The sequence below is a fragment of the Electrona antarctica genome (assembly GCF_951216825.1).
Source record: "Electrona antarctica genome assembly, chromosome: 20".
Taxonomy (NCBI): Eukaryota; Metazoa; Chordata; class Actinopteri; order Myctophiformes; family Myctophidae; genus Electrona; species Electrona antarctica.
The window spans coordinates 33,131,533-33,253,428 of record NC_136801.1 but is presented as its reverse complement, the minus strand read 5'-3'; the positions used below and the strand labels follow the sequence as shown (position 1 = coordinate 33,253,428).

The 121,896-nt window shown below is 43.4% G+C and overlaps 4 protein-coding genes across 4 annotated transcripts; all 4 read left to right on the top strand.

Moving 5' to 3' along the window:
* Nucleotides 1-10,920: 10,920 nt before the first annotated feature.
* Nucleotides 10,921-18,954, top strand: LOC306913256 (extracellular calcium-sensing receptor-like; the record flags this gene model as incomplete). Its single annotated transcript, XM_079489847.1, has 9 exons — nucleotides 10,921-11,015; nucleotides 11,889-12,183; nucleotides 14,215-14,301; nucleotides 14,545-14,814; nucleotides 16,299-16,505; nucleotides 16,806-17,081; nucleotides 17,515-17,742; nucleotides 17,832-17,955; nucleotides 18,041-18,954. 9 exons carry the CDS (start codon nucleotides 10,921-10,923, stop codon nucleotides 18,952-18,954), a joined length of 2,496 nt encoding a protein of 831 aa, XP_079345973.1.
* A 2,954-nt stretch (nucleotides 18,955-21,908) lies between these two features.
* LOC306913255 (transcription initiation factor TFIID subunit 2-like) lies at nucleotides 21,909-27,347 on the top strand (the record flags this gene model as incomplete). The annotated part of the gene is made up of 1 exon (XM_079489846.1): nucleotides 21,909-27,347. One exon carries the CDS (start codon nucleotides 21,909-21,911, stop codon nucleotides 27,345-27,347), a length of 5,439 nt encoding a protein of 1,812 aa, XP_079345972.1.
* A 4,270-nt stretch (nucleotides 27,348-31,617) lies between these two features.
* LOC306913146 (inositol monophosphatase 1-like) lies at nucleotides 31,618-48,151 on the top strand. The gene is made up of 9 exons (XM_079489704.1): nucleotides 31,618-31,717; nucleotides 32,052-32,128; nucleotides 32,846-32,979; nucleotides 35,371-35,475; nucleotides 38,950-38,995; nucleotides 42,437-42,545; nucleotides 43,251-43,359; nucleotides 46,153-46,304; nucleotides 47,631-48,151. Exons 2-9 carry the CDS (start codon nucleotides 32,066-32,068, stop codon nucleotides 47,747-47,749), a joined length of 837 nt encoding a protein of 278 aa, XP_079345830.1. The 5' UTR covers nucleotides 31,618-31,717; nucleotides 32,052-32,065; the 3' UTR covers nucleotides 47,750-48,151.
* An 8,787-nt stretch (nucleotides 48,152-56,938) lies between these two features.
* LOC306913145 (inositol monophosphatase 1-like) lies at nucleotides 56,939-74,285 on the top strand. Its single transcript, XM_079489703.1, has 9 exons — nucleotides 56,939-57,092; nucleotides 60,507-60,616; nucleotides 61,249-61,382; nucleotides 62,701-62,805; nucleotides 66,158-66,203; nucleotides 68,544-68,652; nucleotides 68,881-68,989; nucleotides 70,972-71,123; nucleotides 73,263-74,285. The coding sequence occupies exons 2-9, from the start codon at nucleotides 60,554-60,556 to the stop codon at nucleotides 73,388-73,390; spliced, it is 846 nt and encodes a 281-aa protein (XP_079345829.1). The 5' UTR covers nucleotides 56,939-57,092; nucleotides 60,507-60,553; the 3' UTR covers nucleotides 73,391-74,285.
* Nucleotides 74,286-121,896: the final 47,611 nt, after the last annotated feature.

Genomic DNA, 121,896 nt, shown 5'->3' with positions numbered 1-121,896 from the left:
ATCCCAACATGCCCCTCCGCCTCACCAGGGTGGGCAAACTGCTCTCTACCACCGAGAGTCCGGAGAACATCGGCTGTGGCGAGCAGCTGCCCAATGTGGACGGGGCCTTGGCCGCTTTAATCCTGCCCTCCAATTCTGTGCTGGGCGTAGCAGGTACCCCCAGCCGAAACTGTAAAATAATGGACAATTTACTGACTAGGATGCATAGGGCCATGGCTGCCCAGGCGAAATTAGCCAACACAGGGGCCATCTTGTCGCTATATCAGTGCAAGCTCATGCGGGACATAGGCAACGAGATTAGCCCAGACCTTCTGGTAGAGCTGAGGCATCTCGCCAACATACTCCCCAAACTGTTCAGAGAACAGGGGGTGGCAGCGGGCAAAGCCATGGCAGTCTTCTGGCAAGTAAGGCGCCATCTATTGCTATCCCAGTCTGGGAAACTGCCGAAGGAGGACCGAGAGTGTCTGAGGAAGCTGCCCATCGAGCCATTTTCCCTGTTTGGCCAAACGGCCAGCGACCGGCTGCAGCAAGCTCAGGAAGCACGTAAATGTGCACAGGAGGCATCTCGTGCCTACGGCCACCGCAGGGGTGTGTATAGGCCACCAGCAGCCGCTAGTAGCACAGCACAGGCTAAGGGCCATCAGCGACCCGCTGAGGACTTGAGAACCTTTCTGGACGCCGCCAGGCGGACTAATAGAAAGCGCGGTGGTCGGCGCGGTGGCGGAGGTCGGGGCCGAGCCCCCCGACGGCCACCGCCTTCTTCCTGACGCCAGCCGGGACCTGGCTCACCACCTGGTCCCTGCAGCCCGTCACAGAGCCTGGGTAGCTCTTGCCGCGGACCCCTGGGTGGTCTCCACCATGACCCGGGGCTACCGGCTTCAGTTTGCCCGGACTCCCCCCCTCACGAGATCGGGGATGGTCACATCTGTGTTCGACCCCCATCACATGGGGGTACTACGGGCGGAGGTCTCTACCCTCCTGGCAAAGAGAGCGATCAGGGAGGTAGAGCCAGAGGATCAGCGGGCTGGCTTCTACTCCCGCTATTTTCTCACCCCCAAGAAGGATGGGAACCTCAGATCAATACTGGACCTCAGGGGCCTGAACCAGTTTCTTCGGCCTCTGAGGTTCAAGATGCTGACAATTCCCAGAGTGAAGCAGGCGATCCGGGCAGGCGACTGGTTCGCCACAATAGACCTCAAGGACGCCTATTTTCAAATCCCCATATGGCACGGGCACTGGCGCTTCCTGAGATTCAACTTCGAAGACAAGACATACGAATTCTGCGTCCTCCCCTTCGGGATCTCGCTAGCCCCGCGCACCTTTACGAGGTGCATGGACGCAGTCCTGGGGCCTCTCCGGCGAGAAGGACTCAGAATTCTGAATTATCTCGACGATTGGCTTGTTTGCGCCAAGTCACAGGAGATATGTCACCGCCACGTAACCCGACTCCTGGAGCACATTCAGGGTCTAGGGCTACGTCTCAATCACGAGAAGAGCAGGTTAGAGCCATGCCAGGCTGTGCAGTTCCTCGGCATGGTTGTGGACTCCAGACTCGCCACTGTGTCCCTGACGGAGGGGCGACAGCAGGCTCTCATGGCCTGTCTCTCCCTCTTCTCCCCGGGAGCCAGAGTCACCTGGAGAATGTGCCTGCGACTCTTGGGACTGATGGCAGCGGCAGTCCAAATAGTTCCTTTGGCCCTCCTCTATATGCGCCCGGCACAGAGGTACCTCCTCGGCCTGGGGCTGCATCCACAGCGACAGCTGCAGGCCAAGGTGCAAGTCACCCGCAGGCTGCAGTCAGCACTTCGCTGGTGGAAATGCCCAGGCAATCTGGCCAGAGGGAGCAGGCTGGGCCCAGTGACGCGGCGCCTGCTAGTGTCAGCAGACGCGTCCCTGGGCGGCTGGGGGGCGGTGCACCAGGGCGCAGGAATCGGGGGCCGCTGGAGCGGTCAGTGGACTTCCCAGCACATCAACGTCCTGGAGCTGAAAGCAGCCCAACTCGCTCTACAGGGGTTCCTGCATCACCTACAAGGCCACCACGTGCTGCTGAGGACAGACAGCGTGGTAGCAGCAGCTTATATCAACAGGCAGGGAGGCCTCGGCTCCCCTCGGCTCTGCAGACTTGCACACAACCTGTGGGAGTGGGCATTCCCTCGCCTGCTGTCCCTCAGAGCAATACAGGTGTCGGGACTGGACAATCAGGCAGCGGATTGCCTGTCCAGAGACGGCCCGAGCCCGGGGGAGTGGAGACTCCACCCAGAGGTGGTGGCAGAGATCGGGTGCCGCTTTGGGGCACCAGTAGCAGACCTGTTCGCATCCAGAGAATCGACTCACTGCACCCTGTTCTCCTCCATAGGAAGGGACAGCCCTCCCCTCGGCACGGACGCCTTGGCCCAGAGATGGCCCCAAGGCCTACTATATGCTTTTCCCCCCTTCGGCCTCCTCCCTCCCCTCCTACAGAGAGTGCGGGAGGAGGAAGTTCAGATGGTCCTGATAGCCCCACACTGGCCTCACATGGTCTGGTTCTCAGACATCCCGTCACTGGTCTGCGGGAAACCGTGGGAGCTCCCAACCCGGAGGGATCTGCTCTCACAAGCTCAGGGGACTCTGTTCCACCCCTTCCCCCAAGGACTTCGGCTTTGGGCCTGGCCCCTGAGAGGGCCGGCTTCCTAGCAATGGGCTTGCCGCACACAGTGGTGCGGACTCTGCAGGGAGCAAGGGCACCATCAACCAGGGCTGCATACTCGTACAGGTGGAGGATGTTCGAGTTGTGGTGTGAGAAGAACGAGGCAGACCCACTACACTGTGGGCATCAGACGATCCTGCCTTTTCTGCAGGACCGACTGGACGAGGGGAAGGCTTTCTCGACCCTTAGGGGTATGGTGGCTGCCATCAAGGCCGCCCGCGTTGGGGAGTGCAGGCTTTCGGCAGAATGCTGCAGCCTTATCTCTCTCTTCCTAAAGGGCGCTAGGAGGCTCAGAGCTCGAGTTAGGACCCCAACGGTTCCACCCTGGGACCTGGGCTTGGTTCTATAGGCCCTGAAACGAGCCCCCTTCGAGCCCCTGGAGTCAACAGACTTGAAATGGCTGTCACTCAAGACAGCATTCCTGCTGGCAGTCACTTCGGCAAGAAGAATTGGGGAGCTGCAAGCCCTATCGGTCCATGCAGAGCTCTGCCGGTTCAGGCCGGACGAGGGGGGAGTAGTGCTACGCCCCAACCCGGCCTTTCTCCCCAAAATACTTTCAGAGGCGCAGCTCAATCAAAGGATTGAGCTCTGTCCCCTCTTTGAGTCACGGACGGACGGAGTACAGAGTCGGTCCCCACTCTGCCCAGTTAGGGCGTTAGAGACATACATCAGGGCCACACATGCCCTTAGAGAAACGGACCAGCTCTTTGTGTGTTTCAAACAAGAGTGCTTGGGAAGACCACTATCCAAGGCTAGGCTGTCCCATTGGATCACAGAAGTGATCCAGCGAGCACACGAGCAGGCAGGAGTGCCGGTGCCGCCTGGAGTGCGGGCACACTCCACCCGTGGGATGGCGACCTCTTGGGCGCTGTGGAATGGTGCGTCTCTATCAGACATCTGCACAGCGGCCACATGGTCAAATCCGTCAACATTTACCCGGTTCTACCGGCTGAACGTAGCGGCACTCGCTCCCTTTGGGGAGTCGGTCTTGCACACGGCTCGGCGGTAGGTGTCACCTTCACCAGTCAAATCAACCTTGCGCCTGGCGGGTTGGCTTGAGCGGCCCTTCACCCCTGTGTTTCATGGCCTTAGCGTCTTGCGGGGCCAGGCTCTGGGTAGCGTCTGGCGCCCGAGGATTCAGCAGCGGATGGCGTCTGGCCGTCCGGCTGCTCCAGGGGTTGTAAATATTGTAAATATTTTAAATTGAACATAATTGTAAATATTTTAAATTAAACATAACTGTAAATATTTTAAATTGAACATGACTGTAAATATTTTAAAATTGAACATACTTGTAAATATTTTAAATTCAGTATGTGCCGGGTCGGAGCCACTGGTGTTGGCACTGGGGTTCTGGTACTGTCTCGCTTCCTCGCGAGGTGTCTTACAGAGTTCCCCTTACATATGAAATATGTTGGGTGGAGAGATGGTCTCTGATACGATAGAGAACGTATGGTTACACGGTAACCTTTGTTCTCTGAGTGAAGAGACCATCTCTCCACCAAGATGTCGCTCAGAAGCGGTGTCGATCAAATAAACCAGTGTAATCACGCACACCTGGGCCTTATATACCCGTGCGTGCCAGTACAACTGGTGTGTCTTAAAGAGATATCCACGTCACAAGTGAAGTGGGGACATTCCCCTTACATATGAAATATGTTGGGTGGAGAGATGGTCTCTTCACTCAGAGAACAAAGGTTACCGTGTAACCATACGGTATACTGGCTAGGAGTGTCTACTACCACTGTGGTTGATTCAACAATCTGGCGATCTGTAGAGTGGGAAGGCCGGGGCTTTATAGGCTGGAGGTGATGAGCTGATGGCAGGCAGGAGCGTAGATTGGAGAGAATGAAGGGACTGGAAACAGGTGAGCCAAGTGGTAAATGGAGCCAAGCCTACGCCCACACACACACACCCACACATAGCACAGACACTGACAAGACAGAGACAGACAAGAAAAACACAGTCCTGCCTGGGACTGTGACAGTGCCCCCCCCTCAACGAACGCCTCCAGGAGTTCCACCAGGCTTGTCAGGGTGTTGCTGATGGTAAACGGTGATTAGGGATGGATCCAGAATGAAGCGACGTGGCACCCAACATCTCTCCTCAGGACCATAGCCCTCCCAATATACCAGGTACTGGAATCCCTTGCCTCTGCGACGCACGTCTAGCAACCGCCGGACGGTGTACACTGGATGGTCGTCAATGATACGGGGGGAGGAGGGGGCGCATCCGGAGGAGACAGTGGACTCGTCAACACCGGTTTCAACAGAGAGACATGGAAGGTGGGGTGGATCTTCATGTGACGAGGGAGCCTGAGCTTGACAGTCGAAGGGTTGATGATGGAGAGCACCTCATAAGGACCCACATAACGGGGGGAGAGCTTCCTTGAATCAGTCTTCAGGGGGAGGTCCCTAGCAGATAGCCACACACGCTGACCTGGCTGGTACGTAGGGGCTGGGGTCCGATGGCGATCGGCAAACCGTCTGTTCCGTTCCACGGAACTGAGCAAGGCAGCTCGTGCATCCTTCCACACCTTGCGACAGCGTCGTAGGTGAGCCTGAACCGATGGGACGGCGATGTCATCCTCCTCGGCTGGAAAGAGAGGTGGCTGGTACCCCAGAGACCCCTCAAATGGAGACTTGCCCGTGGCAGCACAGGTCAGAGAATTGTGGGCGTATTCGATCCACAGCAGGTGGGTGCTCCAGGAGGAGGGATTCTTGGCCGCCACACAACGCAGTGCAGCTTCCAGGTCCTGGTTGGCTCGCTCTGTCTGTCCGTTAGTTTGTGGATGGTAACCAGAAGATAGACTCACAGATGCTCCGAGGGCACGACAGAAAGCTCTCCATACATGTGAGATGAACTGGGGACCCCTGTCGGAAACAATATCCAAAGGGACGCCATGGAGCCGAAAGACATGGTAAGCAAGGAGGTCAGCTGTTTCAAGCGATGTGGGCAGTTTAGGGAGGGCCACAAAATGCACAGCCTTAGAGAACCTGTCCACAATAGAATGACCGTGTTGCCTTGGGATGGAGGAAGGCCCGTGACGAAGTCCAAAGCCATGTGCGACCAGGGTCGACTAGGGACAGGCAGAGAACGGAGCAAACCAGCAGGCGGCTGATGAGAGGCTTTCCCACGAGCGCACACAGCACAAGCAGACACAAATGCACGGGTGTCACGGGCCATGGAGGGCCACCAGAAGTGCCGTTTGAGGAGAGACAGAGTGCGGCCGACCCCTGGATGGCAGGCAAAGCGGGAAGCATGTGCCCAGAGGAGGACCCGTGAGCGAACAGACTCGGGGACGAAGAGACGGTTCACGGGTCCGTTGCCTGGATCCGGTTGGACCCGTTGAGCCTCTCGCACCAGTGACTCGATATCCCACATCACAGCTGCCACCACACAGGAAGAGGGAAGGATCGACTCCGGCTGGCCAGTGGATTCTTCAGCGGAGAACTGGCGTGACAGGGAATCCGGCTTCAAGTTACGAGAACCAGGGCGGTAAGTCAGGGTGAAGCGGAACCGACCAAAATACAGGGCCCATCGAGCCTGGCGGGAGTAGAGGCGTTTCGCAGACTGGATGTAAGCAAGATTCTTATGGTCTGTCCACACAATGAACGGATGTTCAGCACCCTCTAGCCAGTGCCTCCATTCCTCCAAGGCGAGCTTCACAGCCAACAGCTCCCTGTTCCCCACATCATAGTTGCGCTCAGCAGAGTTCAAAGGATAAGAATAGAAGGCACAGGGATGGAGCTTCCCATCTGTAGCGGACCTCTGGGACAGGATTGCCCCCACCCCGGTGTCTGAAGCGTCGACTTCTACGACAAACTGACGGGATGAGTCTGGGTGGACGAGAACCGGTGCCGTGGTGAACCGCCTCTTCAACTCCTTAAACGCAGCCTCAGCCTCCGCGTTCCAGGAAAAAGGAGTCAACGAGGATGTCAGCTTGTTAAGGGGTCCTGCAACACTGCTATAATTTCTGATGAACCTTCTGTAGAAGTTGGCAAAACCAAGGAAACGTTGAAGTTGCTTTAAAGATGCGGGTCGAGGCCAGTTCTCCACTGCCTGCACCTTCTCAGGGTCCGCCTTCACCTGGCCATTCTCGACAATGAACCTGAGGAATGTGATAGACTGGACATGGAATTCACACTTCTCCGCTTTAACAAAGAGCTGGTTCTCCAAAAGACGCTGCAACACTTGCCGGACATGCACCACGTGTTCCTCATGGTTGCGGGAGTAGATCAAGATGTCATCTAGATAAACAAACAGTACGGTTGATTAGGTCACGGAGGAAATCATTGACCAGTGCTTGGAATACACCTGGAGCATTGGTGTCCAAACGGCATGACAAGATATTCAAAATGGCCGATGGGTGTCTTAAAGGCGGTTTTCCACTCATCTTCAGCCCGGATACGAACAAGATGGTATGCATTACGCAGGTCTAACTTGGAAAAAATAGTTGCCTGGGCTCAAAAGCGGATGCAAGCAATGGTAATGGATATTTGTTTTTAACAGGGATGTCATTGAGGCCTCGATAGTCAATGCAGGGGCGTAATGAACCATCCTTCTTACCCACAAAGAAGAATCCAGCACCAACTGGGGAAGAAGAGGGCCGAATGATGCCAGCTGCCAATGACTCGTGGATGTATTTCTCCATGCTCTCTCTCTCTGGGCGAGACAGGTTGTAGAGACGACTAGTAGGCAGTGGGGCTCCTTCATGCAGGTCGATGGCACAGTCATACGGCGGTGCGGTGGTAATGACAGGGCACGTTGCTTACTGAAAACCTCTCCAAGGTTATGGTACTCAGCAGGGACACCAGACCGGAGCTGGCACCCTCGGATGGTGAACGAGCAGACCGTAAGCAGGTTGAGAGACAATTATGGACTCCAGCTCGCCACCTTGCCTGCCGCCCAGTCAATATGTGGATTGTGTAGTTGTAGCCATGGCTGACCTAGGACGATAGGTACATTAGGAGAGGAAATTACATAGAACTGAATTTGTTCATGATGATTACCAGACACAAGGAGGTGGACGGGTTCGGTACGGTGAGTCACACGGGCCAGAGGATTGCCATTGAGAGCATTAGCTTGCATAGGTGAGGCGAGTGGTTCTAGTGAAATGCCCAACTGGGAGACTACAGACGTATCTAGGAAGCTTTTGTCTGCCCCTGAATCAAGAAGAGCAAGCAGTGACAATGACTGAGTATGCAAACTAAGAGTGGCATGAAATTGCATACGGGATCGGGTTTTGGGGGAATATGAAACATGACTCACCAGAACCCCCACTGCTACTGATGAGCCATCTCTTTTGGCCGCGTAGGACATGTGGCAATGTGGTGGTTCGGCTGGCCACAGTAAAAGCACACCCCCATCTTCCTTCGGCGGAGGCGTTCATCTGGCGTGAGATGGGCCCGGCCCAATTGCATAGGTTCCTCACTGGAAGACTCAGCAGGAGGAGGAGGACGTCCAAACTCAGCAGGCGGGGCTCTGTAGTTTCCTCCGACAGAGGGCGCTGTAGGACTGGGTGGAGAGGGTTCTGCCTGCCACTGAGCCATCTGGTCCGACATCTTGATGGCAGTGGTTATTGCCTCATCCAGGGAAGGCTGTTCCTTCCTCAAGGCCATCTCTCTGCCAACGCTGCGGGTGAGCCCACTCTGAAAGGCGGTGAGCAGTGCCGGCTCATTCCACCCTGACTCAATCGCTAAAGCTCTGAACTCACTGGCAAACTCTCTCACCGATCGCCTGCCCTGCCGAAGTCTCAACAGTTGTTGACCAGCCTGCTGTCCTCTAATCGGATGATCATAAATACGCTTTAACTCAGCAATGAACAGGGCAAAAGTCTGAACAGCAGGTGAACCCTGCTCATGTAAAGCATTAAAATAGCTGAGAGGAGGTCCCTCCAATAGGCTGGCTACATAAGCAATTCTAGCTGCCTCGTAAGTGAATCGAGAAGGCTGAGCATTGAAAATTAGCTGGATTTGAGTAACAAACTCACGACAAGTATTTGGATTACCAGAGTACTTTGCAGGTGGAGGAATATGGGGCTCTGCAGCATGAGCGACTGGAAGCATGGGGGCAGCAGCGTCAGCAGCAGGTGGTTGAGGTGGTGGTGCGCCGCTGATGGCAGTCAGTTGGTTTGAGATCTCAGCCACGCTATCCATGAGAGACTTTAACATTTGCTCGTGATTTCCCAAACACTGCCCCTGTTTAACAATGGCCTCCTTAACTCTGTCCAAGTCTGCTGGGTCCATTCTGGCCAGATTGTTCTGTCACGGTACCAAGAACTGGCGGACCCAAATGCAGACACAGACAAAAGTTCGACAGTTCAAGGGTGTTTATTTAAACAAACTGGCAGGCAGGCAGAGCAGGGCAAGATGCAAACAGGCAGGTCAGTGCATGGGCTGGCAGGCAGGCAGGCAGGAGGCAGGCAGGTGTGGTCTGAGGAGGAGGAGAGGAGAGCGGTGAGTACAGGCAGAATGCAAACTAAAGCACTAGAACACACAAGGAAAACTGAAGTTCACTGGGAACAAACACTGGTATACTGGCTAGGAGTGTCTACTACCACTGTGGTTGATTCAACAATCTGGCGATCTGTAGAGTGGGAAGGCCGGGGCTTTATAGGCTGGAGGTGATGAGCTGATGGCAGGCAGGAGCGTAGATTGGAGAGAATGAAGGGACTGGAAACAGGTGAGCCAAGTGGTAAATGGAGCCAAGCCTACGCCCACACACACACCCACACATAGCACAGACACTGACAACACAGAGACAGACAAGAAAAACACAGTCCTGCCTGGGACTGTGACAACAGCCAGTTTCTGGAGAAAATGGAATTAATGTGGCCGCAAAAGCCTTGAAACTACATATGAAGGCAATGTCGCTGCTAATATACGTCATGCCCAGCTGTCAACGCGTTCCTGAGATTCCTCGTTGACGTAAGCTCAGCTGGTGGTGACTCGACACGTACTAACCACGAAACATTAAATATCAATGAAATAAACGTAATTAATATTCAGTTTCTGTTGTGCGACGGGCAGATGCAGCCGTCCACCTATCCGGAAATGTAGTCTCTGGGTTGTTTGGCTCGTTTCTAACGCTTATTTTGTTACTCTTTGGGTATATTTGTTCAGTCGATGCTTCATATCCATATGAGTGAAAAGGCCGGGGTGATCGGTTTATTTTTCAAACACAGTTCTTATATGAGGCGATCTAAAATCCCCCTATGGAGATTACAATGCAAATAAAAAATACACGAACCTGGGGACTGACGCCCTCTACTGACAGTGACGTCAGGACTTCGGTGCTCTATGTTATCACACGTAAAGATGAAATTACCTACCTAGGTTCCATCCTGGAGGCTAATCTTTCCAGTGATAAAATGGCCACCAACGTAATCAAAAAAGTCAACCAAAGAACAAGATTCCTTTACAGGATCTCCTCACTGGTCAACAAAAACACCTTGAAGACCTTAACAGGAGCCCTCGTACAAGGTTTCTTTGACTATGCATGCACCTCCTGGTACCACAGCACCTCAAAGGCCCTTACAACTAGGCTCCAGACTTCCCAAAACAAACTGGTCAGGCTCCTACTTGGCCTCACCCCCCGAACCCACCTCACCCCTGCCCACTTTGACATGCTGGAATGGCACAGAAACCCATGTACCTGTCTAGATACTTCCTTAACGTTAACAAAGTCCACACCCACAACACCAGATGAAGTGCAACGAACCATGTACAACGCAGATTCGGCACAAACAAGGGACTAAATTATTTTCGCTCCTATGCCACTAAAATGTGGAACGCCCTACTAACAGTCATTAAGACATGCGAATCCCTTGACTCCTTCAAAACCGCTCTCAAAGGGCACCTACGGACGGCTGCAATTCGAAACTGGGCCCTGTAAAATCTGAATCCCCCACCGACCGCCCACCCCTTTCCCTCTCACTGTATATGTTTCTTTTCCCTTTTTACCCCCCTTATGATGAATTCCTGTTCTGTTCTATGACTATGTAGAAGTGTCTATTTGTACGTCTCTAAATGTTTTGATGAATTGAACAAGGTGGACCCTCTTCTAAACAAGTGTAATGCTTAATTGGGTCGTCCACTCACAGTTAACAGTCTTTGTATTGAGTTTGTGCTTGAAATGTACTGTAATTCTGCAAACTGTTAATAAATATTTCAATCAATCAATCAAACCTCCTATCCTATGCCCCCTCCATCAGGACGTATCAGGTCAGAAGAATGCGGTCTCTTACACATTCCACCACCAAAAAAGAGGCTCAGGGGCGACCGCGGCTGTCGCAGCCCCTACACTTTGGAACATCATTCCCCTTGCTGTTAGGACTGCTCCCTCCGTTGAGTCTTTTAAATCACGACTTAAAACCTTTTTATATTCACAAGCCTTTGAATCCCCCTCATGATCCTGCACTTTTATATTTTATATTATTTTTGCTTTAATTGCCTGTTGTTTCATTGACTGTCTTATATTATATTTCTGCATTGTATTTTACTGTATTGTATTGTACTGTATTGCTCTTTTTGATATGTTGAAGCACTTTGGTACAATGAGAGTTGTTTTTAAATGTGCTATATAAATTAATTTGATTTGATCTGATCTGATTTGATTTGATTTGACATAACAGGACTTTGATATGAAAGCATTGTTGACGTATGTAAAGCCCTGCCTCTTCTTCTGCCTCTGCCTTGCTAGGGTGTTGATGTGTGTTGAAGGTGTGATCGATGATGTTATGGCCTACGTTGGCTCAGGGGATGGCCTAACACTGTGTATAAAAATTAGCAACAGGACAAAGTGTGCAGAGGAGGAGAGGAGGTGCAGTCATGAACGCTTCTGTAGTTATACAACTGATTCCATATGTGTACTTGTGCTTGATGTTGTTCTCTTCATTCTCTCCTTTGTCTTCCTCACCTTCCTCTTCTTGTGAGTTACAGGCACCGTTTAAATTCAACAGAATTTACAAGGCTGGGGACTTTATTCTGGGTGGCTTGTTTTCAATCCAATTCTCCTCTGCCTTCCCTGAGCTGTCTTTCACCTCCAAGCAACAGGATCTCATTTGCTATGGGTGAGTATCACACGTAAAAAAGCAAGCAAGAGAACATTGTTTTAATATAGGCCTATAGCATCATAGGATTATTTGATGTAGTTCTACAAAGATAAATTGTCAGGGTTACTGTGGAACTTTGTCTGTTAGATTTGACATTCCCGGGTTCAGAATGGCCCAGACCATGGCTTTTGCCATTACTGAGATCAACAGAAACCCCAGCCTGCTACCCAACGTGACTCTGGGATACAGTATCTATGATAATTGTTTCAGACTTGGAGTAGCATTCCGTTCAGCTTTGTCATTGGTCAGTGGGAGAGAAGAACAATTTCAACTGAATGAGAGCTGTGTTGGCTCCCCTCCAGTGCTTGGAATAGTGGGTGACTCTTCCTCAACACGTTCAATTGCCATCTCTAGTGTATTAGGTTTGTACAGAGTGTCCTTGGTAAGTTTTCTTCTTTCACCATGACCATTTTAATTGGCTATTCTTTTTGGCTATTTTAGTTTATTATAAATTATATATTATATAATGATAAACAGTGTAGTCTTTCTACAGCCTGATAAAGAAAACAATATGTACTTGTTACAGAGCATGTAAGTGGAGCTGGCAGACTTTGAATGGAGCATGGGGGGCAGTAGATTGCCACATTGTATATTGTTATACAATGTAACCTTTTAACCTTTCAACTAGTTTTCTAATACATTTGTTTTTACTTCTGTTCTGTAAAGCGACTTTGGATACCTTGAAGCGCTATATAAATCGTATATATTATTATTATTATGTTATTGCGTTGTCTTATGAAAAAGGATAATCTTTGTGTTTTTTCGTAACAAAGTATAACCTAGTGATTGATTAGGGGTTAACAACACACCATGCAAGTTTTAACAAACCTTGCATGTTGTGTTTTTAGCCTTGTGTAGCGATGGTGATATCACTGCGTGGCAATATGCATTGCAAAGGCAGATGGTAAATGGTGCATTTATATAGCGCCTTTATCCAAGGCGCTTTACATAGATTGTGCATTACATTCACCCATTCACACACACATTCATACACCGATTGCGGCGGAAGCCATGCAAGGTACCAACCAGCACATCGGGAGCAATTTGGGGTTCAGTGTCTTGCCCAAGGACACTTCAACATGTAGACAGGAGGAGCCGGGATTCGAACCGCCGACCCATGGATCATTGGACGACCTGCTCTACCTCTTGAACCACAGTCGCCAGATGAAGGCTGGCTACGCAAGGCTATAGTGTGTTTTGTTGTGAGTGCTGAAGTGTTCGTATACGTGTTTGTCAAAATACGGCATTGTGTTTCTGAACCAGGCCTCCTGATGGCTAAAGCTGCCTCTGTGTGTTCGCAGCACACAATGCAGTCCCTTCTTTATCCCTTTTTTCTTTTTTTTGTGTGATTGAAAATGTGAACCGAGCGGAGGGAAATCAAGCTGAGTGGTGGTGGTGAGCGATGTTGAGCATTTTAGCGTGGGATTGAGCAGGGAAAGTGAGTGTAGAGTTTCACCCTGCTCTGTTCCACTGACGTGCTCTGCTTGTTAGGGGGAAATTATGTAAGGCATACATGGGCAACTGGCGGCCCGGGGGCCACATGCGGCCCCCATCCCCAACTTAATGTGGCCCTAATATTGGAATACTGATAAAGTATATTATTTCATTTCTGTTATAATTCCAATGATGCAAACATGACCGGCTTTAATTACTTTAGTCTAAAATATCTTTCAGGATTCCAATTCCAAAATAGCACAAAAAAAAAATCAGGATTTAAATTAAACTATTAAATAGCTGATCTACAACCTCAAAACGCGTTGCACTGCGACGCGTTTTGAGCTTGTAGATCGTCTGTTTTTGCTACGACCGTTATATGCAATGTAAACACCTCCGCTGTCGCGTCAGTGGTTAATCAGCCTGAAGGTGATTTATCTATAAACAATGACCACTCAGCCATACATTATCCCGCTTATTACACGGCTACTTAATACATAAATTAATACATGGACCCAAAACAAAACATAACGACTCATATTTCCTTGCTTACGGTAATGAAAGTATTCCCATAAGTGTCGCGCTGGCCGGCGTCTGCCCAGCTGCAGCACAGTCGGAAAACAAGGAAGTGAATTGATCAAATAGAATCCATTTTCGGGTACTGCACCTTCTATTTCTCGCTGAAATGTTTTCAAAAACCTTTTTGAGAGCAATGTTTTTCTGTAAAGGACACTGTGTGTGTGTTTACATCATGGCTGTCATGTTGGAAACAGCAGTAAATCAGCGGAACACAGCAGGTGCTCCGAGGGTTTGTTTTGGCATCGGTGTGTTATAGAGCGGAGCAGTCATTATCCAGAAATAACAGACCGATGAATTCGGCGATTGACCAATCAGAATCAAGCATTCAACCAAGCCGTGTAATAAATAATTATATTACCGTATAGGTATATTACAGAATATATCTTTTGTGTATTTTCAGGTAAGTTACTATTCCACGTGCTCCTGTCTGAGTGACCGGAAAAAGTTCCCATCTTTCTTTAGAACAATCCCAAGTGATGCCTTCCAGGTGAACTTCTACAGACAAAACATCTGTTGGTATCAAGTAGTACACATCACTTCCCTTTATTGATATTGCATATCGCCTCTCATTTCTTTGTGTATAATACTGCTGGAGCTGAAGGGTTAGGTTTAGGGTCAGCATCAAAAGAAAATGAATGTGGGTTATACGCAGGAGATTCACTGATTTTACACTACAGTATGTGCATAATCAAACTAAGCAGGTCTTATCCCACCATTCTTTATCCATCAGGTCCAAGCTATGCTCCAAATTATAAAGCGGTTTGGGTGGACCTGGGCAGGACTGCTATTTAATAATGATGCCTATGGCCGAAATGCTGCCCAGTCATTCCAGTCTGACCTGGCCCAGTCTGGTTTTGGTTGTCTGGCGTACGTGGAGGTTCTGCCCTGGGACCACGACCCAGCTGAACTTCAGAGAATTGTCACTGTGATGAGGACATCCACAGCTCGTGTGGTCATTGCATTTGAATATGGGAGCAATATGGTTCATCTCATGGAGGAGGTTGTGGGAAAGCAATTTAACCACTTTCTAAATAAATTAAAATAATAATAATAATAATAATAATAATAACTAGAAAGGTCGCAAATTTTGAAAAAAGTGTGGTTGCTGCAGTCGCTTACATAGGCCCGTCCCACTAATATTGTCAGCCAATTACAATGTCACGTTTTGTTATGGACAAAAGGGCCATTAAAATTACATTTTGGACAGGTGTATTTAATACCTTTTCATACAAGAATATTGATTCTAAGCCACTGATTGCATTGTACGGTGTAGTCCTACAGGAGTCACCAATAACAACTCCAAGCTGACGCATTTACTACTTAATGTAGACCTTTATTAATCCCACAGGGTAAATTCTGTGCTAAGTCTTCTGCCCCTCAAGGGATTTCATGTCTTTATAAACGATTGTAAAACTTAGATTGGTTACGTAACCAACAACAGCCAATTAGCTAATACAAACGTTATGCAAAGCTCGGCCAATCACAGCGGAAGTTAGATTACTCCGGAATAGTCTGTTTGCCCAAAGGGCAACCAGACTATTGGAGACAGGTGGTGGAGACAGACAGACAGACAGACAGACAGACAGACAGACAGACAGACAGACAGACAGACAGACAGACAGACAGACAGACAGACAGACAGACAGACAGACAGACTTTTTAATACTTTTCATTTGAATTCGTTCAATATTTTGTGAATCAACACACAGACATGTGTGTTGATTCAGGGTGTTCTTAAATAAAAGTTCACTATATATGCTATACAATTCTTTCATATTGCCATACATAACATACTGTGTGGAAGTGTGGGGAAACACATATAAAACAAATACTAAATAAATATTTATCCTCCAAAAAAGAGCAATACGAATTGTAAATGAAACTGTCTACAGAGAACCAACAAATCAACTCTTTATCAATTTAAAAGCATTAAAATTCAAAGATCTGGTTGACATGAAAACAGTCCAAATAACGTATAAAGCACAAAACAAATTATTACCAAACAACATCCAGAGGTTGTTCCAGAAGAGAGAGATTCATTATGATCTGAGAGGGGTATGTATGTTTAATCAGCCGTTAGTGAGGACCAATGCAAAATACCACTGTGTTTCAGTGAAAGGGATAATAGGTGAAATAGGATAGAATAGCTGGGTAAAGTGTGTACGCATACGTTTTTGTGAGTGTATAAATGTATGTCCTCTTGACTGTCTTGTACAGTATATGCTTGACTATTTATTTTTTATTTATTTTTTTGATACACAAAGAAGGGGTAGGACCCGATAAGTTTTTAACTAAACTTCTTCCTATCCCTTTTTCGAACATAAACTATAAGGATATTAGATATCCCTTGTTTTATTTCTTGTTTTATTATTATTTTAAATCTAGTTCTTCCTTTATTTCCATTGCCTGTTCTTTTATGTTTTAATGTTCGAAATAAATAAATAAATGAAAAAAATAAATAATAATGATTTATATACCGTATAGGTGGTAAAGCAGAATGTGACAGGTCTGCAATGGATGGCCAGTGAGGCCTGGACAACATATCCTAAGCTCCTGACTCTAGACTTCATGCCGTACCTGGGAGGCACCCTGGGCATTGCCATCCGTCGTGGAGAGATACCAGGTCTAAAGGACTTCTTGTTAAAAATCCATCCCAACAATGGCCATGACAACAGCCTTGGCAATACCATAGTGAGTCTTTCGTTTCATTTTTTAAACCCATTATGTACGTACGGGATCCCCTTTTGTAACTATACCTTTCAGGACGGGAAACCCCTTTGGGTTAGTTGTTGCTATGTACAGTATATTGCAAAATATATTTTTCTTTTCATTTTGAATTCATATTTGATGAAAACGTAGTTCAGGATTTAGAAGGCCTTTTTAGAATAGGCCTCAGTCCTAAATGGGTTAAGTTGCAATTTTGTGTTCATTCACAAGCTTTGTGCTTTAGTTTAGAGATTTATGCTTTAAGTTTTCACTGTGTTTCTTCAGATGAGGCGGTTTTGGGAGCACACATTTCAGTGTAATTTCCCCCCCCTTCCGTCAGAGTGGGTGGATGCTGGTGGAAGGGTGTGTACAGGACAAGAGGACCTAGCAACAGCAGAAACCGCACTTTTGGATGTATCTGACCTCAGGCCAGAGTACAATGTGTACAAGGCTGTGTATGCTCTGGCCCATGCCATCCATGACATGTTGCAATGTGTGCCAGGAAAAGGGCCTTTTATTGGGCACAGCTGTGCCGGTTTGCGGACAATACAGTCATGGCAGGTGTAATGTCACTCATTTCACAGGTTACATGTTTCTAGTTGGGTTCAAATTTAGACTAATAATGATTTAGGTTTGGCTGGTGTCTGGGCCAATCTGATTATATATACAATTTGGATCAGGTCAACAGCAAAAGGCCAAAGGGTGTACACAAAAGATTGCTAAAGACACTTGTCATGATGGGGCGGAATAATTATGAGCCTGTAGTAGTTATTAAATTGTTAGTTTTAGTTGTTTATTTCACTCAGTGGACAGTTGTGATTATTACCCATAAACCTGATATGCAGTGGTGTCTGAATAATTTCAAGTACAAATTGTACATCAAAATCTATTTCCCTTGTCTATGTACATTGTGCAAGTAATATTTTGAGCAGCTGCTCAAAACACACTTTTATAGTCAATTGCTCTTCATAACTCTGCTCATCACCATGTCTAGCTTGTATATTACCTGGAAAGGATCAACTTCTCTACACCATTTGGTGATCACTTATCGTTTGATGAGAATGGTGATGCTTTACCAATCTATGATGTCATGAACTGGGTGTGGCTCCCTGATGGAAGCACAAAAGTTCACAATGTAGGTGTGGTCAAGAAGTTAGCATCTGCAGGTGAAGAACTCATCCTGGATGAAGACAGAATCTTCTGGAACTTTGAATCTAAAAAGGTCACTTCAGCTTTCTATAGCTAATGCTGAGCTGGTGTGAATGTAATTCAGTTTGTACAAAAATATATCATTCTTAATTTCCTCTGTAGCCACCTCAGTCAGTGTGCAGTGAGAGCTGTTCCCCCGGAACCCGTGTGGCCAGAATTAAAGGGGAACCTATCTGCTGCTTTGACTGCATTGCTTGTTCTGAGGGAGAGATCAGCAATGAGACTGGTTGGTTTACACCATGTAGTAATGTACAGTATCTTTAGGACAATACTGTACTTGTATGTCCCTTTAACCTTGTCATCTTTGTTAGACTCTACAGAGTGTACCAGTTGTCCAGAGGACTTCTGGTCCAGTCCCCAGCGTGACCACTGTGTTCCTAAGAGCCTGGAGTTCCTCTCCTACCATGAGGCTCTTGGTATCTCCTTGACAATCATCTCATTGCTGGGCACACTTATCTGTGCCATTGTACTGGGAATCTTCATCTATCATCGAAGCACACCCATGGTGCGCGCCAATAACTCTGAACTTAGCTTCCTTCTCTTGTTTTCACTCATACTTTGTTTTTTGTGCTCACTTCTGTTCATTGGCCGTCCCAGGCTCTGGACTTGTCAGCTGAGGCATGCAGCATTTGGGATCAGCTTTGTGCTGTGTGTCTCGTGTATCCTGGTAAAGACTATGGTGGTTTTGGCTGTATTCAAGGCCTCCAAGCCTGGGGGTACAGACATTATGAAGTGGTTTGGTGCTATACAGCAGAGAGGAACAGTTCTGGCTCTTACTTCCATCCAGGCAGCAATCTGCATAGCCTGGCTTGTGTCTGCCTCACCAGCTCCTCATAAAAACACACACTATCACAGTGATAAGATAGTCTATGAGTGTGTGGTGGGATCAACAGTTGGATTTGCAGTGCTATTAGGTTATATTGGTTTACTGGCAATCCTCAGCTTCCTCCTAGCATTCATGGCAAGAAATCTTCCAGACAACTTCAATGAAGCCAAGTTAATCACCTTCAGCATGTTGATCTTCTGTGCCGTGTGGATAGCCTTCATCCCAGCATATATAAGCTCTCCAGGCAAATATGCAGATGTAGTGGAGGTTTTTGCTATTTTAGCATCTAGCTTTGGAATTTTGGTGTCACTGTTTGGACCAAAGTGTTATATAATCCTTTTGAAACCTGAGAGAAACACTAAGAAGTCCATCATGGGTCGAGGTGACACCAAGCCATAGAACCATGAATTCAATACAATTAAACAATTGAGTTGAATAAATACATGGAGGAGACTCCTGTTACTGAACAATATCAGAACCTACTTAGTTAGTACTTATTATAACCAAAGACAATAATACCCTGCCTTTAAAGTCTATTCTGTTTAATATTATATTTAAAAAATATATATTGAAATTATGAAAAAATATGAAAAATCACACCCGTGTGAAGTGAGGGGCGCTTTACCAACCCTTATCGTCTTACATCATCGCGATATCAGAACATAATGTCATATGCCGAATTTCTCAGTGACAGACAAAACAAACATTAAACTCTGTTCATTGTTAATGGCGTTTTTAACCTGTATATAGGAGGGGCTAGAGCCCCTCAACAATGTCATGGTATATGAAGAATATTTGATGAACCACACTGACCATGTTTTCTGTTATTTCACATTCATGGGACAGTTTTAATTAAGTGCAAGCTTCATGCTGTTTATATAGTTGGTTTCAGTTGTTGACCATCTGCTTAAACATTATGTCATGACTAGTGATGGGAGATTAATCGGCAAACACATCGTTATCGGCCAATTCTAGTTGTTTTTAGATTAATCAGCATCGGTGCAATTAATTAATCAGACCGATTAATTAATCGGTCCGATTAATCGGTCTTTACAGATAAACAAGCCCAAAGTAACAGCTTGAACAAAACTACAAGCTCACAATATAAATATATAGGTATTTAGTGTTAAATCTGGCTTGCCTAAGCCTGCAGTGCTGCAGATACCCTACATGTATTTTTCAGAATGGACAAAATTATTATAATACAGAATGAGATCATATCGACATTGGTAATATCGGTTATCGGCCATAACAGCAATTCATTATATCGGATATCGATATTGGCCAAAATGTCTCATCGGCACATCCCTAGTCATGACACCTAGGCTAGGGTCTCAGCAGGCCTTCCAGGATGAACCTGGCCAATGTTGATCTATCACTCAGGCTATTTCAAAAGCTGCAGGTTAAGGTGTCAATCATGTGGGTATCCTTGCAAATAATTGTAAATAACTGTTTTGTGCATGTACCTATATATTCTGACTCAATGTAAGGATCGTGTTCAGTTGGGCTGGCCACCACGGTGGTCAGCCATCCAGGCTCCTGCTCCAGGATACTGCTGTATTCTGTACTCTGCAAATAAAACCGAACTCCGAAACATCTCTCTGCCTGGCCTGCGCCTCTTCATCGGTGTGCCTGAGTCTCTTGGTCTGTCTTCTGCTTCAGAACTTCTCCGTTTCAGTTTAAGTATTTTTGAGTCTGTTAATACACTCTCCTGGTTAAAATATACATCATAAAGTAAAACTGATTAAAACTACTTTTATTGGGTTCACACTCACAGAAATATGCACTTGCACTTTTAAAACAGTGCACTTTAATGAAATGTTGTGTTCTCAAAGAGTTGGGTAATAAATGAGTTTTCTATGTGACTTATTCGGCCACCGACGCGGCCGTTCCACTGATAGAATTGTAAAACTAGGCCGTTCGACTGATAGAATTGTAAAATGCAGCCGTTTGACTGATAGAATTGTAAAATGCAGCCGTTCGATTGATAGAATTGTAAAACTAGGCCGTTCGACTGATAGAATTGTAAAACGCAGCCGTTCGACTGATAGAATTGTAAAACGCGGCCGTTTGACTGACAGAATTGTAAAACGCAGCCGTTCGACTGATAGAATTGTAAAACGCGGCCGTTTGACTGACAGAATTGTAAAACGCGTCCGTTCGACTGATAGAAGTTTAAAACTAGGCCGTTGGACTGATAGAATTGTAAAACTAGGCCGTTCGACTGATATAATTGTAAAACGCGGCCATTCCACTGATAGAATTGTAAAACGCATCCGTTCGATTGATGGAATTGTAAAACTAGAAAACACTCTGTCGAGCTGCCAACTTGCACCTAGCACACAATACATGGCCTACTTGTGCGCAAGCAGAGAGCGCAAGTACTGCTACTATAACTAATGTCTATTACAACTGCTGTTCTAAATCCTTTAGACCCGTTATTGACCTTATACCCACCTTGAAACGTACCTTAGTTACGTCACCATCAACAGCCAATAAGGGACCACCATTCTTATCCCGACATACAGTACATACACATTTAGTCTTAGTTTTAGTCATCATAGCTTAGTTTTCATGTAGTTTTTATTTCATTTTCGCCAGTGGAAAAAGGTAGTTGACGGACATTTTTCGTCTTAGTTTTAGTCGACGAAAACAACACATTCAAAATACGAAAAGTATTTTATGACGCTATGCCCTGCGCAGATGGGCGTTGCGTGGCAACGGTTTATGACGCTATGCCCTGCGCAGATGGGCGTTGCGTGGCAGCGGTTTATGCCGCTATGCCCTGCGCAGATAGGCGTCGCCCTGCGGAGATGGGTGTCGCCCTACGCAGATGGGCGTCGCGTGGCAACAGTTTATGTCACGCGTGACGTCACACCAGACATCTGCTCAGCCTATATTGGGTGTTCCTCATCTATAGCGCCGAAAAGCTGTACAAGTTAAACCCCTCATGCTGAAGCCCTTTATCATCGGCAACAAACAAGCTGCTTGTTCAGAGCTTTACATATAACTGTAGTATCATGATCTCCACACTTTATGATAATAATATAAATCAATAACCATCCAGTCAAATCACATTGACACACAACTACAGGCCGGCCAATCAAGGGGCAGAGACATTATCGCAGCTGCGTCATATAAACAATACAGGACAATACAAAAGGCAATCAGGTTTGAACACGTTGACGCCGCAGTGCAACCGTTTCCGTAAAATACAGTTACTTAAGAGTAATAATGAATTAAAATCATATATATTAAAGTTTGAATTGACGTCCAAATAGATAAAGAACCATACACTCCCCCCGCACCCCCCACGCCCCCCCCCCCCATCCGTTTCCTAGCATGTTTGAACGATGAACCGAAAGAAGGACAAAGGATGGGAAAGCCCCCGTCATTTCCAGCTCAGCCACCAGGTGGTGTGTATCAGCAGCGTCAACTTCCAGAAGAGGTCGGTGACGGGCCACGTGGAGCTGACCCTGGTGCCGACCGGCGACCTGGCGCGCATCCGCCTCAACTGCAAGCAGTGCAGCATCCACGGGGTCCACGTCAACGACACGGAGGCCCGGTTCAGCTACAGCGACCCCACGTTGGAGGTGTGCCGCCCCGACGACGCCAAGCAGCGCAGCCTCGGCAACTTCACGGCCGCCTGTGCGGCCGCCGTGAGCGCCGTGGATCCCGACGGTGGGGACGGAGGACGCGGAGAGCTGGACATCGAGGTCCCGACTGCGTCGCAGTCCGACGTCCTCCGGAAGCAACAACAGCAACAGGACGACGCTGGCAATGATCCGAAGGCGCTGAAGGTGCGCGTGGACTTTCACCTGGACCGGCCCAAGGGCGGACTCCACTTTGTCATTCCCGGCAGCGGCGATGGAAGCATGGCCGACAGAGCGGCTCACATGTTCTCTGTTGGACACCAGGCCCGGCTCTGGTTCCCCTGCGTGGACTCCTACTCGGAGCTGTGCACCTGGAGGCTGGAGTTCACCGTAGATGCGTGCATGACGGCCGTGTCGTGCGGGGACCTGCTGGAGACCGTCTACACGCAGGACATGAGCCGGAAGACCTTCCGCTATGCGCTCTCCGTGCCCACGGCCGCGCCCAACATCTCACTGGCCGTGGGGCCCTTCCAGATCCTCGCGGACCCCCGTGTGCACGGGGTGACTCACTTCTGCCTGCCGCGGCTGCTGCCGCTTCTCCGGCACTCGGTGGCGTTCCTGCGCGACGCCTTCGACTTCTACGAGGAGATCCTGTCGTGCCGCTACCCGTACGGCAGCTTCAAGACAGTGTTCGTGGACGAGGCGTACGCGCAGGCGTCCTCGTACGCGTCCATGAGCGTGCTCAGCACCAACCTGCTGCACGGCGCCGCCATCATCGACCAGAGCCCGCTGACGCGTCGCTGTCTGGCGCGGGCGCTGGCGCGGCAGTTCTTCGGCTGCTTCATCTCCGGGGCGTCCTGGGCCGACCGGTGGGTGCCGGAGGGCATCTCGGGCTACGTCTTTGGCCTCTACCTGAAGAAGGCCTTCGGAGTCAACGAGTACCGACACTGGGTCAAGGAGGAGCTGGACAAGCTCGTGGAGTACGAGCTGAGGACGGGAGACGCCGTCGCGCTGCACCCGACCCTCGGCGGAGGCACGGAGAAGAGCAACCTGAACGCGATGCAGTCGTCTCACCTCCACTTCGCCGTCCGGCGGCCCCACGCACTGTCCTGGGAGTACCGCAAGATGTTCCGACGCAAGACCCACCTGCTGATGAGGCTGATCGAGAAGCACGTCAGCATGGAGTTCATGCTGCAGGTCGTCGGCAAGCTTCTCAGCCTGGCCGGCACGGCGGCCACTGCGTCCGCGCAGCAGAAGCACCAGACGATGACTCTTCGCGGGGCGCCACCGGCGTGGAGCCAGATGCTCGTCTCCACCGACGGGTTCCTCAAGCTGATCTCCAACGTCTCGGGCAAAGACGTCGCCCCGCTCATCGGGCAGTGGGTGGACCAGAGCGCCGCTGTCTTCCTGGGAAGCTTCGCCTTCAACCGCAAGAGGAACGTGCTGGAGCTGGAGATCCGGCAGGACGGAGCCCGTCGGCGCTACGTGGGTCCCGTCAAGGTCACAGTGCAGGAGCTGGATGGCTCGTTCGACCACACGCTGCAGCTGGAGGAGAAAAGTGGCGCGCGCCTCGACATCCCGTGCCACTCCAAGAGCCGGCGCAACAAGAAGAAGAAGATCCCGCTGGTGAGCGGCGAGGAGGTGGACATGGACCTCTCGGCCATGGACGCCGACTCGCCGCTGCTGTGGGTGCGCGTGGACCCGGACATGTGCCTGCTGCGGCGCGTGCGGCTGGAGCAGGCCGACTTCATGTGGCAGTACCAGCTGCGCTTCGAAAGGGACGCCGTGGCGCAGGAGGAGGCCGCGGCAGCCCTGGAGGCATTCCCCACGCCGGCGTCCGCGCGGGCGCTGGTCGACGCACTGGTCGACGAGCAGTGCTTCTACAGGGTCCGCATGCAGGCCTGCTTCCGCCTCGCCCAGATCGGCAACGCCGCGGCGGCGGGCGCGGGGCCGCAGCAGGGCCTCCTCCGCTCCCATTTCGCTGCCATGTTCTGCTGCAAGGCGTGTCCCGGCATCGTCAGAACCAACGACTTCAGCAACTTCCAGAGCTACTTCCTGCAGAAGACCATGCCGGCCGCCATGGCGCTGCTACGTGACACCCGCGAGAACGTCTGTCCCAAGGACGTCCTCGGCTTCGTCGTCGCCCTGATCAAGTACAACGACAACCGGAAGAACGCCTTCTCGGATGGCTACTACCGCGCAGACCTGGTCGATGCGCTGGCCAACTCCCTGACCCCTCCGGCATCATCGGTGGCCTCCTCCTCCAGCGGTGTCGAGGACAAGGCGCAGCAGCCGACGACGACAACGACGGCGGACGGGCTGAGCGTGGACGCTCGCCTCGTCCTGGAGGAGATCACCAGCTTCCTCAACATGGAGAAGCTGCTGCCCAGCTTCAGGAACGCCGTCACCGTGCGCTGCCTGAGGGCCATCCGTCGGCTCCAGAGGAGCGGTCACGTTCCCAGCGACCCGTCGATCTTCGCGTCCTACGCCGAGTATGGACACTTTGTGGACGTCCGCGTCGCTGCGCTGGAGGCGCTGGTGGACTACGCGAGGGCGGAGCGGAGCCAGGCGGAGCTTGCGCGGCTCCTCGACGTGGCCCAGAGCGATCCGGTCCACTACGTCAGGCACAAGGTGCTCGGCGCGCTGGCAGATAACCCACCCTTCACCACGGCGGCGGTCTCGTCGCCTCTCCGCGACGAGGCCCTGGTCGAGCGGCTGTGGACGCTGATGAACTCCGGCACCTCCCACGACTGGCGGCTGCGCTGCGACGCCGTGACCCTCTATCGCGCCCTGTTTGGCGAGACGCGCCCGTCCTGCCTGCCTTCCTCCTCCTCCTCCCCGGAGCCGGGGGGCCCGGAGGTTCAACAGCTGGACGACCGCAGAGAGACGCACGCCGCTGCGCTCGAGTCCGAGCCGGGGGTCAACGACGCCGTGGCACACACTCCCGAAGGAGCGGACGCTCGCACCGCTACGGACAAGGAGCCAGACCCCCCAATCCCCCGAGCAGGAGTCGACGGCGTGCGGAAACCCCGGCCCCCGCGGCGCTCGAGGAGGAAGGCGGACGCCGCTCCTCTGGACTCTCCCCCGGAGGAGGACAGAGACAGAGAGGAGAATCGTAAGCACAGACGCGTCAGCAAAGACAAACAGGACAGAGACAAGTGTAAGGAGGAGGAACATGAGAGCAAAGACAAACAGGACAGAGACACATGTAAGGAGGAAGAACATGACAGCAGAGAGAAGGAAGACAGAGACACGCATAAGAAGGAAAAACGTAAGCGCAAACACGAGGACAGCGATACGTTGACCGCGAGGAACAAGGAGAGCCACAAATACGAGGAGGACGTTCCTCTGGACTGTCCCCCGGAGCCGGAGGCGGGACAACAGGCGTTACAGCAGCGGGCCGATGAGGGCGATAGCAGAGGAGGGCGCCGCCGCCTCAAGATCCAATACACCGTGATGGAAGAGGACGTCGTCGGTGTGGAAACGGACAGCCAAGCATTTGATCAGAGTCTCCATTCCGATTCCGATGACGTCGACCCACTGGAGACCCCCTCAACACCAGGTAAAGAACCGCCGTCGACGATCGAATGGCCTGTGCTTTCCACGCCCACCATGCCCGTGCATTGCGCGCCCGCCACGCCCGTGCATTCTGTGCCCGCCACACCCACGCCATTCTTCTCCAAGGAGACTACTTCCCCCCTCCACCACCTCCACGAGCACAAGAGGAAGAGGAAGGAGACGCGGGAGAAACGCAAACACAAGCATGAGAGAAAGGCCACGGATAAGGACAGGGAGAGTGAGAGAAAGGCCACGGATAAGCACAGGGAGAGTGAGAGAAAGGCCAAGGATGAGGACAGGGAGACGAACGAGAACTCAAAACGCAAACACAAACATAAAGAGATGGACACAGAGAGGTTTACTGTACAGAAGGAGAAACGCAAGCGCAAACACAAGCACGCGCACAAGCGCAAAGAGAAGGACACAGAGAGGGATGCTGTGAAGGAGGAGAAACGCAAGCGTCGGAGCAAAGAGGAGAGAGGAGAGACGTCTACTGATAAGGAGAATCACAAGGAGAAGGACAGAGACAGATACAAAGACGGGAACGCTCACGAGAGCAAATCGGAGAGAGACAGATTAAAGAGGTATAATAAAGATAAACACAAGAACAAGCACGAGAGCAAAGAGGTCATCGAGATGACGCAGAAGGACGCACGCAATGTCCACAACAAGCATGACAGCAAGAGGGAAAGAGACAGAGGAGGGTGTAAGGAGAAAGACAAACACACTCACGAGGGTAAGAAGGAGAAAGACAGGGACAGGGATAAGGGCAAAAACAAGCACGAGATCAATGATGACAGCGATACGCGAACATTAAAGGACAAGCACAGACATGACAGCAAGAAGGAGAGAGGTGGAGACAGGGATAAGGAGAGAGTCAAGGACACTCAGGAGAGTAAGAAGGAGAAGGATAGAGACAGAGATATGGAAAAACACAAGCACACTCAAGAGAGTAAGAAGGAGAACGATAGAGACAGAGATAAGGACAAACACAAGCACACTCAAGAGAATAAGACAGAGAAAGACAGGGATAAGGAGAGACACAAGCGCAAGCGTGACAGTAAGGAGGACAGCGACACCGTGAGGAAGAGGGCGAAACACGAGAATTACAGCAAGGAGAAGGAGAGAGACAGAGAAAGAGACAGCTACAAGAAGAAAGACGACGACGGTGAAACACATACCGCAAGACACAAGCGTGATAAGCGGGAGGACAGAGACAGGTGTGAGGATAATCGTAAGCACCGACGCGAGAGCAAAGACACGCGTAAGGAGGAGAAACATGAGAGCAGAGAGATGGAAGACAGAGACGCGCGTAAGGAGGAGAGACATGAGAGCAGAGAGATGGAAGACACGCATAAGAGGGAGAAACGTAAGCGCAGACACGAGGAGGAGAGCGAGACTTTTACCGTGAGGAACAAGGAGAGACACAAACACAAGAAAAAGCGTGAGAGCCGTGACGATCACAAGGACCGGGAGAGGCGTCAGGAGGACACATTTGACACCAAGGACACATCCAAACACGACAGGAAGGACACATCCAAACACGACACGAAGGACACATCCAAACACACGCACAAGAAGAAGAGCGAGGGCAAGAGGAGGAAGGACAGGGAAAGGTACACGCTGAACCTTGAACCTTGAACTCCCGTCACGTGCATTTCCCCCCAATCACTACGCTCGTTTCATTCACGGAGAATGTAAACAGAATATTTACAAAGTTTCCACACCGTTTCCTTGGGCGGTGCTTCCACAAAATGCTTGCATACTTCAGTTTGGACACTCAACCGGATAGGTCTTGCCCAGCATGGTCTCTTCTGCATTGGTCGAGGATAGCTCAGGGTGGGGACAAAATAAAAGACTTTCCCCAGCTCTTAATGTGTCTGGTTTTCAAGATACTAAAAGGAGCAGTGCCCAGGTGCCTGTGGAACTAATTCTCCAGACTAGAGTATGCTCATATATGTCCAGAACTTGAGGTTTGGGGGGTAGACGGACCAGTCTGGTCAGATGGAGATGAAGTCCATGGCAGACATCAACCCTTCCTCCTGGTGACAAGATTATTATAGAGTCATTAACTCTGATGAAGACAACATAAATGTTAGTCTTTTTCTTGTACTAGCACCTAATAAAATAAATGTCTGTGCTCCTCCAGTGTCCTCTCCTCCTTCTGCAACTATTGTCCTTGTTCCTGTGATGCACCGGACCAGCCGTTCCAGGCTTCAGGCGCGTTGGTAGACTCTCTTTCTTCCCTATAGTTAAACTAAGGAGAGAGAGAAGCTCTTGTGTTGGTAAAGGCCTGGCTCTTTAGTGTCATTCAACTCTCAGTCCAGATATATGGATTCTCTGCATTATTATAATATAATAAGAATTGGAGTGGCAAATTACTTATACAAGATTTGTTTAGAATCTCTTTGGAGACACAGAATGACATATAAACACGTCTCTGGCTAGTATTTGGCTTAGTTAAACAAATCAAGGTAATTTGGAACTCCAATTCTTATTTTACTATAACCTCAAAGAGTCAGTTGGCAAGGAGGTTACATTTCTAAGAGCTGGCATTGTAGAAAAGTATTGGGTTAATCTTTGTCCTTGGTTGGATTTTCCCATTCTCTGTTCTGTTTTTGAGGGGTGCTAGCACCTCATATGTCCAGCTTTGAGGGTGTGTGTAAACACAAACATTGAATGCCATTGACAATGAATGGCCAGCTTTAAGACAAAATATTGGATGCAAATTGTGATTGGCTGGAATATGATGATGTATGATGATAAGAGCGCCCCTCAAATGGGTATGATTTTTAGAGAACTATTCCTTTGCATGGTGATATGGAAGAACATCCTGTTACAGAGTCACTGTCCTCTCCACATCCCTCTATGGAGCTCCAAGATGAAACTGGTGGTCTGAGGATAGAAGGATCCATCTCTGCGTCGTTCTCACAGCTTACCCTCACTGAACCAAATTCCATGTTTAGAGATCAAGACAGGTGTCAGAGCAAAGCCCTCCCACGGCGTAAATTATGTTGCACTACTGGACAAAACACAGACAATTACACCTGATATCATTGTTGTGGAAAACGAGGAAAGCTATACAAGTTCCACTGCAACCAAGCAGGGCTGTTCCAATGCACCGTGACCGGCGGCCTGGTGTTTAAGATGGAGATGTGACTTACTGGACAGTCCCATGGCGCCGAAGCCTGCAGGTCCACTAATTGACATAAAAGGCTCTCATAGTCCGGCAGTCGGGGGTGTGGAGCGGGAAATTCGGTATAGTTTTTTTTTTATTGGCCTATAATATTGTCTATACATTCATGAATCCACTTGCTGACCGGCTGTCTGCATTGAGCAACTTGTTTTATAGCGGGTTTATATGTGACCATACCATTAACATCCTATATAAGGCAGACATGTCAAAAATGACAAAATTTCACCATGCTTCAATAGTACCATGTGATATGTCAAACTAGGGGTTTTTCATGATTCTGAATCCATTCCAAGCATTCGTTTTGCACAAAACACACTCCTTGAGCTAAAAACGGCCATAGCCGTCATTACAAATGTGCTGAGGTCAGCACATTTCGGGCACATTTGGGCAACTTAAACAATAAGTCCTTGAGTCAATGAGTTCAATATCACATTCATCATCATATATCATCATACATCACATTCCGTGCTCAGCCAATCAAACATCACAAATGTGGTACACACAATGCTGGGCATATACAAGGGGCTAGCGTAACCTGACTTCGCCAGATGGTGGCGGTATTGAGTACACAAGTTCTCAATACACCATCTGGCGGAGTCAGGTTAGGGCTAGAGCCCCTCAAAAAATTAAATAAAAATAATAATAAATAATAATAATCGGAGGATGAAAATGCAAGATGGACACATTGGACATTGAAGTTGGATCCTTATATTCAACTGCTTTTATTGTATTTTGAATTGTCTTAAAATCGATCTAGCTATGTTTTAATGCACTGCTTTGTGTGTTTGTGTGTATGAGCACGAAATGTGCTCAGCGGATTGGCTGAGCACAGAATGTGTATGATGATGTATGATAAATAGCACCCCTCACTTCACATGAGTGTGATTTTTGTATTACGATTTTTGAGAAGATTATTACCTTGTCCTAGGCTATCCAATGAGAGGAGCGTCTTTTCGTGCAAGTGCTGTCAGTTGACCAATAACAGTGTGATATAGTTTGTTTAGCCCCACCCCTGCTGGCTGCTAAATTATCAGTGTTGCCAGGTCTGCTTATTATAAGCGACTTAGGGCTTGTTTTTCCTGTAAAGTTGCTTTAGAACTTAAATTAATTGAATACAATGTTGAGTTTTAAATCCTCTTAGCAGATCTTGTATAGAGGACACATGATATCATCATCATACCCGGAAGTTTTGCGGGAACACCTACTGAGTGAGTATTTTTTTAAACTGCTAATAAAGTATTCAATCAAAGTAGGCTATTCAATCAATCAGTGGTTCTCAAAATTAATATACGGAAGGCTCACAAAAACAAACAAAAAAATAAAACAAATAAGAAAACAAAACAAACAAAAAAACTAGTTGTTTTCTTTTTTTTCTGTCGACCGCACACAGGAGCGGTTCTTGTTTTCTTTTATTTGTTTTGCTGGGGATAAGTTTAGGGTTAGGCATAGTTTTACTGAGGAATATGATTTAGAAATATGGGTTGCATAGTTTTACTGAGGTTAAGGTTAGGAATACGGTTTCCAGAGACTGTTTGATTAGTTTCAAATTCAATTTAAAACATATTCCCCATTTTTCACTTTGTCATTTCATCAAGATCAAAATAAATCTAAAATAAAAAATCACACCTGTGTGAACTGAGTGGTGTAAGGTTCTATATAGCATGATCAGCTGTGGTCTGACGTAATGTCTGACGTAATGAAATCACACCCGGATGTGATTTCACAACTGGCTTTTTTTGTGCAGAAAAAATGAGCATGGTTGCTACGGTCATCCAGTTCACCCGGGTGTGATTTAATTACGTCAGAAATTATTTTGAACATAGCAACCATGCTCATTTTTTTCTGCACACAAAAGCCAGTTGTAGGAGCGGTTTACACCACTCAAAAATAGCAGATCTACATGAAGCTCATATAATATGTCACGTTGCGATGCGTTTTGAGCTTGTAGATAGGCTATAATTTTCAAATAGTATAGCCTAGGTTTAATTGTTCATGTGGGTTACCTAGGCTATTTACAGTGGTGGAACGTAACTATAAAGTGCATATATAATATATAATAATTTATAATAAGGCTACTATAATTAAGTACACTTCATTTCCAATACTTTTACTTCTACTCTACTGCATCTCAGAGCCAAACAATTTATTTTTACCCCACTACATTCTTGAAAACTTTAGGCACTAGTTACCTACTTTGGAGACTTTAATTTTGATTAACATACATTAACCACTTCAAAATAGGCTACATTTCGCTAACAATGTGTGACGCGTCGTGAATCTCGCAATGCGACACATTGTGAGCTTGTAGATCGTCTATTTTACTCGAGCACATTGTGAAAACGGGACTTCTACTTGTAACGGAATACATACATTGCAGTATTGATACTTTTACTTAAGTAAAATAATTGTGTAGGCTACTATTTCTTACCACCACTGGCTTCTTTTGGGCTCGTTCGGCCACCGGCAGCGGTGGCCGAACGGATAGTGGCGCGGTCTAGATACCGGAAGGTTCCCAGTTCGAATCAGCCGTCCGACACGTTAAAATTACCACCGCTGAAATGCCCTTGAACAAGGCATCAACCACTACGATGAAATGTGTTCTATGAGCAGGGCCTGGCTGGAAACAAGTTCTTGAGCTAAGCCCAGATACCCTGGGTAAATATAGATTTAATTTCATTTCATTTCATTTCGTTCATAGACTGACTGACCCGGTTGTGCTTGTTTCTCTCACAGCATCTGGCAACGCTACGCCCAAGACGAGCTCAGCTCAGCTCAGTCAGTACTAGTAGCTGTCAGAAATCAGAGCAGTCCGTCAGTAAGTGAAGAGCCATGCTGCTGTCATTGTACCGTGTTTATGTCAATAAACCTAAGATAACCTATTTTTTGTTTTTGCTTCATACTACTACTATAGTCTTTATAGCTATCATGTAAGCTATAACCTCCCTTGCAATGTGTGCATGCAGTAGTTAGCTACTCTGTTAGCACACTAGGCTAGCTGCAAGTCTGTATTCATGCTTCTTGTTGTCATTATTCATTCAGTCTTTCACACTTTAGTGTAGTTGCCCCGTAAGATGCTTTGTGTCGCATTAGTATGATAATATAATATGTGGCCTCGTGATGTGTGCACTTTCTTTGGTCATTTCTTCAAGGTTTTGCTGTCAGTATGGCTGACCCTTGGCAGGAGTGCATGGACTACTGTGTTGAGGTGACCAAACAGGCTGGGAAGGTGAGAGCATCTTAAAGAATAGCCCTTTTCGGGACCCTTGTTTACCTTTTCTGTATTTGGGATATCCCGAAAGGGGCTATAAGTTAGTTCTCACCCCTAAATTCATATTTATTTTGGATCCTCATCTGAAAAGGAGTGGTTACCAGGAAGAGTGGGCACCTGAAGACTGAAGTCTTGGGATTCATGTCGACAAAGTGTTTTGCATGTGATAAAGGCTGCCCAGTCTTCCCCAAAAAGATGGTGTGCAGAGTTCCCTAGTGCCCACCTTTCCTGTATTCAGCAGCAGCAGATAATTGGAAATGTATTCCTGTCCTTTTGGGGAAGGGGGGACAGGGACAGTGCATTGTACATGACCGTACCTAGTACGCTTGGATGTGCATACTAAAACAATGTCAGCGTTTCCATATTATATAATTGCACCATTAGGGAGCAGGTGGCATACGCACACACATCCACAATCTGTCTTTGTCAGGAAAAGTGTGTGACTGCCACTTGAGATATCAAGCAGAAGATGCATGTGCTTGCGGCCAAAACGATTGTCTGTCTTCACTGGCACAGCCCCTACCCCACCCCCGCCCCCACCCCCGCCGGTGCTGCTGTACAAAACCACAATGCAGAACACATTAGGATAATTGAATCAACAGATGCATGCAATCATGCGGTGAAGTCCCCCAGGTGTGTGCTCTCATGCTTGTTGTTGTTGTGTCTTCCTGCCAGATGATCTGTGAGGCTCTGCAGAAGGACATTGCCGTCATGCAGAAGAGCTCCCCTGTCGACTTGGTGACTGAGACCGACCAGAAGGTGGAGCAGCTCATCATTTCCTCCATCAAGGAGAAGTACCCCACACACAGGTACTACGGTAGCCAATGGTTCACATAGCCTCGGAAACCCAGACGTTTTTATTTCCAGGGCCTATCTCACAGCCCGCTTTCCACGCCCACTTCCGGTAAATAGTGGTGTCTTTAACATGAGCATTTACACGTTTTTTTCTCTGGAGAATCTAAGTAAATTTTCTAATGTAAAAATGTGACAGACCAATATTATTATGAAGCAAACAAGATGGTAAATCAGGTCGAACAGATAGAACAAACCTTACCTTGAGAAAACAAAAGTTGTAGACTTCTTAAATTACCTCTGTTAACATGTAGCGTCTATGGAGTGACGTCACGCTATCACCACTAACCCCGAAAGGGGGCGTATTTAGGGGGGCGGGGAAATTCTGTGAGATAGGCTTATTCGGCATAGAGTAGCGCAAACATCGCTCACTCTCTGCTGATTTCTGATCGTCTGCACCTTTGTTAAATTGACACACACGCACACATGTACACACACACACACACACTCCTCTCTCTCTCTGTCGCTCTAAGTAATTAGTCTCATGTCGCGCAGCTGCGCATAGTTTCTCCCGGCGGATCCTGCCGGGAGCTGCCTATGCCATAAAAAGCATAGGTGAGTTCCAGGCTATGGTTCACATGGAGCTCGTTCCTCACGAGCGTACACAGCGGAACCTCACCCTGTTTTGCGCACCGTGCTGTATTTGCGACGTTAACGTCTGCATAAGCGTTCAGATTTAAAATATATAAATGTAGCGAGGTGTACAAAACACGGGTCATGTTTCAGGGCTAGTACTTAGTATAGCTTAAATATGGTCCCCAACAAATAGGCCAAAGAGCTTATTGCTTGATCATGGGGCGTTCGTAGCCCTAGACTGGCTGTGTTATTACATACATTTCATATATTCCAGATACACAGCCATAGATCACTTCTATGCCCGCCCGGGTAGCAGACTAATTTAAAGTTGTGGCGCTGCGTGTGTTACTCACTCAGTAATAAATTGCTGCGACTTGGAGTCAGATATTGTCCTCGCGGGTGCGTTTGGTGCGGGGCAATTAATCAAGTCAATTTGTACATGTGTGCTCCCCAAAGTAAGTTTTCATATATTCAGTCCTGCAGTCGGGCGCATCTTTGATCTGACCCCCCATGCCAAAACGCCAGCCCAGCAGTCGGCCGTCACCCTGTGTGTGTGTGTGTGTGTGTGTGTGTGTGTGTGTGTGTGTGTGTGTGTGTGTGTGTGTGTGTGTGTGTGTGTGTGTGTGTGTGTGTGTGTGTGTGTGTGTGTGTACTTTCATGCATGGTTCCTTCGTACGGTGATTAGTTATAATATGACTTTATCTATATTATAGATAGACTGTATGCCATTGCCTATACTTAATGTTTCTAGATTATACTATATGTTCTGTGAACCTGATTTAAAGCTACAATCTGTATATTTTACACCTGCTGTCTCCCTCTCCTGGTGGAGAAGGGTAATTGCTAGGCTTGGCAGGATTACAATTGTATTTCTGTTTGCCTTTTAGGCTTCGTAATCACAAATGTCACAGGGCAAATTATATGACAAAGAAATTATTACATTTTTAATTCTTTATTTCCAAAAAAAAATATATATATATATATATATATTATATACAAAATAGTGGAAATAGTTGATCTACAAGCTTACTATGCTAACACCTCAGTGGCCTCACTATGTTGTAATCTTGTAGATCTGCTATTTCCGCAGTTTTTGGAAAAATATTTGAAAATGTATGTACATTTTCCAACATGGAAATGAGTGACGATTATGCAAAAATGATCTCGCTATTATCTGAAATAATAGGCGATTATGTAATAATTGTGACAGGCCTAGTGATTGCAATGATGTCTGTCTACAACACAAATGGTGCCACGTCTAGCGTTCAGTCTATTGTTGTCATCTGACACATACTGCAGTAATTCACAGTAATACATGTATATGTGACCAGTTTTTTTTTAAAATCCAAAATGAGTTGATGGCACAGGCAGACTCTTCACATACTAGAGCATGTCTGAAATAAGCGTCAGAGCTGAAATCGACATGTAAATATGAAATAAATGCCTAAACATGTAGCTAGGTGTAATTTTAGAGACCACAGAAGTGACCCTTTCAAGCATGTTTTCTCAACTCGCTGTTTTCTGCAAAACATTACTCTATAAGCCATATCTCCAAAACTGGTGGGTCAAACTGAACAACCAATATGTCAATCTGAAGCTATGGTTCCCTGCTTTCATATTACATGAAAAAACAAATTCAAAAAAATCCAATGGCAGTCCCTCAGTCAAATTTGGCCACATATTATTGTGTACAATAAATCCAAGCATTGATGTCAACATCCATCACCGTGTCATTAAATTCCCTCCACTGCTCTGTGCACTGCTTTGTGAAGCTTCATCGGGGAGGAATCTGTAGCAGCAGGATCCCCCAGCCTCCTAACAGACAACCCTACCTGGATTATAGACCCTATCGACGGCACCACCAACTTTGTCCACAGGTAGGAGAGACTAGTTTTGGTAATATTTAGAGTAGACCAGTGGTTTTCAACCTTTTTCGTGTCGAGGTCCATTATTTATTCGCCATTTGAGCTATGGACCACCTGATGAAATGTAGCCGAGCAGACCCAAGACTTTCAATATTTTGTTGTTCGTTGGATAACATTTTTGTCCACAATTCCATGCTGTAGGAGAGAACAGGCAAACGTCGATCAAAATGATCAATTCTTCTACATTCTCTAATTGTGTGCACCTCTTGTTAATTAAGTAATGCAGATTTTTTGCAATAATTTAACTCTTGAGAATCTCAAGAGTTAAAGATCTAAAGGGTCCATTTGGTTACCAACTCTAAACCATTTAGCGGGGGACCACCTGGAACCCCCTCAAAGACCACTGGTGGTCCCCGGGCCGGACCACTGGTTGAGACTGATGATAGGCTCTTGGTTTACCTAGGATCCTAGATTACTATCTGCATTTCATGTATTTCCTTGTGTTTGCTTTGCTTACTGTTGGGCACTCTGGATTAGAGTTCTCATCGGGCCTGGAAATTAAGGCCCGGCCCTACCCTACCCTAACTTGGTCGGCCCGAGGCCCGGCCCGACCCTAACAATTACCATAATGTCAGGCCCGAAAACCCGAAAAAGCCTGAGTGAAAAAAAAGAGAAAAAAAGAAAAATGCCACTGTATGGCCGCGGCGCCGTGGATTATTGAGACGACCGTGTCAGAGAACGCACTAATAGTCTAGTCGCCGAAATAAAGGATTTATGTATCTCACGTTAATTGGCTGATAATGTTCCATTTTCAACATTCTAATGGTTTCCAGCAATTTCCAGGGGTGAGTAAACATCTTCTGAATCAAAGTAGCAGCGATCCTCTGAAGCGACGCAGTTAATTATGTCCAATAGGCTACTGGCAATATTATGACAATTGTCAACTTGGCTATAATCTACTAGGTTACTGTATAGTTTACATTAATCATTGCCTCTCAAACCCACATACCACGCGTAATGTGCGTTGCCTAACCAAAAGAACAGACATACAAACCATCAACATGCCGCTCGATGGCGTGTCGAGTCTGTCGACAGCTTGCAGATCTTTTATTTTGGGCAGTGGGCACACAACGAGGCGCGCTGCGCTACGATGGGGAAATTAAATAGCTGTAGGCTACAGCGCGCTGCGATACGATTTGTAAACCAAATAGCTGTAGCCTACAGTGTGACTGTAACATTGCTTGGTCATCATGTAACTATATTACGTGCAGGCGCTTTCATAGTTATATGGAGCATTTACCGTTGATTAGGTAGCCTAATTTAGCTTATTCACCCAGCTGGGTTCAACGAGACAGCAGTGTCTCGTTAAGCCCCGACGTTTCCAAAACGAGCTATTGCGGATAAATCAATGGTCGTATAAAACATTTACGCATATGGCAAGTTGTCTTAAGTTATATAGTTGATGCTGAGCAGTAAGCAGCTCATTTGGTTGGCAAACCAGAGGCCAGCCAGCGGTAGCAAGTTCAACAACCACCGTTCTATTCTGTCACTTTGGTGCGCTGCTGCCTGCTGCTGATCATCGCCTCCTCCTCCTTTAGTCACATATAGTATAATAGCCTTAACTGTAAAAGTTAATCGCCAACATTCACCAGCTCAGCCCTCTTCATATTAAATAAATACATTACACAAACAACAGAATTGTTATTTTTGTTATAATAAAATTATATAAAAAAAAATCAAAAAAAATCACGGAAAATCACAGAGCCCGAGGCTCGGCCCGGCCCGACTAATTATCGTGCATTTTGGGCCCGGCCCTACCCGAAAATGTCGGGCCGGGTCGGGCCGGGCCGGGTTCGGGCAGAGATTGAGAACTCTACTCTGGATTTAGAATGTCTGCTAAAAAAAACACTTGCTATGGTAATTATTTATGACCTATAGTGTTTCTGTTCTTTTATGGGTTATAATTGTTTTAATCTATTGTCTAATGTTTTGTTGTTATTATTCCTGGTCTTGTCTTGTACGATTAAAAAAAGGATGACATACTAGCTTGACATTTTAGAAGGCTATGTAAATGTAAACGCTGCTCAGTGAAGCTTCTAAATACTATAAAAGTTTATAATGTTCTAGTTACTGCAGACTGGTGCAGTTTTTCAGGATACAACCTCACTCACTGTAAGAGACATCAAAGATTATTATGTTGCAGAATACATTTTTGGAAATGTTTAAAAAACATTTAAGGTCAAATGAAATAGATGCAGCCAAGTCCTAGCTTGTCAAGCTTGATATATACTTTTTTATGAATAAAATGTAATTTTGTCCAATCTGTATGCTAGACTCTAGCATACAGATTAATTTTGTCCAACATACTCTAGCAGCTAGAGTATAACAGCTAGAGTATGTTTTAAAGCAACATATCAAGAGGTGTGAGAGGCGTGGTGAGACATGAGACATAGTCGAGTGCCTCCAACCCTCTTAGAAGAGGAACGATACATAATAAAGATTGTATGGATTCTCCAATATCAGTAATTTCAATATCTCAGAAAACCATGTCGGGCGTTAAGGACACCCCCTTTGACCAGATGGAGAGATGTAATAGAGTAGGAATACTCAAACCAAATACCATAGGCATTCAAAGCCTTGTATACCATAGCCTATGTATTTACCATTTCCCGTCAGTCAGTCTGTCCGTCCGTCCATCACCCACCCCACACCTCCATATATGGTCATGCCTCGTGACATCATTAATCATGTCATCAATATTTAGCCCATATGAGAATGCCCATATACATATACTGGTGTCATCAAGACTGGCCAGCAACTCTACATCTGACCTCAAACCCTTAGATCTCCATATATGGAGCTGATCTGTTCTGACATCCCATATGTCGACCCTTCCCCATCCATCCTTCCTCTTCGATGTCTCCCTTTTGACTGAAACCTGTCCATTCAAACTCTAGACGGGCCCGCCCCAAGTTCTTTCCGAAATGGCGTGTGCATATTAACCTGACTCCGCCAGATGGGGCAGCAGAGAGTACACTGGGTTCTCCCCTCCTGCTCCAATCTGGGAACTCTCAGGCAGACTTGATGCCCGGCCACAAAACGGCTTGGCCAATCAGCGGCAGCTAGAGGTGGGATCAAGGCATACACAGTGCTGCCTTGATCCCGCCTCTAGCTGCCGCTTATGTTTATGTGCATATAGCCCATTGTGTCAATATATTATGTTGCCCGTGTATACATAACTGTCTGTAGACTTGATGATGTTGTTACCCTGCATGGATTGTTTTTGTTTCTCGAACCTCCTTTTAGTTTAATAGTTTTTAATCCTTAATGAGCTTCTCTCTGGGCATGACCTCGCTGTCAAGGATAATTAGCTCACCTAGATGAAACTGAAGAGATAATAGAAATTGATTCCTCTGCGCTCCAATCCGCAAGGAATACACCAAATTACCGGCCTCAAGCATTTCGTGTTTCTTTTCTCCATCCCAGGTTCCCTTTCGTGTCCGTATCAATCGGCTTCACCGTGAAGAAAAAGGTAGTTTTTTTTGTCTTTTTGTTTTTTCAGCATTTATTTGCTGTAATTGGACCCGGTCAGGTTTTGAATGTACCAGCTATTACCCTAATATGATGTCATTATATCCAAGAACGAGTGGTACAGGTGAAAAATGGCATAACTCCATACAGAGCTGTCAGAGCACACCGCTCCTCAGATGGTGTGCGGTGGTGGGTCTTACGCAACATTGCTTATTTTGATTGCTTACTAACTTTCATAATGACCAGCAGATACTGACCACAGTGTTTTGTCCCAAAATGGGCTGCTGTAAAAAGGCAAACTAGACCCAGTGTGCATGCTCTGAGCTGCGGTGCACTATGGATGGAATATGTCATTTTCCACCTGTAAGTAGCCTTGCCGAGCCATGGGGCCCATAGGGCAGGAGCCTATCTCCTGTTTCTGTAGCGTGAGGCAGCTTGATGTACAAGTACACCCCCTGGACATGACGCTAGTATGTCGCAGGGACTTACCCCCATTCCAACCCTTGATGCTGAGTGTCAAGCAGGGAGGCACTGGGTCCCATTTTTACAGTCTTTGGTATGACCCGACCGGGGATTGAACCCCGACCTCCCAGTCTCAGGGCGGACACTCTAACCACAAGGCCACTGAGTTGGTTTTTCACCTGTACTACTCGTTATTGGATATATACACATTTGTAGACATTGAACCACTTAAACCCTCAATACTTATCTCTGTACTGACGTCTGCTCTTTTTTTCGTTCTTCACCAACCAAACCCTTTTTTCTAAAAACAGTAGATCTACAAGCTCACAATGCCTCACACTGCAAGGCGTTATTTAGTGGTTTGGTTGCTATTTAGTGTGCTTGCAGCAGACTAATGTTATTACACTAAAGTCACAGTGCTTAAATAATTTTAAAATCGTTTAAATCATGCAATAACTCTATCTTCGCTTCCGATTGGCCAGCGATTTGGAACTCTTCCCAAAGCATTTGTGCACTCATTTGCCCTCATCTGATTTGACAGTATACGGTGACATACCCAACTCGTCTCTTATTGAACAATATTCCTATAGAGCGTCGCAGTCCCGCCCCCTACCATGGCCCAGGAAATGATTCTCCGTTCATTTTCCTTTTTCAGAAAGTATTTATTTAAAGACGTTTACGCCGCGGACAAAGCCAACTCGAGTCGTGACAAATCATGACAACAAACACAATCTTTTGGGCCGAACAAATAATTAGAAGAAAAATGTAATTATTTGTTTGGTCCAAAATATTGTTTGTGTTGTCATGAGTTGTCACGACTCGAGTTGGCTTTGTCCGCGGCGTAACCGTCTTTAAATAAATACTTTTTGAAATGTCTATGGGAAAAATGCATTGGGATTCATTTCCTGGGCCATGGTATGCGACGCTCTATAGATATATATATATATATATATATATATATATAGATATATATATATATATATATATCTCTCAAAAGACTGGGGGAAAAGTGACGCATGTGCATACTCTCTAGTTAGTCTATAGTATAGACTAGACTAGAGAGTATGCACATGCGTAACTTTCCCCCCCTCATCTAGACCGAGTGGCAAAACATTGAACAGCATGGAGTGTTGGAGTTTGGAAGCGCTCGTTGGAAATCGCTCAACGGTCCTGTGTACCACCTGTTTCTAAAAGCACGATGTTGCGTTATTGAAAACGAGCGCTTCCAAACTCTTGACGCTAAAAGTAATCACCTGCGTGGAATTTCTTGACAGACAGTAGTAGCTCACGACATATCTATGGTCGATTTTTTTTGTGAAACAAAAACTTGCAGATGGAAAGGTAGATAATTAATGCGTTCCTTATCCGTACACCTGCAATTTTGGTGAGTTTAACGTTGTTTAATGCAATCAGATTTTTGTTTGGATGCATGGGCTGTCGAGGCCAGAAAGCAGTTTTTTTGCCACTCGGTAGGCCTAGTTTTACCCGCATAATTTCCGTCTGGTGACGATGATATCCTCTATTGCTGTAGGGATGAAGTGTTTATGTAAGAAACAAAACAAAAAAAAGTCCCTGTGTAACTCCCCTGTAGTAACTCTTGAGTACCCCCGGGGGTCCCCCTATGGTCCCAGACCCAGCCTAGTTCAGAACAAAGCTTTGTGACCAGACAACACCGCCTCAAGAATGTTGCAGAGAACAGTCTCAGCATTCTGAATTAAGTCCTCGTCGCAGGTTGGCTGCTGATTCCGGCTGATTGAGTCTCACGAGAGAATGAAATTTCAGAACATATGTCATCATTATGATGTCTTTGTGTATGTGTTAATTGCACCTGTCACGTTCCCGTAATCTTGCAGTGATGCCTCCCCAAAATCATGTTCACCGAGATCCTCCCACACACACACACACACACACACACACACACTTAATATTATGTAAGTGCTTAGGAAAGCACTGTACAGTACAACAACATAAATCATCTTATACAAATAATCAAAAGTAGCAGATCCACTTGTGTTTCCAGCTTGTGGCTCTGCTGCTTTTGCTACATTTAAAATTTGAGTCCTGAAAAGTGTTTGGACGTGCAACGTTTCCACCCGAAACATTGCAATATTGTTGAGGTAGAAGAAACATGTGCAGCAGGAGCGTCATGATGCAGAGTTTGTTCGACATTTACACCAAGATGTCTGAGGTTGGGGCCCACATTATCCTTGAGGGAGCCAATACCTTCAACCACTATGGGAAAAATGCTGCCACGGGCAACAATAAGAACTTCCTCTTGACTGTTTTAGCCTTGTTTAACTGGAGGAAGTTATTTGACATCCAGGCCTTAATGGCAGACAGACGCATATATATGCAATATAAAGCTAAATGGATGCAGGAGGTAAAGTTGCGCTGCCAGGTGCTAACGTTTGTGCACAGAGGATGCTAGGCGGATGTGATGAGACGAGAGCTGTTGCCCTGGGAACGGCATTCAGTCTGGGCTTATCACATCACTGATGCAGAGTCCAGTCTCATGCTGCCTTCACACTGGCAGATAGAAAAGATACAAAGATTCAGATTTGTAGCTGAAGTTGAAACTAGCTCAACTTATTTGTATAGCTGTTGTAGCGTTTGTATAGCTGCTACAGACGTAGAATGTTTTTAAAGATGGAGTGCCGTGCTTTTTCTGTTTTGTATGTGTCTATGGTGTTAACATTACTCTAAAAGGTGCCCAGGTGTGGTTAGAATATTGAAATATGTCTTCCCTGTGTATTTTTGGTTTCTCAAAAGGCCCAATTGAAATGACAGTGACATCACAGTATCATCCCCACCCCTAACCCCGTCCCCCTTTATCATACAACAACAGCTGTGGGTGTGGCTTCAGTTCAGGTGGATCACCACCCATCACCAGGCAAACTTAATTAACTGGTGCGTGTGGCCACATACAAATCATGACACTATCTTTAAATTCTGCTCTGAGTTGTGTTCTGTCGTCCACCAGGTGGAGTTTGGGATCGTCTACAGCTGCATTGAAGACAAGCTGTATACGGCCAGGAAAGGAAAGGGAGCCTTCTGCAATGGAGCTCCTATCAAGGTGTCTGGACAACAAGGTACACTACACTAAAATAACGTATAGATTAAAGTTCTCAGTCGCCACGACTGATTTCAGTCATTTGCATTCTGGAGATGCCAGCATTTCTTCTATTGAAGCATAAGCGAATAAGCCAAAGTAGTTTATTCTACAAGCTCGCACCCATGCACTACCAGACTATTCAACTTGAATCATTTGTTGCAGTTTCAGTAAAGCCCCGCCAGAGGGAGCCAGTAACCACAGATACACACAGCCATCTCCTCTATGACTCCTGTTTGCAATAGCAGCAGCATCTGCAGCTGTGGGGAGTGATTGAGCGATTGTGTGGATGCCGGTAGTTCTTCATCACGGCCTCAAAACTGTTTAGATGAAGTGACTGTGTTTCCTACAGCGGTGCGATCTGGAGCCATTCGGTGTACGCACTCAGTCAGGTTGTCACAGTTAAATGATGATAGTCTCTCTATCTCAACCTCAGACGCACCCCGACCCCCCCCACCCCCCACACACACACACACATATACACACACACACGCTGTGAAATGATAATCCTCTCTCGGTTTTTCTTCTCTGTCCTTTCTTTTGTCAACAAACGTTCTCTTTATCCCTGTGTCTTTTTCTCTCCTCTCCTCTCCTCTCCTCTCCTCTCCTCTCCTCTCCTCTCCTCTCCTCTCCTCTCCTCTCCTCTCCTCTCCTCTCCTCTCCTCTCCCTCTCTTCCTGACACAGACATCTGCCAGTCTCTGGTTCTGACAGAAATGGGCTTCAAAAAAGATCCCGAGCACTTCAGAATAATGATGGACAACATGAAGGCCATTCTCACCATCCCTGTGCACGGGTAAGTTGAACACACACACACACACACACACACACACACACACACACACACACACACACACACACACACACATACACACACTTCTCCCTATGTGTGACTGTTCGAATGTCCGTGCATTTTGAGAGTTATCCTTGAGTTTTTCACTGCGTGAAGAACAGGGTAATGATTTCAGTGTTTCCTGCAGGAAAAAGCTTTGCTCCGATGCAGGCCAGGGGAGGGACTCTCAGGTGTGCGTGCTTTACAAATTATGAATCAATTAATGTGATACATTTTGATTAATTCATTCTTATTTTTGCCCTTAAAATTACAGAAGAGAACTTGCTTAAAAACAAACGCATCAAACAAATCATAACATTTTTTTGATTTTTGATTAATCAATTCTTATTTTTGTCCTCAAAATCGAAGAGGAGAAGTTGCTTAACAAAAACACAATCCCAAAGTCACTTATACAGATTTGTGCTTCTTTTTGGCTTATTTCTATAGACCTGGTTGCTTGTTTACAGTTACAGAATCTGGCAACACTTCTGGCTTCTAGCTAGTGGCTCAATGTAATGCCAGGCTTTGCTTCGTTTCTTCTGACGGTATCCATAGCATGCTCCCGATGCTCCCTAACTGGGAGACTGGATATAGCTTTCTGTTAGACATCTGTTAGCCTGGCCTCAGCCAGCGTACTTCCTGGTCTAGAAGGGTGGGCGCGCATGGAGCAAGCTCTGGAGAATATTGGTTCACCGACCGATAACTTTTCTGTCAAGACATTACGCTCATATCATTTTCAGTCGCTTTCTGGATGCGACGCATGTGCCACCCTGTTGTGCTATTGCTGGACCAATGTTAATGTGCGTTAATTCGACGGTGGGGTCCTGTGTGTGTGTGTGTGTGTGTGTGTGTGTGTGTGTGTGTGTGTGTGTGTGTGTGTGTGTGTGTGTGTGTGTGTGTGTGTGTGTGTGTGTGTGTGTGTGTGTGTGTGTGTGTGTGTGTGTGTGTGTGTGTGTGTGTGTTTCTGTATGCGCACGGCCATGTAATTGACGCACGTAAAGCCTATCTTTGCAAAGAAGGCGTAGGCAGGCAGACAACAGCGTAGCACAAAATAATCAACGACTATATTACACAAATTGTGTCACTGTGACGCATACAAGTTCAACCCCTTCCTCGCCGTTTTCGAATGACCACGCTACCGCTACTTCTGTGTGACACAATGACGAAGTAGGCCATTAACGTACGAAAACAAGAACACCAAAAGTTTAAATGCATACAAGGTTTAAGCCCCGACCGCGACAACATGCAAGTTTCATGACCCAGACACCGACACTGAAATCTGAAGCCGCCATGGCTTCAGATTTCACTTCTGTGCAATTTTTGAGAAGTAAAAAAAAAAACCCTCCAGAATACTCCAGCCATCAAACCTCAGAATGGTGAAGTAAGTAGAGCCACTGTACTCTCTTCTCCCCACAGCAGCTGCACAGACACAGGGGAGAGAGGTGTTTGCAGAGCAAACTTCTTCTTGGCAAAAATTGACTTGTTTTCATGACAAATAAAGTCCATAACATCTGGCAGTTCACTGCTCCTTTCCTGACTGGCCGTGTACAGTAGCATCGTGCAGTGTGTCCGTCAGTTGTGTGGAGCCATGCGGGCAAATAGACTGTACTGTACACGTACTGTACTGAAGTGGTTCCCAAACTTTTTTAGCCTGTGACCCAAAAGAGAAATGTTTGCCCGGGACCCAAACGAGAGAAAATAGCAGATCTACAAGCTCACAACGCGCCGCTTCGTGCCGTGTTGTGAGCTTGTAGATCAGCTACTACTTCTTAAACTTAAATTTGTTTTCTAAATTCTGGACATTTCTTATTGCAATTCTTTATGAAATTACAGAAGAAAAACAAATCATTGATTTTAGTTTTTAAGTCATAGACATTTCTGCTTGTTTGGCAATGTTTTTTATTATGTTTTGAAATGGTAGTAATTAAAAATATGTAGGAAAAAATATAAAGGGACCCATAGAAATTGGCCCTTTATACATGCTAAACAGCCTGGAGCAAGGCTGGCGCGGCAATGGAGGACAATCACTTCCGTTTCGGCCGAATGAGGGCTCTTCTTTGCATATTTTGCGTATTTCACTGACCGTACAAATACCTCAACACTGTACTACTTAAGTAAATGTACTTAGTCACTTACACCACTGATTCTGAGACACAGACGACGTGGTGTGAAGTCTGAATTTATGATATCCTGTCACAGTGTCGCACCCTCGAGTGGGAACTCGACTTGCTAGGTTTTCTTTTGACAGGCTTGTTAGCAGGTCATGACTCAGAGGAATCACAGGTTTTATAGGTGTAAAGATGTGGGGTGTGGAGGGAATTATTATTCAGGGTTGATGGCACTAAGGTGACAAGGTCTCAGAGGCACTTGCCCGTCGAGCAAGTATAGGTCATGTTCTACTTGCCCAAAGGTCATGCCACACTTGCCCGAAAAGTCAACAGTCCATTGTAAAATTATAGGTACAATGTATTATTATTGTTGTTATTTATTTTTTAATTAAATTTCTATCCCACGATTGTATAACGCATTTTTCACCCAGTGTCAATTATCTAATGTAATCCTGGGCTCTATACACTCCCTCTGCCAACCTGGGGAGAGCAACAGACTGACCTCATGCATCCTTCAATGCATGAGGAGTCCAAACCGCTTCTTTTCACCTGACAAGGGGGGAAGTTTCCCTGGTGTGTTACCGGGGCGGACCGGGGGTTTTTCCCAAATCACTGAATGCTCCTTTAAGGTCTTTATCTGTACCTGCAGGATCCGGTCTCCGGGCAGCGCGGCGGTCAACATGTGTCTGGTGGCGTGCGGAGCGGCCGACGCCTACTACCACATGGGCATCCACTGCTGGGACATGGCCGGGGGGGCCGCCATCCTCACAGAGGCCGGGGGCGTCATCGTAGACATCTCAGGTCAGTCTACCACATGGGCCATACTGGCATACTCACCCTTGGCTGAACATAGCCTGGTCAAGGTTTCCCCCTGGTGGACGTGTCATTTCCAACTATTGTCAGCGCATGGAAACTAGGGGCTACTAATATATACTATTCTCTGCCTATCGGGACGTAACTCGGACGGCGCTGAGTCTGGTCTGGTGGCCTTTGCAACGCTCGGCACGGCGACTCGCTCGGCTAGCGCCTCGCTTGGCGGTGCCTCACGTGGCTCAAGGCCACCAGACACGACGCGCCTCCGTCAGGACATCAGTGACATACTGAGACAGTGAGTATGCCAGTATGGCCATACTGGCCCTATTGAAAGGTGTGATAACGGCCATACTGGCCCTATTGAAAGGTGTGATAACGGTCGAATGGGGTGCTCACAGAGGCCGGGGGCGTCATCATAGACATCTCAGGTCAGGTTGCTTGTAGATCTGCTATTTTCAGACCGCGACACCCAGAGCGCAGCCAAACATAAAATGACTTCTCTTTTAGTTTGACTGGATCTCTTCTCCACTAGACCCTCCCTAACATTGAATCTGTTTTTTTATGTGTCGACAAAATTGTCCGTATATTTAGTTAAGTTTAGCAGGGGGGTCATCGTGGACATTTCAGGTCAGCCACTGACAGAGTAGCCTCGGAAACCCAGATGTTTTTATTTTTGTAATCTGGGTACCCATTGGCAAAACAAATAAACAGCTGTTTCTAAAAGAAATATGATCTATTTTCGAATAGCCAAAAAATAGTGTTGTCTCTCCGATATTAATACAGCATTGAATTGTAGAAAGAATCCTATCCAACGATAACAACATATTCAAAGTCTTGGATCTGATCAGGCTAATGGCCCTATCTTGGGTGTGCCTTACCCTTTATCCCTAAACGTATTTTTGCCATATTTTACTTTCTTGAAAAACATTTTAAAATAGTTCAACTAGCCAATTATTTGAACTATTTTAAAATGTTTTTCAAGATAGTGAAACATGGCAAGTACTGTAAGTTTAGGGATATGGCGTAAGGTGTGGCGGTAAGATATAGCCCTAAATCTCATCCAATGGTGTTCTGTGGCTCAAATGCCGAATACATAATGTTGATATGCTGATCTGAAGCAGCGGACTGACCTCATGCTTCCTTCTATGCATGAGGAGTCCAAGCTGCTTCTTTTCACCTGACAGGGCAGAGTTTCCCCAGCTGGACGTACAGTAGCGTGTGAAAGGAACACGTTATTATTAGTATTACTAACCTCTTCGCTTACGTACTCGCATAAAATTGTAAATACCTTTTTTTTCCCCTTTGTGTTTTCAGGAGGTCCTTTTGATCTGATGTCTCGCAGGCTGATCATCGCCAGCAGCCGTCCAATAGCGGAACGCCTCGTTAAGGAGATCACCGTGTTCCCATGTGGACGAGATGACACCGAGGGCTAGTACTCTCTACACACACACACACACACACACACACACACGCACACGCACACGCAAGGGCTGGGTAGGTAAAGCAGCACCATGTAACTTTTGAACAACTACATAGGCTAGCATATTTTGTCCCACAAACTTATAAAGTTACATGTTTAAGCAATCATCCTTCCATGAATGTATAGACTCAGGGAGATCCCTGCTAGGGGCTTGACTGTATTATATGTACAGTAGGGGTGGGAAATAAGATCGATTCATAGATTAATCGCGATGCGGACATGGACGATTATGAATCGTGTGTCAAAAATCTATATTTTGATTTATTTATCATTTTTTTGTATGTTGGTACAGATTTTTTTAAAGAAAGCTGCTTAATGTTTTTCTTTGTAGTGTAATAAAATAATATAATCTGTTTTTCATTATGGATCGTTAGAAAGCACTTTGTTAATTAGTCACACAGTGAGGGGGAAATGAAATCCAGTCGTCGGGTACTTAGAGATTTCCGCTCCTACAGACGAATCCACGGAGGGGTGCCCAGCAGCCCTGGGCGCAGCCATAGCTGAGGTGTAGTACCATTAACTCTGAATCGATACTCGTAGATTGCCACGGTTACCGCCGCTCACTTCAATGTTAACCGTCTTATTTGGAAAGCCGTTTCTCTCGGAAACGGGGGAACAGGAAGTGTGAAACCGCTATGTAACAGGTTCTGCCTGGAAGAAGAATCAGGAGATATTAGGAGTCTAAAAACTCTGTTCCCATAGACAGCATAAGCCGTTTCATTTCCGTTTTTTTTTTCTGTTTTTTTTTTTCATCGCACCGGAACCGAAGTGTTACGAGCGCGTGCAGAGCAGAGTTGTGAATTGTAATATATATATATATATATATATATATATATATATATATATATATATATATATATATATTTTTTTTTTTTTACATGCAAAAAAGACATCCAAAGACGATCTTGGCGATGTATGAGTTAAGCGCTGCTTGACACCTCAGTAATTATTGCCCACACCTGGCACCGCTCCACGGATTCGTCTATAGGCCGGGGAGACGAGTTTCAACCTGGCATTTGCCAAGGCACCGAGGCAGAACTGAGTAGTCAAAGCGAAGACTGGCCAATCACAGCACGTCCTCGCCTGACATCCTTGCAGAGACTCTTGGGTAATGAAGTCAAGACGTTGGCTGCCAAAGTGAACACTGATACCCCAAACTACATAGTGCTGCTTTAACTGAACATATTACGCACACACGCACGGCGCACTCACACACGCACACACACACACACACACACACACACGGCTGCTCGCTTTTTAAAATGTCAGGTTTCAGTCTTTGCCTTAAGAACCTAATGATAATACAGTACTGTATGTACAGCACTCATTCATTGTAATTGATTACATTATTTAGAGGTAAAAGAAAATGTAATATGAATACTTTGATATTTTGTCAGTGGTGGAAAAATACTGCACTATAGAAATACTTTCAAGTAAAGTAAAAGTCCGGATTTCAAAATGTACTTGTGAAAGTACAAAAGTATTGGCATTAAAATGTACTTAATGTACCAAAAGTAAAAGTACTCATCATGCAGGATGTCCCATTTCAAATATGAACTCTTCCAGACTGTCCTTGAGTCGAGCGAGCTTTTCCCTTGAAGACATTTCAAATTATCAAATGTATACAAACCTTTCGAAAATAGCCGCTCCACAAGTTCATAATGTTTTGTGTATTTCCAAATGACCGAAATGTATGGCTGAAGTGGTTAATGTATGTTTTGTATAATTATAATCAATATACAAAGTACCTAGTAACTAAAGTTGTCACATAATTGTAGTAGGGTAAAAGTACAATTGTGTGATCCAAGATTTAGAGTAGTATAAGTAAAAGTATTGGAAATTGTAAATACTCAAATACAATACAAATACCTCAAAATTGTACTTAAGTACAGCACTTAAGTAAATGTACTTACTTACTTTACACCACTATTACTTTCCATCACTGTATTTTGTAAAGTACCCGGCAATAATATATGTGCCCAAATGCTTGTTTTTGTTAACAATTTTACAGTTTATTGTGTTAAGGCACTCTTCCAGTACCTGTTATGTAATATTGAATTACCGCTAATTGGATTAATATGTTTAAGTTTATGTTTGTTTGTTTTTTAAACGGAAGACCAAAAGGGCATTTATAACTATAATAAAGCCACTGCAAATACCTCACAATATTTGTGTCTATTCTTATATTAACCGTAAGGGGAATCATAGTGCTTAATTGGAATTGGAAGGTACAGATATTTTGACATGGATGTTCAGGAATAGATTTGTAACCGATTTTACAATTCACTCTCGTGCTACTATTATATTCTCATTAATAGCCGCTAGACAATCATTTCCAAATAGTGTTCATAGCAATGCAGTGAAGACAGGTTTGGGTGTTTCGTAATATGGAGTTATGCAAGGTGTGGCGTGTGTATCACCAGATCATCGTGTCTAAACCTGTTTCAACAACCCGGCCGTAGTACTTCTCCTTTTTAATCGCACCAAAGGTGCAGCAGAAATGTAATATTAGTACAGAGATGTACAATGATGTGCACTCACTGCAAGTTCTTGAAACTTGAATTCATTCCCCACCAAGGCAATATTTAATTACAATATGAATATGTCGTCTGTCGGGTGGTGGAAACCTCATATGTCCATTCCATACTTGTGATGCTTTTGTGTGACACTGTTATGATCAAGTAAAGGACTTTTTTTTTTGTCTCAACCCATTCTGGGCGGGAACCCCTTTTGGTGTTTTAAACATTGTTATAATTTAGCTATTGAAAAATAGCAGATCTACAAGCTCATAGCGCAACCACCGAGTGGCGCGCTACGAGCTTGTAGGTCTGCTATTTTTGAAAAATCGTGAAAATATTTATTTCAGAAAACTGGAGGATTTGGAAGATTTTTTTTTAAAATTTTGAGGTCGGGCCTAAATGGGTTAAACACAATGTATAAATATAGAGATAAGAGCTTTCTGCCCAACAGCAATGTTGGTTATTTCTGTTTCTTGGTCATTCAACACTGCTAATGGTTTTGCAGGGAAGTCACTCGTATTTCACGGTTGTTCATGGTTGTTGCAAATGTGACCCTATCCTCTTTCACAAGTGGGGGGAATTGCTACAAAGCTTTGAGACAATTTAACAACGAAACACACTTGTTGTTGTTGTAATCACATTTCACTTCAGCCCCCAACTTCCTGAAGAAGTACAACTAGCAAATCAAAGCTAAGCATATCAGTTATTTGAGTGTTGTTCAAATTATTCGATTTTTGGACGGGACTGTTTTGCACCAGTTGTCTGTCTGTCTGTAACGGTACTTACAGGTAACTCATTTGTCAAACCTTCCTGGATGAATGACCCAATGTGAACTGCCTTCCTCTTTCTTTCGCCTTTTTTCTTCTTGATTTTTCATTGGCAGAAATGTAAACGGCCCAGTAAAACCTTTAGGCTAACAGGATAACACAAAGAAAAGTCCTGGGAACTTGTTTCCATTCTGGTCACATTATAGTCCATTTCAAAACCGTGCAGCAATGCCCTCGGGGGGGGGGGGGGGGGGGGGGGGGGATTACGCAAGCGTATTTTAATGGGCGAGGTCCTGCGAAATTGTCGCGTGCATGCTCGTTTGGTGGACACGCCCGCGGGTGACTAGACATGAATTGTGGTGAGCTTTTTTTTTCACCCCAAGGCCTGCGTACTACTCGCTCCCCCCGTCTGAAAGGACCCTTAACCCATTTAGGCCTGACCTCAAAATTAAAATCTTCTAAATCCTCCAGTTTTCTGAAATAAATATTTTCACGATTTTTCAAAAATAGCTAAATTATAACAATGTTTAAAACACCATAAGGGGTTCCCACCCAAAATGTGTTAAGGTGGTTGCTCACTGGACGCGTTTTTCGGATTTTTAGCTGCGTTTTTCCGTCGTTTTTTCCGAAAAACGCGTCCAGTGTGCAACCAACTTTAGGGTTAGAGTTAAGTCCCACTTCATTGATCATTTGAAGTGCAAGACTGACGCCTTTTCCCATTGAAACATTTGAACAAAGAATCACAAAATATATATATATAGGACAGTAAACTTTGTTTCAGAACGTGAACTATGTTTTGCAATCTGGCCCCTTTTCCACCGGTTGGTTCCCAATGGGAACCGGTTCAGTTCTTTTTGTTTTTTAGTCCATGAGCCAGAGCTCCAAAATTGAAACTTTAATTATGAATTGAGTGGGCAAAACCATACCTATATTAGATTGTTATCACCATTAAACTTCCCCAATTGAGTACTTACACAAAGACAATGATTTATTGTATTACAAATTTTACATTTTTAAATATGCAAATAAGGCATTATGTAGGGAAATATGCAAAATAATCGAAAATATGAAAAAGCTACTACTGTGGAAGGGTTATCATGTATTAATTTACTTGTATTGATCCTATAAACAATTTAATATATGGTATAGTTTGCCCACCAATTTTGGAGCTCTGGCTCCCATTGGGAACCAACCGGTGGAAAAGGGGTCACGGTGCCAAACATATCGCATACCTTATGTATTATTAATGAAGGTGTGAGGGTTAAGTGTTGGTATTTCAGCTGACTCCATGTTTCCCTCTATTAGCATGAAGACTGTCAGTGGATTTAAAGGTTGTGCAACAGATAGGGGTCAAGTTCAGAGTCTGATATTAACATACTAGTTCATATCTAGATAACCATATCAATTCCTTTTAAAAACAAAACATGCTCGTTTGGTGGACACGCCCGCGGGTGACTAGACATGAATTGTGGTGAGCTTTTTTTTTCACCCCAAGGCCTGCGTACTACTCGCTCCCCCCGTCTGAAAGGACCCTTAACCCATTTAGGCCTGACCTCAAAATTAAAATCTTCTAAATCCTCCAGTTTTCTGAAATAAATATTTTCACGATTTTTCAAAAATAGCTAAATTATAACAATGTTTAAAACACCATAAGGGGTTCCCACCCAAAATGTGTTAAGGTGGTTGCTCACTGGACGCGTTTTTCGGATTTTTAGCTGCGTTTTTCCGTCGTTTTTTCCGAAAAACGCGTCCAGTGTGCAACCAACTTTAGGGTTAGAGTTAAGTCCCACTTCATTGATCATTTGAAGTGCAAGACTGACGCCTTTTCCCATTGAAACATTTGAACAAAGAATCACAAAATATATATATATAGGACAGTAAACTTTGTTTCAGAACGTGAACTATGTTTTGCAATCTGGCCCCTTTTCCACCGGTTGGTTCCCAATGGGAACCGGTTCAGTTCTTTTTGTTTTTTAGTCCATGAGCCAGAGCTCCAAAATTGAAACTTTAATTATGAATTGAGTGGGCAAAACCATACCTATATTAGATTGTTATCACCATTAAACTTCCCCAATTGAGTACTTACACAAAGACAATGATTTATTGTATTACAAATTTTACATTTTTAAATATGCAAATAAGGCATTATGTAGGAAAATATGCAAAATAATCGAAAATATGAAAAAGCTACTACTGTGGAAGGGTTATCATGTATTAATTTACTTGTATTGATCCTATAAACAATTTAATATATGGTATAGTTTGCCCACCAATTTTGGAGCTCTGGCTCCCATTGGGAACCAACCGGTGGAAAAGGGGTCACGGTGCCAAACATATCGCATACCTTATGTATTATTAATGAAGGTGTGAGGGTTAAGTGTTGGTATTTCAGCTGACTCCATGTTTCCCTCTATTAGCATGAAGACTGTCAGTGGATTTAAAGGTTGTGCAACAGATAGGGGTCAAGTTCAGAGTCTGATATTAACATACTAGTTCATATCTAGATAACCATATCAATTCCTTTTAAAAACAAAACATGAAAAATGTATGAAAATGGAACGGTTCTACTACTACCGTAGCGGCTGTTGTGGTATGAAGATTAATGCTCTCTATCTATATGCATCCAAACCTTCCGCGTTCAGCTTGGGCTGCCGCTGCACTTCCGGTCGCCAGCCGGTTGTTTTGCACCGGTTGTGATGTGCGGTTGTGATTTTGTAGGGAACAAAAACAAGTTATTTAAACCACACTATTTTATTTGATTATTTGATGTTGTGGTTTCACATAGTTTGTAATATGTGTGTATCCCACACCCACCCCTTTTCCCCCTCACTGTATGTTTATTTTCCCTTTTTACCTCCTCTATGATGATTTCCTGTTTTGACTATATGTGACTAAATTTGACTGAGGGACTGCCATTGGAATTTTTTGAATTTTCGTTTTTTCATGTCATATGAAAGCAGGGAATCATAGCTTCAAATTGACATTGGTTGTTCAGTTTGGCCAACCAGTTTTGGAGATATGGCTTATAGAGTAATGTCTTGCAGAAAACAGCGAGTTGAGAAAACAGGCTTGTTGTGTATATTCGTACGTCTCTAATTGTTTTGATGAATTGAAAACGGTGGGCCCTATTGTAAACGAGGGTAATGCTTTATGGTGTCGTCCACTCACAGTTAACAGTTGTTGTATTGAGTTGTACTTTAAATGTACTGTAATTCTGCAAACTGTTAATAAATCAATCAATCAATCAAAATTAAATTTAGATTTAAAATTTATTGTAAAATGTATATTATATATCTATATAAGTGTCCCTGTATTTTAGAGAGCTTGGGTGAGGCCAAATCATAACCTCGGCAGTGTTTCCCCACCTTATTTGAAATTCCAGTAAGTGCTGCACAATTCTTCTTCAAATGTGATGTGATGTCAAATGTCGATTTTCCTTCTCATTTTTTTTGTTTAAAGCTGCTATAAGCAATAATATGTCAACATTTTATTGACTTTGTTTTTTCATTTATTTTTTGGTATTCAGACAGCCAGCAATGGCACATCTAGGGGCCACAATCTGCATTCAAAGATGTTCCTAGAAGCTTTGTCATTGGAAGGAAAAAACCTGGTTGAAATGACCAATCAGGAAGTAGACAGGCAAATCGACCAATGACAAAGCTTCTAGGAAAATCTTTGAATGCAGATTGTGGCCCCTAGATGTGTCACAGAGACTAAATTATTTTTGGGAGCGTTTTACTCATTGCTGGCTGTCTGAATACAAAAAAAGTTAAAATGTTGACATCATTGCTTATAGCAGCTTTAAGAGCTTGCTTTATAAACCTGTCTTAAAGTCTCTCTCTCTTGTAGCAAAAACACAAGACTAACTAAAATGAATTGGACAGCCAACTAGTGCTGCACGGTTCTTGCTCAAATTTAAATGAGATCGCAACTTTGGTGTCCGAATCTAGATCTTTTTTAATCTGCTGCAATGCTTTTAACAGAGTTTGTCATAAACTTCATCTTAATGTCAGTTACAGTGCAGTATGAAAAGGTGCAATTAATATGTAGGTAGAGTGCAAATGGCAGGGAGTGTTGCAATGCTCTTGGCAGGGTTTTATTGGACTACTAAATCATGCTCCCTCGGTATAGCCGTGTGTGTGTGTGTGTGCGTGCGTGTGTTAAACCTGTTATGTCAGGTTGGCAGGAATGGAAAATCCAGTGAAATAACTGTATATTATATTGGGTCTATTCAGTATGCACAAGTTATACATTTTGCCTGAGTGAACCATTGCATCGATCTGTGTTTTGTTTGGTAGGTTGAATGTCAGAAATGTCCTAATGGGGACTTGTTGTGGTCCTATATGCATAATCAATTCATCAACATGTAAACATAAAACGTGCACACTAGTAGAGTACATGTCAACAAATACAAAACGGTATTATGGTCTATGTCGGGTGGAAACCTCATTATGTCCAAAACTGTTACTCTTCAGGATTCAAATTCGAAAGCAGCAGATCTACAAGCTCAAAACGTGTTGCTTCGCACTGCATTTTGAGCTTTCAGATCTGCTACTTGTGATGCTTTTGTGTGACGCTGTAGTTCGATCAAGAAGGACGTTAATACAAAAAACAACTAGGGATGCACGATATAATCGGTAGCGTAATCGGAATAGGCCATATCAGCCATAAAAATCGGATTGGTCTCAAAACAATCCAGATTATTTTAATCGATTTTCACCAGTTGTGAAGACAGACATTTGGAAAAGAGTAACAGGCTTTGGGCCAAGACGCCCCTAGAGCCTAAGGTTTTTTTCCATCGTGGTCCTCTGCATAATATCGGAATCGGTCAGAATCGGTATCGGTCAGATATGACCCTGCAAATAATCGGAGATCGGAGTTCGGTCATAATTTCATAATCGTGCACCCCTAAAAACCCCACACAAAACGTTACAATATGGAGATAAGAGGTTTCTGCCCGGCAGCAACAATCGGTACAAAAAGAGATTGTGGGGAGTGATGTGTTCTATTGCATGTGTTGTATGTCTGAATAGTATTATTCCCTCCTAAACAAACCGACTAAAAGGGTCACACAATAGTCTATCAAGGGACTATTTAAAAGAAAAAGATATTTTTTCCTCGTAGTGGAATGTAACAAAGGAACTGGTACAGTAATTAGACAGGAAACAGGAACCCCCCCCTCTTCCTTTTTGTCTTAATGCCAATCTTGTAGTTCCATGGGAAGTGTAATAATGTATAGTTCCATGGGAAGTGTAATAATGTATAATCTATTGACCGAATCAGTAGTTCTCAAACTTTGTCATGTCAAGTAGATTGACATGTAGATTTGTTAGTTGTTAATTAAGTTTTTCCAAACGTTTTCAGATTTTTTTTTAATTTTTTTTAATATTTTCAAAAATAGCAGATGTACAAGCTTGAGCTTGTAGATCTGTTATTTTTCTAATAGAGCCCCCACCCCACCCCCCCAGGACCCCTGAGGGCCCGGACCCCATGTTGAGAACCAACGGACTACAATGAAGGTAAACTAACGCAGATTATTTCTGCCTTTTTGTTTGTATAAAAAAAATACACCACAGACGCCACACAACAGCCTGCAAGTGTGTGTGTGTGTCTAGAAAAGTGACAAATTAATCCGCTAAGTGTTATGACTGAACTAATTTACAAAGAGGATGTACTAGTCAGTTGTATCTCAGGGAAGTTGCCTCATCACCATTTCTTTGACGGCGCATCGAGTCTCATCGTGTTGCTGCAGGCCTGTCTCTCTGTCTCTGTGGCAGCTCATTGTTTTTTGTTTTGTTTTTTTTTCCTGTTCCCGTGGGTTGTCTATGACTAAATCAGTGAGGGCGGTACTAGTACTTTTCCCCGTCTTAAGTTTCTCATGCCAGATGTTTTAAATCAACTCTCTCGCAGCGACACACACCTTTTTTTTCCTTTTGACTCCAGGGAGCTCATCGCATCCACAGTCATCTCCTGTCCTGACATCCCTGCTGTGCCCGCTTTCCAATCCAAGGTACTGTATTAAGTTAGTTCTTTTCAGAATTGCATGCATGGGTAAATTAAATTACTGTACAACTTTTATTGGCAAGGTGTAGCCTCCTATGCTACATTAATTGCAGTGCATAGTTTTGTTTTGTGTGTTAAGACGTTCAATCCGGGAAAGTGTCTGTGTGTGTCATTTTAGATTTGAACCACTTTAACCATGAATAAAAACCATAAGCATTTTTATTTTTGACTTTGGCTTTTCAAACATAGCAGATATACAAGCTCTTAGAGTGTTACTTTGTGCCATGCAATGAGCTTGTAGATCTGCTTTTTTTAAGCATGTGGAAATATTTATATACTGTTTATTACTTTACTTTACTTTGTAAGTATTTTTATACATTTATTATTGGCATACATTTTGATACCAATACTTGTGTACTTGTACTGAAGTACATTTTGAATTCTGGACTTATAGTATTTCTACATTGTATTTGTATTTCTACATTGCAGTATTGCTTCTTTTACTTAAGTAAAAACAAATAGTACTTTTTCCACCACCGGGTCCTTGTCCTCATGTAGCTGCACAGTCTTTCAGCAGATCAGAAAAGAGCAAACATGCAAGACACAAGTACAAGTTGAAGACTCTTTGTGCAAACCTCCCTAGCAAGAAGTCGTGGCTGCACTCGGGCATATAATACAACACAAACACAATAAACACAATGTACTGCAAGATAGGATAGTAAGAAGTGAACACATTACGAAACAGCTTTGTAAAGAAAAATTACCTGTCTGAAGTGAGTGGTACTGTACTGTACTGTACTGTACTGTACTGTACTGTACTGTACTGTACTGTACTGTACTGTACTGTACTGTACTGTACTGTACTGTACTGTACTGTACTGTACTGTACAAGCCCTCCTCCCTGGCCTGTGTGTGTCAGGGACGGACACACACACATATAGCTGTCTATAGCAGGGGTTCTCAACCCGTGGGTCGCGACCCTTCTGGGGGTCGCCAAATTATTTTGGGGGGTACCCAAATTATTTTCAAAAAAAATACAATTTTTGCTGCAACTGAATGGCTGGAAAAAAGAGTTTACATATAGTACACATACCGGTATACACCTTCCCTAATGATTATCTGGTTTCAGTATTTATTTATGGTGTATTGTCTCTATTATTAAGGTTATTGTAGCAGTCAATTTATATTGGGGGCCGGGAGGGGGCGGGTCAGGGGTCCCGAGACACCCCTGGTCTATAGGAGTGGTTGCACCACTTAAAAAGAAAATGGCCCGGTTTCCCAAAGGACAGATGGTGTAAGAGGTATGGTGTTGCACATGCTCAGATGTCCTCTAGGCCGCACACAGAAGCCTGTGAATGGTAGACCTGACTCTGAGGCCTACCATTGCGTGGCACAACTATGCACGAAATGTCTATGTTAGGCTTCAGAGGGCATCTGAGCATGTGCAACACCATACCTCTTACACCATGTGTCCTTTGGGAAACCGGGCCAATGGCTATGGCAGCAGGGGTGTGAGATAAAGTCTATTACAGTTGAGCATGTTTTTAAGTTGGCTGATTGACGTGTGGCGTGAATTCACGTGTGAACATTCACCCAATATAGCCAATTTTGGGTGAATTTCCCAGTTTGAGAAACCCTGCTCTATGCATTTGATGTATTACCTTGTCTTTACCAAATCGCTCTGGAATAAGACCATTTGCAAAAATGCCTAAATTGTAAGTGGATGAACATGACTCCCCATCCCACCCTAAAGAAAAGCACCCGACACAAGATACAACTGACTGTAATATATTAAAAACAAAAGCTTGCTTCTGATAGTGAGGTCACTAATATATCAAAACAGCACTGACAATGCTACTGACATCAATGTCAGTTTTTTTCACAGGACGGACAGACAGACGTACGGATGCCAGCGACAACCACAGTGTTACGTAACCGCCCTTATGTTGTAAGAGGTTGTGCCAAGCAAGCAGTGGTGGAAAAAGTACTCAATTATTTCACTTAAGAGTATCAATACTGCAATGTAGAACTACTCCATACAAGTCTGGAAATAAAAATGTACTTGCGTAAAAGTACAAAAGTATTGGTATCAAAATGTACTTTAATTTTCAAAAGTAGAAAATATACTCTTGACTTCATGCAGAATGTCCCATTTCAAGTTTTCAAAATGTATACAAATCTTTTGAAAATAGCAGATCTACAAGCTCACTCAGCGATGCATTGTGAGCTTGTAGATCGTCTATTTTCAAATGGTCAAACTGTACTTAAGTACTGTACTTAAGTACAGTACTTAATTAAATGTATACTTCATCAATGACCACATCAAGTTCATGAACCTGAATGAACCTGATTACTTTAGTTTCCACCACTGCCAGGCAGGCATGCATGTCACGTTCTGTCGGCCTCCGAAGGCAGATCCTCTCCCTCCAATGTTTAAACTTTTGTGTTTTTTTTGAGTGGTGCAACGCAACCACTCCTATAGACAGCTATGTGTGTCCCTGGGTCTGTCCCTAGGTCTGTCCGAGCACGATCTATAAGGGTCCATTTGGTTACTAACTTTCCATCATTTACTCTGTGTATTATGTTTCTCATAGTATAATGCATACGAACTGCCTCCCCCAAATGGCATATGGTGAGGTCCTTGGTGGTCCTGGTCTTGTGTGGTTATGTCCACTTGTGTCTGTTGTTTTTTCTGTTTGTCCAGTAGTTTTAGCTTTATTTATTTGCGGTGCCACATTATGCTGATGTAACGCTTCAATTTCCCCTCGGGGATTAATGAAGTATATCTCATCTCTCATCTCATCTCACGTTGCCACTCGATTGGCCACTTCACTGTTTTCTACGTTTTGGTATTGATACTTTTACTTAAAGGACCACTTCACCACTTTTCAACCTTCAATCTTCATATAATAGGTCCTCACTAATAATCATGATAAAATGGCACGATTTTTTTCTACTCAAGTCTGTGTCTCATAGGAAGGCTGTGGGCAGTTTAGAAACCGTCTTCCAGTGACATCATCATTAGGCAGATCTTTTTTTAAACAAGATTTTGTTTAAAAAAAATAGATTTTCATTATCGTGAGAAGGATGGCTTCCATTTTCGGATTGCAACTTTTCAGGACTAGAAAGCCTGCAGTTCCTATTGGCTTGTATTCCCCATCGATAATGTCACTGGAAGACGGTTTCTGAACTGCCCACAGCCCTCCTATGAGACACAGACAGAGTAGAAAAAAATTGCACCATTTTTTCATGATTATTAGTGAGGACCTATTATATGAAGATAGGTTGAAAAGTGGTGAAGTGGTCCTTTAAGTAAAACATCATAATAATTCCAGCACGTCTTCCACCAATGGTGGTGACTAATGAACGATTTTCATGTCGCCGTGAAGTCTGACATACGAACGACTTTCATTTTTCACAGGTTCTTGTCAAGAAGAAACTTAAGACAACAAAAAAGAAAAAACCAAGATGGCTGACCAATGGCAGGAATCGTTCGACCACGCTGTGGCTGTGGCCAGGAAAGCCGGGGAGGTATGAAATAAATCTGAGCCATCATCCACCATGGAGCTGTCACACGTTTCTCCCCGTCCCACTGGCCCTGGCATTCATCACACATCTAAGAGTGACTGTCAAAAGCCCAAAGTTGCACCTCAGACTCTTGCTCGAGGGCCTGTCTCGGCGGCCCGGACATGATTTATTGTTTGTAATCTCAAACGGGGTGACTATTAAAAATTGTGGAACGTTCCCCCGGGGCTATTAGACTTAGACGATGTTTAGCCTGACTGTGAATACATTTGCTCATGTCATTTAATGCTTATACTCTTACACTGTATGTCTGTCTGAGCCCAGTTCCCTAGTTCAAAGATGATTATTTTGGGGGTCCCCAGTTCAAAGATGATTATTTTGGGGGTCCCCAGTTCAAAGATGATTATTTTGGGGGTTCCCAGTTCAAAGATGATTATTTTGGGGGTCCCCAGTTCAAAGATGATTATTTTGGGGGTCCCCAGTTCAAAGATGATTATTTTGCGGGTCCCCAGTTCAAAGATGATTATTTTGGGGGTCCCCAGTTCAAAGATGATTATTTTGGGGGTCCCCAGTTCAAAGATGATTGGGGGGGTGCGACACTGAAATGTTTGGGAGCCTTAATGTTCTGTGTTGTCCAGGTGATCAGGGACGCGCTCCAGAACAACGTGAAGATCATGACCAAGAGCTCCTCGGTGGACCTGGTGACGCAGACGGACCAGATGGTGGAGAAGATCATCATCTCCTCCGTCAAGGAGAAGTTCCCCTCGCACAGGTCGGTCACTATGCAGACACACGCACGCACGCACGCACGCACGCACGCACGCACGCACGCACGCACGCACGCACGCACGCACGCACATGCACACGCACACACACTTACTTGCTTACTTACTTACACATAGAAGACCTCCCATCTTTACACTATGAGAGACAACCAGTGTTAATTTTGTTGACTAAGACTAAGGTTTTTCAGAAGATTAATAGGTCTAAGACTAAATGGTGTGTTATTCAAAAGACTATAAATCAAAATATTCTGAAAAATGGAGACAACCATGTAGACCAGAGTCTGTTCAAACACTCCAGATTTTCAGGTTGAGCAACGAGCCGAAGTAACCACATTGTCACTCTCGGATGGAATTGCACATTCTTTTGTAAAGTCAAACTGAAAGTAGTTCCTATAGGCCTATCAACTGGAAAGGGGGGGGGGGGTGTGTGTGTGTGTGTGTGTGTGTGTGTGTGTGTGTGTGTGTGTGTGTGTGTGTGTGTGTGTGTGCGTGTGCGTGTGCGTGTGCGTGTGCGCGCGCGCGCAGCACAGATTTACAAAGTAAAGGAGTAGGTGAAATTAGTTTTTGTGCATAGTTCCCGGCCGTATCATGTTTTTTCATAGAAGAGAAAGGGAAGAAGAAAAAGGGAGGGCAAGGATATCAAGTAAAAGAAACAAAGTTAAAAATGTACATTATTTACACATAAACCTGAGATACGGCATGAAGGTGCGTGAGCATACGGTATAGCAGGGGTGTATACTGTGCATTATATGCTTATTAGACGTTAGCAGTGTTGTTTTTGGCAGCAAGTTTTAGTCATAGTCTCTTGAATAGTTTTAGTCACCTGGAATGTCTTGGTGTTTGTCTAGTTTTAGTCGACTAAATATCATAGGATTTTAGTCGACTAAATCTACAGTTGATTTAGTCGACTAAAATGTATTTTGGCGGGCCTTGATGCCATCGTAATGAAAATAGTCATGCTGAAAATAGTCTATCTACATGCTCACGTGTCGCAGCGCGACGCGTTGTGAGCTTGTAGATCGGCTATTTCCAGCATGCAACCAAGTGTAAAATGACTTATACTGGATCTCTTGTCCCTTCCTAACATTTTAGTCTAGTTTTTATTTGTTGACGAAATTGTCAGTATGTTTAGTCTTAGTTTTAGTCATCATAGCTTAGTTTTAAATTTAGTTTCCATTTAGTTTTCCTCAGTGAAAAAAGGTAGTCGGCGAACATTTTCCGTCTTAGTTTTAGTCGACTAAAACAACACTGGACGTTAGGGACGGCAATGTCTTTAATAAACGTTTTTGTCACGCTCTGTTCCAGCTTCATCGGGGAGGAGTCTGTAGCGGCCGGCCAGCCATGTGTGTTTACTGACAACCCCACATGGATCGTAGACCCCGTGGACGGGACCACCAACTTTGTACACGGGTAAGATCGGTTTGGTTTACCATTCACGTTAGGTACAGTGGGAATATCCTGTTTGGTTTACCATTCACGTTAGGTACAGTGGTAATATCCTGTTTGGTTTACCATTCACGTTAGGTACAGTGGTAATATCTGTTTGGTTTACCATTCACGTTAGGTACAGTGGTAATATCTGTTTGGTTTACCATTCACGTTAGGTACAGTGGTAATATCTGTTTGGTTTACCATTCACGTTAGGTACAGTGGTAATATCTGTTTGGTTTACCATTCACGTTAGGTACAGTGGTAATATCTGTTTGGTTTACCATTCACATTAGGTACAGTGGTAATATCTGTTTGGTTTACCATTCACGTTAGGTACAGTGGTAATATCTTGTTTGGTTTACCATTCACGTTAGGTACAGTGGTAATATCGGTTTGGTTTACCATTGACGTTAGGTACAGTGGTAATATCTGTTTGGTTTACCATTCACGTTAGGTACAGTGGTAATATCTGTTTGGTTTACCATTCACGTTAGGTACAGTGGTAATATCTGTTTGGTTTACCATTCACGTTAGGTACAGTGGTAATATCGGTTTGGTTTACCATTCACGTTAGGTAGAGTGGTAATATCTGTTTGGTTTACCATTCACGTTAGGTACAGTGGTAATATCTTGTTTGGTTTACCATTCACGTTAGGTACAGTGGTAATATCTTGTTTGGTTTACCATTCACGTTAGGTACAGTGGTAATATATTTGGTTTACCATTCACGTTAGGTACAGTGGTAATATCTTGTTTGGTTTACCATTCACGTTAGGTACAGTGGTAATATCTGTTTGGTTTACCATTCACGTTAGGTACAGTGGTAATATATTTGGTTTACCATTCACGTTAGGTACAGTGTTAATATCTGTTTGGTTTACCATTCACGTTAGGTACAGTAGTGTAATATCGGTTTGGTTTACCATTCACGTTAGGTACAGTGGTAATATCTGTTTGGTTTACCATTCACGTTAGGTACAGTGGTAATATCTGTTTGGTTTACCATTCACGTTAGGTACAGTGGTAATATCTGTTTGGTTTACCATTCACGTTAGGTACAGTGGTAATATCTGTTTGGTTTACCATTCACGTTAGGTACAGTGGTAATATCTGTTTGGTTTACCATTCACGTTAGGTACAGTGGTAATATCTTGTTTGGTTTACCATTCACGTTAGGTACAGTGGTAATATCTGTTTGGTTTACCATTCACGTTAGGTACAGTGGTAATATCTTGTTTGGTTTACCATTCACGTTAGGTACAGTGGTAATATCTGTTTGGTTTACCATTCACGTTAGGTACAGTGTTAATATCTGTTTGGTTTACCATTCACGTTAGGTACAGTGGTAATATCTGTTTGGTTTACCATTCACGTTAGGTACAGTGGTAATATCTGTTTGGTTTACCATTCACGTTAGGTACAGTGGTAATATCTGTTTGGTTTACCATTCACGTTAGGTACAGTGGTAATATCTGTTTGGTTTACCATTCACGTTAGGTACAGTGGTAATATCTGTTTGGTTTACCATTCACGTTAGGTACAGTGGTAATATCTGTTTGGTTTACCATTCACGTTAGGTACAGTGGTAATATCTGTTTGGTTTACCATTCACGTTAGGTACAGTGGTAATATCTGTTTGGTTTACCATTCACGTTAGGTACAGTGGTAATATCTGTTTGGTTTACCATTCACGTTAGGTACAGTGGTAATATCTGTTTGGTTTACCATTCACGTTAGGTACAGTGGTAATATCTGTTTGGTTTACCATTCACGTTAGGTACAGTGGTAATATCTGTTTGGTTTACCATTCACGTTAGGTACAGTGGTAATATCTGTTTGGTTTTACATTCACGAGTCACATAAGGTCATCTCCATGTTGGCTTGTGGTGGAGATTTTTGTCAACATTCCATATTACCAGAAACGCATAAATAGACATCCCTGAATGACCACAATAGGTCTGTAACTAGAGTGTTCATAAGGGTCCATTTGGTTCCATTTGAACACTCAGAGTCAAGGGGGTCTCTTCAAATGAAACATTGAGAACTGCTAATGTGCCATAGTGTCATAATAAATAAGTGCATATTCTGAAGAAACCCTGGAGACTTGGCATTCAGTATGTGTGGGTGTTCTGATAATGAGAACATTATAAATGGTGTGTAAAACAGAAAATCAAACATTTGCCACAGAGATGACCAAGTCTTTGCCACTGACACATTTGTCCGTGTACAGACATGTTGGTGACCCCTGCATAAGGTACATAGGTAATATGTGTTTAGCTTTATACATTCGCTTTAGGTACATGGGTAATATGTGTTTAGCTTTATACATTCGCTTTAGGTACATGGGTAATATGTGTTTAGTACATGGGTAATATCTGTTTAGCTGTATACATTCGCTTTAGGTACATGGGTAATATGTGTTTAGTACATGGGTAATATCTGTTTAGCTTTATACATTCGCTTTAGGTACATGGGTAATATGTGTTTAGTACATGGGTAATATCTGTTTAGCTTTATACATTCGCTTTAGGTACATGGGTAATATGTGTTTAGTACATGGGTAATATCTGTTTAGCTTTATACATTCGCTTTAGGTACATGGGTAATATGTGTTTAGTACATGGGTAATATCTGTTTAGCTTTATACATTCGCTTTAGGTACATGGGTAATATGCAGTGGTGGAAAAAGTATTCAAGTCAAATGTTTTACTTAAGTAAAAGTGTCAGTACTGCAAATATAGAAATACTCTGTTACAACTTACAAGTAAGAGTCCAGAATTCAAAATGTACTTTAAAAAAAAAAGTACAAAAGTATTAACATCAAAATGTACTGTACCAAAAGTAAAAGTACTCATTGTGCAGAATGTCCCATTTCAAGTTGTCAAATGTATACAAATATCTTGAAAATAGCACATCTACAAGCTCTCAGTGCGTCGCATTTTCAAAAGGCTGCAAAGTATATAGGGCTGAAGTGGTTAATGTACGTTTTGTAATAATAATCAAAATCTACGAAGCAACTAAAGTTGTCAAATAATTGAAGTGGAGTAAAAGTACAAGTAAGTACTGAACATTTGACATACTCAAGCAAAGTACAAATACCTCAACATTGTAAAGTACAGTACTCAAGTAAATGTACTTACTTTCCACCACTGGTAATATCTGTTCGGTTTTACATGCACATTTTGTCATAATAGCGAGAAGAACAAACGTTTCCAACGAAGCTGTGGCCTTTGACCTTTGTGTCACTGGGGCAGACTCTTCAGGCCCACCGGAATAGTCCTAGTTCCTAAAACTTATCACAAAACTGAAACAGTTGCCTTTTTGTTCGCAGGTTCCCATTCGTGGCGGTGTCTATCGGCTTCGCCGTCAATAAAGAGGTCAGTCAAACAACCAAGTCGGGGATTAAAAAGTTTGTAATAGTGACCGAAACGACACACTTCACAGTGTTGCAAAATGTGAATACATTATGGGAACTAAGGAGGATCTGAAGGCATACAGCATTCCTCTAAATGGTCAATTTAAACCTTTATCCAAGGTGCTTTACATAGATTGTGCATTACATTAACCCATTCACACACATTCACACACCGATGGCGGAGGAAACCATGCAAGGTGCTCAATGTTTCACATATGGTCATATATCTGGGTCACATCACTAGTCTCTCTAGGTCGTCCTCAGACGAGCCTTCCATCGTCTCTTCCAGTCATCCCGGTTCTCCATACATCCGGCCAGCTCGTTGGTGCTTTGCACTCCCGCATCTTTCTTGAGTACATCCACATATGTTAGTATGGGACGTCCTCGTGACCGGTGCCCATGTGTTGGTTCAGCACAGCACCAGTTTGCTGGCTGGCAGCATCCTGGTGTCTTTGGCAGTGTCCTGCGAGTCTCATTCTCCTGGCTGCTATTTTGTCGCTCACCCTGAATATTCCGGCATACAGATTCTAGTGATGATGTTGTAAATCATTGGTTCCTAAAACGCCGGGTCGGTCGGGACCCATTTGTGGGTCGCAGACACATTTTTATGGGTCCCTTTATTTACTTTTTGTTTTTAATTATTATTATTTCAAAAATATTTTCAAAAAAACATTCCCAAAAAATCAATTTCCATGAATTCATAACAAAATTCAAAGATTCTTTTCCAGTAATGTCATAAATAAATCAAAGCCAAATCTAATAAATTCCATTAAATTGAAAACTAATATTTAAGAAGTAGTGGAAAATAGTCTAGTTGGAACCACTGCTGTAAATGATATGCACAAGCCAATATGTCACCTACATGTTTACAATAATGTAATGATGATGTCAAGATTGCCCTTTTTAAAGCTTACTGTACACCACTGTATACTGCCCCCTTGTGGTGCAGCTATGGGGGACATTATATCATGATGCTCTCAGAATCCTGCACACAGAATAATATTCTTCCTAGTTCTGCGTTGCTTCCCTACTTCCTTCACAGGTGTTACCGATGATGCTAATTAAGGCTCTGTTCCATTTAGTGTGCAGTGGTTCTCAAACTTTTTAATTTCAAGGACCCCCATAACTCTGATAGTGTATGGAACCAAATGGACCCCGACGGGTCCATGTGGTTCCATGTGTACACTCTCAGAGTTACAGACCTCTACAGGGCCCTTTGGAGCCAACACGCACAACAGCAGCACCCTGACTCTGTTTGACCAGAATGGAACAGAGCCTTCATTAGTAGCATCTGTAACACTCTATATGCTGTTCTCAGGAATCTGTTTTATGACGAGGTTGAAAATGTATAATGGCTTTAGTAATGATAAAGAAGAGAAGCATTTATGATAAACTTTATTTATATACAGTATACCAACTATCATGACATGAATGCAACGCAAAGTGCCTTACAGAGCAATAAAGAAAAAAGAAAAGCACAAAAATAAACAAGTAAAGTAATTAGGTAGCCTATTCTTCTTGTTTCTGGAGACATTAGAGAGTGCTTTTTTATGTACCTATTTTTTCCCCTTTTCTTGTTTTGAATCTTTGTTGTCCCCAGTATTGTGTTTTATATGGATCTATTAGAGCATGTGGTTCTCAACCAGTGGTCCTGGAGGGGGTTCCGGGTGATCCCCTGCAGCTAAAAAGATTGAGAGTTTGTATCCAAATGGACCCTTATAGATCTTTAACCCATTTTGACCTGAGATCAGATTCTAAAAATGTCTTCTATCCTGACAGTTTTCTGAAAAAGCTATGTCAGTCGTTCTTCGATTTTTCAAAGTAGCAGACCTACAAGCTTGTAGATCTGCTATTTTTCAATAGCTAAAACATAACATAATGCTAACACCAAAAGGGGTTCCCGCCCAAAATGGGTTAAATCCTGAGAGCGATCTCATTTTACGCTCTCAAGAGTTCAATTATTGTTGAACATCTCCAAGTCCACACGAATTAGAGAATGTAGAAGAATTGTTATTTCGATCCGTTTGCCTGTTGTCTCCCCTAATGGTACCAACATCGATGCAGCATGGAATTGCGAAATCTCACTCAACGACTACAAACTACTCTACGTTTTGAGGTCTGGGAGGCTACTGTATATACTGTATCTCATCAAAGGGGGTGGTCTCCGTGGCTCAAATGCAGCATAAATAATGGCCCTTGATATGAAAAAGGTTGAAAACCACTGTATTAAGAGTGTGAAATAAGGATTTATTGATTGATTGAGACGGTGATCTGAAGGGGAATGCTTGTGTTGTTTATCCAGCTGGAGTTTGGCGTGGTGTACAGCTGCTTAGAGGACAAGATGTACACGGGCAGGAAGGGGAAAGGTGCCTTCTGTGACGGAGAGAGACTGCAGGTGTCCGACGTGACGGGTATGTACAGTCAGAGGTGTGTGTGTGTGTGTGTGTGTGTGTGTGTGTGTGTGTGTGTGTGTGTGTGTGTGTGTGTGTGTGTGTGTGTGTGTGTGTGTGTGTGTGTGTGTGTGTGTGTGTGTGTGTGTGTGTGTGTGTGTGTGTGTGTGTGTGTGTGTGTGTGTGTGTGTGTGCTGTTATAATAATAATACTTTACAGCATATCAAATCTCACTGGTTCATATTGCAGAGATCAGGAAGACCATGATCATCAGTGAGCTGGGATCCAACAGAGACAAGGAAACGGTCACTAAGATCTTCTCCACCATGCAGAAGATTCTCTGTATACCTGTGCACGGGTGAGTTGACACGCACGCACGCTGTTCTTAACATCCTTTCAGCCTGGCACCTGTATCCTCTGAATGTCAAAAGGAGCGATAGTCTGGTGAAAATGGCACATTTACAAGCTCGTAGCACATCGTGTTCCTTGTAGGTCACTGTTTCCCAAGTGCCGGGTCAGGACCCATTTGTGGGTCGCGGACACATTTTTATTTGTCGCAACTCGTGAGTAAATATCCATTTCATTTTGTTTTCAATTAATATTTCAAAATATTAAAAAGAAAACCCCCAAAAAATTCTCCTGAATTAAAAACAAATTCAGTGACTTCTCAAAAGAATCCAATGAATGAATAAAGGAAAAGATCAAAGACATTCAACAAATTAGCAAACAAACGTTTAAGAGGTAGTGGAAAAATAAAAGATCTACAAGCTTATAGATCTGCTATTTTCACTCGGTTGGTTCCTGGGCCGGGGTGAATCAAATTTCTCTTTTGGCGAGCTAAGAAGTTTGGGAGCCAGTAGTGCTAGTAGTAAAGTGGTTAACAAAGAACCTATTTCTTCCCCATAGGGGGAATGAATGTGTCCCACAGCAGGGGCAAACATCATAAACAATACACAGACAAAATGCACCTTTCATGAAAAGACATTATCTCATATACAGTTGGAGGCCATCGATATTGTCCTTTTCTTTTTGCTGAGGTTTGCGTGATCTGCGCAAAAGGACAGTTAACCCATTTTGGGCGGGAACCCCTTTTGGTGTTTTAAACATGTTATAATTTAGCTATTGAAAAATAGCAGATCTACAAGCTCATAGCGCGCCACCGAGTGGCGCGCTACGAGCTTGTAGGTCTGCTATTTTTGAAAAATCGTGAAAATATTTATTTCAGAAAACTGGAGGATTTAGAAGGATTTTTTTTAAATTTTGAGGTCAGGCCTAAATGGGTCAAAAAAGGGACAATATCGGTGGCACCCAACTGTACATTCAGTTATCAAGTCACAGACAGACCATTAGGTAGACACAGCGCAGACGGTCAGTGAGTGACCGAGGGGAGTTGTCGGAGTTAGTAGTGCAGCCGGCGTGTTCCTTTTTTATTTTTTTACAGTGGAACAACTTTATGTCATGCGGGATAAAGGAGAAGTTCCATCTTGTTGATGCAGCTTGCGGGAGCCCGAGTCTGATGGGGGTAGCATAACTTCTCTGTGTAAAGGTGGGGGAGTATGATGCAGCTTGCGGGAGCCCGAGTCTGATGGGGGGTAGCATAACTTCTCTGTGTAAAGGTGGGGGAGTATCTAGACAGGCCAGGCTATGACTCACACATTACTGCTATTGACCGACCGCAGGGGTCGACACTTAAGGTCTCAGAGGCACCTGCCCGAAAAGTAAATTGTCCGTTATAAAAATGATGGGTACAATTTGAATTACCCTTCAATTTAACATGTTTAGACGAGATATAGCGTGTTGTGTTTATAGACGGCTGTGCACCCTCTCAAACGGAACAATTTTAACCCATTTAGACGATTCTACAAATGCCTTCTAAATCATGACAGTTTTCTGAAAAACCCATGTTTCTACGTCAGTCGTTCTCAAACATTTTCATGTCAAGGATCCCCAAAATATATGTAATTGGCCGCCGACCCCCATCTGAAAATATGTTGTTCCAGGAACCCCCCCAGCGCCACATTTTCACGATATTCCTAAAATAGCAGATCTACAAGTTATGAGCTTTTAGATCTGCTATTTTTAAATAGCTAAAGTATAACATAATGCTTAAAACACTAAAAGGGCTTACAGGGGTTCCCGTCCTGAATGGATTAATAGATCACGACTCACGTAAAAATGCCATTTTCTTTTCCTACAACAACCCAAAAAAGAAAATGTATTTCAAATTTGAGTCACAGGCTAAAACAGTTTGGGAACCGCTGCTTTAATGCCATGTATCCTGTCCCTGTGTGGTGCTGTGACCTTGACCCTGTGTGGTGCTGTGACCTTGACCTCGTCTAGGCTCCGTGGCTCGGGGACCGCGGCCACCAACATGTGCCTGGTGGCCTCGGGGGCCGTGGAGGCTTTCTTCGAGATCGGGATCCACTGCTGGGACGTCGCCGCCGGGGCCGTGATCGTCACCGAGGCCGGGGGAGTCCTGATGGACGTGGACGGTGGGTATAGTTCACGGATTAAAAGTTCTCAGTCGCCAACGACCAATTTCAGTCATTTGGATTCCATAGAAGTCAACGTGTCTTCTATATGGAAGTGTGTCCTGCACCGAAAATAGGCTATCTACAAGCTTAAGCTTGTAGATAGCTTGTAGAAAGCTTGTAGATAGCCTATTTCCAGAAAACCCTAATGATCTCAGTTATTTCATAACCGCAGTCGTTAACGCCTCAATCTGCAATTTCTTCAACTGGTTAGCTGTATGGCTATACCAAAACATCATAAATATTGTGTTATTAAGTGTGTAGGACACCTGCACATAGGAAACAGTCTAGTTTCAGCCAACTAAATATCATGAGATTTTAGTCGACTAAATCTACAGTTGATTTTGTCGTCAAAAATGTCTTTTGGCGGGCTATTGTTTCTGTGTTTCACATAATTATGTGTCTTAAATGTCGACTTTGTGTGTGTGTAAGATCTCAACAGCATTACAAATGCATGCAAACCTCAAACCGCAAGGTCTCTTTTCCAATGAATGACACCCTGATTACAGCGAACATGAAATACAATTTAAACACAAACACATTACAAGATTATAGACATTTTAATATTAACAAGTACAGCTGGATCTCAAAGTAATCCTTACAAGTCTTTTAAATCGTGAAATCACGTTCTTCAGTTTTAAAGTTCCACATGTGTGAGATGCATAGTAATGAAAAGCCATCTTACCCAGTTTGGGTAAGATGGCGAATGCACCGCGGTGGAATTGAACCCACAACCTCCGCGGCGGTGGGCAGGGAATTTGCCACTGCGCCACCCGAGCGCCCCTGACATAATGAACACTAAATAGTTTCCATCGGCAGTCCCCACAGAAAGCATGAAACAAGGCGATAAAAACACAATTTGCAACACATGAAAAACATTGACAAAGCGCAACGGAAATAAATAAACACACATCATGCGTACATGTGCACACACACACACACACACACACACACGCACCTATGTGCAAGTGAGATATACAGTACTGTAAGCCTGAGATACAGATCTAATTAGAAATGCTCACAGCACTTGTTGGTTTATTTGTCCATAATCCCATGTTTTTATCCGAGCTTTGAGAGGAATGAAGGTCGAACATTCTCTTATTTCGATGGGCAGATTGTTCCAACAAGTGCGGCCGCCCTGAATCGATAATGCATTCCGTGCAAAAGGTGCATCTAAACATGCACCTCACAATCCCCTCTCGCTTGTCGCCCTCATACCAATATGCCTCTTTCCGGCTTTCTTTTTATAGATTATCTCAGAGGACGCAGGCTTTTAGTCCATGTAATGTTTTGTACACATTGCACAAGCTTTTGAAAACTTTTAAACGGTCAAAGCTAACAAGAGCCAATGTTTCGTCTCCGTCGGGTGGAAACCTCCAAAACTGTTACTTGTCAGGATTCAAGTTCAAAGCGTGTCGATCTGAAGCTCAATCTGAAGCTTGTGGATCTGCTACTATCGATGCTATTGTGTGACGCTGTAGTATGATAGTAAGTAAGGTGTTCAAATAAAACCCCACAAAAAGTTAGAATTTGGAGAGGCGACACAGAATAAGGATGAGTGGTAAAATGTCTTTGATGCTGCATGCACACTGGCAGATTCAAAGATACAAAGCTACACAGCATATTTGTAGCGTTGTATCTGATGTCAAAACCAGCTCAACTTATTTTAACTATTCCACAATCCCCGGATGCTGTGTACAGTAGAGTCTGGAACTACACCTCCCGAAATCAGAGAGAGAGAGAGACAGAGAAACGACCCCCTCACGTATTACGAGTCACCAGAACCATCGAGGACAGAAACTGTTCGGGGGGGGTGCTCCCGAAAGCCTGAGTAGACGATAAAATGAAAAAAAAGACATTTGAAAGTATTTAAGAAAATAAAGGATCGTTGATTGAATGCTCAACAAATATTATGAATCATTCACTGTGAACAGATAACAGGTCTGACATTGAAGCCAGTTTGTCAAATTTGTACGCCAATAATTTACATTTTGAATTCCAGACTTTTACTTATAACAAAGTATTTCTATATATTGCAGTATTGATACTTTTCCTTAAGTAAAACATTTGAGTGCTTTTTTCCCACCACTGCATACATAGGTGGGCCGTTTGACCTGATGTCCAGAAGGATGGTCTCCGCGAACAACAAGACCATCGCCGACCGCCTCGTCAAGGAGATCGACATCTTCCCGGCTGAGAGAGACGACGCCCCAAGGGAGAAGAAATGAGCGTAAACCTCGTTTTGTTTTATCGTCTCTGTCGGATCGAAACCTCATCCTGTTTTCAGGATTCAAATTCAAAAGCAGCAAAAGTAATAGATCTATCTATTACAAGCTTAAAACTCATCACTTTACAATTTAGGCATTTAGCAGACGCTCTTGGTGTTTCAAGCATTATGTTATACTTTAGCTATTGAAAAATAGCAGATCTACAAGCTCATAGCGCGGCGCCGAGTGCCGCACTATGAGCTTGTAGATCTGCTATTCTTTTTTTAATCGTGTGGCGCAAATTTGGAATGTATATTCTTTCAGAGCGAACGCTTTTAACTCACATCTTTGCTTCTGGGGGGGTGCCTGGAACAACATATTTTAAATACAGATAATTCTGGGGGTCCTTGACATGAAAAGGTTGGAGAACCACTGACATAGAAAATCAGGTTTTTCAGAAAACTGTCAGGATTTAGAAGACATTTGTAGAATCGTCCTCAGGTCTAAATGGGTTAATCCAGTTCTGAGTGCAATGCGAAGTGCATTCCACACTGCATTCCACTTTGCGCCACGTTTTGAGCTTGTGGATCTGCTACTTTTGATGCTTCCGTGTGACACTGTAGTGTGTAGTAATAATAAGTTAGAATATGCCGGAGATAAGAGGTTTCTACCCGACAAGTGACGATATGCTGAATGTGTCTGTCTGGTCTCCTGCTTTACTTATGGTTTGGTTTTGGCTCATGGACCAATTCAATCTGTATACTATTATTATTTTGACCATCATTTCATACCACCAAAGTGTCATACCACCTTGTATTGTCATGACCACACCATACTGGCTCAGATTTGTAAGTCTAGAATACATCAAACATTTTAATGACATGCATTTGTCTGAATAAAAATACAGATATTGCAATTGGGGTTGGTCATATCATTTGCAGATGCTTTGGAAGAACATTGGCAATATCCTATTTTCCGGCGAAAGGGAAACAACCAATCCAGCCTGCAATTACAACGAAAACCTTGAGCGTTGCTCTTCATTTTTGCCTCCTTTTTTCATGTATCTGTCAAAATAATATTGATTGAAGTGGAAGATGGCTGTAATGTTTTTGCCTGGCACCGAGCCCCCGGGGAATCTGCTAATCACAGCCATTCAGATGTACTCGCACGGAATGGAAATTCATTCACACTCTCTAAGGCCCTTTTTGAAACTTAGCCCTCGTCACTCGCCCTACACACTTCCACTTGGTTTGAGCATAGATATATAAATAATAGAGACGGCACCGGGATTCCCCTCGCCTCCATTGCCGTCTCTATTATTCATATATCTATGCTCAAACCAAGTGGAAGTGTGTAGGGCAAGTGGCGAGGAGCTAGTTTCAAAAAGGGGGTAAGAGTGTCAGGCTTATGTAATGTTCAATGCAGGATTCCTAGCCTTTGTACCATTGTTGACTAAAACTATATGACGAAAAAATGTCCGTCGACTACCTTCTCACTGACACACTAAATAAAAACTAAGCTATGATGTCTAAACCTACTGAACTGAAATGACTCAAAAGACTATGACTAAAACTGAATGAAAATGTGCAGTCAACATCGATTTGTACATGTGGTGTGCATTCTGGTAGACCACATGTCTCTCCGAAAGGTCACTAAGAATCGTGTAGATATGAAAGTCAATTTGATTATTGACTTATTATGAAGCCCAAACCACACCAGTTGCAAGGAGTTGCATTGGTGTAAATGGTAAATGGTGCATTTATATAGCGCCTTTATCCAAGGTGCTTTACATAGATTGTGCATTACATTCACCCACACATTCACGCACCAATGGCAGAGGAAACCCTGCATGCAAGGCACCAACCTGCACATCGGGAGCAATTAGAGGTTCAGAGTCTTGCTCAAGGACACTTCCACACTAACTCTGGGGGGGCCCGGGTTTGAACTGCAGGAACCTTACGGTTTCCATCTGGCCACTCTACCCCTGAACCACTGCAGCCCCGGTGTAGTTGACCTTAAAACGGTTTTGTCTAAGGAGTTGCAACTGGTGTGATTTGGGCTTAAGGCTACATTAGCAGTTACTTTGCAGATTTGTATTATTATTACGAAACCACTGTAGACATACAGTACAGTGGTTTGTTTTATACATTTGAAAACTTGTGAAATCTGATCTTCTGCATAGTGAGCACTTTTACTTTTCGTAGGCCTAATTTAACCATTTCTGACGCCAAGTCTTTTACTCAAGTACGTATAGCCTATACATTTTGATTACCTGATTTGCACGTGTAACAGACTATTTCTAGGGTATGTATTGATACTTTTACTTAAGTAAATCATGCGAGTACTTCTGCCATCACTGGTCTCACGCCCGAACGAGTGATAGTTGCTTGAGATGCGACACACTTTGTGTGAGCTTGTACTGTAGATGTGCCTGTCGCTGTTGTTTTTGTCAGCAAATTTCTATTTTAGTTTTAGTCATTATTAGTCTCTTGAATGGCTTTCATTTAGTTTGTCACATTTTAGTCACCCAGAATGTTTTAGTGTTAGCTAGTTTTAGTCGACTAATTCTATAGGTGATTTAGTCGACTAAAATGTATTTTGTCGGACCTTGATGCCGTCGTAATGACTGTTTTTACATTTGCTGAAAATAGCCGATCTACAAGCTCACAACGTGTCGCACTGCAACGCGTTGTGACCTTGTAGATCGGCTATTTTCAGCATGCAACCAAGTGTAAAATGACTTATACTGGATCTCTTGTCCACTAGTCTAATTTTAGTCTAGTTTTTATTTGTTGACAAAATCGACAGTATATTTAGTTTTAGTCATCATCATTTAGTTTCCATTTAGTTTGTCAGTGAAAAAAGGTAGTCGACAGACATTTTTCGTTATAGTTTTAGTCGACGAAATAAACACTGCTGCCTGTTTTTTGTCAATGTGCAACAATGCCAGTGCACTATAAGGTATGACTCAAATATCGCCATCTGCGTGGTTACCTCAATGTTGACGTAACAATCAATATAGTTGTTTGTAGTGGTATCAAAAAATAATTGATTTGGCAAACATCGCAATTCTGCCGTGCACCAATGCAATGCAGCAATGTGACGTAATTGATAATCAAAGCCTACATTTATATATATATATATATATATATAATAATACTGTATATAATATAGGCTAAGGGATAATGTATGGCTGAGTGGTCATTGTTGATAGATAAATCACAGACAGGGTGATTTATCTATAAACAATGACCACTCAGCCATACATTATCCCGCTTATTACACGGCTACTTAAAGGGATAGTTCAGATTTTTTGAACTTAAGTTGTATGAAATACTTGCCATTAATATAGTGGTTGCAACTGTATTAATTGATTGCCCGAGTCCTGTGGTGGGAGTTCTGCTCTGGTTTTGGTGAAATATCAAGTAGTTCCGGTAATTTTGTGGGGGGCACTGGGGCCACGCAGTAAAAGTAAATTAATCCACAAAACTAATGTCATTTGTATTGTTGACCTATTTCTAAAATATTAGTGCAACTTCCGTTCTTTTTTTACCCCTCTATCACACAGAACTATGTTTTTTGTGTCCATATCACTACGCCCAAAAAATAGTTCCATGTGATAGAGGGGTCAAAGTTGAACGAAAGTCGCGCTAATATTTTAGAAATAGGTCAACAATACAAATTACGTTCGTTTTGTGGATTCATTTACTTTTACTGCGTGGCCCCAGTGCCCCCCACAAAATGACCGGAACTACCTAATATTGACCAAAACCAGAGCAGAACTCCCACTACTGGACTCGGGCAATCAATTAATACAGTTGCAACCACTATATTAATGGCAAGTATTTCATACAACTTAAGTTCAAAAAATCTGAACTATCCCTTTAATACATAAATTAATAAATTGACCCAAAACACAACAAAACGACTCATATTTCCTTGCTTACGGTAATGAAAGTATTCCCATAAGTGTCGCGCTGGCCGGCGTCTGCCCAGCTGCAGCACAGTCGGAAAACAAGGAAGTGAATTGATCAAATAGAATCCATTTTCGGGTACTGCACCGTCTATTTCTCGCTGAAATGTTTTCAAAAACCTTTTTGAGAGCAATGTTTTGCTGTAAAGGACACTGTATGTGTGTTTACATCATGGCTGTCATGTTGGAAACAGCAGTAAATCAAGCGGGGCGCAGCAGGTGCTCAGAGGGTTTGATTAGACATCGGTCTGTTATAGAGCGGATCCAGAAATAACACACCGCTGATTTTGACGATTGACCAATCAGAATCAAGCATTCAACCAAGCCGTGTAATAATTATAAATAAAATATGTTGTTCGGTATATCTGACTGCATGCTTGTATTGACTGATGAAACATTAAATGTTGTGCAGTAATATAGAAAAGTGTGATGCATCGTAGAATCAAATCGTATACCTGGTGAACCGTCATCAAATTGAATTAGCCCTTCGCTAAGTCCCTCCCCAACCCGTCCTTGTCCAATAGGCACGTTTGCAGCGAGGAGACAGGGCAAGCTGTCCTTCTCCCCCGTTAGATAGCACTTTTTATACTTAGATAGCATTTGAAACAGACTTATAGCATGTCATGTAGACAGCACAATAATTGTAATGTAGTAATAGCACTTCATAGCATAGTATAGTATGTATAGTTTATATGTATAGTTTCATTATATAGATATGTTCTAGTTACGTTCTTAGCTTACGCATGTTTCATGATAAATGCATTTTATATATGTGATGTATTCCCATGCTTTTGTTCTTGCCTAATGTAAATCACTCTGGATTAAGAGCGTCTGCTAAATGCCTAAATTGTAAATGATTAGCCTCTGTCCCAGGCTTACTCATCTGCGAAGAGAAAAGCCTGGTCACAACCTAAGGCAGAGACGCTATCAGCAGAAGTGTCGGTCCGGAACATCCAACAAATGTATTTCCCCCGGATACGATATTATTCTGACCAATCAAAACACTTGATTTGTAAAGCATCAACGTCATTTCTTTGAGCGGTACTTCCGCCAAAATCCTGCAACTTCCGCCCCAAAACAAATGATAGCCTCTACAGTTTCCAGCTCCCAGCATGGTCCCCCATAGAGATGCATGTTAAATGATGGGATTTCTCCATATAAATAATCCATCATTTCCGTAGCAAGAGCATCAAAATGTCTTCTAAATCTAGTCAACCAGGCCTGCAGTAGGCTATGCACTGGACAAATTGATGACATTATTCAAATAAACTAGAATTACGAGGAAATGACAGAGGGAGAAATCAACTTTTAATGACCACCCGACAGGAGTTTTCATGTTGCACGGTAAGGCCTCATTCACATGTACCATTAGGCTTCGTACGCACATAAAGAACAACTGTGCTGTGCTCTGCCTGTGTTTCATGGCCGCCCCAATGCTTTTCCAATGGAAGTCACGTGGTTTGACCAAACACTTGTGTTTGATTGCCCCCCTCCCCCCCAGTCTTGTGGTCAAACCACAAGACTTCCATTGGAAAAGCATTGAGTCGGCCATGAAACACGGACAGCACAGAGCATGTTTGTCTGATATGTGTGTACGAACCAAACACCAAGCAATGTTTGGTCGTTTTTTTTTGCTTACCCCTCATACAAAAAAAAAGTTTGGTCAAACCATGTGACTCCCATTGAAAATGAATTGGAGCAGCAATCAAAAAGCAATCGGGCATCACACACGGACCGAACATTTGTTGTGTAGGTGTGAACTAGGCCTCTAGGCTTCGTACACACCTACACAACAAATGTTCAGCAACAGTTGCTAAACTATTTGGATTGACATTGGACAAATAATGCACACCTCTGGTTGTTTGCTCTTCTTAAATCTGACATTAATGTCTCTCTGTCACAATCCGTTAACCATAATAAACTGCTGGGGGTGGGATCGGGGGTGGCGGGGGGCACTTATCCAATCAGACAGTTTATTTAGACTAGGGGAAACCAATCAGTTAATCTATCTCCCAACACTCCACACACCTCCTAGCTTTTCTAATGTGTAATTATCTGATGGCGGTGAAATTCCACTGGTGGTGTGATTACCCTCATTAGAGGGAAGCAATCTGAGTGGCTAAGTGAAGTCAATACTAGATTCACTTTATAGACAGACACCGGTCCTTTCAAACCCTATTATACACACACACACACACACACACACACACACACACAGGGTGGGATCCGCATCAGTGTTGCCACTAGGGTTGTCCCAATCCCATCACGTGATCGGAAATCAGGATGTTAATATTGCTAGTTGCGGGTTGTGTTTTTTTTTTTTGTCTTGTTTGTTTCTTAAGTGTAGGCTAGTTTAGTTACTTGTTTGGGCGTGTTTCCTTTTTTTTTCATGTCAAGGACCCCCATATTATATGAACATATTTTGTGGCAGGACAAGATTTGTGTTTTAAATATTCTATACAGTTCACCTTTTACAGTTCACTTTTTCCCCTCAATATACCTGTATATTTTTTGAAAATAGCCAATGTAAAGTGATAAAACTTCTTCTCTTGGGCTTGTTTTCATAGACCTGGCCGCTTGTTTCTCTTGCAAAATCTGGCAACACTGATCGGCATGGCTGTCATTCCACAGACATAAAGAAAAAAGAAAATATCAGGATCATTGCTGCTAAATCCAGTGACACTAAAATGCAGTGCTGCTGGCAGCCTGTAGAGGTCACTAATGCATCAGCCTGTGTGTGTGTGTGTGTGTGTGTGTGTGTGTGTGTGTGTGTGTGTGTGTGTGTGTGTGTGTGTGTGTGTGTGTGTGTGTGTGTGTGTGTGTGTGTGTGTGTCATTTCCAGAACAAGCTCACGTTTTACTGTGGCCGTTGAACTTGCAGTAATTTTTCATGAATGTTTGAATCATTATTCATTAGCAGCGGCACAGTTTTCATTAGTTGCAGTCATAACCATTAGGGGCAAAATGACACTGCACACTAAGGTCCATTTATGCTGTATCAACTAGTTTCCTATAGCCTCGGGAGTGTGTGTGTGTGTGTGTGTGTGTGTGTGTGTGTGTGTGTGTGTGTGTGTGTGTGTGTGTGTGTGTGTGTGTGTGTGTGTGTGTGTGTGTGTGTGTGTGTGTGTGTGTGTGTGTGTGTGTGTGCTTGCATTTGAGCCGCGGATCGACCACCATTTGTTGAGATTTAGCCTCTCAGACCCAAAACTAAAGAATATGTTGTTACTGTTGGATAACATTTTGGGCAGAATTCCATGCTGCATATAGATGTGGTAACATAAAGAGATAACAGGCAAAGAAGTAGGTCTAATGCAGATGTAATTTAAAAGCATTTAACTCTTGCCCGAGAGGCATCCTAACCAGATGCCCGAACCACCTGAGCTGGCTCCTTTCCAGGCGAAGGAGCAGCGGTTCTACTCATTTTGGCGCGCTTGAAATGAATTGAAAGTTCTTTAATGGTTCATTAGGTTACCATTAGGTAACTCTCCATCATTTAGCTGGGGATGGACCACCTGGAACCCCCTCAAGGACCACTGGTTGAGAACAGGTTTTAGAATATTGACCAAAACGCCCAGAGCAGTAGCCCCCCCACCCCATAACCGCACAGCATCAGCGCACAGCTGAGAAGTAGAAGCAACGACATAAACAACATGGTACTATATTATTTGAGTTGAGACAGGAGGCCCCATTGATCTGCAGCCCATAAGGCCTGCCACCCATCAATATGATTATACCATCCATGAGCGAGATGGTGAGAGAGAGAGAGAGAGAGAGAGAGAGAGAGAGAGATACGGAGACAGGGAGAGAGAGAGAGAACAAGAGCTAGACGGAGAGATAGAGATAAATAGAGAGACAAAGACAGAGAAAGACAGATATTCAGAGAGAGAGAGAGAGAGAGAGAGAGCAAGAGCTAGACGGAGAGATAGAGAGACAAAGACAGAGAAAGACAGATATTCAGAGAGAGAGAGAGAGAGCAAGAGCTAGACAGAGAGAGAGAGAGACCGATCGAGAAACAAAGAGAACAAGAGCTAGACAAAGATAGAGAGAGGCAAAGACAGAGGAAGACCGATGTACGGAGAGATGATCGTGAGCTATAGAGACTAAAAAGTGAGATCTGGCTGAATCTATCAAACACAGTTTTTCCTTTGCTGTTGAATTTCTATACATGTGCTCCTTTCCAGCGCAGCTGTAGGTTCTATCTTTTCTGTGGATGGTTGTAGGCAAGCAGACTATTGTTATTGCACTCCAGCGCTTAACTCTCTATTCTCCCCTCTGATTGGCCAGCGATTCGGAACTCTTCCCAAGGCATTTGTGCGCTTTGCCCTCGTCTGATTGGACAGTATACAGTGACACACCCAACTCAACTCTTCTAATTGAACAATATTCCTATAGAGATATAGGCAACCACACTCTTCTAGTTTCTTAAATGAAATAAAGCTTCATTTATAGAGCACATTTGGAGATTGGCCAAAGTGCTGTACACAGTCCAATCAAAGCATCAACAAAGCATGAATGATGCAAGTGCACCCAAAGACCATGAAAACACAATTGATATGAAATAAGTGCAAAAGCCATTGAAAAGAAAATAGTCTTAAAGGAGAATTCCAGAGTAGCCGTTTTCTTACTAAATTCTGATGTTATTATATCATATAAGTGGTAGAGGCGAAAAGAAAAACTCATGGCACAAATGACTACTCCTGAATTCTACTTTAAGAAGATAAGGATCACAGTCTGAGGCGTCGTAACCTTAGAGTATATATTAATAGACACGGCACCCGGAGGAAACCCTGAGGCGAAATGGACATAGTGGCCGAATTTGTCATTGCGGCTCGCGCCAGCACTGGTCCGTTGACTATCATTGCGCACGTTCATGTTATTAGGTCCATGATATGTGAACGAATGTTTCATATGTGAACGCGCGCAAACGGCGCAATGATAGTCAACGGCAGCGCGTTCATGTGTTTGGGTCCAATCTATCCCAGAATGCACTCTGTTCCTACCCGGAAGGAGGAGTGAAATCGCCTAATGCGCTTTTGAGCAACTTAATGCAAGTGGATGGGAGGAGAAATCCGGTGCCGTCTCTATTAATATATACTCTAAGGTCGTAACCGTGTAGATCGACTATTTTCACAATGTTTGCCTCTTAGATACTATTTGAAAATATTGACAATTTGGTATCAAGGCCACTTTTAGACGGAAACGTCCCGTTCCTCATTTTGTATTCTGCCTTTACACGTAGACGCTGTAATGTGCATTCCGGGTGGCTAGGTGGCGTGACGGACTGCCGGATAGACCTGTACAAGAACCACTCCCGTTCCACCTATATCACAAGGCTGTGTTTGTTTACTGTACATCATTGTTTACATTCACCATTGCTAGTCGCTACATTCGCTGTCGCTACATTGCTCATTCTAGGAACTCCATCAATGGAATAAACATAAGCTTTGTGAGCCCACGTGAGCCATGATGTCACAAGTCCTATTCGATGTGGGACCTGAGACGAGGGTGTGGCGGCACGCTACTGAGCTGGACATCTGATGTTGACACACGAAAGAAGGGAGCTTAAAAAGGTCTCAAAAGTCTTAAATCTGGCTGAATCCATCAAACACAATCTTTCCTATAGTGCTGTTGAATTTCTACCCACCTGTAATATTTTCCTGCGCAGGTGTAATAATGTCGCGGATGCTTCTGGAGCATGAATAACTGCACGTCTGTAATTACACACACAGCTGTACATCTGTCTGTGGCTTGATCTCTGTGTAGTGCAGATGAAGTCTTGTGATGTCGGCAATAGAGAGAGAGAGAGCTATCAAAAATGACAAAATCACTTTTTCTTGATCGACCTCCCGCAGTGCGGTCGGCGCGCATCTGCTCACTGTATTAGATGTGTTCGATGTTTGAAGATGTAAGGCGGGGGTTTTTCTTCACAGTTCTACTGTCTGAGATAAATTATGTTTTATTAGAATCACATCAAATACGTGCGGCGCAGTCACACAGGATTGGTAAATCATTCTTTCAAACCGCGCTCCATGGGTCCAAGGATCAAGGTCGTTGCTTTATTGTTACGTCTTGTACACACAAGGTACATAAAAGAGTAAAACTTATTTTTGTTCGACAATGCAGCAGCATAGATAATAATAATGATAATAATAACAACAGCTAAATAAGATAAAAAAAAGGAAGAAAGAGAGAGGGTTCAGAAAAAGGCCAATATGATTTTTTTTAACTTCTACTGCACTACATTTATTTATTCGAAAACTTTAGTTACTATAGTTACTTTGTATTTTGATTATTATTATTATTATTAGGCCTACAAAACATGCATACCAAATTACCCATGCACTTCAGCCCTATACATTTATCTACAAGCTCACAGCGTGTCACAAAGGTATATGTGAACGTTGATTTAGTTGTTTACTTTCGTATTGTAGTTCAGTGGTTTTCAACCCGTGGTCCGGCGACCACCAGTGGTCGCTGAGGGGGTTCCACGTGGTCCCCAGCTAAACGATTTTACTCTCTCAAGACAGAGTTACATTACATTATTGTTTAACATCTGCATTACTTAATTCACAAGAAGTCTACACAATCCCAGAATGAATCATTGTTTGCCTGTTTTCTCCTATACCATTATAGCGATTTATTGCAATTTGTTCCCCAAGTTTAACTTTGCTTTTATTATACCGGTATACTAGAACATTTTAGAACAATTCTGAACAAAATATAAAAAGTTAAATCCTACATGAAAACAATAATTTAGATTTTAATATATTGGCACTAAAATACACACACACACACACACACACACACACACACACACACACACACACACACGTGTGTGAGAGAGAGAGAGAACAACAAGAGAGACAAGACGTAAAAGCGAGAAAAAGCACTTGGCAAGCCCTACATATCTACTCGGAGCCCAACAACCTTTCTGCTTCGGCAGAGCCAAATAAAGCAGGCATCAGTATAGAGATGGACTATACGTGGAGATCCAGTGTGTGTGTGTAGGCTACACTGCACTGTAAACCGTTATGTTTTCACCCATAATGATGTTGGCCGTGCTACCATTAGCTGCTATCATTATCACTGGTCCATGGCTTTGGGCTTCTCACTCCATGGCACACTAGTACACCACAGGGGTTCTCAACATGTTTGGCTGCATGGGGACCCCTGGAAATGCTTTGGCCATGTCTCGGGACCCCCGCCCCACCCCCAATAAAACTGACTGCATAAATAACCTAATGATAGAGAAAATATATCCCAGATATAAAAACTGAAACCAGATATAATCATTAAGGAACGTTTATGCATGTACTCTATGTGTACTATGTAAACTCTTCATTTCCATTTCCAGCCATTCCCTTGCAAAATAATAACATGTGCACTATTATTATTAAAAATAATAATAATAGTGCACATGTTGTGCACTACTGCACAACATGTAGTTAACCACTTATGCTACATGTACTGTTTTATTGGTTTTAATTCTAATTTTACTTGTTTCTCCTAATAAAGTTGTCCTTTTTTTCCCTTATTGTCCCTCCCCCTGTCCCCCACACATGTACATTTGAGTACTATATGAAAAGCGCTATATAAGTCCCAGATATTATTATTATCCCTATTATTATTATTATTATTATTCACTTAAGTGAATAATAATAATAATTATGATTAGTGACAGAATTGTGAGAATGGGGATATTGTATATATGTCAGTGGTTCCCAAACCTTTGTGCTCAAGACCCCAAAAAAGACAGATGTTTGCCCAGGCCCAAACTAGTGAAAATATCAGATCTACAAGCTCACGACGCGTCAATTTGTACCGTGTTGTGAGTGTGTAGATCAGCTATTTTCACTAATTCATAAAACATGTGTTCGATGTTTCCTTGATTTCTTCATGTAATTACTGACAAAGATCATTTAATTTAGATTTTAATTCATGAAAATGAATGTTTTTTGAAAATGTTGTGAAATAATAATTAAAAACGTGTACTGTTGTGAAATAATAATAATTAAAAACATATAAATGTAACCTATAGGTCTAGGAAACACAAAATAAAGAGACCCATACAAATATGTCCGTGACCCACAAATGGGTCCCGAGTCCCGACCCACTGTTTGGGAACCAGTGGTCTATATATACGATGGTCTATAAGGGCGCCGGGAGACTGACTCGGCAACCTTTTCTAACAAAAGAGCACATTTTTGGCTAAAAAGGAAACGGCAGAACACCATTTGAGCCTCATGAAACAGGACTTAATGAGCATTCATTAAAATGTTATTTTTTCCACCCTCCAGAATGCAGTGCAAATGAGAGGCAGCTAGGACACATCTCCCAAAGCTCTCGGGGGATTTGGCTGGAAGCTCCCGCTGGTGGGAGTATATACCGTAGAACTCCCTCTAGCGAGGTGTGGACGAGAACCCGACGTGTCTGAGAACAGATGCTCTGATATTTTAATGAATGATTATTTAATGAAATCGCTGTCCGTGGTGAAATCACCACGCATTGATGGCTGCTGCTGCTGCTGCTGCTGCAAACCTATAGCAGCAGAAGTAATAGTGGAGGTTGGAGATTTGATCAATTTCTTAAAGGAATGCCGTGATTTTTGTACTTTTTCCTGTTTTGTATGTATCTGTATCTATATGGAATTAACATTACTCTAATAGACAATTATATAGTGACATCACAATATCATCCCCTCCCCTAACCCCTCCACCCTTTATCATACAACAACAGCTGTGTGGGTGCGGCTTCAGTTCAGGTGGGTCACCTGAACCGGGCATACTTAGGCCGGCTTTACACTGCAGTCACTTCAAGTCAGATCAGATTCAAATCCGATCTTTTGGCCCGGTCATTCACACTACCGTTTGCAAGTGACCAGATCCGATCTGTGCATTCAGACTGATTTTAACAACTCAACGCAAAGCCGCCCTGCATCGACATATCTGCTTTGGTTACCGTGGTGAAATGAAATGAAATGAAATTAAATGAAATTAAATGATTACTATATTTACCCAGGGTATCTGGGCTAAGCTCAAGAACTTGTTTCCAGCCAGGCCCTGCTCATAGAACACATTTCATCGTAGTGGTTCAAAGCCTTGTTCAAGGGCACTTCAGCGGTGGTAATTTTAACGTGTCGGACCGCTGATTCGAACTGGCGACCTTCCGGTATCAAGACCGCTCCGCTATCTGTTCGGCCACCGCTGCCACAACAATCTAACAAAACAGTTCGCACAGCTCGTATCCGATGGAAAAAATACAAATTAAAAAGATTTTTTGGCTACGAGCTCTTGTTAAGGGAGGACTAAGGTTTCATCATTCGTGATCAGCAGACAGAGTTGGAGGCACGACACAGCATCCCGGAGTCAGGCATATCGTCATCGGTCTTTATTGATCATCTCAGTACAGCAGAATGGTTGCAAGTCCAGCAGCTCTCTCCCACCCCTCTCCCCATCAATGACATACACCCCCTTTTATTTCCCAAACACACACCCCCAAATTGACAGTCAGTGACAGGTGTTTATTCAAATACAACGGACATAGGCAGATAATAACAGGTGGTCATACAACATCTCTGTTTATGGTCGGAGTTAAGCAAGCAGGAAACAACATGCTATTCTCATCCAAGCTAAGATGAGAGAGCACACCACTAGCAACACCTTTGTTGACAATGGTCTTCGTGAGCATGGTCACTCCAGCTGTCAGATTGACAGCTGTATTGGTAGTTTCCTTTTTGCTCTGACAGGAATAGTTAACCCAATGTGTATTTGCTGACATGGTGTTTTACAGTCGGATGGAACGATGAGATGTATATATCTATTTGGCAATAGTAACACCTTGGATGCCTGGCTTGGAAACTGATTCAGCTGTCAGGTGACAGCTGTCGGTCAGTCCGAATGCGTATTTGTGATAGTCCATCCTATTTGACTGAATGGAAGACAAGGTACTACTTATATATTTAATAGTTATAATTGACATTCTAAAATTGCCACTACAGTTCTACCGCTTTTCATTTGGAAATTGATTCATATTAATTTACATGGCCCAAGAGATTTATAGAATGACAATATTGATGATTTAAATGAGATAAAGAAGGCTTCGCTATTTATTGTTATTTCATTTTCCCACGTCTAAGAACTTTAAAAATTACACTTCTTAAGAAATTTAAAATTACTGGACACATCTAGAATCAAGAAAAACACATCTATAGTTAAATTAGAAGATAGTAAACACATCTAGTTAAATTTAGGAAGAAATTTAGGAAGATAGTAGAGCTTGTAGATCTGCTAATTGTTTTTCTTCTTTCCCTATACTATTTTTTAACTTTGTAATTCCACACTACAAAATACCTATAATAGTTAGTTTAAGAACCAAATGAACTGAAATGATTTAACTCAAATTAAAAGAATTGAAATGGATCATATTAGGATAGAATTTAAACACTCAACAATTAAAATAATTGAATACTTTACCCAGGTTAAAACTTTAACCTGGTAAAACTTTAAAATTAGGATATTCTCCATTGAAACAAAACTAAAACCATGGTCACTGTTAGTCCACCTCTCAGGCTGTTTTTCACACCCGAAAATCAATAAATAAACAGACTGACAGCGAAAAGGCTATTTTCTACTTTTTAACACACAGACACACAAATAAACTCCCCTTTCCTTCCCCCCCTCCTGCCAGCTGGACATAGAAAGAGAGAGAAAGGAAAGCTGTAAATCAGACATTTATATTTTCCAATATCGAATTAACTCAAATTAAACTGTTACTGATTTGAACAAGGTGAGGTGTCTCTTGTCTTCATATTAACTGCGTTCTTCCACATTTTCTGTATTACATTACTTAAGTTAGCGTTCAACCAAAGAATATTTAATATTTATACCAGTGACTTTCTGATAAGGGACGTTCAACCCGAAACTGCTTTATATCAATGTATTACTATACTGATAAAGGACGTTCAACCTTGAAGAGAAAGGAACTATTTAACTTTCGTAAGCTCACTAGATTCGATTTTTTGCAGATCTCACCCCGAAAATAAATCCTTTCTCTCTGTTTTCTATACAAAAGGCCTAGTGCTACCTAGTAAATACCAGAATAATTGACAGGAGATAAAATAATATTAGACGTTTAACCTTGTCAAGCCATCATAAATGATTGATTTCACATTATTGATTTAACACCTTGAAACACTCACTTTTGAATAATTACTTAGATCCATATTAATTTATTTGCAAAACTATAAATGTATTCCTTTTAACTAACCCACACATAGGCTGTACCAATGACCCCTCCCCGTCTTGCCATTTTGGGGACGGGGTGTTTAGGAGAAATGAGGAGTTAAATTAGTACAGTATATGTGCGTGGAAATGAATTCCAATATCTTATCATCCTATTTTAGGATTTTCTAACATTGTTGTTCTTGCCTACACTTTTACAAATTTTAGATTGGAGTCTAGTTAGATTAAAATTTAGATTAGATTTTTAGTAGTTTATCAAAACTTTTGTAGTTCACTACTTGCACATGTAGTAAGACTAAAATAGATTAAATCACATAGGGTAAATTACAAACTAAAGATCTAGTTATTTTCAATTGTATTTACCCTTTCGTAGTTTGTTTTTTCTTTAGCCAATATTGGTTTGCTGGCCCGTCGTTGCTGTGCGGCGTAGTACAGCAGCATGGTTCAGTGGACACCCACGTTTCATATGACCTGTCTGGCCGCAGTAATAGCACAAGTCCTCTCCCATGTGGCGTGCGTAGTTTAGTTGCCGTCTTCTTCTGTCCTTCCTTCTCTGGAGTACAGCCTCAACCCTGGCTCGGGTATGTACTCCTCCTCTCACTGGTTGGCTGTGGTATGGTCCTGGGTTGCCAGGCTGGTTACACCAGGCTTCCCACGGCGGTGGGTGTTGTCTTGGTCTTGGGGTAGGCTCGCTGATGTGGTCTAGCTGGAAGCCGCTCAGTTGATTGGTTATTCTTGGTTCCGTTGGTTTGGTCAGTTGAAAGTTGATGTGGTCGTTGTAGTAGCTGTCATTTGGTAGGGACACGTGTAGTCGTGTGTCTCTCCTTTGGTCGTTGTAGTAGCTGTTCTGGTCTTCTTCGTTGACAGGAACAGTGTTGGCTTGGTCGTCTTCATCGTTGTAGTTGGTTGTTTTGGCGTGCAAAGTGTAGTCGGCTTGGTCCTGGTGGTTGGTTGTTTTGGCGTGTAGTAGTTGCGTCACCGTAGTTTGAAGTTTTTGTTCCAGGAGTGTCACACGTGACTCTGCCTGGTCCATCAGCTTTTTCTGGTCCTTTAGTTGGTGTCGAAGTGCCGTCTCTCTTTGCTGTGCGTCGTTTTGCTGATCGATGATAGTTTGTCGGAGTGTTTTCCGGCTCTGCTTTGCCCCCATTTTAAGATTCGTTTTGACCAAGTACTCATCTATGGTGAAGACGAGATATTGACCCTGCTCACAGCGCCATTTGTTAAGTGAGGACTAAGGTTTCATCATTCGTGATCAGCAGACAGAGTTGGAGGCACGACACAGCATCCCGGAGTCAGGCATATCGTCATCGGTCTTTATTGATCATCTCAGTACAGCAGAATGGTTGCAAGTCCAGCAGCTCTCTCCCACCCCTCTCCCCATCAATGACATACACCCCAAATTTCCCAAACACACACCCCCAAATTGACAGTCAGTGACAGGTGTTTATTCAAATACAACGGACATAGGCAGATAATAACAGGTGGTCATACAACATCTCTGTTTATGGTCGGAGTTAAGCAAGCAGGAAACAACATGCTATTCTCATCCAAGCTAAGATGAGAGAGCACACCACTAGCAACACCTTTGTTGACAATGGTCTTCTTGAGCATGGTCACTCCAGCTGTCAGATTGACAGCTGTATTGGTAGTCTCCTTTTTGCTCTGACAGGAATAGTTAACCCAATGTGTATTGCTGACATGGTGTTTTACAGTCGGATGGAACGATGAGATGTATATATCTATTTGGCAATAGTAACACCTTGGCTGCCTGGCTTGGAAACTGATTCAGCTGTCAGGTGACAGCTGTCGGTCAGTCCGAATGCGTATTTGTGATAGTCCATCCTATTTGACTGAATGGAAGACAAGGTACTACTTATATATTTAATAGTTATAATTGACATTCTAAAATTGCCACTACACTCTCCTACGAGCTCTCCTTTCTATTTTAACCAACAACAATCTGACATTGCAGATAGGACTGTGTAGCCGTTCTCTACCATTCCGTGAGAAATATCCTCATAAACGGCCTTGTTTCTGTACATTTTGAGAAGTTTAGAATATTGTACGGAGGCATCCCCCAGTGTGCCTCCTCCCCAAGTGACATGACAGGAGGAGCGTCATTGTCATTTCACATCCTACCCGGTTTACATTTAACCGCCACCCCCCTTCGGAATTCCACTAACTTCTTCATAATAAATAAACAAATGATCACAGCAGTTTGACTCATTATGGATATAAAGAATCAACGCTGTCACTGCTGTCACTGAATTATTAAAATTTTCGCTAGAAAGAGACTGTATCAAATATGAGTGACTGACTGTTGTAACGATACAGAGACACCTCCCCGACATATCGCTTTGACAGTTTATTTATTTTTGGACCACAATGCTTATATGAGACGATTTAAAATTAAACTTTTTCGACCCTGGACCAAGGGATGAGCGAGTGACGTCAGGACTTTGGTACAGATTTCACCGTCTGTCCGTTCCGCTGTAGTGCTGACATAATGAAGTGACATTATTCCTATAAAACAAACGTGTGTTGCAATATTGTTTTCCTCTCTTTTCTGTCCTCTCGCTTGTTTTCTTTTGCTCTCGTTTGGTTGTTTTTCTCTCTCTCTTGTTTGTTTACTTAAATTGAATTACTTAAATGTAATGACGTCACGTTAGTAGCGCTCGGGTCGCGCTGCGGGTGACGTTTGGACAGCTTGATATGTGACACAGGTCACTTCATGTGGTCGTTGCATTCAGACTGAGACAGATCTCAGATCGGATTTAAATCGGATTTGAAACCACCTCTGACTCAAGTCACATTTAAAAAAAATCGGATTCCATGTGACCTGTCTGCATTTAGACTTATTTAAGCAAATCGGATTTCTATCTTGAAGTGACACAGATCTGATTCAGGCTAGATTCAGGCTAGATTGGCTGCCAGTGTAAATCAGGCCTTAATTAACTGGTGGGTGTGGCCACATAAAAAACAAGACTTTCTGTCAACATTTTTGAAAAACATCTTTCTCCTAGTATAATCATAGTACCTGATGATGTATTTTTGATCCTTTCAAAAATACAAAACATTCACACTGCTCTGCTTTCTGTAGCAGATCACTCTCTCATTTTCTCTCATCTCTGTCATATTTTTTCAGCAAATACAGAGTGAGCTTATTTTGGAAAAGTACATATTAATTTCTGTTTGCTCATGTCTTGCTGCAGATATACCTAGTAAGCCACCGGGTTGGTGGTGAAAGCAAACCAAAAAGTTAAAGATGTTTTTTGGGGGGGCTTTTTTAGATTGTATTGACAGTATATAAGATAGTGGAGATGGGAAACAGCAATAGAGCAAATCTTTATTTATTTATTTGACAGGGACAATGCTCATTAATCAACACGTCAGTTTTCACATCTATGTAAATGGATCAGAGTTAGCTATAAGCTAATTTACATCTGTAGTCCCTGAGGAGGCTAAAACACAGTGATAAAATAGAGCTGATAATTACTCATTATTACAGATTTGATTTGTTCAAATTAGCCACCTCTTCAGGTTGAATTTGAAGGTCAAATTGTTGGAGGTCTCTCTTACGTCTGTGGGGAGACTATAACAGAGAAGACTGTTTTACCAAACACACTACATCTGGTTGGCACTTTGCAGGCCCCTCTGGTAGTTGCCCTTGTTGCTCTGTCACCACTGTCCCTTCGACCTAAGATGAACTGTTTCAGTGGTGGAGGTACAAGTCCATTTAAGATCTTAAAAATGAGGGGGTGTAAATGGGGAGTAAATTAGTGTTGTAGTACTCAAGTCCGGTCTCGAGTCCACATATTTTAGTCTCGGTCTAGACTCGGCACTCCTCCCCCACCGAGTCCACTCGAGTCACGACTCATGAGTCACTACAATGCAATGAAATTATTTATTGTACCCATATTATGAGAAGCCCATTCACATTAACTTTGCTGTCTGGTGCTTATAGACGGCTGTCTTGTAATGTTAACCCATTCTGGACGGGAACCCCTTTTGGTGTTTTAAGCATTAGGCTATGTAATACTTTAGCTATTGAAAAATAGCAGATCTACATCGGTACCACGCTACGAGCTTGTAGATCTGCAATTTTTTAAAATTGTGAAAATGTGGTGCACCACATCTTTGAATATATATTCTTTCAGAGCGAACGTTTTTAACTAAAATCTTTGCTTCTAGGGGCGTCCCTGGAACTACATATTTTCAGATGGGGGTCTGCAGCCAAATACAGATAATTCTGGGGGTCCTTGACGTGAAAAAGGTTGAGCACCACTGACACAGAAACATACAGTAGGTTTTTCAGAAAACTGTTAGAATTTAGAAGCCATTTTTTTTAGAATCGCCCTCAGGTCTAGGTATGGAGCGCAGCTGATGTGCCTGCCCGCTCTTGCCTCTTGCAGTAGGCTACCTCGACTCGGACTCGAACCCCTCCAACACTCGGTCTTTCGGTCTTGACTCGCGTTGCATCGCTACTTGTTGTGACCTCACAGATCTGCAAATGTTTGGGCAGTACTTCAGCTAATTTCAGTGAATACACAAATCATGTGTGCGTGTGCACGCTCGTGAGTGCGTGTGTCTATTTAAACTTTTTAGACTTGTTACGATTTTAGGCACAGTATACAGTAATGATCAATGGAAGTTTAAGTGTTTAATGAATAACCATGCATTAATTTCCATAGTAATTCTTTGTCAAAGCCACAGGGAGCCACTGGAAAGGAGCTGGCAAGGGTTCATCTTCCGGTCTTTGAAATGTAGTGGAGTGAAAGTTCAAAGTATCAAAAAAATCACACCCGTGTGAACTGAGTGGTGCAAGGTCTTATATAGCCTGATCAGCTGTGGTCTGACTTAATGTCAGTGACCATAGTAACCATGCTCACCTGTGCACGGACACGTACACAGGTACACAAACACGTACACAGGTACACAAACATACAGACAAAGCCGGTTGTTGGAGTGGTTTGCACCACTCAAAAATACAACAACTTGGGCGGTCGGTTGGGGCAGTGCTATAGTCTTTGCCAACCACCATGGAGGTTGTGGGTTCGAATCCACTGTCGTGCATCGAGCTTTGTCAAGCGTCAATGCGAACACAATTGGCCCGTGTTCGGGGGAGGGAAGCCGGACGGGCGGGGAGGAGGGTGATATAGTTATCATCATTGCACATACTGGCTTGAGGGCTCGGCGGCAGGGAGTAGAACAAAGGTTGAACGTCCTCCCGGTGGGGGCTCCTCACTGCAGGCCCGGTTCTTCCTACAGGCCGACGAAGCAGCTTCGAGCAAAAAAAAAAAAAAATACATTTTTTATTTTTTTTACTCTGTCCCAACTCTGTCTGCCCAGTGTCCCCCCCAGTACCTCCCCAGTGCCTCACCAATGGACCCCCAGTGCCTCCACAGTGTCCCCATTGTCCCCCCAGTGCCTCCACAGTGTCTCCTCAATTTTTGGGACAGAGTAAAAACAAAAAAAACTTTTTTTATTTTTTGAGGGGGTGGGGGGGCGCCGCGAAAAATCCTGCTTGGGGCGCCAGATTGCTCAGGACCGGCCCTGCCTCACTGGCAGCTGAGTCAGTGGATACAACAACAGTGACAGCACAGAAACGTGTGTGGGGAGGAAACAATTGGCCACTAAATTGGGGAGAGTAAAACGAAAATCACACCCGTGTGAAGTGAGGGGTGATTATACATCATCCTCCTACTACATCATCTCATTCCGGAGAAACCCAATTTGCGTCCTCACCTTCGTCTACAATGTTTGTGTTTACAGAAACACTCAAAATCGTCCATTCATTGTCAATGGCATTTTAATGTTTGTGTAGCACAAAGTTTGTGCACACACTCCAAAAGCTGGACATAGGAGGGGCTAGCACCCCTCAAAAATACAAATACTGACGTGAAGTACAGACACAGTACTTGAGTAAATGTACTTTACTACTTGTGCTTCCATGGGAGCATGAGGGAGCACAGCAAACTCCACGATAATCCACTCGGTAGTAGATGTTTACTGGACATGTTTGCCTGACGGACTAACCCCGTTATATAGTGCGGCTTCGTTGACACTGATGTGCACAGCTTGCGCTGGCCAGTGATCCTCGCCGCGTCTGTTGCCATTTAGCATTCTTCTCCCCCTACGTCTGGTCTGGCGCGTTAATCGGTTTGACTGAGTCACTTTATGCAAAGTGATTCCGAGGCGAAGCCAAAGATATTCTGGCCAGCTAGAGCAGACATATTGACTTTTGGCGCCCCCGCCACCCCCAACCCCGCCCCCAGTCCCAGTTGTTTTTGATTCACCATTAAGCCAATGGTGTAAAAGTGGAGCTAGACATCTCGTCCGAGCATGTGTCTGGACGCAATACGTGCCTCGTCTCCCAGATCACATCAAAGCCGTTATACCGTTCCTCTTTGAGTGAAGAACTGAATGGTCAATGACCGCTGGAATTTTCTGGAGGCTCGACAGCACGCGCGATTGCGAATCACGTCTAGCAAAAACCGATAGAGAGAGAGTGCGTGATGGTGCTGCGGTCAATACAGTAACATCGACGTCAAACTCATTCAGAGATCTATGCCAAATCAATGGCGTTAATTGAAGGCGATGGCGTTTGAACTCGTCATGGCAATGAAATCAACCGGCCGTGCTTTCCGTGTCCCACCCCGAGAGTCCCTTATATTGACATGTGTGTTTATGTGCTTTGCTTAAGTGGTCTCGTTTCCTGAACGGTTTGATCGGTCCTCTTTGTCTCGTCTGTCCGTGTATATCGATCTCTTTAGCACATGCTATAGGTGTTCGCTCCTTTCAAACCTGAGATTTAACCCATTATCACCGTGAAAGCATCCTGTGTCAATTTTTTATTTTAGCTATGTGTGTGTGTGTGTGTGTGTGTGTGTGTGTGTCTCGCGATTCTTCAAAAATAGATCTACATGGTCATAGTAGCGCCTCACTTTGTGACACACTATGAGCTTGCAGATCTGCTGTTTTTAAAAAATCTTGAAGATGTGTGCAAAGCTTTGAATAGATCTATTTTTTAAAAGCAAACATTATCAACTCAAATCTTTGCTTCTTACTTCTGTGGGGGGGAGGGGAAGATATTTTGAGATGGGGGGGGGGGGGGGGGGGGGGGGTCCGCGCACGAACACATTATAATTGTGGGGGTCCTTGACATGAAAAGGTTTGAGCACCACTGATATAGCAACATACTAATGGGTATTAATGGTTTAAGCCCAGGGCTTTAATTATTTTGTCCAGGTGAGTGGAGTTCTTTCTGGTTGATGTAGTACGTGTCAGTATTGTTCAGAGATCTGTCCGTTTCTTTTTGTTATAACTCCCGTTGCTCCTCGACACCTGACTGCCAGGCTGTCCGTCACCATGAATGCCACTTCTGCCGATTGGCTTATTGCTGCCCAGAGACCGTCATTGGACCAATCAGAGGTCTGGGTTGACTAAGTACTGTCAACAACACCTGTGTTGACGGTGTTGTCATGGCTGCCCATCAGTGGTGGAAAGTAACTAATTACATTTACTTAAGTAGGCCTACTATTTTGAGGTACTTTTACTTTACTGGAGTATTTCCCATTTTAAGTAGGCCTACTTTTACCTCCACATTTCAGTGGCAAATATTGTACTTTTACTCCACTACAATTATTTGAAAACTTACTTTGTAGATTATGATTATTATTAGTACAAAACATATACATTAAGCACTTCAGCCCTATATACATTTCAGCCGCTTGGAAAATAGATGATCTACAAGCTCACATTGCGTTGTGACATTTCCATCCATCCATCCATCCATCCATCTTCAACCGCTTATCCGTAGTCGCGGGGGCAACAGCTCCACCAGAGTGCTCCAGACTTCCCTCTCCCTCTATTTTCATTTGAAATCTTTAAATGGGACATTCTGCATAATGAGTAGGCTACTTGTACTGGTGGTACTTACTTTAAGTATAATTTTAATTATAGTCAATTTTGAATTCCAGATGTTTACTTAACTTTTACGTAACAGAGTATTTCTAAATTGCAGTATTAAAGTATTGCAATTTGCAGTACTTTTACTTGAGTAGCCTACTTTTTCCACCACTGCATTTTGTATGCTTGGTGTCACTCTGGGCACACCTAAGCTTCCATGCACGGCCAAAAGGAGAATTTACGTCATATCTGTCTGAGCAAATCACATGTTACGGCATGATGATGTACGATGATAAGAGCGCCCCTCACTTCAGACAGGTGTGATTTGTTTCTTCCAATAGGCCTATCTCACAGCCCGCTTTCCACGCCCACTTCCGGTAAATAGTGGTGTCTTTAACATGAGCATTTACACGTTTTTTTCTCTGGAGAATCTAAGTACATTTTCTAATGTAAAAATGTGACAGACCAATATTATTATGAAGCAAACAAGATGGTAAATCACGTTGAACAGATAGAACAAACCTTACCTTGAGAAAACAAAAGTTGTAGACTTCTTAAATGACCTCTGTTAACATGAAGCGTCTATGGAGTGACGTCACGCTATCACCACTAACCCCGAAAGGGGGCGTATTTAGGGGGGCGGGGAAATTCTGTGAGATAGGCTTATTGCCTGTTAGTTTGGAATCCCCACTGATGATGTCACCGATAGGCAAGTTTCTGAACTGAACCAGAACTGTCAGGGCAGGGGCCCTGTCCAGAGCTAGGGCAAAGGCGTGTGTGTGCTGGTTCTGGACAACCGTGGGTCCGACACCGGGCACTGCACTTCCTGTGCAGGGGGTGTGGAACGCGTGTGTCGAATCTGAAGTCGGTGGGCTGAACGGTTCTCCAGTTACGTGGATTATAACAGTACACACACACACACACACACACACACACGGTGCATTTATAGTTGCGCAGATTTTCAACGTTTTCTCAGAACACACACACACACACACACACACACACACACACACACACACACACACCACCAATGAGACACTGCAGAGTGAGCATTCAGAAATGGTGCCATTTTATAATGAGCATTAGGACAAATTATGTGAAGAGAAGGGTGAGAATTGAGGCAAAGTACTCCTATACTTACACTTGTCATGTGAAAGTAGAATGTCAAGGAGAGCTCCGCATTAACCATATTCTTAATTAGCACAGAATGTGGCTGGTACAGTAGCTCCATGACTCAGCAGGACAGGAGAGAACGGAGTGAGCTCATTTAGAGATTAGGTCAAGGCTAATTGACTTCAATTCATTCATTTATTGTTGTCTGTTCGACAACGGTCGTCTTACTCTAGAAGTTGCAGTGTTATCATAAAGTTGTGGAGAAGATTTATTTTCCAACACTAAGGTCCTTGCAGATTGACGCGTGTTTTTTTTCTTCACTTATGTTATCCGCCGTTTTTCAGAAAAACACATCAGTAACCTTTAGTTAAATGGCTTCTACATTTGTTATCCATCTAGCTTCTTCATGTTACCTACTGTATGTAGAAGCTATAGATGGATGTATAGCTGTTGCTTGCTTTAATAAGGCTAAGTTAATACATGTCGGCTCTCTCAGTCTCTCCGCTGCATGCTACACACCAACGAGGAGCCCAGAAGGGGACATGCGTGTCTTCTAATTGGAGCTACAGTCAGCAGATGATGACACATGGCTGCTCATTGCTGCTGGGAGGTATGGCGCTGCAGGGCCGTGATGATGCTGCCCGGCGTCAAAGCATGAGCACAATTATCAGATAAGGCAGTGGTTCTCAACCTGTGGGTCGGGACCCCCAGGCTCACATGATTCTGGATTCCCAGACCCCAGACGACAGTGTACCCCTCCAACATGTGGCTTTGTGTGTGCAACCCTGTGACGTGTGACGTCATGTGGCAGCCAAGTCTATGGACTATTTTATTGCGACCATATCGGTCGCATTTACTATGAAAACCTGAAACTCCCTTCCGTCCGTCTAGTCAGAGGATATTATCATATTCTTGCAGGCAGACCTGTTGATGTGTTTACAGTAACAGTGCTGTACTGTAGACCTGCTGTTGATGTGTTTTTGGGTAGCTGTTGATGATTATTTTACCAGCGTGAGCCAGAGAAATGAACTACTCCCGTAATTCCGTGACGGTTCCATGTAACATACTTACAAAGTGTGTACAACATTGTTTAAGTCACAGATGCATGGTTTTTATACCGTAAATATATGAACTTAATTTAGGCTAAAAGCTTGTGTTTAATTTACGTGGGTTCTTGTTTTCTATTTGGTTAGACAGTGCTTGCCGGCATCATAACTTGTCATGGCAGCTTGGCTTCAACGAAACAGACTGCCTCTTCCTATTCAAAATAAGAGCCACTTGTAATGATTAGTCAACTAGTTTTATTTCTAAGTGTACTTACAGGACATATAGACATGATGTGTAGCACCCTGAGATAATGCTTTGAATGGGCCCGCTGTGCCAAGAGGCAGACCAGGGCTTGCAAAGTGCGACCAAGCAAAGGTCTGTGACTGTGTAATGGTGATCCTCTGACAGCTGGAAGGCCGGGCCCCTGGAGTCCCGGGACCCCCCGGGGGCCCCTGTAGTCCAGAGCCCCTGGAGTCCCGGGGGCCCCTGGAGTCCCGGGCCAGGGAACGGACAGACCGCCCCTGGTTTGCTTTAAGCATGTGCCCCGTGACGTCATGTGGCAGCCACAGTGGGCGCCCCTCACTTGAGCAGCGCCCCTCACTTGTGTGATATTTTATTTTCTCCCCCCCCCCCCCTTAGCTATACTCAAGGATATTACGAAACTGTCTTCTCCGCACGCACGCACGCACGCACGCACGCACGCACGCACGCACGCACGCACGCACGCACACACGCACACACGCACACACACACACACACACTCTCTCTCTTAACTGGCAATTGTTAAAGTCACACCAGAATGTCAGTCTTCTTCTTGTCAAGTGTATCCTTGTGGACGAATACATTTTGTTACTGTATACTGTATGTGCTGCAGCGATGTGAAAGTGCACGCAATCACTGCTGTAGTCAAAGTGATGACACTTTGTTAGGTTTCTGTGTGCTCGGTTGCGTCATGTCCATCACCATCTGACTGGAACACATTTGTCAGATACGGTGCAGTATGGACAAGAAATTCCCCAAAGCAGTGTTTTTTTTACGTGAGCAAAAGTATCAATACAATGTAATTGTACAATATTCAAATACTCTGTAACAACTACAAATCTGGTGATGAAAATGCACGTGAGTAAAAGTACAAAAGTATTGGTATCGAAATATACTCTACCACCAAAGTACCAAAAGTAAAATTGTACTCATAATAATGTCCTGTATGACAAGTTAAAATATATTAAAAAAAGATTTAATGTAGGATTTATATAGCAACTAAAGTTTTACATTAATTGTAGTGGAGTAAAACGTATACTATTTACCTCTAAGATGTAGTGGAGTAGAGGTTAAAGCATAGACAATAGGGCAGCGGTGGCCTAAGGGTTAGATGAGCGCCCTCGTTTCCTCCGACGGGCAGGAAAAGTCTGGTGCCCTTGAGCAAGGCACCGAACCCCCAACTGCTCCAGTGGAGCTGCTTAGTGGCCAACAGTATAAGACTGTTGTTGTACTGGTCAGTCGCCTTTCCTAAAATGTTGATGTCCTCGCAAGTATGGTAATACAAACCTGTGTGTCTCTATGTGTAGGGCATTGCTGAAAATGAGCACTTGTGCTCAGCTACTACCCTGGGTAAATAAAGGAGAAAAAACAAATTGGAAATATTCCAGTGAAATGAAAGCTAAACATACTTAACCTACATAATTAACCTAGGCCTACATGCACTCAAAACCATGAGTGTTGGTTTTCCTCCGAGTGCAATGATTTGAGACACTGACAAACTCTGGGAGAAAGTGAAGGCAAATGAACATGTTTTATGTTTTGCTCATTAAACGCAATATTTGCCACACACGCAAAGTCTCGGGATTCGTGCTTGCAACAGCCTTTGCCAACACAAGATCGCTCGGGTTTGTTTAACACTAGCATGTCTGAAGTAAAATCAGACAGAAGTAGCATGTGCTTAAATTCATATTTAGAAAATGTTTCAGATGTCAAACATTTCTGAGATGATTGAATGATGATGGATGATGATGGTCATGGAAGGGGAACCTTCTGAAAGCTTCATGGGCAAAAATAATCAACTTGAAAATCTCAAAAAACGGTCAAAATGACCTCTGTAATTTAATCCAGAATTAATAGTATTTTATTTACCGTTATTAGCAGTCATCGTTAGCCTCCGGTAGCTCCCATGGTGTGTATAGTCATCGAATATCTGAAATCTCCTCGTGCACGCACACACACACGATCAGATTGAGATAAAGGACCATGTTTAGAGCTTGATACAACATTAATTCGAGGTTGTGCTATGAAAGATAATAGTCCGGGCGGCCAGGGCTCCAGACTAACGTTTTTCACCAACCATCCCAACAGTCCCAAAATACAATTTGAACCGTCCCAAAGTGAATGTATACAGTCCCGATTTTTGTTTCTTTTTAATTTTGATGTCATTCTAACCATTCACACTAATGTGAGGGCAGAGCATATAAGTTATTTAAAGACTTCCAGCATTGCTTTTGAAAGTGGCAAGGAATCATAATAGGTATACTATCAAGGTATCAGAATAATCATAAATTGCATTAATCCTTGAAGTAAATGCCTTCTTAGAATCTTTAGATCAGCCCCAGAGGGGTAACCAAAATTGTTAGAGGGGTCGCCGTTGCATTTCTGAATATGTGCAAAGTAATGTACAAAAGTTAATACAACAAAGTAGTAAAAGCACAGTCACAATACAGAATATTTAGGTAGGCCTAATTAGTAGGTAAAAGCTTTCGGATGCACACGTCTGCGTGTGTGGCACTGAAAACGTAGTTTTTCACTGATCTGTGCGTCAGAACCTCAGGCTCAGACACATACGTAGTTCAATGCACAGCCTCAACTTGCCCACTGTGATCTTTTCACTTGCGGTTCGAAGTTGTCATCGTGGGTGTTAGGGTAACACCTCCGTTGTTAGGTGTGTGATATCTTTTTATGGATCTTATTATCTTACCAATAGCAGGATGCATCCACCACATTGTTCCATCCACCGTCCACAGGCTGTTGAGAGCCACTGTTTCATGTACAGTATTACTTTGCGACAGTTTCCTTACATATATTAACTTTTGGCTGTTATCATATGCAAGTTTTTTTATGTGGGAAAGGGAGGGGTACATCTCCTTGTGCTGCAGGGAGCGCTGTGCCTGTGTGAATGGTCTGTCTGCCTGTTCTTCTCTCTCGTTTTATTTTATTTATTTATTGTTTTATAAATCATTTCTCCTCTTCAAATAACACAGCATTTTTCTGACTGCTACATGAGGGTACAGACTGCTGCGCCTGTTTTGCAGGTTTCTCTCTGCAGTAATAGTTTGTGGCTGAAGTGTTGCCGGTTACCGCTGCAACATTTAAGCAGCACTGCTAGTCTCATGCTGCCCGTAGGTGCCCACGATATGCACATTTTCAGTGCAAAAACTCCTCTAGTCCCGAAACCGTCCCGGCTGAGATCAATTTAAGTCCCAAATAGACATTTTATAGTCCCCGGGACGTAGGGACCCCCTTAGTCTGGAGCCCTGTAGGCGGCAGATCATGGCCACGACCATGCCTGGAGCGCAAATGGAGGGCAATCACTTCCGGGTCGGCCGGATGCTTCTTTGTTTATGTTGCGCATTTCGGTTAACGTAATGTCTTCTTTACAATCATAGAAAAAAAGTGTGTGAACATTATTGATGCCTTGTTGGAGTAGCCTAATATATGTTTTTTTGTTTCTGTCATGTTAACTTTTTTCTTAATATTACCTCGTTCCCACGACTTCCCATCTCGTGGGAACGAGATAATATTAATGAAAGTCAAAAATGATAATGCATTACAGACATGGGGGCTTTCATGCAAAGTATTTACGGTAAAATGCTGCTTATTTCCCCTCATCGTGCATCCTTTGCTAATTACTGTGTTCCCAAAGTGCCACGAGGAAAAGTTGCTTTCAAATTATGCTAAACATCCTCCACTCGGCGTCATTCAATTCCACGGCGGTAACACAGGATGGCATTAAAAAGTGAATCATAAAAGCCCAGCAGACTGCCTCACACAAATATGCAAATGCATGTGTGTGTGTGTGTGTGTGTGTGTGTGTGTGCGCGCGCGCGCACAAATGCGTGCATGTGTTTGTATTACTGAAGACAACTGTTTTATGGTTAAAAAACTATTTTAGAGGTTTAGAAAAAGATTCAGGTTGGGGTTAGGGTTAGGCATACAGAGGTTATAGGTTTACGGGTTGGAATTAAAGTTAAACATTATTTATATTGCCTACTTGTAATTTGCGTGCCACGTCACATGCACTGAAAGATAGCTGATCTATACAACACTCACAACGTGTCGAACGTGTAGATCTGCTATTTTTTCCCGGTGTTAGGATCATGGTTGAAAATGGCGAAATGTGTTCAAAAAATGTCATTAATAAAATCGCCTTTCCTAAAATGTTGATGTCCTCGCAAGTATGGTAATACAAACCTGTGTGTCGGTGTGTGCGCATGCGTGCAGGCGGGTGCGTGCGTGCGTGTTGGTCTAATAGATTATTCAGACGCATGCGGTTGCCTTGCCTTTGGGGCTGGCCTTTTTGCCAAGATGTGGTCACTCCCCCCCATGCGTAATGACCTTTCAACACAGTGTGAGTTCAGTCTGGTGCTGGTGGTGGTGGTGGTGGGGGGTGTTACTGAATGGTAGACTACAAGGTGACACGCGGCCTTGCCTATAGAGGCTGTGCGCGCGGCATCATATCGTACAGGATGTGTGGCAAAAAGATGAATTTCTGACCTTTACAGCCCATAAATCCAAACAGAAAGGTCCTATCTGATTGCATTAAACAATGTTAAAATCACCAACATTTCAGCTGTACGGAACGCTTGAATTATCCTCTTACAATCTGCTACGTTTTTGTTTCATAAAAATACATGTTGTGAACTACTTTCCGTCAAGGCTACGATTATTCCCTCGATTCGGAAGAATCTTGAGGCTATCGTTTGAACGTCAATTTGGGAAAACGGGGAGGGTAGAATTTGTTTGCACGTTTTCCACAATTTTTCATGTTTATTTCTCAAATGAACAAGCCTTCCCCTCATGGCAGTTTGGTCCATCTGCCTACTAATATAACCGCTGACGCCCACGCCAAGCAACCAGCCTGGCCTATTGATTTCTCAACATTTACATTTCAAGCAACATGAATGACATCTGGACATCAGTACCTGTATGTGTTTCACCCTATACCAGTGGTTATTAGCACACCTTTCCCCCAAATTAATATAAATTTGGCTGTGGCCCCCCCTCCCCATCGAAAATGATAACCAGGGATAACGGCTCGAAACGTTACCACTTTAAGTAAAGAAATCTCGGAGCAGAAAATGATGTGCGGATTGTTTCATTTATCTACTTGTGACTTTATTTAATCCAGCACCCTGCCTATAGGCACTTGGATGTGCGTGTTCTTTTTTGGTTGATTTCAGCCTCCCTTATAAGTATACCAGCTAGCTAGGGATACCCCCCAATAAATTGTTTAGAAAATATTCAAAAAATGTCAAGATAAAATAGCTCCATCCAAGCTCACATCGCACCGCAATGCATTGTGAGCTTGCTTGTAGAACATCTATTTCCAAATATCCTCCCCGGCTGACAAAACGATCACGGGGGGCACCGAAACGGGTTGTAGCACCCGGCACCATGAAGGGTTAATCCGCCACTGTCCTTTTTGGCTTTTTGTATAAAAACAAACAAACAAAAAAAGAAAACAATAATAACAAAAAAAAAAAAGATTTAGAACACTTTCCTGGGGGCCTTTATGTGTGTAATATGTGGTTTTAGATATTTTAGATTTTAGCAGTGAGCTGACTGATGTCATCGACATTGGGCTCACTTCCTTTCTGGACTACAATTCCCATAATACTTTGGTGCACTACTCCTCCTTGTGGATAGGGGGAGGGCTGTCTTACTGAGACAACATGTAGTCCAGGAAGTAAGTGAGCCCAGTGTCGATGACATCAGAGACACTGGGCTCACTCGCCTCACTGCTGAAATCTAAAATATCTAAAACCACATATTACAAACATAAAGACCCCCAGGAAAGTGTTCTAAATCTTACAAACGTCATTAACATATTTTTTTGCAAAAAGGGTGAAGTTTCCAATACAATGTCAATTTTGTTCAATCCGTATGCTTGAGTATGTTAATACAATTTAGATCGTGTTTAAGGTCATAGACACAAATGTATCCCCTGAGCAAGCGGCCCTGCAGGCTCTATTAGCTCAATGGTACAAATGGCAGCACTATAAGTAGAAGAGATTAAGTTTAATAGTGCAGCTTTAAACTGATTTCGATGGGGACTCAATCCCTAGAACTACTTCCAGCTGGACACCTGGGTGTCCCCTGATCCCACTTTGAGAACCACTGCCCTCTTCCATCGTAGTCTCAGGATACTACTACAATTATGTCCCCTTGCCACAGTGCCAAGGAAAACAACTACGGTACTCTATTCTAACCCCCCAGGATTCCACAATAGCCAAAAAGTGTCTGCAGAATTTCGGGTCGACCTCGGAATAGTTGCCAAGCTGCAGAATAGTAGTCCTACACAGAAATGGCCTTTGTGAGTGTAGACGAGTGCAGTTAAACTGAGTAGTCTAAACTAAAAGTCTAAACAAAAATTGCTCCCGATGTGCTGGTTGGTACCTTGCATGGCTTCCGCCGCAATCGGTGTATGAATGTGTGTGTGAATGGGTGAATGTAATGCACAATCTATGTAAAGCGCCTTGGATAAAGGCGCTATATAAATGCACCATTTACCACTTTTTATTTTGTCTTCCCCTCATTTGCATGACAAAGACTTTTGCACGCCTTGTAAGCAGTAACCTTCCTGAAGACGGTCTATGACCGAAACGTTTTTAAAAATAAGTTTTTATTGTGCAGTACTTTATAGATTTCGATTATTTATGACAAAAACTACACCCTTCAGCCAATCAGCCCTATAGGTCTGACTATAGGGGAGAAGGTAAGATGAACCACTTTTTGCTTAAGTTGTCCTGGAAGCAAGGCAAAATGAGATGGAAGTATACAATCTAATGATCTACACATATTTCAGGATGTCATATATAAAATTTTAGACCTGGGTACATTCTGCTTTGTATAACAGTCATTTTACATTATGTGTCGAAATTTTACTTTTACTTTGATTTTTGTGTAAAATAATGTTTTCTACTTTCCCCATGTGCCCCCATGTGCTAACTAACTTCACAGCCAGGTGTAAATGATGGATGCTTATTAGATTTAAGGTCACATGGCAACACAGTTTTCTAGTTTTCTAGATAAAGGGGGTGGTTCAACTTACCCGCTGGCTCATCTTATCCCGTTCTCCCCTACTGTAGATACGTGCAGCCATTTGAAAATAGTGAAGGATAGTTTGCTCCCACCAAGCTGCAGGAGGAGCTCATACAACGTTGTCTAATTTAACAGACGACGACGACGACGTCACAGTGATAAGCACCAGCATGCGCGTGCTGTCAGGCCGGCAGCACAAGAACAGCAAGTTCTAAAGTCAGATGCAATGGAAAAGTTCTAAATGCACTCACGTGTAAAAAATGCTCCATCAAACTTTCAGATGCTGTTTTTCTGCCAGTGTGGAGGAAGAATGATTAGGATTTTTATTGTAGGCCTATTCTCTCACTCTTGAAATATACAATCCATTGGTTTCTGTTGTGTGTGAACTGAACAATAATAGCAATTTAAAGCAGTTGTCCTCAAAACCACACCTCCAGTCGCAGTCATAAGAACGGTCGGGAGGTGCGCTCGATCATGATCACGGCAGCAGAGCAAAGACATTTCAGAGCCTATTTGTGCACGGCTGCAGCCGGTAACAAGACAACTGCAGCCCATCAAGTAGCCTATAATGTATGCTTCGTCCCGCGATGGTGTCGCGCACTAGCCTCGGTCCCAGGCTTACTTTTCTGCGAAAAGAAGAGCCTGGTCACAACGTAAGGCAGAGAAGCTATCAGGCGGATGTATCCTCCGGAACATCAGTCAGATGTATTTCCCCCGGATACGATATTTTCCCGACCAATCACAACACTTGTTTCATTCGCGGAGAATGTAAACTGATTTGTAAAGCATCAACGTCATTTCCTTGGGCAATACTTCCGCTAAAATCCCGCAACTTCCGCTGATAGTCTTTTCAGCGTAGGTCTTGCCCAGGGTGGTCGCGCACGCAGACCTCTACTACACTCACAACAGTCACGTCCGCGATGCGAGGATGCGGTATGATCTTGTATATCAGCTGTTCTCTGTGCGCAATACTGTTGCGCAATGAAGTATAAATGTCTCCTAAGCCAAATTCCAATACCGCAACTTTCACACTCGCTCACTCCCCTCGCGTCCTCCACTCGCTCCTCGGCTCCGCCCCCAGCGAGGAGGAGTGGAGGAGGAGAGGATTCAATGCGAGGACAGAGTGGTGGAGTGGATTTGCCTCTAGAATCGGAATGTACTCCGCTGTCATTTCAAAGCGACGGCACATTCCGCGATCACTTATGACGTGAATCAATTCAATTCAATTCAAAGGGCTTTATTGGCATGGGAAAACATACGTTTACATTGCCAAAGCAAAAGTGGTGGAACAATACAGTGTCACACAGCTGGATCACTGGAACTCTGAACCCAGAGCCATACAGTCTACAGAATAGACAATTCATTTTTGTGCATGTAACCGAGGCCAATGTGTATGTATTGGTAACATGTGCAACAAGGCTATTTATTCCTGAAATAGTGAATAAGCGCCAGGATGCGCACACTTTTATATTATATGATTGTGAATGTGAAGGGAATTCCTGACCTGCCCGCAGCCCGCGTTCCTTTTTGCTCGTATAAATAACCCCCCCCCTCCTCGGACAGTCCCTCCTCCGACAGTCTTTGCAAATAACGGACACTATAACAGGAATTATTATAGGTAGTCTCTCTGACTTACATATTCAGTTCAGTCCACATATAAATAAATACATATTTGTCACCGTCATTCATAGCAGTCTGTGCATTCAGGCATGCACAGAGAGAAATTAACTATAGCTTTTGAGGTGCGCACAATATAGCCTACTTTTATTATGCTTATATCACACAACGCAATAAAGCCAGTGGCTTGTTGTGGTCCTTTCACTTTCACATAGGCTATACATAGGCTACTGTATCATTCTGAAGCTCTGCTCTATTAATTCAGCGAAAATGTGTCTCTTCAACAAACAGCAAAGCTTTTTAGTTTAATGTGTGTGCGTGCATGTGTGTGTTGGGTCAGCGACAGCGTCTCATCAGCCGCAGCGGCCGGCAGCTAGTGGATGGGGGGGGGGGGGGGGGGGGTGCATAGTATCGGGTTTCAAGCAGTGTTTTCTGTGCCACATGTGGAGGAGGCGGACTTATGTCACTGGAGAAGGAAAAAAACATGTACACGTGATGCGGAAATCCGCAGCGAGGAGACAACATACCCCACCGAGCCTGCACCTGATGTACACTCGCTCTATGCGGTCTCGGAGAGCCCACTCGGCTCCTCCACTCGACTCCACTCTCCTCCTCGATGGAGCACTTTAACAATCGGAACGTTAACCATTTCCGGGTCAAGCTGGAATGACCCCGAGTGATCGAGTGGGAGTGAGCGAGTGGCCGAGATTTTGGGTATTGGAATTTGGCTCTAGGGTGCATCTCACTAGCCAACACACAAGAGGAGGTTGAATGGACTGAAACCAGCGCTCCCCAAAACAACAGGTTTGGAGATGTTGGGAAATGGGAATTGATTACATGAAACAGTCCCCCGTGCGCCCAGTCCCAATGTTTGTAAACAAATAATTGGTCTATAGGCTATTCATGACAGCTAGGCTGAGCTATGTGAGATTTATTTACTATAAACATTGTGAAAAGACTCAAAAGAGTGACGTGAATAACTTCTGGATTATGAATAGCCTATCATCATTCCACAACGTGGTTGAAGGAGCTGTTTGCAGTTACAGTTGACAATAGAGTTTTTTTTTCTCTCAAGTGATTTCATGGATCATCCTGGTGAGTTGGTTGCTCTGCTCAACATTTTAAACGTTTTGATGCTGGAGAGTTGAATGCTGTTATTTAATTTTATAGTTGGAAATGCATGGTGCTGCTACTATGAAAGCTAACATGAAGCTAAAACCAGTCGGGACATTTCTTTCTTTCTTTCTTTCTTTCTTTCTTTCTTTCTTTCTTTCTTTCTTTCTTTCTTTCTTTCTTTCTTTCTTCCAATGTTCAGTGTTTTGATATAGAGCACCGAAGTCCTGACGTCACTGTCAGTAGAGGGCGCCAGTCCACAGGTTCGTGTACTTTTTATTTGCATTGAAATCCCCATAGGGGGATTTTAGATCTCTTCATATAAGAACTGTGTTTGAAGAAAGACTATTGGTTGAAGTTTGAGCCAGCTCAGTTGACTTGAATACTATGTTTTTGAGTGGTGTAAACCACTCCTACAACTGGCTTTGTTATTGAGTGGTGTAAACCACTCCTACAACTGGCTTTGTTAGTTTACGTGTCTGTTCGTACCAAAAAATGAGCATGGTTGCTATGGTCACCCAGTTCACACAGGTGTGATTTCATTATTAGTTTACGTGTCTGTTCGTACCAAAAAATGAGCATGGTTGCTATGGTCACCCAGTTCACACGGGTGTGATTTCATTACGTCAGACATTACGTCAGACCACAGTTGATCAGTCTATATAAGACCTTACACCACTCAGTTCACACGGGTGTGATTTTTGTAGGACAAGTGCAATAATAGTTTTGCAAGTTTGACATGTGTACAGCTTGCACTAGGGCAGTAAAAAGGTGGCTCAAATGAAAAGAGGCCACCGCCGGGACAAGGACACTGCATTGGCTTTCTTATCACATTCACAGGGACGGTTTGGCTCACAATACTTGGGACTCTTATAGCGCTGCTGGGCAGCATGTTTAATGCATGGAAAGAGGTCAAAACACTGCACTGACAGTAGTCTAGTTATTGGATGGGTGGGTGCATAAGGTTACTGGAGAAGCTGACGATTTAGTTGTTGGGTGGGTGGGTGCAGAAGGTTACTTGATAAACATGGACAATGGTTCTTTGGAGAATTCTTGGCCAAGTATCTTCACAATCTTTCATCTATAGTTTTAGATTTTTAACAAAGTCTGTGCGAACACAATTTTGGCCTGTTCGGTGGAGGGCAGCCGCCGGGCGGGAGGGTGATATCTGTCACTGCATGCACTCCTGGGGAGTGTTGGCCGGGGGGAGTAGGACGAAGGCTCTACGTCCTCCCTGTGGCAGGTGACCCTAACCAACAACAATAGCAATTCAATTCAAAGGAGCTTTATTGGCATGAGAAAACATTAGGGGTGTGCTGAAATATCGATATTGCGATATATATTGATATGTCCTCCCGCGATAAATAATCGATATCGATTATTAAAATATCGATTATAAAAAATAAAATAAAAACTTATTTTTTATGTTCATAATGCAGTTTTTTTTCAGTTCCAAGTATTTTGTAGTTGCAGATATCGTGATATATCGTTGATGAAATTTCATACAATATATCGCAAATATCGAATATTGTGATATCGTTATCGAGGGCCTAATATCGCGATATATACGTACATACATACACACACACACACACACACACACACACACGCGCTATTAATATGGCTGCTAATTGTGTGTGTGCGTGTGTGTGTGTGTCCTTAAAGTTGTCCTTTAAGATTTGAATGTTTGTTTTTAAGTCTGTAAATGGGTTGGCACCAGTCTATATATCGGAACTTGTAGCTCCCAAAGTATCGACAAGGGCCCTGAGGTCGACTGACCAGTCACTTCTCAAGATCCCTAAATCAAAGCTGAAATCCCGGGGGGATAGGTCATTTTTCGTTGTAGCACCTACACTGTGGAATGAACTTCCACCCCATGTTAGAGCTTCTCAAACCTTGCCTGTGTTTAAATCATGTCTGAAAACTCACTTGTACTCCTTGGCATTTGAACATACTGATTAAGAGTTGCTGCTTCCACTGCATTATGTCCTTATGTTGCCCTGTTTATGTATTGTTGTTTTTTTTTCTTTGATATTTTAGTATTTCTTTGTGTACAGCACTTTGTTTCAACTTTGTTGTATAAAAATGTGCTTTATAAATAAAGTAGATTGGATTGTATAGGAAGTAAACCAAGTGGACCCTTTTCAGGGTCTGTAACAGAGAGTGCAAAAATGGAACCAAATGGACTCTCGAGTGAAATTGACATTGATTTTACAATAGAAATAAAAAATAATGGGGTCCCAGATATAAATGGAAAGACAGTCAGCTATACAAGGTCAACATTTTTATTTGAAAACGATGAAAGGTAGATAATATTAGAATGTGTTTGAATACAACAAAATGTTTTATTGCTAATAAGCTAAATGAAGGGCTATTGTGGTAATTGAACATCAAGGCATGACAATGAAATAAAATTAATTGTCTGTCTGTCCGTCCGTCCGTTGCTTTTAGAGGTCTGTGGTTTAGTTTCTAGTGCCATTGAGATGTTGGTGAACCATAAAGAGGATGACATTGACTGATAAAAGAGGAGATGCTGCCCAACAAAATATATTGTTCTTTGGCAGACTTTCATCACTGGCTTTGATGCCATGCTATCCACCGGAAAGGTTGTTATCCAACATGCAACCCAAATACGTCACTTTGAAAGTGCAATGCAACATTAAAGTGCAATGTCACACAGCTTAGTTGCGAACGAAGTGAGCACTAACTATAGAAGTCCATTTAATATTTTAAAAATGAGACAAGCATCTGCAAAATGTTTGAAGCTGTCAAAAGTAAATAAGTTGTACTTTTGAACTATATGGCAATGGTGGTAACGGTTGGGCTTTTGGTCCAGTGTTTTTAATGTCTGTTTGTAAAGTGATTCTATGGGTTTTAACGTTGACTTATTTGTCTGTGACCAGGTTGTGAAACAGTATGTTATGTGTGAAAAAATCATAGCATGCATGAAGCGTTTAGCTGCGTCTGTTGTGAGATATGGTCTTATGTGTCTGAAGTTAGATAGATTGAATTTGATTTTATTGGCTACATTTTTAATCTGTTTTTTAAATGTCAAGTTTGAGTCTAGTGTGATTCCAAGATATTTCAATTCTGATACTACCTGAATGCTGTTACCCTCAATAAGAATGTCAATGTCAGGGTCTGTGCAGGAGTTACGTGAGAAGTACAAACAGTTTTTTTTGTGTTCAGATGCAAACATGAGTTCCTCAGCCAGTCAGATACATGGACCATGGCTGCAGTTAATTTATCTGCTGCTAGTTGTTGGACACAGTTGGACAAACAGAAGGCAGATCATTTATATATAAACTAAACAAAATGGGTCCCAGTATTGATCCCTGAGGAACTCCAATGTTGCAGTTGAGATATGATGACTGAGTGTTACCTATACGGACACTTTGGTTCCTGTTTGTTAAATAGGAACTCATCCATTTGACTGCTTCAATAGAAAAGTTAAATAAAGAGAGCTTTGACAAGAGTACTGATGGTTCACCGTATCAAAGGCCTTTTTAAGGTCCAGAAATACGGCGCCCACTATGCCACCTGCATCACACTTTGACTTTACATTTTCCAAAAAGTAACAGTTAGCTGTTTCTGTTGAGTGGTTGGAGCGAAAACCGAACTGCAGTGGGTGCAGAGGATTGTGGTCTGAGTTCAAATGATGTAGATACATACATAGCTGCGTAATGGGGCGGAGGCACTGCTCAAAAAAGGCAAAGAAGTTTAGGGATAAAGGATAGGCCTACGTACTGATGGGAAATAGGGCAAAGGAGAAACAGGAAACACGGTGGGAGTGAATGACACCTTTCTATGGGAATTGACATTCACCCCCCCTTATGGCCACCTGGTGTCTTTTTCAGGCCAGTTTCGAAAGAAACCAGTGTTGCACATCCTTTAATGGGATGGTGTAAGCCTGTGTAAGGACATTATTACACGTTTTGGTGGCAGAGAAGTAGAATGAGAACTTCCCCATGTTGGTTCTGTATTTGGGTATAGTACCAGATTGTTGTCACTCACTTTGGAAAAGTAGTTTGACAGGTATGAGGGTATTGAGGGCACATTGTCTGTCTTAATTACCAATCCAATTTGACATGGCCTAAACTGCCTGTGTCTCCACTCACTACATCCCATATATAATACTTAGCATGGAAGGATTTAGGATTATGTGCCACAATTGGCTAACTAGTCTGCTGGTAGAAGTCCCTCAGTCAGTAACATGCTCAGATGTAGGCTACTGTACAGGTAAAGGCAGGATCCAGCAGTTCCAGCTTAAAGATAGACACTGCCATGTGTGCGTGCGTGCGTGCGTGCGTGCGTGCGTGTGTGGTGGGGGTGGGGTTAATGAAGGTGTTGTGTGTGAACAGATATTCACTGCTACTGTGCACTGAATCAACAAAGAAATGGGGAACACTTGCGCGCACACACACACACACACCGTGCACACGCGCCAGCTGCAGGTTCCTTTTGTGAAGATTGTCTAGGAACCGACAGAGGAGACGGGAATGAAAGATCTCCGCTTGCCAGTTTGGTCACAAAAGCCAGTGTGTTCTTGTGTGATAGACTGACTGGCAGACCATGCTAACTCTGCATCTTTGGGGACAAGCAAAGTTCAGTCACGATGTCCGGAGGAAAAAAAATCTCATTTTCTGAAGCAAAACGGAGAGAGTGACGGAGGACTGAGAGGAGCCATGGTGGTGTGCACGTACTGTAGCAAAGATAATAAGGTCCGCATACTGGAATAGCTTTGGAGCTTATTCCACAATAAATTGTGGAATAAGCTCCAAAGCTTAAAATGTATTGAGGTTCCTTACACCATAGTGGACATGACGTAATCAGACAATGAGATTCATGTATAGGTGCTTGAAGCACCATCATGAAGGTCAAGTGAAACGGATGAAAAACACTTACAAGGAGTTGTATTGCTATTACAAATTTTAGAGGTGCATCTGCTACTCTAAAAATGTTTTTTATTTTATTTTTTCCTGGTGTGCACGTACAAGCAACCATGTGCTTTATAGGTTGTTTACAAAGTTATGTCTGTGCTGGTTTAAGCCTAATTTATCAATCACAAATGCGTCACAATCAACAATCCAAATACATGAAACAAAACATGAAAGTAAGTAACACATGCTGCGTTCAAAGCTACAGCTACCATTTATTTTCAATGGAAGCCACCGACACGAAGATGCAACGATATAAGTCCGCCGTTTGTAGCAATGCTACAAAAGCTACAACAGCTACAAAGATACAAAAACAGGTTGAGCTGGTTTCAACTTACTTCAGATACAAAGCCACGCTTTGCATCTTTGTTTCTTTTGTATCTGCCAGCATGAACGTAGCATATGGGGTTATTATTATAAACTGTTAGATAAGATATGTGTCAGTAACAGAGACCAACATATCTGAAAACAAGTCCTCCCTGTTTACTGGGGTAAACACATTTAAAGCCAGGCGTTTCTTCAGGCTCCCTTTCGTTCCGTTCCTGACTCCATAAATTTTTCCCATATTTATATTTTTAAACCCAGAATCAAGCCATCCAGGATCCTGGTGAATCATGACCATACAACATTTGATTCTGTGATAATTTATTTTTTGAAAACTGCCAAACCAAGGGTATTTATTAAATATACCTGTCCTGTATACATTTCACATAATTTAATGTTTTAGGCTTAGGGGCTGTGGTGGAAAACGTAGTAACTTTTTCAATGTAGAGTTACAAGTAAATGTCTGGAATTCAAATGTATAAGTAAAAGTACAAATGTATTGGTATAAAAATATACATAAAGTAGCTGGGGATAAACTCAAAATCATAAAAATTTGGCATGGCATTGTTAGGTAGGGGTATAAGGTATGTTTTCAAAAAAGCTGTGTAAACGAGTTAGGCGCGCCCCCTATAGTGATCTTTTTGCACTGACTCAAACAAGCTTACAACACATGTAAGAATGTTGGCACTGGCCTGGGCCGTGACTCAGCGGTCCAGGCACCTTGGCTGGTAATCCAGTCTGGCAGTGTGCCGCGGGTTCGATTCCCGATCCCGACGGCCTTTACTGCATGTCACCCCCCCATCTCTATCCCCATTTCCTGTCAGCCTACTGTCTGTCCCTCCATAAAAAAAATAAAAATAAAGGCGAAAGCCACAAAAAAAACAAAAAACTTAAACAAATTAGAATGTTGGCACTGAGTGCCGCACTACGAGCTTGTAGATCTGCTATTTTTTCTATCGTGAAAATGTGTGCAAATCTTTGAATAATATATATATTATTTCACAGTGTACGTTTTTAACTCAAATATTTGCTTCTGGGGGGTCCCTGGAACAAGATATTCAGATGGGGTCCGCGGCCAATTACGGTACATAATAATTCTGGTCCTTTCCTTGTCATGAAATACTCTGAGAAGTGAGAACCACTGATATAGAAACATAGGTTTTTCAGAAAACATGATTTAAAAGACATTTTGGTATAATCTGGTCTCAGATCTAAATGACTTAAAATAAATATCACCATTATTTCAAACATTTGTCTCGATTAGGAATATGATTGTTTTTTTATTTATTTATAGTGAAAATAGTAGATCGCTATTTCTGCATGCCGCCAATGAACATCCAAGTATAATACAAGGTCAAGTGGTTATTGGTTAAGCAGTCTAATCAAATTAGACAATTATGAAAAATCTATTTGAATTGTTTCATGTCAATTAGTTGTTAAGGAGGGGAAAAGCCCACGTGAGAAAGTCGGTTATTGATCCTAAATATCGGTTTCACTCTAAGACTTTCATTAGAGCTGCATGGGCGCTAATGAAACCAAAAATAATTAATTAGATGAATTAGTTACTGGTATTATTAAGTACTCGTGCAGAGATTAGAAACAAGGAGTCCATCAGTATTCTGTGGCCACTTTATGCCTGACAGTGTTGATTTTGACAACACAATTTTTATTTAGTTTTAGTCACAGTTTTTTGAATAAAATTCCATTTAGTTTTAGTCATTTTAGTTTCAGAGGACTAGAGGACTAGACTCTAGCTCTAATGACAGCATCACTGTCTCCTGTGTATTAATAATACTGCTAAAATGGCTTCTGGTTCAAGTTCAGGTCATCTTGGTGGTTTGTGTTTTGGTTGTATTTGTATTACCAGCTCAGTGGCATTAAGAGCGTCCGCCCTGACACTGGGAGGTCGGGGGCGGGGTCCCTGGAACTACATATTTTCAGATGGGGGTCGGCGGCCAAATTCCGATAATTCTGGGGGTCCTTGACGTGAAAAAGGTTGAGCACCATTGACATAGAAAGATAGGTTTTTCCAAAAATTGTTAGGATTTAGAAGCCTTTTTCTTTTTTTGAATCAGCCTCAGGTCTAAATGGGTTAATGGCTTTCAATGAGGCAGAACAAGTCACATCTCAAAAGCCCCCAAAAATCTCAGTTAACAACACACAACCCAGGTTTTTTCATGAAATGATAGATACAAAATCTGCGATTTTATGAGATTCTAAAACAACCATTGGCTGTTGAAACTGTCCGGTATAAGTGCTGCATGCAACTGTCTGGTAGTAATTATTGTCTGAAAATTAGGCTACGTTTCGCCCAAATGAGAAAAAGTGCCAGTTTGAAATGGTTTGCATGCCAATAATTTCAATGTCACATTCAAAACCTAAGTTTATATGCAGACTTGGCAGCAATAATTCAACTTTTCATGATTGCCATCTGCCTCTAGCTACAGACATTCTGGCTCAATCTGCGAGCACAGAAATGGTTATGCTAAATTGATTACAGGCACACTGAAGTGGAAATGGCGAATTTTGGTCCTTTTTAAAAAAAAAATATGCACGCACGCACGCACACACACACACACACACACACACACACACACACACACACACACACACACACACACACACACACACACACACACACACACACACTCTCTCTCTCTCTCTCTCTCTCTCTCTCTCTCTCTCTCTCTCTCTCTCTCTCTCTCTCTCTCTCTCTCACACACACACACACACACGCTACTGTATATATTCTCTGTCCGGTGGAATTTGAACCTCCTGTACAAAACTGTTACTTTTCGAGGATTCAAATTCAAAAACGGCCAAAGTAGCAGATCCACAAGCTCGAAATGGATAAATCGGCTGCTTTTGATATTTTGTGTGACACTGTAAAATATGGAAGAATGCAGTGCTGCCATACTTTGGTGTTTTCTAGTGGAGTAATTGACGGTAGCAGTAGTGTTTTCCTGCACAACATAACGACATGAATGGTTGCACCTTGATGCGCGCTAAAACAGTTGCTAACAGGCAGCGTCTGCCAAGAGTGGATTTGTTACCTTGTCTGGAAGTGTTTTTGTTTCCTCCCTGAGATGAGATCTACTGAGAAGAATAGATTGTGAGGCTAAAACATATTGCCCGAGATGGTTATTTTTCTTGAATTTGTACTGTGTTGACATGCTTGCAGACATTTCATTTGCGACAGAGCTACAGTATGCGACAGAAAATTGTCTTTTTGTATAGAAATAAAGCCAGTTTTCCTGGCATTGGCACCTGTTCTTATAAAGCCATGCTTGGAGATTGTCTTAAATACATCTCATAATTTCTGAAATGGGACTCTGAACCCTACCACACCAGATCAAGTAATCTCCCCAAATTCAAGGTACCAAACGTTAACTCTGACCTTGCTGTTAGATTCTGTGGCCCTAATACATGGAATGACCTGCAAACTACATTAAAATTGACCACATTGGTACCCTTGAGTCGTTTTAAAACCTTGGTGAGCATACAGATCCCCACAATAATTATGTAACTGTTTTAGATCGTTTTGAAATTGTAATTCATATGTATACCTTTTGTTTTCCTTTTCCTGATCTTCTGATGTATTGTGATGTTTTTTATATGATATTGTATTACTCGACGACACTGAAAATGAGTTTGAGTTTGCAATGGGTCTGGTCCACAAGATTCGATACACCACCAAGATACCCATGTACCTGTCTAAATACTTCCTTAATGTTAACGAAGTCCACACCCACAACACCAGAGGGAGTGCAACAAACCATGTACAACCCAGATTTGGCACAAACAAGGGACTAAATTATTTTCGCTCCTATGCCACCAAAATGTGGAACGCCCTACCAACAGTCATTAAGACATGTGAATCCCTTGACTCCTTCAAACCCCCTTTGTTTTCCCCCTCACTGTATATGTTTCTTTTCCCTTTTTACCTCCTTTATGATGAAGTTCTGTTCTGTTCTTTGGCTATAGAAGTGTCTATTTGTACGTCTCTAAATGTTTTGATGAATTGAACAAGGTGGACCCTCTTGTAAACAAGTGTAATGCTTTATTGGGTCGTCCACTCACAGTTAACAGTCTTTTGTATTGAGTTGTGCTTGAAATGTACTGTAATTCTGCAAACTGTTAATACATATTTCAATCAATCGATCAATCAATCAATCGATAACTCAGTGTAATTTCAAGAATAAATGAAACTTGAATGAATTTGTATTACATGGGGAGATAATGCAACCCTAATTCAGGACGGAAGCCCCTTAGGTGTTTTAAGCATTATGTTATACTATAGCTATTGAAAAATAGCAAATTTTTATGAAAACTCGTGAAAATGTGGTGGAAATTTTTGAAAATTCTTTCAGAGCGAACATTTGTAACTCAAATATTTGCTTCTGGGGGGTCCCTGGAACAACATATTTTCAGATGGGGGTTGGCGGCCAATTGCATATATTTTTGGGGGTACTTGACATGAAAATGCTTGAGAACCAGTGACCACTGACAAAGAAACATGGGTTTTTCAGAAAACTGGCAGGATTTAGAAGGCATTTGTAGAATCGTCCTCTGCTAACTCCACCACATCTCCCCTCTCATGCAAGTAACTGACAATGTATACAGTCACAACACCAACTTTGATGAGGCAGTATTGCTTTGTTGCTGATTTTCTAAATATATATGAAGATGCAGAATCATGTGAACATTTGGTTTGGTTTTGGGACAGCAGAGTACAGTTACAACATTAGGACAGGTGCAAAACGGGACAAGACAACAGTGCAGAAAAACAACATTGCAATGAATAGTGAATAAATAATAAATATATAAATAAAGTGCAGAGAGTTGAGGTGATCAGGTTAGTTCAGCACACAAGTGCTTGCTGCTCCAATCGGTTAACCTCTTCTCTCTGGGGGAGTTTGCGCATATCTCGGTCAAAGTTTAGAACATGTTTATGGATGGCATAAATTGGCTGTAGTGTAGAATAGATTAGTATCTAAGATAGGCAGCACGCAGCCACCGCTCCTCCTCACCGCTCCTCTACCGCTCTCGTCAGGACGACATGCATAATTAACATAACCGCAATGTGGACGCTCGAAACTTTGATGGCGGCTACAGACTTGTTCCCCACGCGATGGGGAAATATATATATATATATATATATATATATATATATACACATACACATACACATACACATACACACACACACACACACACACAATCAAAAATAACCTGTACAGCTCTATATATATATATATATATATATATATATATATATATATATATATATATATATACATACACATACACATACACACACACACACACAATCAAAAATAACCTGTACAGCTCTATATATATATATATATATATATATATATATATATATATATATATACATACACATACACATACACATACACATACACATACACACACACGCAATCAAAATAACCTGTACAGCTCTCTCTCATATCATGCGGTTAAAGCCAGTAGGGCTTACAGTAAGTGTTAAGGAAAAGGTCACTGCGCTCTGGGAGGTCATGGTGGATCAGGAGGAGGGTACTGTACGTACGGTATATCCCGCCAAAGAAGAACTCGTCTTCGGCTGCCGTTGCCTGGAAACAGGAGACGGATCCCTGTAAATTCTAATTAGCGCATGCATTTTGCGATTCACATGCTCTCTAGTTAACCTATTTAGACCCGAGACCATGCAGCCTTCTAAATCCTGACAGTTTTCTGGAAAAACCTATGTTTCTATATCAGTGGTTCTCAAACTATTTCCTGTCAAGGACCCACATAATACAGTATCTGTATTTGGCCACGGACCCCCCCATCTGAAAATATGTTGTTCCAGGAACCCCCCAGAAGCAATATTTGAGTTAAAAAACGTTCATATTCAAAGATGTTCACAATTTAAAAAAAGCAGATCTACAAGCTCATAGCGCGGCACTTGGTGGTTAAAGTGGTTAAAAGCTATAAGGTGACACAGATGCGTCCTCAGGTCTAAATGGGTTAACCTCGCCTCCCAAAGTTGCCAGTCTATAACGTTTTACAAGCCGCGGCCGGCCACCGTCGGATGGATTGTAAATGGAGAGATATAAAAATTAAATATGTGTGATCATGGAACCGTGAATTACGCGATGGGGAAATGTGTATTGTTAATGCATTCAATCCTTGAAAGCATCTGTCGTTTTAGATTTCACCTGTTTGCACGTATGCAAAGTATTTCATGCTTTATTTTACAAAAAAATAAATAGCAAATATACAAGCTCATAGTGCTACTTCGTGCCACGCTATGAGCTTGTAGATAATTTGAACATTTGTGCACATCTCTGCATATGAGGAGGATTTAGTGTTATATATAACATGTTTGCTTCAAATCTGTGCTTCTTGTATTGAGTTTGTGCTTGAAATGTACTGTAATTCTGCAAACTGTTAATAAATATTTCAATCAATCAATCAATCAATCCCTGGAACAACATATTTTGAGATAGGCCTACATGGTCGGCTGCCAAATACATAATTTTGGGGGTCCTTGACGTGAAAAAGTTTGAGCACTGCAGACATATTTTTCCAGAAAACTGTTGGGATTTAGAAGATTTTGTATTGTATTTTAGAATCGGCCTCAGGTCTTCGTTAAGCCGATCAGAAGCCCAGTACAGTTTGTGGGTGAGTGTAGCTTGTGGAAGAGGAAACCTTCCAACAACCTTTCTGTTGATTCCAGTCTCTGTATTTTTCCACGTTGACGACGTGATTATAATAAATCACCAACTATGCATTATTATTATTATTACGCCAGGCCTTTGTTTTAGCTAACAGATAAACTTCCCCTGATATCCCCCCCCCCCACCCCCCAAAAAAAGCTTTGAACTGCACGCCTGGGACTTTGAGTTCTTTTCAGTGATTAGGACATGCAGCTGAACTCTCAAAGAGTCTGGCTCTTTGAATTAAGTCCTCCTCCCTCTTCTGTCACTGATCACTAGGCTGGGTCTTTGAGACTAATTGGCCTCGAGGCTGGCGAGTGCTGTTTACCCAGAAGGCCTCGGGGGACACTGATGAACCAGCGGCTGGGAAGGGGAGGAGAGAAAGGGGGGGGGGGGGGTCTCGATCGCTGTAGCTCCCCCTGCTCAACACTGGCTCAGAGGAATGAGCCTCCAGCCGTCACTGTTGCCAGATTTAGTGAGAGAAATAAGCAAGGAGGTCTATTGTAGTTCTATGTGGCGTTAACCTCGCGTCACCAGGCTTTCCACCTTTCAAACCCGAAAAGGAATGCTGCCCAGGCTAATGTGGTGTAGAGTCTTCAAATTCTGCCCCGAACACGACTCAACACAACTTTTCTGGCCTGGCCTAAAATCTATGCTAATTATTTGGGCCAGGCCAATAAAATAAAAATGGTTTATTGTGTATTTACTATTATTATGATGATGCTGACTGGTGAACCCAAACCCGACTCTACCCAACCCGACATTTTAGGGCCGGGTGGGGCCTATATTGTTAGTCAGACCAGGCCGGCCCAGTAGTTAGGACAAATACATATTTTGGTTTTCCTGGACATGAAAATGTTTGAGCACCACTGGTTTAAACAAGATTAGAAGAAAAAAAAACGCAATCCGGCTGCAACTAACCAAAATACAAGTGACTTTTACAAAAAAAACAAGCCCAAAATCGCTGATAATAAGCATACTTGGCAACACTAATAGTTCCCCCGGCCGGGACCTGGACTTTCTCCACCCGAGAGGCAACCTTGAACTTCTCAGAATAAGTCAAAGTCGTGTCAGTCAAAGCTAATGTAGTCTGTATAGCCTTTCCTTCTGTTTATTCACCCGCCTCTTTGATCTTCTGGCAGCATACTCCTTTCTTGGTTCTACTGTAGACTGTAGACTTTGAGGTGCAGTTGGAACATTTTCAGATGTTTATCCACTGGCTGTGCACTGTCTTAGATGTA

What these genes read in the sequence shown, in the direction of transcription:
- LOC306913146 (XM_079489704.1), top strand. Translation starts at nt 32,066, where the DNA reads ATGGCTGACCCTTGGCAGGAGTGCATGGACTACTGTGTTGAGGTGACC. An exon ending in CAAGGTGTCTGGACAACAAG is followed by an intron (nt 42,546 to 43,250) that starts GTACACTACACT and finishes TTCCTGACACAG; the next exon opens with ACATCTGCCAGTCTCTGGTT. An exon ending in CGTCATCGTAGACATCTCAG is followed by an intron (nt 46,305 to 47,630) that starts GTCAGTCTACCA and finishes TTGTGTTTTCAG; the next exon opens with GAGGTCCTTTTGATCTGATG.
- LOC306913145 (XM_079489703.1), top strand. Translation starts at nt 60,554, where the DNA reads ATGGCTGACCAATGGCAGGAATCGTTCGACCACGCTGTGGCTGTGGCC. An exon ending in GCTTCGCCGTCAATAAAGAG is followed by an intron (nt 66,204 to 68,543) that starts GTCAGTCAAACA and finishes TTGTTTATCCAG; the next exon opens with CTGGAGTTTGGCGTGGTGTA. An exon ending in GCAGGTGTCCGACGTGACGG is followed by an intron (nt 68,653 to 68,880) that starts GTATGTACAGTC and finishes TTCATATTGCAG; the next exon opens with AGATCAGGAAGACCATGATC.